The sequence below is a fragment of the Dromiciops gliroides genome, chromosome 3 (genome assembly GCF_019393635.1).
Source record: "Dromiciops gliroides isolate mDroGli1 chromosome 3, mDroGli1.pri, whole genome shotgun sequence".
NCBI classification, from domain to species: domain Eukaryota; kingdom Metazoa; phylum Chordata; class Mammalia; order Microbiotheria; family Microbiotheriidae; genus Dromiciops; species Dromiciops gliroides.
The window spans coordinates 538,341,034-538,485,212 of record NC_057863.1 but is presented as its reverse complement, the minus strand read 5'-3'; the positions used below and the strand labels follow the sequence as shown (position 1 = coordinate 538,485,212).

General features: G+C 39.3%; 1 protein-coding gene across 1 annotated transcript; it reads right to left on the bottom strand.

The window, feature by feature from the left end:
• Nucleotides 1–43,836: 43,836 nt before the first annotated feature.
• Nucleotides 43,837–126,134, bottom strand: LOC122747908 (putative tripartite motif-containing protein 49B). The gene is given in 2 exon segments (XM_043993690.1): nucleotides 43,837–44,858; nucleotides 126,101–126,134. Coding segments are annotated over 2 exon segments (1,056 nt in total).
• Between the last annotated feature and the right edge of the window lie 18,045 nt (nucleotides 126,135–144,179).

The window sequence follows — 144,179 nt, the reverse complement described above, 5'->3', positions numbered from 1 at the left end:
CAACCTCTATTTATTTCATCTCTCCTACTCCCCCCCCCAAACCACAGCAGCAAATTTTGCAACCCCCTCCCAAACCCCAAAAGCTATCTTCCTATTCAGCCTGAACAGAAATGCTTTGGTCAAGTCCTCTGCTCCTGCCTTTGTTTTCTTTATCAAGGTACCTTGTAAGGACAGGGGCTGCTTGGGCATTAGAACCCCTGAAGAGACAGCTGTGTAGAATGCAGATCCTTGACACACAGGTAGCTGTACAGATGTTTAACCAATGCATAGTTTAAAGAAGAGAATAAAGTGTTTACATCCTGAGCCCTTCTTCCCCACTGAGATCCCCTGAAGTGTGGGAGCTCATCTTTTGAAGGTATCCGTCTTTCTGGCATTGAAATGAGCTCTTCAGACCAGAAGAGTTTTCTTTGCAAATTAAAGTAATTCATTGTGCATCTGTAGGCAAATACACACCCGCATACTGTTATTAATATAGTCTTTCTTTTTAATTTACTTTTTTTCCCTATAGCTAATTACTTGTCAGGTAAAGAGCAATCCATCGATGCATAGACAGTTATGTATTCACTGGGGTATGGGCAGATCAGAACTGCCCTAATTTGTCAGGTAAACTGTCAGTTGAGGTGGGTTCTTGTATGCCAGACCTGGACCCTGAGATCTTGTCATCCTCTATGTTTTTGCATTAGGAAGTTACAAACCTTGGTGCAGAAGAAGTGTGAGTAGTGGGGCCCAGGGAGCCTGAGGCACTTATTAGTCACTTTTTAGGGGTTACAGTTTCTCCCATGGAACAGTCTGGTATTCTTGGCTGAGCTGAGTATGAGTTAGAAAGGAAGGAGGCTGTCATCTCATTTCTGTTTCATTGGGACAACAGGTCCTCAGCCACATTGACTGTCAAGGATAATAGAAAGTGGCATATATACATATGTGTTATGTATGTATGTATGTGTATATGTGTATGTGTGTATGTAGAGAGACAGAGACAGTGTTAGTACTTTCTTATCCAGTCAAAGATGCAGATCATATCCTTGTAGATAGAAAGAAGAAAGAATAATACCTCACAGCCTGAGAGTAAGAGCATTTCTGGGGGCATGTAGTGAAATTCTAAAGACACTTTCCTTCCCCTTTTTGGTTAAAGGATAGTTTCTTTAAAAGACATTTCCAGCAAATCTAGGGCCGAGTTTGGTGGCTTGGACTTTCACTTTCTGTAACTGTCCCAGAGAGTTCATGCAGAGAGACAGCCCTTCTGGAGGTGAAGGGGAGTGTTGGCCTGGCTGTCAGTAAGAATGAAGAAGGATCCACTGATGGACAGCTCCGGGTGCTGACATTCTGAGTGAGTCAACTAATGGGTGTTGGCACTGTGCTGTGCCCCATGGGATGAATATGTTCTGGAGCAGGCTGGACTACTAGAGGCATTGTGTATGTGTATAAGCATTGAAGGATAATGATGAGGGTGTAATGCCCTCTCATTAAGAAATTAGATCCTGTTATAGTGGAAGGAACAACTGCCTTAGGGTTAAAAGACCCAAGTTTGATTCTGGATATTCACTAACCAGATTATTTCCTGGACATACTTGCATTACCTCCCTTGCATGCTTGTCATGAAGGAAGTGTTTTTCAAACCATTAAGTGCTATAGAAATATAAATTCTTGTAACTCCTATCAAATATCAAGCTGGAAGTCCCTGAACAGCAACACTTACACTCAGATCCTCATTCTTGGCCTTTCACCCTTCCCACCCTAGGGGCTGGGAGAATTTCTAACTGTTTTCCATTGAACAGAAAGGTGGGGCAGAAGCAATCTTTATTCCCATTTAAAAAATCCTCCAGCCCCTACTGCTGTTAACCTCACTCAAGTCTGTGACTTCACTAGCTATACCATTGGACCAGTTCTGGATGATAGATTTGATGTTTTCACATGACCTACAGGATACATTTTCAGTATCACAAAGCAAGCCCCATTTCCATACATGTTGACTAATCCTTTCTCCTTTTAATAGGAGTTTGTGATATGTGTGCATATGTGTGTGTATGTGTAAATACATTGTATTCACAGAAAGTCTACTTGATTGTGCAGAAAGGGATTTTAAAGAAGAGACAGTCAGTAATGGGCTGGAAATTCAGGCATTATCAACTCCATTCTCTCTGGTTCCTGAGTCTAGTCCTCAGTCTAAGTATGTAAATTAGGCAGCATAGGCTAAAATGGACTGAAGCTAGTGCAGGGAAACTGCTGCTGCTGTTGTTGGTTGTCCTTCATTCTCAAAGAGGACCATGACAGATGTCATGAATAGTAGTGAATTGGATTTAAGTGAATCAAGGTTGGGCAAAGTCACCAGCCTTATTCTCTCCTCCAGAGCCATTCTGGGTCCAGCGATAAGATCTATCTATCTATCTATCTATCTATCTATCTATCTATCTATCTATCTCTACAGTCAGAGATGCAGATCATATCCTTGTAGGTAGAAAGAAGAAAGAATACCTCACACACATAAATATACACACATATATACATATACAAACATACATCTCTCTCTCTATATATATGTATGTATGTTTGTATCTATCTATCTATCTATCTATCTATCTATCTATCTATCTATCTATCTATCTATCTATCTATATCTATCTATATCTCTACCAGGATGACTGGAGATGGCCCCAGATGTTTAAGGCAATTGAGCTTAAGTGACTTGCCCAAGGTCACACAGCTAGTAAGTTTCTGAGGTGAGATTTGAACTCAGATCCTCCCAACTTCAGGGCCAGTGCTCTGTATCCACTGTGGCACCTAGCTGCTCCTGTAGGAAAGCTAATACAAGGACACACAGGGTAGTAGGTAGTATGCTGAACTTGGAGGCAGAAGACCATAGTCTAAACCCTGCCTCAGACACTTTCTAGCTATCTGACCCTGGGTGAGTAAGTTAATTTCTTAGAGCCACAGTTTCCCCTTTTGTTAAACAGTGAATAATATTATCTCCACCATTATTTTACAGAGGTAATGTGAGGAAAGTACCTTTCAACCTTTAGTATGTCATATCAATGTGAGCTGTTATTATTATGCAAGAAATGGATATGTTATACAAATGTTTGAGAGGCCCTGGGTTCAGAGACCCTGGGTGAGGCCAAGGAATGGTGAGCTCTTTCATCCAGTGAACCTGCAAATAGCTACTCATTGGATCACAGGTGAAGAACCGGAAGGGACTTAAGAGGCAACCTTTATTTTCTAGATAAGGAAACATCTAGGTAAGCAATGACTTGGGAACAAAGAATTTTGTAGCTAGAAGAAGGGATATTGGAGATCATTTGGTCTAATTTCCCTATTTTATCGATAAATAAACTGAGGCCCAGAGAGGTTGAATGGCTTGACTAAGTTCACATGGCTTATGAACGGAACCAAGATAATTATAATGATGATAACTGACTATCATTTTTATCACTTAAATATCATTTATTTAATTTTATATCACTTTAATGTTTGCAAGCTGCTTTACAAATATCTCATTTCATCCTCACAACAGAACAAATGTGTTGTGTTATCATACAACACCATTATCTCATTTCATAATTATCATAACAACTTTGGGAGTAGGTACTATTTTTGTCCTCATTTTACAGATGAGGAAATTGAAGCAGAAGTAAAGTGACTTGCCCAGGGTCACACAACTAGTAAGTGTTTGAGGTAGGATTCAAATGAAGTCTTCTTGGGTCCAGGTCCAGGTCTCTCTATCCACTGTGTGGCCTAGATACCCACAATAATACTTGTTTAATTAAGAAACAGTTAAATTGAACATGTACACCATGCCCCAGTAATACCAGCATTCCTTCTGTCCCCAACCCACTTTATAAGTGTCTGAGGCAGTAGATGAACTCAGGTTTTCCTTATTCCATTTACAATGCTCTATCTCTGGTACCACCTAGTTAGTATGTATTCACGAGGTTATCGGATTACATTGAATACATAGTCAATTGCATTCAAATATGTAGGACTTGTCTTATTTGAGAAGTGGGCAGCTGGGTGGCACAATAGACAGAGTACTGGGCCTGGAGTTAGAAAGACTTGAGTTCAAATCTGGCCTCAGATACTTACTAGCTGTGTGACCCTGGGCAAGTTACTTAACCCTATTCGCCTCAGTTTCCTCATCTCTAAAATGAGCTGGAAAAATAAATGGCAAATTACTCCAGTATACTTGCCAAGAAAACCCCAAATGGGATCACAAAGAGTTGGAAACAGCTGAAGCAATTGAACATTATGTGAGAGGAGGAATTAGATTTGGACTTAGCCCCAGTGGGCCAATGAATGGAAGCTAAAGGAAGACACATTTTGCCTTGCTATAAGGAAAAAAAAATAACAATTAGAGATGTCTAATAATAGTGTGGACTATTTCATTAGGTAGTGAGTTTTCCAACACTGGAATGCTTTGGGCAGAAACTGTTTGACCATTTGATGGGGATACTGTGAAAAAGATGTATGTCTCAGGTAAGAGTTGGACTAGGTGACCTTTGATGATCCTTTCAACTTTGAAGTTCTATGATTCTAAACCAACTCTCCTGATTTCTAGTCCAGTGAGGTTTTATACTCCCTCACTACTTCTCATTCAGGAAAGTGCTAATGGGGGTTGATGTCACTTATCTTGCTTCCTGTAGTCTCTCCTCAAGGAATATGGGTGGATTGATAAAACATTTGAAGCTTGGCAATCTTGAATTCTTACATGCAAGGCTGCTTTAAAGAACATGACCATCTTACATCTTTATAAATCTTTATTACAAATAGAATTAAACATCAATGCAACCAATTAAACTGGCTTTGCAGCTATTTACATTTAAATAACTGAAAGTACTTTCATGTCTATTGTTGTATTTGATCCTCACAACAATTCTGTAAGTTAGAGTCATGGACCTACAGAATGTTGGAGCTAGAAGGGACATTTAATATTCGTAGTCCAATTCCCTATTTCATGAAAAAGGAGAGACAGGCCCAGGAAAGTGCAGTGATTTCCCTATCCTCAGTGGCAGAGTTGGAACTAGAGCCTGAATCTCTTGACTCCCAGGCTAGTGCTCTTTTCACCACATCAGGTCATCACATTGTTTCTCAGGATTATGTAGATAAGGTAAGTATTATTATTAATTTCCATTTTAGAGATAAGAAAATTGAGGCATAGAAGTCAAGTTACTTCCCCCAAAACCATATAGTTAGTGTCAGAACGTGTCAGAACAAGGTTGCTTGATGTCTTGATTCACTTTAGTGCCCTGTAAATGCTGCCATTTTAAAAAAGAAAACAAAATTATAACTGAGATATCATTGATGGAGGAATTTTTAAGAAAGTTTCATCCACCAGGGTAGCCAATATGTTCTCTGCAACTTAAAGTCTTTTAAAAATAATTTATATCTATATCTGTATCTATCTATCTATCTATCTATCTATCTATCTATCTATCTATCTATCTATCTATCTATCTATCTATCTATCTATCTACCTATCTATCTATCTCCTTCCTACAGCTTCCCCTCCCTCAATGGAACAAAGGCTTGAACCAAAAAGGAAACCTCAACATGAATATACATAGTCCAGGAAAACAAAGTTCCCCGTTGGCCATGCCTGAAAATATACATTTCTGAATTTTAAGTTCATCACCTCTTTTTCAGGAGGCGAATGATGGATTTCAACTTCAGGCTTTCAGGCTTATGGTTTATCATCTCATTGATCAGAGTTCTAAAGCCTTTCAAAGCTGTTTTCTGTATAATTTTGTTGTCATATAAATTGTTCTAGTTCTGTTCACTTTGCTCTGTCTCAGTTCATGCAGCCTTTCTAGTTTCCTCTGAACATGTTCATTTGATCATTTGTTGTGGCACATGTAATATTCCATTACACTTTTATATCATGATGCAAAGTCTTGAGAGAACTGCTGGGGGCATTGAGAGGTTTAGTGACCTGCTCAGCCAGACAGCCAAATAACCAGCATGTATTAGGGGCAGTATTTGAACCCAAGTCTTCCTGACTTCAAAGGTGGCTCTCTCCATCCACTATGCTCTTCTTCCTCTCACTCTGCCAGCGTCCTGAATATTTCTGATTCCTATTTTCAAAGACCAGACTGTTTAAAAGGCAAAAATAAAAAATACAACAAAAATAAAAAAGAAAACAGCAGCACACAAAGGCAGCTCTTTTCAGACATGCAGGCAAACAGACCCTACTGCAACTTTTGACAGTGGCATGGAGCACGGTACCCAACTGAAAGCATGGAAATCTACCAGCCAGAGAGTGAGGCTTTCTGCTGAAGGTTGTAATTAGAGAGCTGACAGGTTGTACATGCAATGCTGTTAATGGGTCCACCTGTGAGAGGGGCCTGGAGAGCACAGGTAATTTGGTCAGAGTGGAGCCCTAAATGGAGAGCCATGCTTCAGGTGCCCCATACTGACCCCTCAGACCAGAAGCAGCATAGGGAGCAGGCAGGGAAGGCCAAGGCCCTGGACCCTGGAGGGTGACAGGAGCTATTTTCTGTAGTGCCTCCCTGCACATTATGCTAAATAGTTATCAGAGGCAGGCTGGATGGGAGCCATGGAAACAGCTTAGGGAGGAACAGAAGCAGCTTTGAGTTACCTCTGTTGTCAAGGAAAGGGTAAGTGGGAGGCTTTTGCTTCCCCTGTCTCATTGCTCTCACCCCTAGCCCCTTGCTTAGGTCCATGGTTCACACAATATCAACCTTCCAAAATTTTACTGAGAGGTATTAGTTGGGGCAGGGGTGGAGTGTGGGTATAGGGGGAGAGATTCAGATGGGAGTTTCATCCCTATTGGTATGACCTCTAAGACACCAAGTTGGTGAGATCAGTCTATGGACTGAGTCCACATTCTTACCCTTTTGGACTATTCTAGTAGCCTCCAAGGTCTTCCTATCTTTACTTTTTCCCTCTTCTGTTCCATCCTTTATACCACTGTCATACTAATCTTCCTTTTCTTTCTTTTTCTCTTTCTTTCTTTCTTTCTTTCTTTCTTTCTTTCTTTCTTTCTTTCTTTCTTTCTTTCTTTCTTTCTTCCTTCCTTCCTTCCTTCTTTCCTTTCTCCCTTCCTTCCTTCCTTCCTTCCTCCTTCCTTCCTCCCTCCCTCCCTCCCTCCCTCCCTCCCTTCCTTCCTTCCTTCCTTCCTTCCTTCCTTCCTTCCTTCCTTCCTCCCTCCCTCCCTCCCTCCCTCCCTCCCTCCCTCCCTCCCTCCCTCCCTTCCTTCCTTCCTTCCTTCCTTCCTTCCTTCCTTCTTTCTTTCTTTCTTTCTTTCTTTCTTTCTTTCTTTCTTTCTTTCTTTCTTTTCAGGGCAATTAGGGTTAAGTGACTTGCCCAGGGTCACACAGCTAGTAAGTGTCAAGTGTCTGAGGCCCAATTTGAACTCAGGTCCTCCCAAATACAGGGTCAGTGCTTTATCCACTGTGCCACCTAGCTGCCCCTCTAATCTTCCTTTTTAGTAGATTTGGTCATGCTATTTCTCTGCCTAAAAATCTTTAATGACTCCCTTTTGTTTGCCAAAGAAATTTCAAATTCCTTTGCTTGGCACTCAATGTCCTTCCCAATCATGTGCCACATTATATTTCCAGGTTTATTTCATCTTAGTCTCTTCCAAATTCCATAGGGCACAGCCAGAAGGGAAAAATGTGGAGACTCCTAAACAGAACATAGCTATTTTGATCTATGATCATCAACTTATTTCTTTTTCTACCTATACTTTGTTTTTTTTTATTTTTTTAAATTTTTTTTTTTTTTTTTTTTGCGGGGCAATGAGGGTTAAGTGACTTGCCCAGGGTCACACAGCTAGTAAGTGTAAATTATCTGAGTCTGGACTTGAACTCACGTCCTCCTGAATCCAGAGCCAGTGGTTTATCTACTACGCCACCTAGCTGCCCCCTCCTATACTTTGTTAATGTCCACCACTGTGGTTCCCAGAATTTTGAGCAAAGAAATAATTTTTGATTTTTTATCTCCTCAAGGGATTGAGGTCTATGTTTGAAGAAGCCTTTTTATGGTGGGTCTGTAATGCTGAAGCTATCAAGTGTCTCTTGGAGATGCCCCCACATCTTCATCCCCACAACACCTTGTGGGAATATATAATAGGTGCTTGGCCTACAGTAGATTGACTCCCTGATGCTGGAATGGGCTTTTTAGATGGCACAAACTAGTTCTATGAGTTCCATGTGGCTCTGAGGGAATAAGAGAAGATTATTGATGGTGGATAAATATGGAGGAAGATTGTCTAATAAGTGAGAATCCAACCTAGGAGGACACTGAACTAGCTTGGGTATCTCTTCCTTAGGCTGTAGATGACCTTGGAACCAAAAGTAAATTGACTTAGGGTTTGTCAATATCAAGAGACCCCCCCATGTCAAATATCTACCTTTGTGATTTAAGACAAGAAATTTGTGTCAAAGAGGAGATGATCTTGGAATCACTGGTGCTTGACTAATTTCCAACCATACTTTCCAGGGAGTATAAGACTTTGTAGCAAGATCAACACAATGAATGAATGAATGAATGAATGAATGAATGAATGATAGATGATATAAATCCAACTCCCTCATTTTACAAATGAAGAACTTGCTCATTCTAGATATGTGGGTTCAGTAGCAAATAAACAGGATAGGGATATGATTAGATTCAAATGCTTGAGGAGAAAGGTAAGAATTATGAAACAGTGAGGACAGAGAAGAAATAATAGAAAAGAACCATAAACTTTTGGAGATAATAGGACTCTTTTTTTTTTTGGTGAGGCAATTGGGGTTGAGTGACTTGCCCAGGGTCACGCAGCTAGTAAGTGTTAAGTGTCTGAGGCTGGATTTGAACTCAGGTCCTCCTGAATTCAGGGCCAGTGCTCTATCCACTGTGCCACCTAGCTGCCCCTGATAATAGGACTCTTGAAGTAATTTTGTTTTCCTCCTTGCAGCTAAGTTACCTCACAAGGTGCCTTGCATATGATTGGCATTTAATAGATATTTGCTAAATTGACTTGCTTTGAATCAAATGAGATTTAATCTAGTTTACCTTCTAATCCCATGTAGGAATTCCCTCTAAAATATCTTCGCAAATCTTCACATGGCTTTCACTTCTCTTTCCATCCTAGCCACCTTCCTTTGAGCATGCTCTAGCAGATGTCCTGATCCTCAAGATCTGAATACTGTATCCCAGATGTCATGTGATTTGATCACTATTGTGGGGTGAGCACCTGTCTGGGCCTGGGCACTTACGTCCTCTTCCTACAACCTTAGGTTATGTTAGATTTTTAGTGTGTGGCAGGGTACAGCCCTTTCACCCTGTTGATTGCTATTAAAGTTGTGGTTCATTAAATCCCATAAGGTCTTCTCCCTCACTAAAGACTTCTCAAGGTGACAGGGCCCTTAAAATAATGCACTGACGTAGCCCAGCTTCCGCATTTTATACATGTGGAAATTAAAGCTCAGGAAAACTAAGTGAGGTACTTTTGACTAGTAGAATTTTTGAACACAAAGCATAGAACTTTACATTTATCTCTATTGAAATTTTGTCTTAGTAGATTTGTCCCATTTTCTGAGCCCAATGAGTTCCTATTGGATCCTGGTTTTGTCATCCAGCATATTTTACAAACTTGCCTTCTATGACTTTATCAAAGCTTCTCTCTGAGTTGGGAAGAAGGAAAAACAGACATTAAGCAACAATTGTTCCTTGGTGAGAAAGCAGAGGAGGGAAGTGTCTCTCTGATCCCAGGAAGTGTTTATTTTGGGGTATCTGGGGAGGATTTGTTCTGAATTCTATAAGGGATAATGGCTCAGGAACCCAAGAAATGGAGCAGAGTAGGAAAAACAAACAAATAAACTCCATTAGTATTATTTCTTTTGCAAGGTGTATGTGTGTGTGTGTGTGTGTGTGTGTGTGTGTGTGTGTGTGTGAGAGAGAGAGACAGAGACAGAGACAGAGACAGAGAGAAAGAGAGAGAGAGAGAGAGGATGAAGAAGACACAGGAAATGGGATAATTGACTCCTTTCAGCTCACCTCATAGCCTCTGTTTGGAAGATGATGTGATTTAGGGGTGTTTCTAATTTCTAAGGACCTGCGCCTGATTGTGTATAATATAATCTAGACTGACAGCAGACATTCAGGTGGAAAAAAAGTTGTATTATTTTTCTCTTATTTTCTTTGCCCCTTTACCCCATCCCCCTTCTTCTATTGGTAGTGAGCCTTATTAAATGGTGTGGTGTCATAAACTGTTGAGTTGTGTCAGCTAGAAATGTGATGCAATTAAGTATATAAAGGAACCCCAGCCTCTCCCGACACAACATTACACAACTGAAGCCTTGGAAATGTATAAGCATCTTTTCCCTTTTATTTCTCCTTATTGGAGAGAGAGGAGATCTGCCTCTCATTTCTCTGTGTGGGTTCTGGTATCTGAGTCCTGGGTGGGCTTTGGAAAAAAACCCAACAAAATCAGAGCCAGCTAAGTGGTAAATGAAGAAGTTGGGGGCCAGGGAAAATGGTTAGGAGGGGGAGGCAAAACTGGGCCAAAGGGCAGTGGGAAACACTTGGGGTGGGGTAGAATGGAAAAATGAAAATGCTGACTTTTTTTGGAATATGGCATATTTGAAAGAAGGGGAAGAGCTCTGCATTTGGAGTCAGAGGGCCAACATTTGAATACTTTCTCTGCCACTTACTCCCTGTGTGATTATGGGCAAGTATCTCCACCTCTGGGAACCTCAGTTTCCTCCTATCTTAGATGAATTAGATAATCTCTAAGGTCCTCTCCACCTATAAAATTTGTGATCCAGTATGTTGTTGTAATCCAATTTAATTGATTACTATCTGTGTGACCTTGATCAAATCACTTAGCCTTCTTGGGCCTCAGTTTCCCTAATTGTAAAATGAGAGGGTTGGACTACTTGGCCTATCACATCCTTTCTAGCTCTAGACCTCTGATACTATTATCGTTGATAGATGCTATTATAAGGGTGGTTCAGATTGAGTCAATCATTTACCCCTATCACACTTAAAGTAAATAACAAGTTGACATATTCCAATACATTTATCAAGCAAGAACAATCAATCATAGGTACAAACAAGGCCTAGAATTCAGCAATCATTAGATTTAGACTATATAACAGTTCTTAACTGATTTAGATGTTATTGGTTGAAGTGAAATGGTAACACATAAGAAGTGTTGAGATTGGTTGAGGAGACTGGTCATGTCTTATGGGGCTTGCAAAATGGCAGGAGGTATCAGTGGTAAGATTTGAACTCAGGTCTTCCTAACTCCAAGGATGATCTTATGCAGTTTTCTGTGATTTCCCACTAAATATAGAGGAGCAGAAACTTACTTGAAGTTGCACTAAGTTTCTGCTTACTCCCATTGTCACTGACCCTTCTCCAGAGAGGTGTTGTAAAGAGATAACCCCATGTTGGAAGGGGCTATGCCACTGCACCTATTCCTAAGCCTGAGTTCCCTAAGGTTTATTAGTAAAAACATTTTAGGGGTCAATCTTTCTCTCTCTTATTCTATCTTTTCCCTCCCTCCCTCCTTCCTTCCTTCCTTTATTTCTGTTAGTACCTATGAAATCATTCTTTCCTCCAGAGCCCTCCCTTATAACAAACAAATATAGTCAAGTAAAATAAATCAACACATCGGTCATATCCATAAATACATGTTTCATTCTGTGCCTGCAGTTGATCACCTGTCTGAAAAGAGATAAGCAGCATGCTTCATTGCCAGTCTTTTGAAGTTGTGATTGGTCTTTTCATCAATCAGAATTCTGAAGTTTTTCATAGTTTCTTTCTCTTGTATTATTATGCTCCATATAAATTGTTCCAGATCAGCTCATTTTACTCTGTATCAGTTCACAAAGTCTTCCCAGAATTTTCTGCACTGGTCAAATGATGATTTCATATTTTTCATATTTTATGACTCAGAAATATACCATGAATTCATGTATTATAATTTCTTCAGATATTGCCCAATTGAACACCCACTTTATTTCTCATTCTTTGCTACAACCAAAAGTTCTGCTTTAAATATTTTTGCACATATGGACCACTTCTCTATGTCTTTGTTATTTTTGTAGTATGTGACTCGTGACGATATTGTTGGGTTAAATGCACAGACCTAGCATTAGTATACTTCCCTCTTTCCCCTGTAGCCCCTCCAAAAATTGCTATTTTCGTTTTTGCCATGTTTGTCAATCTGGTGGGTGTGAGGTGGAACCTTGGAGTTATTCTAATTTGCATTTTTCTTATGATTAGTGATTTGGAAAATTTTTTCATATGCTTGTTGATAGCATGCATTTCTTCATTTGAAAATAGCTGTTCCTAGTCACTGACCACCAGTCTATTGGGGAATAACTCTTATTCTTCCAAGTGCTATTCTTTTTCACTAGATCTGCATCAGAGCAACAATCCAGAATTGTTGGGTAGCAGCACCTTCTGTCCTCTTCTGCCACCAGCCTTTGCCTGTCCTCTGGAGATTCTAAACTTTTCTACTTCCACCCCATTGAGATATTTTGGTCTTAGTTTAGACAGTTTCTCATTTTATTTTATTTCATTGATTGATTGATTGATTGTGACGCAATTGGGGTTAAGTGACTTGCCCAGGGTCACACAGCTAGTAAGTGTCAAGTGTCTGAGGCCGGATTTGAACTCAGGTCCTCCTGACTCCAGGGCCAGTGCTCTATCCACTGTGCCACCTAGCTGTCCCTCATTTATTTTCTTTAAATTGTATAGTCATTTTAAATATTACATCTTTGGATTGGGTATCCTAAAATGAAGAAAGGCTAGATGAATCAAGTGGAATCCCAGCAATTCTGGAGTTCAGGTTTAACAGAAATCTTTCTGAAAGTCATTAGTTCCCATGTGTTCAAATCTAACCCTTCTTGCTCTTCCTGTCCTTGTTCCATTGGAAGCAACTGATTATATCCCCATCTGGAGATGGGGCTAGGAGAAATAATAATAATTACAACGACAATAGTATTAATAACTCACAATGAGATGAGACACCTTTTCACAGCCATGACTAGGGAGAAAGTTCTTAACCAGAAGGAGGCAAACACAGAACATGAAATAGATAATTTATATTACATGGAATTTAAAAGCCTTTGCACCAACAAAATCAATACAGCTAAAATAAGAAGGGAAAGGGAAACTGTCAACTGGGAAAGGATCTGACATGCAATATATAGGCTTAAACACATATGTTTTATATATTATATATACAGACATATTCACAAATTCTGGTTTTATGTATTGGTGACATATATAGATATGCATGAGCGTACAGACACACACACACATCACAATTATTTGATATTCTTTACTTATAACTCCATGACCTGCATCTTTTCCATTCCATTTCATCTTCTGTGTTAGCTTTGAATACATGAGTAAAGTCTTGAATAAGGACAGGGTCAGAGTGCCAGCAATTCTGAGGCATATAGTTGGGTATAACATAGCCTAGAACCGAAACCCCTTAGATGAGAGTGTTCATGGGGTTTATGCTTTCAGGTTAGTGGTTCTGTATCTGCCTTGATGAAGAAAAGAGGGAGGGATATCTTTGTGGCAGGAAGACCTGGTGTTGAATGTTTTATGATTCTCCCTGCTCTACTTCCTGAATTGGGATCTCCTCAGCTCAGATAAGTACTTGTGCTTGAACCTTTTTTGAAAAAAAAACAAACATTGACCAATGTTGATGGCATGTGATATCCTGTGCCCAGTTTTCCAAATCTCCAGTTCTTCTTTCCCTATCTTTCATCCCTCTGTTGGAACTTCTGAGGATCTACCCACACTATTGGTGCCCCTCTGCAGGAACCTGACAAGGACAGAAGGCAAATGATCCCAGTATGAAACTGGGGTTATACCTAGAAGTCATTGAAATATATGTTCTCAAAGTTTAGTGTGATCTTAGAGGCCATCTAGTCTAATTTGCATTTTAATATATTGATACCAGCTACAATACCCCTAGAAAAGGAGTCTGTCTTCTAATTAAACAGCTCTATGAAAGAGAAATCACTACCTGGCAAAGAGATACCTCCCACTGTGGGATAGCTTTAATTGGAGAGTGTTAGGGTCTCATACTGCACCAAAATTTACCTTGTGTAGGTTCTACCTCTTGTTTTGTTCTTTGGAAGTCAAGAAAAATAAGCATCAATCCTTCCAGTTCTTTAAATCCTTGAAGACAACTTGAATTTGACTTCTTCCATTATCTCCCTCCGAACTCCACCCCAGAGTCTTCTCTTCTTCAGGCTAAACAATCCTTGTCCCTTTAACAGATCAATGCCATTTGAGGTAGGATATGAATCCATATCCTCTGACTCTAGCTAGAGTCAGCTATGCAATGAGCTAGAACTCTTTCTTGTTGATGGTTTTCCATTCTCAAAGAGGACCAAAATGACACCACTATGTTAGAGTCAAGTTACGGTGTGTCTGAATGTGTCTGATCAGACCAATGTGATCTCGGAATTCCCTTCCACAGGATGGGCACAAATAGTCCATGTGAACATTTGGGGTGGAGCATCTACATTTGCACAGCTTGTGGTGAGCTATTTCAATTCTTCTTTGCTCACAGACTTCAGCGCCTTCTTTGTTGAGGGCATGCCATGCCGGGCAGTCCCCTGACTTATTTGTTTTGAGAAATTGAAGAAGTCAGGGGCTCAAATCCTAGAGATACTGGACAGCACTCACTGAGGGAACCCTAACTTTGGCCATGGGGCAGATGGCTCAATATTCTCCAGTTTTCTTATTCTCCTTCTTCTCTTCCACTGTCACTATCTGATGGCATCTGTTTCTCATCAGCCAAAGTAGACTCCAAAATGTATCAAAATCCAAAGGTCAGCTGTTGTCCACTCCTGAAGCCTCCCAGAAATTTCTTCCATCAAAATCATAACCTATGACTCCTTTCTGCTTTTATCAGCCTGGAATTTCATGCCCCATTTCATCATACTCTCCTCTAGCTTTTTGCTCTTTTTTTCCTTCTATAATTCTTTGTGTGTGCATCCAATCTCTCATTCCCCAATCCCAGCCTCAGTGCTTTGGGCTTTGTTATGCTTGCAGTGAGAAGGACAACAAGATGGTCAGTGCCAGGCAACCCATACCAGGGCTCAGATGTTCTTCACTGTGTTATTGGAACTGATCTGATTCTTCGACATTATTGCTGAGCTAATAGCAGGAAATCAGAGGTCAGAAATGGAGTCATAGTAATAGCTCCCTTCATCCCAGCTCTGGTTTCTCTTCTATTATGGGGGCTTGCTAACAGGAAGATTATTTCTCTGCGTGAAGACAGAGTAACCAAAAAGAAGGTAGATAATCTAAATTAGGCCTCTCTGAGCCTGTTACTTACATATCTGGACCTCATTTTCTTTTTTTTTAATTTGTGGAATAAAACATTTACATAACATAGTACAATAAAAAGATGATTGCACGTGAAACTGTAAATCTACTATGAACAACCTGCTGTCCCTTTCAAATATCTATAAATGGGAATATCTGCCCTACTAACCTTACAGGCTTGTTGTGAGGATCGAGAAAAGAGATCTGAAAGGGCTTCAAATACTTATTATTTATTAAAGCTTTATGTAGACTTAGAAACGTAATGAAGGAAAATAAAAAGGGACCCTTCTTTCCTTTCCTCTTTACCTCCAAAATCATCTTTCTTATAAGATGACTGCCTTCCTGACTCCTCAACAAATTTCTACCTTTTTTTGCCCACTCTAGACCTGAAGTCAGGAAAAACATATCTGCATCATATAATCCTACATTTGGAAGGGAATCATCTCATCCAAACCTGCTCTCCTCCTATCTGATAGATGTGGAAACTAGAATCCAGAGACCTGAGGTGATTCACTCAAAGTCACACAAGCAGTAAGGGGCAGAGGTGGATTTGAACCCAGGTCCTGTGATTCCAAGTTCCACACTTTCCTAACTCTACTATGTTGCCACCTATTTCTTTTCTGCCATTTCACATGAATCAGTGACCTTGGGAAAAACAGGGACTAGAGAGCAAGCTGTTAATCTTATAGAACTGAGGCTTTAAGAGCCTTTTGGTGTGTCATGGATTCCTTTGATAATCCAGTGAAATCTGTGGATGCTTTTCAGAATCATGTTTTTAATTCCATAAAACACAAAGGATTGCAAAAGAAGCCAATTATATTAAATACAGTCATCGAAATATTTATTTTTTAAAATTCACATACCTTGGGTTAAGAATTGCTACTTATAGAGAAAAGGACTCCAAGAATTTGGGAAAAATGTTTAGATGATTTCTCTTTGATGGTCACAAGGCTGGCTCTGATTCTGCTCTTTGCTCTCAGAGGGCTGACAGGCAGATCAACTTATCTGTCACTCCCATATTGACTATTCATTCCCTTTTTTCTGTTTGCAGAGGATAGGGAAGCCCCTGGTTCTGAGGACCTGTGGAGCATTGCATCATAGGTTTAGAGTGGTAGAAGACCTTCAGGGAGGTTATCTAGTGCAACCATCTCATTTTACTATTTTTTTTTGAGGGGCAATGAGGGTTAAGTGACTTGCTCAGGGTTATACAGCTACTAAGTGTCAAGTGTCTGAGTTTGGATTTGAACTCAGATCCTCCTGAATTCAGGGCTGGTGCTTTATCCACTGCACCACCTAGCTTCCCCCCCATCTCATTTTACTTTGCAAATGAGGAAATTGAGGTACAGAAAGATTATGTGACATTATCCCAAGTTACCCTAGGGATTACAGATGACATTTGAACCAGGTCCTCTTTTCAATGAAGAAGCTAGATTCTTACTATCCTCTTGCAAAATGGACACAACTCAGTCTCCTTTCTGGACTTGGAGCCAAAAGAGATGCATTTCATTCCCCCTTCTCCTTCTTACAGTCGTATGACCTTGGACAAATCACTTACCTTCTCCTAGCTTCATTTTGCTCATCTGTAAAATGTGAGCAGGGGACTGGATGATTGCTAAAGCACCTTCGCCTTCTAACCTTGGGTGATGTGACTGACCCTTTTTGCCCAAGGCTGTTAATGCCCCTCCCCCTTGGAGGGCATAGGGTCTGGAACCAATCCGGTTTCTCATCCATGGGTGGGCAGTGGCTGGCAGCACCCCAGATGCTAGAGTTGTCCATGGCAAACTCTATGTGTTGTTTCTGAAAGCAGCAAAGAGCTTTCTCACCTCAGCTGCCCCGGGGAGCTTGGCATTTAGTGGGCTTTTATTTGGCTTGCAATGTTTTGTCCAATTCTAATACATGGCTTTATGTGTTTAGCTTGTGTACAAAGTTTACTCTCATAAATGGCTTATATTCTGTCTTGAGGGACTGCAAGTACTGGGCTGCAGTCTGTGAGTAGAATGTAATATAAATCCTGTGTTTTATTAACCATAATAACCAGAAGTCTCTAGCCACTAATATATCTGCATAGAGATTTTTTTTCCTGAATTTCCAATTATTTTAGCTTTCAATTCAGACTGGGCAAAAAATACATTTGAACACAGTAGAGCTTTCTTCTTTCTTTCCTTTCTGTTTCTCCCCCTTGCTAAGTTGGGAACAAGTTATCTGGTGCCTAAGCCACAAGTCCAAGGGGTAATAAAGCTACTCTCTTGGGGCTATAGTGACAGCTGAGTGGATCAGGATTTGCTGCTTGGGGGTTCCTGCTACCAAGCTTCCAAATGAAGGTAAATCCTTAGGACCTAACTTTGGTCCTGTGAAAACTGACAGGAAATATCTTAGAGATTTACTCCCAATAAAAAAAATTATGAACCTGTTAGGCCAAGTTGTTGCTGGAGTTGTATTTTTATTTTTTTATTTTTCTGTCTTTCCCCTTAATGGGTGATAAAATTGATTGAGTCTCTGGCTGCAGATGACTTCAGAATATTAGTTGGGATGGTATTGATTTTTTTCCCTCCCCTTTATAAAGCTTTTCTATGAAGTAAGCACCTGACGACTTAAGTTACGAACTTTGAGTTAAATTATGAACCTTTTAGCTTTGCATTAGAAGTGGTATTTGGAACCTGATTGGCTAGATCAAACCACATTAGTTGTGTTATGTTATTTTCTAAAAACACATTTCAGAGAAATAACTCCAATCTGTGTTGCATTTTATAGAGCAAAATAATTGAATGGCGGCTGTTTGTAATTTTAGCAATCTCTTAACCTTAATCATATTTAATGGGTTTTCTCTTCAGGGTAACAGGAGAGGGGGAAAAAAGGTTTCAGCTCTGTTCTACAACTGCCTACAGTAATGCACTCCAGTCCCTGGCAGCACTGTAAATTCCTCCTCTCTGAATTGTTGATTCGGGACAATCATTCAGCAGGGAATTACTTTCTCATCTATGAAATAAATGAGATGTTAAACTAGTTTTCTGCTTCCTGTGGTACAAATGTGCCAGTGTGCAGCCCCGTGCAGGGAGAAAACAAATGCCCATGGCCACTGGCGATGTCAGCTGGAGAGGAGATGGGGGGTAGGGAGCAAAGAGGAACTCGAGGAGGAGCCCCCAGGTTTGGGGATCAGTGCAGGAGCTGGGCCTGGGAGAACAGAAGGAAGGGACAGAACAAGGAATGAAAGTGAGGGGGCCCCAAGCAGCAGGAAAGGGAATCGTGTCATTGAACCTCTTGGCCACTCTGATGAAAAGCTTGAGAAAGGGATTCTTTTACTAGGGACCCCTTCCCTGCCCCTTTCCTAATCTTGATGCTCACACTGGCTGTTTTGGGTTTTTATTAAAGGATGCAAAGCACGTTTCCATTCATAGATGCTTAGAATCATAGATTATAAGAGTTGCAAGGGATCTTAGAGTTATCTAATCCAACTCTTTTTACTATTAATAATAAACTCTAACATTTATATAGGGCCTTAGGGTTTGCAAAGCATGTTTACACATACTACCTAATTTTATCCTTACAACAACCCTGAGGTTATTATTGTTGTTGTTGTTAAGCCATTTTAGTTGTGTCTGACTCATTGTGACCCCTTATGGGGTTTTCTTGGCAAAGATACTGGAATGGTTTACCATTTCCTTCTCCAGTTTATTTTATAGATGAAGAAACTAAGACAAACAGGGTTAAGTGACTTGCCCAGGGTCACACAGCTAGTACAATATATCCACTATGTCACCTGCTGCCCATATACCCCAAATAGCATCTAGGAGGTTTTTTATTATTTCCATTTTACATATGATAAAAATGGGATTGAGAGATTAAGGCCCTTGCCTAGGGTTACAGAGCTAACAAATATCTGAAGTGGGTTTTGAATTGAGGTCTTCCTGACTTTGTCATTCTACCTTACTGAAGAGGAAACTGAAGCCCAGAGAGGTTAAAGGGCTTGCCTCCAGTTATCCAGGTAGCCAGTAGCAGAGTCAAATCCAGTGCCTTTGACTCCAAATTCAATATCAGTTTGTGCTCCCGACCTCCCACTGAAATGGGAAAGGAGAACCGAGGTGCAAGAAAAGACTTGTTGGAAGTCACTCAGGTAGGAACAAAAGTAGACTAGATTGGAGCTCCCTGACTCTTAGCCCAGAGTGCTTTGTCTCCTGAGGCCCAAGTCCCTTTCCTCATTACAGGATAGTGGAGAGGGGCTTCCAGAGGCTACCAGTCCTCTGGCTTATATTTCTTTCAGCCCTTTTCCTCCCAATCATCTTTTCCAAATGATAGCTCTTGTCACAGCCTTTGGTTCCTAGCTTCATCTATTGCCATCCTGCTGGGTCTGTCACCAAGTGGAGAATGGCCCAGGATTGTTTGGTGGCTTCTTCTTTCTTCTTTTGATGTGGAATCAAGCAAGCAAGCAAGCAAGCAAGCAAGCAACACACATTTATTAGGTGCCTTCTCACTCTTACTCACCCCACATATCCAATCTGTTATCACATTTTGTTCTTTCTACCTTCATGGCATCTCATATATGCCCCTCTTCCCTTACACAGCTACAACTCTAGTTCAGGCCTTCATCACCCTACATGTCCATTCACTTCTTATTGTCCTTAACTTGTTCTTGATCCTGACATGCGTTCCAGTTGGGGGTGTCTTCTAAGACTCTATCCTGGCCCTTCTTACCTTCTCCCTCCATACTGTCTTTGTAATCTCACTAACTCCCTTGGGTTCAATGATAATTTACATATAGATGATTTCAAGATTTATATATCCAGGCCTAGTCTCTTTCCTGAGCTACAGTCATGCACCAATAGCTACTTTTTAGAAATCTTGAGCTAGATTTCCTGAAGGCATCTCAAATTCACACATACAAAACAAAACTCATTGTTTTTCCATCTGAATTCTATCATCTCCAAAATTCGCCATCCTCCCAGTTCACCTAGGTTCAAAATCTCAACTGTCAGCCTCAAGTCCTCACTTACACTAACCCCCATGACCAATCTGTTTTCAAATCTTAATGTTTTGACCTTCATAACATCTTTTGTATATGTCTCCCTTTTCTCCACTTATAGAATCGCAATTTTAGTTCAGGCTCTCATCACTTCTTTCCTGGACAATTACAATACCCTTCTAATTCGTTTCCTTGACTTAAGTCTCTCTCCACTCCTCTGCTCTCCACATCCTCTACTCAGCTGCTAAGGTGATTTTTCTGAACTATAGGACTAACCATGTCACCCCCTGTTCTCCCAGCCCCACCTCCCCAAACTTCTGGGTGAGCTCTAGTGACTAACTCTTACCTTTAAGATCCAATAAAGGGGCAGCTAGGTGGTGCAGTGGATAGAGCACCGGCCCTGGATTCAGGAGGACCTGAGTTCAAATCTGGCCTCAGACACTTAACACTAGCTGTGTGGCCCTGGGCAAGTCACTTAACCCCAATTGCCTCACCAAAAAAAAAAAAAAAAAAAGATCCAATATAAACTCATCTTTTTGACATTTAAAATTCTCCATAACTTGGTTCTTTCCTGCCTTTTCATTCTTCTTATACCTTACTCCTCTATATAAATACTAACTCACTTAAATCCAATTTACTTGCAAGTCATGACATCACCCTCCTGATGTTATTGGTCCTCTTCAAGAACAAAGGACAAACAATGACAAAAATAGAAGCCCTATAATCCAGATACACTAATTTATTTGCAGTTCTTTGGACCCCAAGCTCCATATCTGATCTTTGTTCTTTTATACTGGTTCCATTCCATGATCAGAATACTTTCCCTTCTCACCTCTTAATTCTAGTTTTCCAGGATTTCTCTAAGACTCAGCTGAAATATTCCCTTCCATAAGAGGCATTTCCCTGTCTTGCTTTCCATCTACTACGATTCTCTTATATGTACCTAGTTATATATATATATATATATATATATATATATATATATATATATAATATATATATATATTATATATATATATACACACTGTCTCCTTCATCAGAAATCTAAGCTCCCTGAAGGCAGGGACTGATTTTGTTTTTCTTTGTATACCTAGCATTTAAAATGTCTGACGTATCATAAACACTTAATAAATATTTATTGATTGACAATGATTACCCACTATGCACCAGGCTCTAGGGACATAAAGACAAAGAAAGTAAAACTTTTTGCCCTAAAATAGCTTACATTCTATTAGAGAAGATGTGCACATATAAGTACATAGCAAATGTATACAGGATAAATACAAAGTGACTTTTAGGGGAGTGAAGGCACTGCTAGTGGAGGGATAAGAAAAGACCTCGAGATAGCCCTTGCATTGGACTTTGCAAAAGGTAGAAGTGTATCCTAACTTTATATTTCTCGCAGTTCAGCTAGAGGAGAGAGACCTTGGAGTGAAGTAGATAGGTTTCTCATGAGGAAAGACTCATTTTATATCTGCTTATGGGAGGTAAGGCTAAATATTACAAACTTTCATGCATTGCCCTTTGTGTTTCCTGCAGTTCTAAGTGGATTCTGGACCCTATTGTTTTTGTTTTTTGTTTTGTTTTTAGGGAGAGGGTTAGAGTCTGAGCCTACAAATTTTTATTTTTGGTGAGGCAATTGGGGTTAAGTGACTTGCCCAGGGTCACACAGCTAGTAAGTGTTAAATGTCTGAGGTCGGATTTGAACTCAGGTCCTCCTGAATCCGGGGCCAGTGCTCTATCCACCGCGCTACCTAGCTGCCCCTCTGGACCCTCTGTAAGCAGAACTCTAGTATTTGTGAAAGCATCATCCCAGGCTGGGCAGCAGTTTCTTCCTCAAATCCAGTGCATCCTGGGACCCCAGATCTACTGTGAGAATTGTTTGCAGCTTTCGAGGGCTTTGTGTGTCTTTGCTAATTAAAAAATTGCCTTTGGAATTGAAATATGTTTCACAGATGCATTTACTGAATTCTTCACTGAGGTGCAATTCTCTCCCTCACACTTGTTTTGAGACAATCCCAACTCTGAGGTGGCATACAGCTATATCAACATCACTGAAAATTATGAAATTGTGAAGCCTTCAAAAATAGCTACATCTTCTCAAGCATGAACAAATGATTGGATTGACCACTGGGGGGAAAACACAGTTGTAGAGAGGGTAGTGTAGGCTTATATGATAGGCTTTCTTCAGGCTTCTTTTCACTGCTATACAGGCAATGTGTCCATAAGATTCTTTTCCAATTCCAATTGTTTTTGTTCCATAACTGGTAAATGGCTTAGTGCTTTTTGTTGTCTCTCTTTCTAGCTCAGATTCGTGGGCATGTACTAAAGGGTAGTGATTGTAGGAGGGGAAAAAAGCTTATGAAGAGGACAAAAGTATCCTTAGTATAGAAGGCATATGGACTTGGACCCAATAAGCAATTCTAACAACCATGTGGTCCCTGTGGTCTGGAAGACTCCAAATGGGGACACCTAGGATGTGTGGTAGAGAGGATCCTGAGTATGGTGAGCTAGAGAGGTTAGTCAGTCAATAACATTTATTAAATACCTATTATGTGCCAGGTATTGTTCTAAGCACTGGGGATACAAATGCAAAGAAGAAATAAATACACAGTCACTGTCCTTAAGAAGCTTATAGTCTAGTGGGGAAGACAACGTATAAAGGGAAGCTGAAAGGGGGTGGTGGGAAGGTACCCAGAATGAGGTGGAAAAGTTTGAAGAACAGCAGAGTGAGAAATGAAGAAATGGCTGCCTTGTGCCCTCTTTAAAAGGTGGATCTGGAAGGAGCTCTTTGACCTGATCTTTAATTAGAGAGCTCCTAGGGACAGAGGCTACTCATGAGGTCTAAGTACCAAGGCTGACATTATCAAGAAAGATGGTGAAGCTTCTGCTAATGAGGATCCTGGAGGCATGATGGAGAATTCCAAAGGAGTAGAACAAGGTGGGAAATGAAGACATGTCTGACCTGGGCACTTTCCTTAAATGGGATTTTGGAAAGAAGTTGTTCACTCCACTCTACAGTCAGAGGGGTTACAGTGTAGTCTCCATAGAAGTTCCCAGAATTAAATGTGGCCCATTGCCCAGATGGAACCCTACCAATGATATTCTGCTTTCTTTTTAATGCCTTTTCATCAGTCAACAAAGGGAAATTGGTAGGAAGATAGAATCATAGAGGGATGTGTGTGTGTGTGTTACATATGGAGGGGTTGAATATGATATAATATAGCATGATACCACATTACAAAACACAACATAGTGAATCAGCATTGTACAGTGGAAAAGAGTCCTGGATTTGGAGTCAGAAAAACTGATCTTGGCTCTACCACTTATTAGCTGTGTGACCCTAGATAAGACACTTAACTTCTCTGGGCCTCATCTGTAAAATGAGGGCAATGGGATTAGATGATCTTCAGAGTACCTCATAGCTCTAAGTCTAGGATACCTTCATTAAGCAGCTGCTATGTTCAGGACATTGTATTACATACTAGGAAAGATATGAAGTTCAGATAGGATATAGTCCCTGCCCTTCATAGAATTTACAGTCTTGTAGGGGGATGATGCTGATACAAATAGTATATGACAATACACAATGAGTAATTATGAGGCAGCACAACAGGGTGTATAGAGACATTACCTTGGCATCAGGAAGGTCTGGATTTAAAGCCTGCCTCTGACCCACGCTCTGTGTGATCATGGATAAGTCAGTTAACTTTTCTTGTTAAAGGCAAGTTTCTAAGACTGAAAGTTACACGTGATTTGCTGATCTGTCACCAGGAATTCCCAAACTAATGAAACTACAGGTCTTCCCTATCCAAAAAAAGGACATCAAAGAGATATAAAGCCAAATGTTATGTGAGGTCTGAGAAGGACTTTTGTTATTGATCCTTGGGTGCCTGGAAGTCTTCCTGGTGGAGCTAGCTTTTGTGATGATTTTTAAAACAGGACTCAGTTGGTGAAGAAGGCTTGAGAATGAAGGCTATGTTCTGAGGGCAGTGAGTCATTGGGAGTGTGGAAAGGAATGATGGCTAAAAATCTAAAGGAACCCCAGATTGAAAGGGTCTTGAAGAGAAATCAGAGAAGTGAACTTTATTCAGTAAGCACTAGGGAGTTAGTGAAGAACAGAATTATGAATGTATGTGATCAGATATATGCATAAAGAAAATTATTCTGGGAATAGCATTAAGAAGGATGTGAAGGGGAAAGAGAATGCAGACATGAATAACCATAAAAAAGCCATCTTATAGCCTGGATGTATGGTGATGGGGACTTATACTAATGTGGCGGCAATGGACATAGAGGAGAGGGTGGCTTTGAGAGATGTTACAAAAGTAGAATTGGCTGGCCTTATTAGCTGATTGTATAGGAAAAGCATGGAGAATAGACTAGTCAAAGCTAACCCTGAGATTATGACCATGGGAGGCCAAGTGAATGGTGATGCTGTAGATAAAAATAGTGACAAGAGGAGAAGGTTTAGGGAATAAGATAATGATTTGAATTTTGTTTGGGTTATGTTTGAGGAGCTAATAGGACATCTGGGTGGAAATGTTTTCCTATAGGCAGTGGATCTAGAGTTCAGAACTCTCAGGATTAGAGGTAAAGGCTGGGGATACATTTGCATAGATAGAATAATTGTAATGTATGTGGACTGCAGTGTAAGAGGATCAGGCATTGAAGCAGAAGAGAATGCCAAGGACATAAGAACATACTCTTGAGGAACATCTGTATTAAGGGCTCAGGAAAGGGGTGAGAAAGCAGAGGGGATGGGGAAGGGGGGGGTCAGAGAAGGAGGTAGAGAATTAGGAAAGTGTGGCATCTCTAACACTGAGGAAAGAGAGAGTATCCAGTAGTATGGTGCTCAGCAATGGAAAAAGCTGCAGAGGGGTCAAGGAGAATGAGTATAAAAAATGGGACAGTTATATTTGGTGATTATGAGATCATTATTGATCTCAGAGCTGTTTCGGTAAAGTGGTGGAGGAAGAAGACAAATTTCAAAGGGTTGATATAAGAGTGGTTTGGATGGAAGTAGAAGCACCACATATAGACAACTCTTTCAAGAAGTTTAGCAGTAAAAGGGATGAAAGAAATGAGATGACCTTTTGCCAACCTTGTTGCACTACACTGGATACTTTTCAGTTTATCAGTCCCTTTCCTACAGCAAAGTAGTCTAGGTAAAGTCTGGCCAAGGCAAAGTAGAATGGGACAGTTGCCCCTAGTAGAATTCAACAATTGCCCATAGTGGAATGGGATAATATAATTGTATTTCTGGAAGTTCAAGATCAAATGAGCATTTTTGTACTTATTTGGTACCATAGCACAAAGCTGATTCAGATTGAGCTTGTAGTCCACTAAAGCTCCCAGATCTTTTTCAGACAAACTTCTTACCAGCCATGATGTTGACATCTCGTACCTTGGGAATCATACATATCTCTAGTTGCTTCCTCTCTACTGGCTCCTGTCCATCTACCTACAAACACTCTTAGTTTTCCCCAGTCCTTCAAATGAAGGCCTCCCTTATTCCTCTATGATCAACTGTGGCTATGACTCTTCACCCAAATGATGTAATTTATGATCTCCAGAAGCTCATCTGCAAGATGAAATCAACTCTGGTACTCTTGCCTCCTCATATCATTTCCCACCCCAGCTACCCTGAGGCCTCCCTTTTGAGCTTCTTTTTATATGTTGTCTCCCCCCGTAGATTGTGAGCTCCTTGAGGAAGGGGACTGTCTCATGCCTTTTTTGTGTGCATCCCCAGGATTTAGCACAGAGCCCAGCACACATTAGGCATTTAATAAATGTTTATTGACTCTGACTTTGACCAAAGCAGGATTGGGTAAGTGGGGGAGAGGAAGGGAATGGGAATGTAATTTATTTATTAGTTCCAGGAGGGCTAGGAATGTGTCTTATCTGAATTTTGTACTTTTACTCAACTAGTCTCTAGCAAGGTTCTGTAAGTGATTAATAAATATGCAATAATGCTAAGAAGGTAGTTAATTGCTCTCTTTGTAGACTGGTGATTGTTTTTTGACATGTCACAACAGTGGAAAAAATCACTGAACTAAGTGTCAGGAGACTTGGTCTTACCTCTGTGTGGATTTAGGTAAGTCACTACCTCTCAGGTCCAAGCTTTTTCATATAGGAAATGAGGGGTTTGGACCAAAATGTCTTTAATATCTCTTCTAGCTTCTAGCTTCCCAAGTTGTTCTTCACTGACACCCAATTAGACCGTAAACTCCTCGAGGGACAGAACAACAATTTTTATTTCTATCCTCTTGTTACATGACATTTTGTGCCAACCTCTGCACCTAGTGCAGTGGATTCTCCTGACAGCCGTCTGACTCCCAATCCATTTGGCTGGAGGCTGTCCAACACCCCTTTCCCAAACCCCATCTCTCCAATGATACCCTCTCAAGAGTGCTTGGCACAACGTGGTAGTTGATGCTTTGCCAAAGGCAAGCAAGCTGTTATTGTCTCTACCCAGTCTTCATTCTGAGAGTTTAGGAAAGCATGTACGTTGGATCTGCCTAGTCACAAGGGAGCTAGGTTCAATTGGAGAGAGAGACAAACAGACACACACACACACAGACAGAGAGGGACAGAGAGAGAGAGACAGACAGACAGACAGACAGACATACAGACAGACAGAAAGACAGAGACAGAGATAGAGACACAGAGAGAGAGATTGAGACACAAGAGACACAGAGACACAGAGACAGAGAGATTGAGACACAAGAGAGAGAGACAGAGACAGAGAGATTGAGACACAAGAGAGAGAGACAGAGACAGAGACAGAGAGATTGAGACACAAGAGAGAGAGACAGAGACAGAGACAGAGAGATTGAGACACAAGAGAGAGAGACAGAGAGAGAGAGAGAGAGATGCCTGTGTTCATGTTCTTGTGTGCTAAGTTGTATACCCGCCTGTCTGGCTCCCATATGGTTTTTGAAAAGGAATTATTAAAGAAACCAATCATCTCCCCCCCTCCCAACCACCCCCTACAAATAACTTCGTTATCTGATGAGTGTAATGGCCTGATTCCCCACCCCACCCCCACCCATCCCCCGACATAATGAGCTCGCTCAGAGCTGCCTCCCCACGATCCTAATTGTTTTTAAATGTCTGTGCTAACCACTTCATACAGGAGCTTCAGTCTGCGAGCGGGTAACGGGAGCAGCACTGCCGCCGCTGATGACACATTTGTGCAGTAATTAAAAACACTTGTAAGAAGATTCCATCCCTCAGTTTTTAACTTGAGGCAGGGTGGGGGCGGGGCCTGAGGGGGGCTCCGCCCTGAATTGCATGAGGAGCCCCTCCCTCCATACTTTGGGCCTCTGGGAAAACTGAAGACCTTCTAAAGGTATTTTCCACTTAGCACCTCCCTCAGGGCAACTTTCTGCCAGAGGGACTCTCCACTTGCTTACCCTGGTTACAGCAGCTACTTCACTGTGAACTCCTGGAGGGCGGGGACCGTATTTTTGAAATCTCTCTTCCCGGGGACCCATCCCCTTCCCTGTTCCTGGGCTTAGAATAGTCCCTGCACCCAAATGACACTCAATCAGCATTGGCTGATTGAATGACCTAAGTCAGTCCATTATCTGCCATCATCAGGTTAGTTCAGCCATGTAAAAATGCAGTGGCCCAGGTGTCAAAATCAGGCAGTGGGCATAATGGAAATCAGGGGGTAAATCTAATGACTGGATTCAAAACCTCCTATCTGTTCTATCAGTCTGATATTTCATTGCAATCTCTGTGAGAGGGGGATGGGAGTGTCAGTGTTTGCTTCAAGCAGAGTTGTCTTTTACCATCTCAGGGAGATGAGGGGCATGAAGAAAAGAAGGTGGGAGTGCCCAGAGATTGCTGAGGGGGTTACAATGGAGGAGAAAGAGAGTGAGAAATGTGGGTGCGGTTCATGCCAGCTGTGGAGCCAAAGGGAATTTCTGCAGATGGATAATTTACAAAAAACGATTGCCAGCCTAGGTTTGGAACAAAGGCTTTGGCTGAGGGCAATAGAGGGGAAAGAAGGGTTCATAAAAGCCCTTCTCAAATCTGAAGTGCTGTTCTGTAGGTGCAGCCGTAGGCTGATGGTCTACTGACACTACTTGGACAAATCATTGTATCTCTCCTGGCCTCACTTTCCCCTGCTGTAAATGAGTGGGTTGGCCAGATTCTCAGAGATCCCTTCAGCCCTAACCATTATGATTCCATGATTCTAGGAGGATGGTGTGCAGAGAACAGAAAGAAACAATAGACAATATGGCGGAGTCATATTGCCTGGACTAATCATTAAGAGATGGATTTGAGTACTGACGCAATTTTTTTTTCTGGTTGTGTGAGCACAGGCAAATCACCAAACTTCCTGAAGCTCAATTTTCTCATCTGTAAAATAAAGTTGATAATACTTTAGTACCTATTTCAAAATTTGCAAAAAATTAAATAAATGAGATATTATTATTATTATTATTATATGGGCTACCAGTTCAGATAGGGTCATTTGGTTTTAACACAATAAAAACACATTTCAATGGTATTTTAAGTTTTGCATTTTCTTGTAAGGAAGGCAGCTGTGTTTTATAGCTGAGGAAGCCTAGTCTCCCAGAGAAGTGACTTGCCCAAAGTCACACAGGTGATGAGTGAAAGAACTGAGATTTGTACTCAGATTCTCTGACTCCACATCTTTTCCTCCACACAATCCCATTTTCATTATACTTTGCTGCCTCTCCAATGAATAACCTCCGTATTAGAAGTATAAAACATTGGAATACTTATTCACAGTTGCCATTAGGGGTGTTTTAGCTTCTTTGGAGAAAGTCCCCTCTCTGCCCAGGTTTGTGGAGGCAGACTCTCTCCTGGAGTCAGGGACCTGGGTAGGATGACCTCTAGCCAGAGACCTCCATGATTCTAGCTGCAAAGAGTAAAAAGGCCTCCTTGAGCAGATAGCCTCTGGCTTGAGGAGCCGTTGGCACTTGGCATTTCCTCATGCATCTCTCTCCTGATCCACTAAGAGCCAGGCACCTGACATGCTATAGAGTCTGCAAACTGACCCCAGCAGTAGCTCCTAACCCTCTGGGCTGCTCTCAGCTACAGCTGTTGTAGCAGCTGCTGGGGCCAGTCTTATAGAAAGTGGGCCCTGCCTCTCCAAGTCCCTTCTCTTCTCCTCCTGGGGCACAGAGGGCTCCCCTTAATCATTACCATTCCTTACCCATGTCCCTCTAGCCAGGTGCTGCTTTGATCTAGTCCTGGTTTTATTGAAAAAAAAAATACAGACAAGCTCCTATATAATTCAATTTAGTCTCCTCCACCCCTACTCCTTCTGTCACCTCCCTGTTTTCTGCCATCCCCGCCCCCCTTGGAATTCTGTTACATACTCAGCCTCTGATACAACTTGAACCTCGGTCCTGGTTTAAACTCAAGCTTCCTGAAAATGGTGCCCCTCTGACCCCAGCTCTCAGGCAACACATTCAGGAGGGGTTGGGGCATTAAGTGTATCTGTTGCTGGAAGGAGTTTTTCTTGTGTGTCCCCTCTGTCTGAACTGTGAGATGGAGCTAATATGGAGGGATGCAAATCCAGCACTGCTCCCAGGCAGCTTTTCTTTAACCAGCTCATTATGCATTAACCTGTAAGACAATATGTTTTAAAGAGAACTGCATTCATCACTTCAGAAAAGTCATATTAACATAATTTCTGGGAAAGAACAATGGAGAAAAAATGTTAGTCATTGTTGATGGAACAGGTAAGTTTCAGTAGCACGATCTGTTGAATATTCATACTATATTGTTTTTGACATTTAAGAACTCAATTATCCGATGACTAATCAGTCTTTTACAGTATGTTATTTTTGTGACTAGAACTGAAATACTGATAAGCCCCAAGAGACCAGAGTGTTCAGATGGATTTATTATTATTTTTTCAACCCTGGCTTTCTCTGGCATGCATGTCCAGGGGAATTTAGTACCTATGACAGTGAGGGGCTGAGGGCCTAGCTGGAGTCAGGGAACGTGTGGAGACCAGCTGCTCGGCAGATTTATTTAGCTCCGGTGGCCATGCTCTCTTAGTGAAGGGGCAGCCAGGTCCTGGAGTCACATGAAAACTGTGGATTCATTCAGGAGAGCTTGGATTGGTTGCCAGTTTGACATGTTGACCAGACTTTACTTTGTGCCTGCTCCCCTCTGCCCATCTGCCCGTTGACTGCATTCAGATACATTGTTCCTCATGACTTCTTGGAAGTGGCCCCTCCCAAGCACCAAAGATGCCTGGTAACCTGGATTCTTCCCTGGTGCCAACTGAGGACTGCAGGGATATGACTTCATGGGCTAGGAATGGATAGCAAGAACAACAATAAGCATTTACATAGCATTTTAAGGCTTCCAGAATACATATAACATCTTATTTGAGTCTTATTGAGAAGGTAATTGCTACAATTATTATCCTTATTTTACACATGAGGAAATGAAGACTTTGAGAGATTCTTTTACTTACCTGGTGTCACAGGTTGGTTGGTTTTTGTCCTTTGTTCTCGAAGAGGACAAAAATGACATCACCGTGTTAGTCTCGAGTTGTGGTGAGTGACTGTGACTGATCAGATGAATACAAGATCAGAATCTTTTACCACAGGTTGGGTACAAATAGTCCATGCGAACATTTGGGGTGGGTTCTCTAAATTTGTACGTTCGCATTTCTTTTGAGCTACTTCAATTCTACTTTGCTCATAGAGCATCTTGGATGTGGGTATGCCATACTGGGTGGTCCTTTGCCAGCATTTCCCATGTCATGCAATTAATTCCAGAATTCTTCAGAGACCTTGAGAGTGTCTTTGTATCACTTCTTCTGATTACCATGTGAGCACCTGCCTTGTGCTCCATAAAATAATCTTTTAGGCAGTGTCACATAGCCAGTCAGTAAATGAGGTGTGATTAAAACCCAGGACTTTCTGACCCCCAAGTCCAACACTCACCACACCACTTCATGTCCCCTTGACACTATTCCATGAATCAAGGTAATCAGCTGAGGGACCATAGAAACAGTCTACAAAAAAACCAGAGAGGAAGAATGATAAACATATTTGGCAACGGGGAAGCAGCGGGCGGAGAAAGAAACTATAGTTCAGGGACAAAGGGAAAATCCTGTATTGAGCAAGTGCAAGGAAATATTAGAAGTTGTTCAAAGTACTTATTGCAGTTTGCCCCAAGTGAATTGAGAATACCATTAAGATCATCTAGATCTACCTAATGTCTCTAATAGGCTACTGCTGTGGGAGGTTCCAGTTCATCTCTGCATCCTCCTGAATGGGAAGCAGGTGTAGTTCTTTTAACAACAGCAGTAGACATCTGCCACATTGTCATGAGATTCTCTTTAGAACAGCAAAGGAAAATGTTCATTATAAGATAGGACTCCCCAACAAGTTGACCTTTGGAACATAAGATTTTAGGAATTAGAGCTGAAAGAGACCTTGGAGATCATCTAGTTTAACCCCTTCATTCTATAGATGAGGAAACAGAGGGTCAGAGAAGTGGTTTGCCTAATGAACTTTAGGAGCTGGTGTCATAATGAGGTTTTAGGTAATAGCAGAACAGGGTAGAGAAAAGAAAATTTGCTCTGGGAGTCCAAGGAGAGAACTTTGGGGTTAGACAAAAGTTGGTGTAGGTCAGGGTGGTGGTGTGAATGTGGGAACCAGGCCAGAGAAAAACTATGCTCAAGAAAGGCTTATGAAGATGTGAATCCAAAGTTATGTCTAAAACTTGTTTGTCCTTCATTTTTGAAGAGGACCAGTCACAGACCATCACAGGGTGATGTCTTGACTTGTGCATGAATTGGTGTTAAGTGAGGCAGAGTTGCATGAAGTCATCAACCTCACTCTCTCTTATAGAGCCATCCAAGTCCAGTGGCTAGACAAAAGTCAAGAGAGTGGCAATAGCCTGGGATGCAGTAGATGACCTTGGTGTCTTTGATGTCTGACCAAACTCTTAAGTGCTCCACAGCATCTGCTTCAACCACTTCTATGGCCATTGAAATTATTCTCATCCACTCATTCCACCAGGGGAAGATGTCACATGCTTGACGTAGACTTCCCCTAACTTACCGACAGTTTTGAGGCCTGTCAGTTACCCTAAACCTGGTTTAGTTTGTCTGTTGAGATGCTTTTACTGAGGTAAAAGCACATTCTATAGCTTCTTAGGGCCACAGGTGAGAATTGAGTTCCAGTTGGACACCAAAAGTGAAAAAGCAGCCCTGAAAAGGGCTTGGTAAACCCTCACCCCAGAGGTGCTAGTCCTCCTTGAACACCTCATACACCCCAGGTTTAAACTGGACTATGAATCAACAGAGGACAGTACAGGTAGGACACTGATATTGATAAGGCTAAAGCCAAACCTGAACCCAACGTCTGGGGTATCTAGGCAAGCCAAGATAGGAAAATGATCAGTAGACATATAAGTGGCAGGAAATTGGGAGTCCAAGCAGATTGGCAGATAGCACTGGAGAGATTCAGCAGCTGATGTTGGGAACTCAGTAATGGAAGGACGTGGCTTGAAGTTTAGAGAACCCAGACTTTAGGAGAACTGCTATTTCAGAAATTAAACCTAATCAGTGAGAGAACCAAGGATGTCAAGTTCTTGAACTCTGACATTGCTCTATGATTCAGGTCTCTCAATATCAGAGTTCAAGATCTTGGTATTTTAATACCCAAGTATTTCTATATCTTAGATGGATTTGCTCCTTCTAAACCTAGACTTTGTCCTAATTGTGACCTCTGGTTCTTCTACCCCTCCTTTGCTCCCCATTCTGTTCTTGTTTTCCTCCTTTTACAGTACTGACCCTATGATTGACCACTCCAACTGTGCACCATCATCTACCATGGAATACCTTTCCATTTTGTCCTAACATTTTACGTCGTTATTCCTCAATCTTGGCCATGCCCACCACCTGTCTTTTCTTATGCTACTTGCATGTCACTTAATCCTGCTGTAGAGTCATACAACCACGATGATTTGGCCTGTGGCAAATTTATGTTATCTCAAGTGGTCCCTCATTGCTGCATGGCAAACCTTTTCTTCTTCCCCAATTAACTGTCATATACAACACAATAGTTTTTCCAAAATTTCTCAAGCCCTCTAAATCTCCTCCGTCATTCCTCTCAATAAAAGACCTTAATTCCCATCCTACTGAGAAAATAGGTAATCTGCTATGATCTCTCTCTTTTTTCCTGACTCCCCATCTCCAAATTCTTCTATTCTCTCTTCTTTTGTTCCAGCCTCTCACAAAGAGAGGGAAACTCATCTTTTCTAAACCCCTACTCCTTGTGTCCTAGTTCCACTACAATCCAATTTCCTTTAGTATCTTGTCCCATCAATCAGTTCCTCTTTTGAAAATCTGTCTTTCATTATTCACTGGTTACTTCCTTGGTTCCTATTAACCTAGCTCTCCTCTGACTTCAGAAAACTTTGACTTGACCCTTCAATTCCCTCAAGCTATCACCCTATATTTTTTTCTGCCTCTTTACAATTAAAATACTAAAGAATCATCTGTGCTTATTATTTTCATTTCCTTACCTCTCATTCCTTAGCCCTTTGCATTCTGGCTTCTAACCCCACTTCACTACTGAAACTGTTCTCTCCAAGGTTACCAATGTTCTCTTAATTGCTAAATACAATGATCTTTTATCAGTCTCATTCTACTTGACATGTCTGGGGTTTTTGATGGGTTTCTTCTAGAATTCTTGTAATTGTGTGAATACGAATGGAACACCCTGGCTATCTATTGATTACATCTTGCTCTCAATTTTTAACCGACCCACCATTTTTGGTCATACATCTATTTGACAAAATCTTTTATGCAACATTTCTTGTTCAAATCTTCACTGGTGAAACACTGCAGAATATTTAAATACACTATGCTTCTCTCCATTGTGACTTTACTTATTTTGAGACTATAGAATTCCATGTCCAACAGTACCCCTTCCACTTTACTACATGAAATGACTTTTCATTAAGTAGCAAACTTGCTCTTATTATAAACTTTTTCCTTTCTACTCTTTCCATCTTCTTGTACTCACTTTGACCTTGCTCACTCCTAATGATACAACATATCTGGCCACCTTTTCCAGGACTGGTTGCATTTTTACTCATACCTCTGATTCATTGATCCTAACTGTGGAGTTGAAAGTGGCCTTGTTTCTTAGACTTTTCTTTTACCAAAATTACTCAATCATCTTTCTTCATTTGATGGTCATTCAATCCATATTTATCACTTAATCACAATTCTGGTAGCTATTATCTCTAAGGACTTCAGGACACTCCCTTTCTTTCCTCATTGAGTTCAATCTTCTATTTTTTAAATCTTGTCTTTATAATAGGGGACTAGTACTGACACTCTCAAACGCTCTGACTTCCCAGTTATTTACCTTATTCATTTCCCATGACCCAATTATCCAACCCACCTCAGCTACACTGAGAGATCTTCATACCTTCATCTTGATATCACATATATGTCTACTTCAAAATTAACGAATCAGAAATTCCTTTATCATCATCCTTTATTATTCCACCTTCCCTTCTGTCTTACAATGAATAAATCTATTATTTTTTCCTCATCATGACTCATAATTCCCTCAGTTCTTGGTTCATATGGAAGCCATCCCCCCCGAACTGGTTGTACTTTTCTCTCTTCCACATCTTGACCCGTTGGTGAATCAGTTTAATCTTACATATCCACATATTTTCCCATAGTTCTCTCCATGTCTAAGCATCAGAAACACTGTGTTAAAATATGCTGATTTAATTTGCATGGTTTTCATAAAATTTCTTTACTTCCTAAGCCTTTTCAATGAATATTGGCTCAGAAAATGCAATTATCTTTAAGGTGGACTTTTTGGGTAAATGTTTAACATATATAAATTGAAATATAAGATGAATTCATATGAAATGAAATTTTATGTTACCTTTGCTTTTGCTTTTTGTATTTTAATTCAATTTTATTTTTTTTCTTCTAAGTTCTCTTCCTTCCACCTCCCTCTTCTCCTCACATTGAGAAATCAGGAAAAAATCTATTACAAATACATGTGTATGTATATTCAAACAAAGCAAATTTTCACATTAGTTATGTTCAACCTCTCCTACCTTCAAAAAAACCAACCACCAAATTCTGTCCATTATCTCTCTCTCTGGAGGTAGATAGCATTTTTCATCATGAGTTTTCTGGTCATTTTGTTCATCAGTGTTCCTAAGCCTTTCAAAGTTTTTCATCTATATTAATAATTATTTTCTCACATAATTGTACAAATTGCCTTCCTGTTTCTGTTCACTTCAATCTGCATTAGTTCATACAAATTTTCCCAGATTTCTCTGAAACCACTTCCTTTATCATTTCTTATAGCACAATACTATTCACTGCATTCACATTCCATAACTTGTTCAGTGATTCCACAATTGTCAGACAACCCCCTTCCCAGTTTTCATTTCTTTGCCATCAAAAAAAAGCTACTATAAATATTTTTGAATATATGATCCTTTACCTTTTTCTTTTGACCTTCTAAGGGTCATATAGCTAGTATGTTATCACTGGGTCAAAGGGTATATGCACAGTTGTAATGACTTTTGGGGGAGAGTTCCATATTGCTTTGCGGAATGGCTAGACTGATTCATAGCTCAATCAATAGTACATTTATGTACCTGTTTTCCTACAACCTCTCCAGCATTTGTAATTTCCCTTTTCTGTCAACTTTGCCAGTCTGATGGATGTGAAGTGGTACCTCAAGATTACTTTAATTTGTATTTCTCTGGTTATTAATAATTTAGAACACTTTTTCATATGGCTATTAATAGCTTGAATTTCATCCTCTGAAAACTACCTATTCATATCTTTTGGCTGTGAATTAATTCGGAAATTATTTTTATTTTCATAAATTTGAACCTGTTCCTACATATATTAGAAATGAGGCTTTGTGGCACAGATTTTTCCCCAATTTCTTAGTTCTCTTCTTATTTTAACTGCATTGGCTTCATTTGTGTAAAGCCTTACACTATTTAGTATAATCAAAATTGTCCATTTTATGTCCTATGAATTTCTTGTTTGCTTGTGAACTTGTATTCATCCACAGATCTGACAGGTATTTTCTTCCACACACCTCTTATTTGTTTATGATGCCTAAATCATGTACTTATTTGGAGTTTACTTTGTAGATGGAGTGAGATGTTGGTCTATGCTTAGTTTCTGCCAGACTGTTTTCCAGCTTTCTCAACAGTTTTTGTTGGTTCTCGCCCCAGTGGCTGGGATCTTTGAGTTGATGAAGGATTAGGCTACTGGGCATATATTCTTTATCTAATTTCTTTCATTGATCAACTTCTCCATTTTTCTATAGTTCTGATGAGTATGGTTTTGTAGTATAGTTTGAGATCTGGTATTACTAAGCCCCCTTCCTTCCCACTTAAATCATTGATTTCCTTGATTTTCTTAACTTGTTCCTCCAGATGAATTTTGTTATTCATCTTTTTAGCTCTATAAAGTAATCCTTTGGTAGTTTGCTTGGTATGGAACTGAGTAAGTAAACTAATTTAGGTAGTATTGTCATTTTAAAAATATTGGGTCAACCTACACATGAGCAATTACCATTTCTTCAAATATTTAGATCTGTATTTATTTGTGTAAGAAATGTTTTATTATTTTTTCCCAAACAGTTCTTATGTTTATCTTGTCAGGTAGACACCCAAGTATTTCATATTATTGGATTCCTCTTTTCCATTGTGTCTTATTATCAGAACAATGCCAATAACTGAAAGTTTCAGAGAGGACATGGCCCCATGGTAGGACCACTCTCCCTGACTCTGATCTATAACCTCTCTTGCAGACCTCTTTTTTTTTAACATTTGCTTGAAAATCTCCTCCCTGTTTCCATACTCTTCGACTTCCTCAGGTGCCAATTGCCACTAGGACTTCCAATTCCCCTCCCCTCCTGGGTCAAGTAGACTTTTCAGGCACCAAATCCTCCAGGGTTCATCTAATATAAGGTTCTCATCCCCTTCCACCCATAAGAGCATTTATTAGTGGAACCCCATAAACCTCCTTCCTTTCCTCCATCCCCACATTTTCAATTTTCCCTTTCTCCTCTTCACCCACTCCCTTATAGGCTCCTCGTATTTTGAATACTTCACCCTTATCACTTTGGTGTATTTTATGAAAGAAGTTCATTACTGATCTTTCTGCTGTCACTCTGTTGTTATCTGCATTTATTCATCCCTCTTATAATTCTCTTTTGGGGAGTGTTTGAGAAGTAAACAATAACTTTAGTTCTGGTTTTCTTTCTAAAAATGTTTCAAATTCTTCTTTCTTATTGAATTTCCATATTTTGTTCTGCATGGTTAAGCTTAAATTTGCAAGATAGGTCACCCTGGGCTGTGTCCTGAGGTCTAATGCTCTATGGAACACATTCCATTGCCTCTTCCTTTATCTAATGGATGTGGATCAGTCTTTGATGATCCTTCTCCGGCTAGCTAGCAGAATTTTTGTTTCTGAATTGAACTGTTAAATTTAACCACTATGCGTCTTAGAGTTTATAGCCCTGTACTTTTGTTTGTTTTTCTTGAGGTTATCTATGAATTCTTTCAATTAGGATTTCATTTTCTATATTCAAAAGTTCTGGTCAGTTTTCTTCTATAATTTCCTTCATTATAGTAATTATAGTTTTTATATAGTTTTTTGTTTTGTTGTTCTCTTTTTGGAAACATATGACTTCTAGGTTGTCTCTATGTGTCCCATTTTTGATATCTTTATGTTTTGTTTGCAGAGCGAGCATATTTACTTTTAATGTTTTTGTCTTTTGCTTCTCTTCTAGGTTGTCCTTCACTTTTGTGTACTTGCATTTCCATATATCATTGTCTCTTTTGTTTCTTTGGTGCAGATTGCCATTGCAAATTCAAGCTTTTCTTTTCTGCTCCTTAATTTTTCTGTGCAGGACATAAATTCTATTCTCCTAATTATTATATCTCTTTCTTTTTAAATATAGAAATATTTTAATAAGATTTAAAAAAATGGAATATTCCATCATTGAAGGATTTGAGTTAAATCAAGTTTTAGTGTATCATCATCATAAATACAAAGACTAGAAACAACTCTATTTCTAACCACACTTAATAAATTAGATAAAAATAGATTTTGGGTCCCTAGCTGAATCAATCAATTTATCATATCAATAATCATTTACTAAGCATCTACTGTGTGTCAGCCCACTGTGCTAGGCTCCAGAGACACAAAGACAAAAAAAAAATGAAATAGTCCCTCAACTCAAGGAATTTACATTTTGTTGAAGGAAATAGCATTCACAGATGTAAGTATATATAACACTCGTACCAATCTTATATCTCTTTCAAACCATTCAACAGTGTATTGTGTTCTCATATTCTCCTCAAATTCCACAGGGTCCTCTGTCTCATCAAGTGTTAGATTTTGCTTTATTTTGCGGGATTTATTCATAGATGATTGAACTTATTTACTAGATTGGGAAGCTTTATTTCCTTTGGCTGTTACTTTTTTCCTATTGATTTATCTGTTTATGTTCAGTCTTAGGGATTTCTTCTTCTTGAAATCATTGGTTCTTTAATCTTCTCCCCCTTTATTTTTCTTATCACTCATTTCCTCACTTCCCTCTGATTGTGGGCTAGATCTCAAAGCATCTTAGCCTCTTCCCATACTATGTTAATTTACAGTTCACCAACCTAGGTCTCTGTCTCAATTGAATTTTAGATGGTCAGAAATGGCCCAACCTGGATATTGTCCTTTCTCTCCCCTCCCCCCTCTCCCTAGCTTGGTAGCATTCTGCACAGCACCTTACATGTAAGGTGTCCTGTTGTGGAGACCTGTACCTTTTCCTCCAGTCTTTCATTATCTGGACTAGCACCAGGAGTTCAGTCTGCTTTCCCTGGTATGGGCAGTTCAGAAATTTACAGTGCTAGTACTTCTAGGTTGCAAGCTCTGGCAGGTTTTTCTCCTTAAGGGCTCGGTCCAAATTGACTATTAAGGTCCCAATGAACTTTCATAGCCTAAAGTCAGGGTCTCTATAGCCCTGGAAGGAGAGAAAAGGGAACAGGGCTTAGTAATGGGTTTTGATAAAAGCCTGTGTGTCCTCAGGTCTGCTGGTGCAGCATTATTACTGGTAGTATGGGTAGTGAGGGAGGGGTGCTGAGTAAACTCAGGGTAAATGAGCTTCAGTTCTTGTTTCTGTTTGCTTTACTATCTTTTGAATTCTAGGTGTCCTAGACCGTGAAAACAGCTTTATCTTTGTTTCATAATTTTTATTTTGGAGAAGTTTTAGAGATTGTGTGGATCAGAGAATATATTTTGTCCACCATCTTGTTGCTCACATGACCCTGAAGTATTCTCTTATATCTGTAAGTATTTATTTTAAATGGAATTTCTTTTTTTCCTGCTGTGTTTTGTTGGTAATATTCACAAATGCTGATGATTTTTGTGGATTTACTTTATGTCCTGCAACTTTGATGAACTTTTAAATTGTTTCAGTTAGTTGTTTATTTAATTTTCTGGTTTTCTCTAATCAAACAATTTCGTCATCTGTAAAAAAGCCATCATTTTGTTTCCTCTTTGCTTATGCTTATTTCCTCAATTGATTTTTCTTGTCTTATTGCTATAACTAACTCTTCTAGCACAATATTGAATAGTAGTGGTGATAATGGACATCCTTCCTTTACTCCTGATCTTACTGGAAAGGTCTCTAACTTATTCCCATTATAGATAATGGTGGCTCTTGATTTTGCATAGATTCTACCTATATTAAGGAAAGTTTAATTTATTCCTGTGCTTTTAAAAAAGTAAATTATTTTTTCAATTACATGTAAAAACAATTTTAACATTCATGTTTTAAAATTTTGATTTCAAAATTCTCTCCCTTTCCCCCATTAAAAGGCAGACAATTTTATATAGATAATACATTTTCAATCATGAAATACATATTCCGTATTAGTCGTTGTAAAAAAACAAAGACAAAAACATGAAAAAATAAAGGAAAAAAAGCAGTATGCTTTGATCTGCATTCACACTCCATTAGTTCTTTCTCTGGAGGTAGATGACATTTTTTCATCATAAATCCTTTGGAATTGTCTTGTATCTTTGTAGTGCTGAGAATAGCTATTATTCACAATTGATCATTGTACAATATTACTGCTACTGTGTACAATGTTCTCCTGGTTCTGTTTATTTCACTTTGTATCAGTGAAGTCTTTCCAGCTTTTTCTGAAAGGATCCTGATCAACATTTCTTAATGCACAATAGTATTCCATCACAATCATATATCACAATTTGATTAGCCATTCCCCAAATTATGGAAATCCCCTCAATTTCCAATCTTTATCACCATAAAAGAGCTGCTAAAACAATTTTTACACATTTATGTCCTTTTCCATTTAAAAAATCTCTTTGGGATACAAACCTAGTAGTGGTATTGCTGGTTCAAAGGGCAGCCATAGTTTTATAGATAACTCTTTGGGCATAATTTCCAAGTGCTTTCCAGAATAGTTATATCAGGTCACAACTCTACCAACAATGCCTCAGTGTCTCAATCTTTTCATATCCCCTCCAACATTTGTCATTTTCCTTTTCTGTCATGTTAGCCAATCTGATAAGGGTGAAGTTGTTTTAATTTGCATTTCTGTAATCAATAGTGATTTAGAGCATTTTTTATGACAATAGATAACTTTGATTTCTTTATCTGAAAACTGCCTGTTCATATCCTTTGACCATTTATCAACTGGGAAATTATTCATATTCTTATAAAATTGACTCAGTTTTCTATATATTTGAGAAATGAGGCCTTTATAAGAGAAGCTTCTTGTTAATCCGCTTCCCGCCATTTCCTGCTTTCCTTTTAATCTTGGATGCATTGGTTTTGTTTGTGCAAAACTTTTTAAATTTAATGTAATCAAAATTATCCATTTAATCATGCTTTCTATTTCTTGTTTGGTCATAAATCCTTCCCTTATCCATAGACCTGACAGGTAAACTATTCCATGCCCTGCTAATTTTTTTATGGCATAACCCTTTACATCTAAATCATGTACCAATTTTGATTTTATCCTAGTATATGGTGTAAGATGTTGGTCTATAACTAGTTTGTGCCAAACTACTTTCCAATTTTCTCAGCAGTTTGTCAATTCATGAGTTCTTGTCCCAGAAGCTGGAATCTTTTCATTTATCAAACACTAATTTACTTTGGTTATTACCTACTGTGTATTGTGTACCCAATTTATTCCACTGATCCACCTGTCCAGTACCAGATTGTTTTGATGGTTACCATTTTGTAATAGAGTTTGAGATCCATTATGGCTAAGCCATGTTCTTTCACATTTTTCTCCATTAATTCATTTGATATTCTTGGCCTTTTGTTCTTCCAAATAAATTTTGTTATTATTTTTTCTAGCTCTATAAAAGTTTTTGGTAGTTTGCATGAAATGAATAACTAAACTAATTTAGGTAGAATTGTAATTTTTGTTATATTGGATTGTCCTACCCATAACAATTAATATTTCCTCAGTTGTTTAGATCTGTCCTTATTTGTATGAAAAGTGTTCATATAGCAGGCAGATTTCAGAAAAATGTGGAAAGACTTAAGTAGACATGCTGAGTGAAGTGAGCAGAACCAAAAGAATGCTGTACATAATAACAGCAACACTGTACAATGATCAACTGTGATAGACTTAGCTCCTCTCAGCAATATAATGATCTAAGATAATTCCAAAAGACTCATGATAGAAAATGTTCTCCACATCCAGAGAAGAGAACTGTGGAATCTGAATGCGGATTGAACCATACTGTTTCTACTCTTTTTTTTTCTTTTTGAGGTTTTTCCCATTTGTTCTGATTCTTCTTTCACAACATAACTAGTAGAGAAATATGTTTGATGTGATTATACATGCATATCCTATATCAGATTGCTTTCTGTCTTGGGGAGGGAAGGGAAGGAAGGAGAAGGGTTTGGAACCCAAAATTTCATAGAAATGGATGTTGAGGGCTGTCTGTACATGTAACTGGAAAAAATAAAATACTTTTAAGATTTAAAAAAATGTTCATATAATCCCTGGGTTTATCTTGGCAGGTAGACTCCCAAGCATTTTGTAATGTCTGAAGTTATTTTAAATGGAACTTCTTTTTCTATCTCTTGCAGCCTGACTTTGTTAGTAATATATAGAAAGACTAATGATTTATGTGGGTTTATATTTTGCCTGTGATTTTGCTAAAGTTGTTCATTATTTCAAGTAGTTTTTTAGTTGATTCCATAGGGTTCTCTAAGTATAACATCATGTCATCTGCAAAGAGTGATAGTTTTATTTTCTCACTGCATATCATTATTCCTTCAATTTTTTCCCTTGTCTGATTGCTATAGCTAGCATTTCTAGTATAATATTGAATAATAGTGCTCATAATGGGCATCCTTGCTTCACCCCTGATCTTACTGGAAAGGTTTTTAGCTTATCCCCATTACAGATAATACTTGCTGATGGTTTCAGATAAAATTATTTATCATTTTAAGGAAAACTGCATTTCCCCCTATGTTTTCTAGTGTTTTTAATAGGAATGATTGTTGTATTTTTGTCGAAAAACCTTTTGCTTCATCTATTGAAACAACTGTGTTTTTTGTTGGTTTTGTTATTGATAGGTTCAATTATGCCAATAGTTTTCCTAATATTGAACCAGCCCTGCATTCTAGGTATAAATCCCATCATCCTTTGTGATATTTTGCTGCAGTCCCTTGCTAGTATTTTATTTAAAAATTTTGCATCAATATTCATTAGGGAAATTGGTCTACACTTTCTGTTTTTATTCTTCATGGTTTAGGTATCAGTACCATAATTGTGTCATAAAAGGAGTTTGGTAGCACTTCAACTTTGCCTATTTTTCCAAATGGTTTATATAATATAATAATTCATTTGTGTGTGTATGTAAATCCATCTGGTCCTGGGGATTTTTCTTAGGGAGCTCATTGATGGCTTGCTTAATTTCTTTTTCCAAAGATGGAGTTATTTTAGTACTCTATTTCCTTTTCTATTAATCTGGACAATTTATGCTTTTGTAAATATTCATTCATTTTATTTAGACTGTCAGATTTATTGGAATATACTTGGGCAAAATAGTTTCTAATAATTGCCTGAATTTCTTATTCATTGGTTTTTAATTCACCCTTCTCATTTTTTTTACAGGTGGAAAAAAGAAAAAAATTTATTAACATATATTCTGTGTCACTCTTAAGAATCAACCTGTGGCACAACCTGTTTATGCTACATATAGTTACCAAAGGGTGGGATTCCAAGTTTTTCATTCCAAGTCCAATACTCATTTCCCACAGATGCTATCATAGTATATAAATTGAAGTCAGAGAGGGAAATGGGCAAGCTTTTACAGCTTTTCTGTAGCAGATGACATTTGTCAAATATAGGAATAGACAATGTATTTACAGTTTTAACAAAAACTTAAGCACTCAGCTTCCAATTCTCCAACTAGGCTCCCTTTTACACATACGATTAAAAAGTGGGATATAATTCCAGGATCATCCTGAAGTATCTCTACTTGGTTTGTCTGGGACCCTGACCTAGTGCCATTCTATTGAAGGGTTAGGAGAGAAGTCACTACTAGCTCACTCCCTTTCAATTGGCAAACAGTAACAGTTGAAAAGGGGTTAGTCTTCCTCCTCAGAAATATCATCCATACTCAGACTCAGTTGGGTAATAGATATGTCTCTCCCATTCATGTAGTGGAGACTTCCAGAGGTATAAATAGCATACATCTGACCAGAGGATAGATCTGCAAATGTGAAAGTCCTCTTTCTGTCATCATCTGGTAGTTCATATGGATAATTACATTGCAACAGTCGCGATTCTTGAAATTTCCTCAGAAATTGTCTTAAATGCATGCAATAAGAATCACTCAATTTTGGTGTGAAAGGTTCTGGCATTTGAAGCAACAGCGACTGACTCTTGCTCAATATGTCTTCTGAATCCTGCAGAAGGTCCATATCTGCCATCACAGCCTTTTCTTCCAGTGCTATGCCCATCTCCCTCAGGTCATTCCTGTACTCTAACAGTTGGAGCTTGCTCATCCTCTTTTTCTCTCTGTTTTGGATTACTTGCAGCTCCTCATTCTCCTTCAGCTGCTCAAACATTTCATTCTCTTCCTCATCCAGCTCCACCAGACTGTGGACCTCCTCTTCTTGCTCACTCAGGAATTCACCTATTTCTTGAAAATTTTGCTCAAATGTTTTTCTTGTCATTTCTAATTGTTCTGTCAACACAACAGCCCATGTCCGAGGTATCTTCTTCCCATCAATAATTAGCTTGTGAACATCTTTTAAATTTTCATATACATGTTTCAGATTCTCCCAGAGCTTTCCCCTATAATCCTTCGCAGCTTCTTTTATGGGGAGGATGTTGTGAGCCTTGTGTTCCGGGGACTGTGAACAGGACACACAGACTAGGGTCTTATCATTAGCACAGAACAACTTCTTATCCTCTTGGTGTCTGTCACACTTGCTGGGGGGTCCCTTGGGCTTCTGTAGGTATCTTTTGAAGGTATAAGGTCTTCTTTTCAAAAAATAAAGGGAGTTTTCCCCTTCTCCTTAAAGTGGCAAAAAGACTTCTTGGTTGGGAGAGTTCCTTGCATGTACGGCAAGAGGTAGGTGTGGAAACTCCCCTGGAGGGGGAGGGATGACCCTTCTCATTTTTTGATTCTGGTAATTTGATTTTCTTTTCTTTTTTTAAAAATGAAATTAGCCTATAGGTATTTATTTTATTATTTTTTCATACTATCAGCTTTTAGTTTTATTTATTACCTCAATTGTTTTCTTCCTTTCATTTTTGTTTTTGTTTTTGTGGGGCAATGAGGGTTAAGTGACTTGCTCAGGGTCACACAGCTAGTAAGTGTCAAGTGTCTGAGGTCATATTTGAACTCAGGTCCTCCTGAATAAAGGGCCGGTGCTTCATCCACTATGCCACCTAGCTGCCCCCTGTTGTCTTACTTTCAATTGTATTAATCTCTCTTTTTATTTTCAGGATTTCTAATCTGGAGTCTACTTGAAGGTTTTTAATTTGTTCCTTTTCTGGTTTTTCAGTTGTATGCCCAATTCATTGATCTACTCTTTCTCTCTTTTATTGATGTAAGCATGTCGAGATATAAAATTCCTTCTAATCAGTGCTTTGGCTGCATACTTCAAATTTTGGTTTGTTTTCTCATCATTGTCATTCCCTTTAATGACATTATTGATTGCTTCTATGATTTGGTTTTTTAACTCATTCTTTAGGATTAGATTCTTTAATTATCAATTAATTTTAATCTATTTTCTTGGTTATAACATTATGATCTGAAAACAATGCATTTAGTGTATCTGCATTTCTGCACTTGGCTGTGAGGCTTTTATGCCATAATACATGGTCAATTTTTGTGTAGGTGGAAAGTACCACTGAGAAACAAAGGCATATTGCTTTCTCTTCCCATTCACTTTTCTCCAAAATTCTGTCTATCTAACTTTTATAAAATTCTGTTCATTTGATTAGATTCATTTTTGTTTATCTTTTGTTAGATTTATCTATTTCTGAGATGAGAAAATTGAGGTCACCCAATAGTATGGTTTTACTGTTTATTTCTTTCTATAACTCATTTAACTCTTCCTTTAAGAATTTGTAAGCTATGTTATTTGGTGAATATGTGTTTAGCATTGACTTTACTTCATTGTCTATGATACCTTTTAGCAAGATGTAGTTTCCCTATTTATCCCTTTTAATTAGAACTATTTTTGCTTTTGCTTTGTCTGAGATTAAGGCTGTTGCCCCTTATTTTTTTTTCTTACTTCAGCAGAAGCATAATAGATTCAGCTCTAGCTCCTTCCTTTTACTCTGCATGTGACTCTGCTTCAAGTGTGTTTCTTGTAAACAACATATTGTAGGATTCTGGGTTTTTACACACTCTGCTATACACTTCTGTTTTATGGGTGAGTTCATCCCATTCATAATCACAGTTATGATTACTAACTATTTCTCTCTATCCTATTTTCCCCATTTCCCTCCCTCCCTCCTTTCCTTCCTCCTTCCCTCTTTCCCTCTCCCTCCCTCCCTCTCTCTCTTTCTCTTCCTCCTCTCCCTCTCCATCTCTCCCTCTCTCCCTCTCTCCCTTAAAAGTGTTTTGTTTCTGACCACTGCTTCCCCAGCCCTCCCTCTTTTCTATCAGCCTCCTCATCTCCTATCTCCCTCCCCTCCTGCTTCTCTGTAGGGTAAGAGATTTCTATACCCAACTGAGTGTTATGTTATTCTCTCTTTAAGCTAATTCTGATAAGAGTAAGGTTCAAGTGTTGCTTGCCACTCCCCATTTTCCCATCCAGTATAAAAGCTATTTTTATCTCTTTTATGTAAGATAATTTATTCCATTCTATTTCTCACTTTCCCCTTCTCCTAGTACATTCCTCTTGCTTACCCATAATTTTTTTTGGATGTCATCCCATCATAGTAAATTTGTACCCATGGCCTCTATCTATGTATACTTGTTCTAACTGCCCTATTAATGATAGATTTCTTAGGAGTTACAAGTATCATCTTTCCATGTAGGAAAGTAAACAGTTTGGCTTTATTAACTCCTTCATCAGTTCTCTTTCCTGTTTAATTTTTTATGCTTCTCTTGAATCTTGTATTTGAAAAATCAAATGCTCTTTTCAGCTCTGTTTTTTAAAAACCAGGAATGTTTGAAAGCCATTTATTTCATGAAATATCCATTCCCCCCCCCAAAGGATTATATTCAATTTCACTGGGTAGGTGATTGTAATCCTAGGTCTTTTGCCCCCTAGAATATCTTATTCCAAGCCCTCTGATCTTTTAATATAGAAGCTGCCAAACCCTGTGTTATCTTGACTACAGCTCCATGATATTTGGATCGTTTCTTTCTGAATGCTTGCAAAATTTCTTCTTGACCTGGGAGCTCTGGAATTTGGTTATAATATTCCTGGAAGTTTTCATTTTGTGATCTCTTTCAGCAGGGGCTTGGTGGATTCTTTCAGTGTTTATTTTATCCTTTGGTTCTAAGATATCAGGGCAGCTTTCCTTAATAATTTCTTGAGGGTTTTTTGTGAGATAGTTGGGGTTAAGTGACTTGCTCAGGGTCATACAGCTAGGAAATGTCAAACATCTTAGGCCATTTTTGAACTCAGGTCCTCCTGACTCCAAGGCCAGTGCCCTATTTACTGTGCCACCTAGATGCCCATAATAATTACTTGAAATATGATATCTGGGCTTTTAAAAGTCATTGCTTTTATGTAGTCCAATAATTTAAAAATTATATCTCCTGGATCTATTTTCTAGTTATGTTGTTTTTCAATGAGATATTTCACATTTTTTCTACTTTTTCATTCTTTTGATTTCATTTTATTGTTTCTTGATGCCTCATGGAATCATTGATCCCCAGTTGCCAAATTCTAATTTTTTTTTAAATTAATAAAGTATTTTATTTTTTCCCATTACATGTAGAGATAGTTCTCAACTTTTGTTTACACAAGCTTTCCAGTTTCTGATTTTTCTCCCTCCCTTCCCTCCCTCCCCCCTCCCCTAGACAGCAGGTAATTTGATATAGGTTTTATATATATATATATATATATATATATATATATATATACACATAATAACATTAATCCTATTTCTTCATTAGTCATGTTATAAGAGAAAAATCAGAGAAATGATGAAAAACCTCAAAATAGAAAAAACAATGTCACCAAAAACAAAAGAAATAGTATGGTTCATTCAGCATCTATACCCCACAGTTCTTTTTTTTTTTTTCTCCTGGATTTGGAGATCCTCTTCTATCATGAGTTCCCTGGAATTCTTTTGTACCATTGCATTGGTGAGAAGAATATAGTCCATCACAGTAGATCAACACTCAATGTTGATGATACTGTGTACAATGTTCTTCTGGTTCTGCTCATCTCACTCATCATCAGCCCACGCAAGACCCTCCAGGTTTCTCTGAACTTCTGCTCATTGTTTCTTACAGCACAATAGTATTCCATTGTATTCATATACCGCAACTTGTCCAGCCATTCCTCAATTGATGGGCATCCCCTCAACTTCCAATTCCTTGCCACCACATAAAGAGCAGCTATAAATATTTTTGTACATGTGGGTCCCTTTCCCCTTTCCATGATTTCTTTGGGAAAAAGACCCAAAAGTGGTATTGCTGGGTCAAAGGGTATGGACAGCTTTATCGCCCTTTAATCCCCAGTTGCCAAATCCTAATTTTTAAGGAATTATTTTCTTCACTGTACTTTTGTAACTCCTTTTCCATTTGGCCAATTCTACTTTTTAAGGAGATGTTTCCTTTAGTGAATTTTTGTACTCCCCCCACCTCTCACTATTTTTTGCATGTTTTATTTACTAAACTGTTAACTTTTGGATAATTATCTCACATCCCTCATTTCTTTCTGTAACTTTTCCTCTACCTCTTTTATTTGATTTTTAAAATCCCCTTTGAGCACTTACAGTAAATAATTTTGGCCCTGTGACCAATTCACATATTTCTTTGAGGCTATGCATGGAGCATTTTTGATGTTGTGCTGAGTTTGTATTTTTATATTCCTGTCACCATTGTAACATTCTATGGTCAGATTCTTTTAGTTTTTGGTTGCTTACACATTTTTCTAGCCTATTTTTTGTCTTTTAACTTTATGCTAAAGTTGGATTCCTCTCCTATGGTGGAGGGAACACTGTCTCAAAATTTAGCTTTTTTGTGCTGCTGTTTTCACAGCTAGTTCTGGGGGTCTATAAGTTTCTGTTATTCCAAGGTGGTATGATATAAGGAGAAGTGTGGTCACTACTTTCCTGGCCTATGCTATGGTCTGTGAGTGACCTCAAACACTCCTTTCTGCCCCAGAATTTTAACCAGGGTCCCTGCTGTCCTGTGGCTGTGAGCCCTTGCTAATGATCCTCCTCAACCTAGGACTGGGACCTGGGCCTTTGTCCTAGATCCCTATATGGGCAATGCAACAGAATCCTGCAGTCTCCTATAATATATACTCCCTGTAATCTCCTTCTAACCAGTTGTCTGACCCCCTTAATATCTCAAGGTTGAGAGCTCTGGAATTCACCACCACTGATTCAGTTGCCTCCAATGCTCACTACTTGTTTGCTGGGGTGGGGCCTCTGCTGGAGTGAACTCCACTTTCATGAGACAGACTTTCCTGTCAACCTTCTAAGTTGTCTTAGGCTGCAACATTGTTTCACTGTATCTTTTTGTTGGTTCTATCACTCCAGAATTTTTTTTGAGGCATTATTTTAAAGTGGCTTAGAAGGGAATTTACAAGAACTCAGGCTAGACTCTGCTTTTACTCTGCCATCTTGGCTATGCCTTCCAGATTCTTCTATTTTTTTAATAGGAATGAGTAATATATTTTGTCACAAACTTTTATGTATTGATTGATAGAATCATTATTTTTGTTGTTTTTATCATTAATATGGTAAATTATTTTTATAGTTTTCCTAATGTTGAATTAGCTCTTCATTCCTGGTACAAACCAAGCATACTTATTATATATGATATTTATGATATATTATTTTTTCCCTTTCCCTTCCCTTCCCTTTTCTTATTTTAATTTAATATTTTGTATAATTATTCATTAGGAATATTACTCTGTGGTTTTCTTTATCTATTTTAACTTTCCCTGGTTTAGAGATGATGACCATATTTGTGTTATAGAAGGAATTTCACGGGATTCTTTCTTTTTGTATTTTTTCAAGCAGTTTATGCAGTATTGGGATTAATTGTTCTTTAAATGTTTGGTACATTTCATTTGTAAATTCATCTTGTGGGTATTTTTTCTTTGAGTTTTCATTGATGGATTGTTCAATTTATTTTCTAAGGGTTAAGTGCTCTATTTTCTATTCTGCTAATCAGGGACATTTACATATTTTTGTAAATATTCATCCATTTCATTTAGATCATCTATTTTATTAGCATATAGTTGGGCAAATAGCTCTTAGAAATTTCTTTTATTTCTTCATTGGTTGCAAATTAACTTTTTTCATTTTTGATACTTGTAATTTATTTTTTTTCCATTTTTAAATCTCATTAACGAATGGATTACCTATTTGATTTTGAAAAAAAAATTTCCTAAGGTCTTTTAAAAAAATTAATTCAATGATTTTGGGGGCACTTACTTTTACTAATCTCTCCTTTGATTTTCAAGATTTCTGTTTTGGTGGAAATTGAAGATTGTAAATTTATTGTTTTCTTAGTTCAATACTCAATTTGTTGATCTTCTCTTTTTCTGTTTTCATGGTGAAAGTGTTTAGAGAGATGTAGCTTTTCCATAAGTACTGCTTTGACTGCATCCTCAAAATTTTGGTATTTTGTCTCATTGTGATTATATTTAATGGAATTATTAATTGTTTCTATGATTTATTCTTTGACCCACCTATACTTTAGGATCATTATTTTGTTTCAAATTAAGTTTTAATCTTTACTTCAAAGGTTTTTTTATTCAATGAATTTCTTATTGCATTTTAGTAAGTAAAAGATGCGTTTAAAATTACTTTTTTCTATATTTATGAAATTTTGATGCCCTAAAACATGATCAGTTTTAGTGAAGGTGCCATGCACAACTGAGAATAGATATACTTTTTTCTTTTCCCATTCAATATTAGCAAGAGGTCTCTTATATTTAACTTTTCTAAAATTCTACTCAGGTCCTTCATTTATTTTTGTTAGATTTCTCTAAATGTGAGAGAGGTATATTGGGGTTCTGTACTATTATCATTTTGCTGTCCCTTTTGAATGTATAGTTAGTATTTATATTAATTAATTAATTCATGATATCTCTTTGCAACATGAAGTTTCCCTATTTATGTCTTTATTTGGGTCAATTTTTTTCTGTTTCTTCGTCTGAGATTATGGTTGTTATCCCTGCCTTTTTTTTTTATTTCAGCAGAAGCATAATGGATTTTGCCCTAGCCCTTTATTTTAACTCCGTGTGTCTCTTTCAAGTGTGTTTTTTGCAAACAACATGGGATTTAGATTTCCAATAATTCTTCTATCTTCTTCCATTTTATGTTTTAACTCATCCCATTCATAGCTATAATTGCTAAATGTATAGTTCCTTCTTTCCTAGTCTTTCATATTTTCTTTCTTTATTTTGTTGTCCTCTCTTTAAGAGTTTCTTTTGCTTCTAACTAATTCCTCCCTTAATCTAACTTCTTTTTTTATCCCCTCATCCCTGCATCCCTTAAACCCATTTTCTTTTGTTTTCCTGTTGGGTGAAATATATTTCTGTATTTAAATGTGTGTACATGTATTTGTATGTGTATTCTTCTCACCTTTAACTAGATAATATGACAATTAAGTTCAAGTATTGCCTTGTTCCTTCCCACTCCCTCTCCTAGATGTATAGGCTTTTCCTTGTTCACTCTACTTCTATTTGTCCCATTTATGTGACATAATTTCCTTTTTCTTTCTCCTCCTTCTTCCTTTTCCTGGTATATTCATTTCCCCCATTCTTTTTATTTTCTTTTTAAGATAATCAAAACTTAAAAGAATCACTTCCAGGCTCTTTGCTTAATTAGACCCCTAATCATTTTAGAATTCTAAGGGGCCACATATATCAACTCTTCACATAAGAATGCAAATAATTTGACCTTGTTTAGTCCCTTATGATCTCACTTATGTTTACTCTTTCAAGCTTCTCTTGGGTCCTGTGTTTATAACGTAATTTTATTTTTTTATTCAGCTCTGGTCTTTTCAGCAGAAATGCTTGAAAGTTCTCTACTTCATTAAAGATCAATTTCTCCCTGTAATGTTGATTTTTTAGAACTTTGTGTTCTAAATTCTCTTCCTCCCTCCACACCCTCCTTACTTTTACTTCATTTTGATGGCTAAGATATTCTTGGTTGCCTACAGGAATATCATATTACAAGCACTTTGTACCTTTATAGTGATAGCTGCTAAATCTTGTGTGATCTTCACTGTGGCTGTTTGGCACATGCATTCTTTATTTGGTTACTTACAGTACTTCTTTGACTTGGAAATTCTGGATTTTGGCTATAATGTTCCTAGCCATATTCATTTTGAGGTTTCTTTTAGTAAGTGGCTTCTGGATTCTTTTATTTTCTACTCTGTTCTCTAGTTATAGGAGGTTTAAGCAGTTTTCTTCTATGATTTCTTGAAATATGACATCTGGGTTCTTTTTTTGATCATAGCTTTCAGATAGTCCTTTGTTTTTTAAAGTTTTCTCCCCTTCATCTGTTTTCTATGTGAGGTATTTTCACATTTTCTTTATTTTTTCAATCTTTTGACCTTGTTTTAATATTTTTGCATGTGCAATGTTGTCATCACCTTCTTTTTGGTCAATTCTAATTTTCAGGGAGTTATTATCTTAGGTAAGGTTTTATATTTAGTGTTGCAAACTTGTTAATTCTCTTGTTCCATCTTCCCCCTAGCTCTCATTTATTTTCTTATTTGTTTCCTATACCGCTTTTACCACTTTTCCAAAATTCTCACTTTAATTATTCTAAGAAATTATGGTTGGACTTGTATCTAAGCTGCATGTTTCTTTGGGGCTTTGCTTATAGATGTTTTGAGTCATTATTTTCTTCTGAATTTATGTCTGGAGCTTCCCTTGACACCACAAAAGTTTTTTTTTTTAAATTTATTTTTATTCAGAATATTATTTTCCCCCAAATTAAATATAAAAACAATTTTAACATTGATATTTTAGAACTTTGTGTTCTAAATTCTCTTCCTCCCTCCACACCCCCTTTAAGATTACCAGCAATTGAATATAAGTTATACATGTATAGTCATGCAAAACATTTCCACATTAGTCAGTTTGTGAAAGAAAACAGACCAAAAAAACTTAAGAAAAAGGAACTAAAAATATGTTTCAATCTGTATTAAGTTACCATCAGTTCTTTCTCTGGAGATGGATTGCATTTTTCATAAGTCCTTCAAAGATGTCTTGGATCATTGTATTGCTAAAAACAGCTAAGTCATTCACAGATGATCATCTTACAATATTGCTGTTACTTTGTATACAGTACATTTCACTTTGCATCAGCTCACATCAGTCTTTCCAAGTTTTTCTGATAGCATCCTGCTCATCATTTCTTATAGAACAATAGTGTTCAATCATAATATCATCGCACAATTTATTTAGCCATTCCCCAATTGATGGGCATCTCCTCAGTTTCAAATTCAACTTTTCGTTTTTTATCTCTTTTTGGATACTGACCTAGTAGTGGTATTATTAGGTCAAAGAGTATGCATGGTTTTGTAGCCCTTTTGCCATAGTTCCAAATTGCTCTACAGAATGTTTGAATCAGTTTACAACTTCACCAACAGTGCATTAATGTCTCATTTCCCCCATATCACCTACAACATTTGTTATTTCCCTCTGCTGTCCTATTATCCAATTCAATAGGTATGAGGTAGTACCCCAGCATTATTTTGACCTGCATCTCTCCAATCAATAGTGAGTTAGACCATTTTTTAAAAACTTCATATCTTTTCAATATCTATCAATAAGGGAATGGCTATTATTTTAACAAATTTGATGCAGTTCTCTAAATGATTGAGAAATGAGGCCTGTCAGACAAACTTGCTTCAATTTTTTTTCACATTTACTATTTCTAACTGTATTTCTCTCCATCTTATTCCCTCCCCATGATATTTATTCTATTTTCTATCTTCTTTCAACATGTCCCTCCTCAAAAGTGTTTTGCTTCTGATGGCCCCCTCCCCCAATCTGCCCTCCCTTCAATCATACCCAGTCCCTTAACCCCTTCCTCCTCCTACTTTCCTGCAGGATAAGATAGATCACTATACCCACTTGAGTGTCTACCCTCCTTGAGCCAATTCTGATGAGTGTATGGTTCACTAATTCCCTAGCACCTCCCCTATCTTCCCCTCCACTGTATAAGCTTTCTGTTATTTCTTTTATGTGAGATACTTCACCCCAATCCCAGCTCTCCCTTTTCCTTTCTCCCAGTGCATTCTTCTCACCCCTTAATTTTATTTTTAAAAGATATCATCCCTTCAAATTCAATTCACACCTATGCCGTCTGTCTAAATATACTTCTAGCTGCCCTAATAATGAGAAAGTTCTTATGAGTTATAAGTATTATCTTCCCATGTAAGAATGTAAACAGTTTAACCTTTTAATATCCCTTAAAATTACTTTTTCCTGTTTACCTTTTTATGCTTCTCTAGGGTCTTGTATTTGAAAGCCAAATTTTCTATTCGGTTCATGCCTTTTCATCAAGAATGCCTGAAAGTGGGGCAGCTAGATGGCACAGTGGATAGAGCACCGGCCCTGGATTCAGGAGTACCTGGGTTCAAATCTGACCTCAGACACTTAACACTTACTCGCTGTGTGACCCTGTGCAAGTCACTTAACCCCAATTGCCTCACCAAAAACAAAAGAATGCCTGAAAGTCCTCTCTTTCATTGAATTCATTTTTGTTGGGTAGGTGATTCTTGGTTGTAATACCAGTTCCTTTGCCCTCTGGAATATCATATTCCAAACCCTCTGATTCTTTAACATAGAAGCTGCTAGATCTTGTGTTATCCTGACTGTGGCTCCACAATGCTTGAATTGTTTCTTTCTGGCTGCTTGCAATATTTTCTCCTTGACCTAGGAGCTCTAAAATTTGGCTATAATATTCCTAGGAGTTTTCATTTTAGGATCTCTTTCTTTTAATTTCTATTTTACCTTCTGGTTCTAGAATATCATGGCAATTTTCCCTGACAATTTCTTGGAAGATGATATCTAGGCTCTTTTTTTGATCATGACTTTCAGGTAGTCCAATAATTGTCAAATTATCTCTCCTGGATCTATTTATAGGTCAGTTGTTTTTCCAAGGAGATATTTCACATTGCCTTCTATTTTTTCATTCTTTTGGTTGTGATTTATGGTGTCTTGATTTCTCATAAAGTCATTAGCTTCTATGGTGAATAAAATTATATAGTCACCTCATTTCTGTCCCAAGTGTAGGGAAAATTAGCTGAGGTTCCTAATATAGTTGTTCCTTATAAATTAGAAGCTTTAGCATCAGTTTGGAGGCATTAAGCATTTATTAAAGTATATTAAATATTAGTAAAGAGAAAACACATGTCTCTGAAAGTTAAGAAAAGGCCTATCTAGCCTGTAGGAGAGAATAGAGCTCAGCCTGGCCTTCTAGCCTAGAGAAAAAAATAGAGCTCAGCCTGGCCTGCTTCTTCCTCCAAGTCCTCTGCCATTAAGAGTGCCTCTGAGTCTAACTGACTCTCTAATGGAGGAGAGGCAGTCCTTACACCCTGCTTCAAGCTAATTGGCTAGCATCAACCAAATCCATTGGTTTACTGGACTTGAGGGTGGTCCCGTGTTGAGGTCGCCCTCTGAGATCAAACCCTCTTGAGGGCCAGGCCTTCAGGTAGGTGTGGTTCTAATTAAGTTTAACTCCAAGTGAGTCAATCCAATCAATCCCCTTGGTGGGGGTGGGGGGGGGGGCTTTGGGCATTCCCAAAACCCTATTATATTTTCACAGTTCCATTTGATCAATCCTAATTTTTAAAGAGTTATTTTCTTCAAAGAGCTTTTGAACCTCCTTTTCCATTTAACCAATTCAGCTTTTCAAGCTATTGACTTTTTTTTTCATTATTTTCTTGCATCCCTCTCATTTTTCTTTCCATTTTTTCCTCTACCTCTCTTACTTTATTTTCAAAGTCCTTTTTGAGCACTTCTTTGGACTGAGACCAATTCATATTTTTCATGGAGACTTTGGACATAGGAGTTTTGACTTTGTTATCTTCTTCTAAGGGTGTATTTTGATCTTCCTTGTCACCATAGAAAATTTCTAGGGTCATCATATTTTTTTGGTTTGCTCATTTTCCCACCCTATTTGTTGACTTTGACCTCTTTGTTAAAGTGGGGAACTGCTTCCAGGTTAGAGGGTGAAATATCCCAAGCTTCAGGGGGTTATTGCAGTGGTTCTTTGAAATACTTCTAGGAATTTGTAAGTCCTTACTTCTTCCAAGGTGTTATGATTCAAGGAGAGGTATGTTTACTCCTCTCCTGGCATATGGTCTGGTCTTCAAGCAACCACAGGCCTGCTTTTCTGCCCTAGAGCTATGAAGCCTGCTCCACTATGGCTGCAAGCTCTTGTGTGCTTGTGCTCCTCCCTAACCTGGGACCACCACCCAAGTCTGTGACTTGGATCCAAGTATGGGCCAAACAACAGAGTCCTGCCCTAGTGCTGGCAAAGAGACCCCTATAATCTCCTTCTGGCCAACTGTTCAACCCCTTACTCTCTGTGGGCTGAGTTCCAAAAGCAGTTGTTGCCATTGCTGATTCAAAGGCTCCTGGAAGTCTGGTTCACTGAGGCTGGGGTTGGATCTCTGCTGGTGCAACCTGTGCTGGGCTGTGCTCCACTCTCATCCTGGTACAACAGACCTTTTCCTGATGACCTTCTAAGGTGTCTTTGGCTGGAAAATTATTTCACTCTGTTCTTTTGTGGGTTTTGCTACTACAGGAATTGTCTTATGGCATTATTTGAAGGTAGTTGGAGGGGTCTTGGGGAGAGCTCCAGCCAGTCACTGCCTTTCCTCCAACATCTTGGCTCCATCTCCCACAATAGTTTTTAATAGTGGGATTCTATTTTGTTTGTTTATTTGTTCTTCCTTCTTACTTATTTTTTAACTTTAGATTTTATGTTACTATAGAATTGCATATATATGCAATTCTGGGAGGACTATATGGCTTGAGCTTCTACCCTCTTACTTCCTTCTCTTTTCACAGTTTATACTAGGCCCTGAAAACCTTCACTGCTTTCAACATGATGTGATTCGGGATGAAGACTGCTCACAGTCCTTCTTTTCTAAGCTCTGCAATTTCCTGACCTAGGTTTGGGTCTGTCAGCTTGTCCTTGGTTGGGAGACCTACTGCTAGACTCAGACTATTAGTCTTCTGGGAGACTATTGTTGTAATGAATTGTATTTAAGTGAGGGAGGGCTGTACAAGGTCATGAATCTCACTCTCTCCTCCAGAGACACCTGGGTCCAGTGGCAAGATTTATATCAGGATGACTGGAGATGGCCCCGGATGTTTAAGGCATTTGGGGTTAAGTGACTTGACCAGTGTTACACAGCTAGTAAGTGTATGAGGTGAGATTGGAACTCAGGTCCTCTTGACTCCAAGACCAGTGCTCTATCCACTGCACTACCTAGCTGCCCCTATAGAAGCAGACTTTATAGGTTGAAGATGACTGAATTGCAAGTTCCCATTTGGTCTGGAACTCCTACCCTGGTTATTCTACTGCAGGCTTTCACCCTGGGGTAGAGGCTAGAATGGTGCCCCATTCTGTTCCTGTGATCTGAGCCCCATAGCTACTGTTAGTTTCTCAACTCATTCTTTGTGTAGGACATTGCTAGGGCTTACTAGTGATCACTACCCCTATATGAAGATCTATCTCTTAGTTAGAAGTGATAAATTCCTGAATCTGATACTAATTTAGGGATGTTATGGGATTTCTTTCCAGTACTCAATCTTGGATCACTTTCAGTCCCTGGGCACTACAAAATATTCTGCAGTGACATGCTTCCTGTTGTATTCCTAGTGTTCATAGATATCGATGTCTTCCTAAGCTGCCCTAGACTAGAAAAATTGCTCACTCTGATTTTTTCCTTTGTTTCCCAATAAAACTTCAGTCTGATCTAGTTCTTTGTGGAGGAAGTTTGATTGGGGAACTAGGATGTACTTCTTCCTGCTACTCTGCCATCTTGATTCTGATTCTCATGTTGCCTTTAGATACACAATCTCTCCCAGCACCAAGTTCCAATTCCTTTATTTTACTCCTTTAAACAACTAATTTACAAGCATTTTAAAGTGCCTGCTGTGTGCCAGCCACTGTGTTAGGTGCTAGGGATTACAAAGAAAAAGTTGAAATAATTTCTCCCCTCAAGGAGTTTAAAGTTTAGGACAAAGGTTGACTATCTATGTATTGAGGGCCAAATCTAGCCAGATGCTTGCTTTTGTATACATTTTTAATTAATAAAGCCTTATTTTAAAAATATAAATCATGTTTAGCTCACCAGCCATAAAAAAGCAGGAGGTGGATAGATTTGGCCCCTGAGCCATAGTTTGCCAACTCCTGGTTTAGACAATGGAGGCAATATACATAAATATATGAAAAACAGAAGTTAACCTTGGGTTAAAAGGGACCTAGCATCTAGAAGTATCAGGAAAGACATCATATAGAAAGATGGCACTTGAGTTGAGCTTGGAAGGAAACCAAGGATTCTCTGAGATAGAAGTGAGTTAGGAGTATATTTCAGTCATTAGGAACAGGCTGTTCCTCACTGTCCTTCATAATCCAAGAGGAACAAAGTGACATAATGGAGTCAGGGTCAATGTATAATACTGGCTACATGAAGGCACAAAGACAGGAGAGGGTGTGCTATGTATGATGAACAGTAAGAAGTCCAGTTTGACTCGATTGTAGTGAATAGGAGAATGTAAGTTATATTAAGAAGAGTAAAAAGGGTAAGTTGGTGCTAGGTTATTAAAGGTTTCAAATGACAAAAAGAGTTTATATTTGATCCCAGAAATGATAAAGAACTACTGGAGTTTACTGAGTAGTGGAGTAACATGGTTAGACTTAGGCTTCAGGAAAATGATTTTGGTGGAAGTATGGAGGATAGATGAGAATGGGGAGAGCCCTCAGTCAATGCCATAGTCCAGGCAAGAAGTGACAAGAACTTGAATAAAGGTGATTTTTAAGGTTTGGGGCAGCTAGGTGGCACAGTGGATAAAGCACTGGCCCTGGATTCAGGAGGACCTGAGTTCAAATCCGGCCTCAGACACTTGACACTTACTAGCTGTGTGACCCTGGGCAAAGTCACTTAACCCCAATTGCCTCACCAAAAAAAAAATGGTGATTTTTGAATGAGTGAAGAGACACACACACTCCTTAGCTATTTCCCAGGTAATGGTTAGCTCATACTCAAATCCTTTCCAGCCTGGCAGAACCTATCAGAACTTGTGCTCTGCCAGCATAACTTTTGAGAAGCCAGTTGAACTCCACAAAGCTGCCCAACTAATATTCCTAAAACATAGGTCTTTTCATGTCCCTCTTCTACTCAAAGAATCTTCAGTGGTTTCTCCTTTGCCCCTAGGAAAAAAACATTTCTCAAACTTTTTAGTATAAAGGTCCATTTACATCCTTTAAAATTTCTGAGGAACACTCCCAAAGAACTTTTGTTTATGTGAGTTATATCTATTGATAGCACATTAGAAATGAAAACATATTAGTTTTATTATGAAAACACTTTTTACCTTATGGGACTACCTGAAAGGGTCACAGGAACCCAGGTCCTCAGACCACACTTTGAAAACTGCTGTTGTCGAATAATATAAGTAAATGAAAATTAATAAAAGAGAATGAACAAAACAAATAAAATGAATGAATGGACGAACAAATAAATAAATGGATGCATGGATGAATGGATGGATAGATGAATGAATGAATAAACAAACAAACAAATAAAATAAAATAAAATAAAATAAAATAAAATAAAATAAAATAAAATAAAATCCCCTCCGTGGGGCATTAGAGTTCTCCACATTCTAGCTGCCATTTACCTTGCTACTTTCTTCCACATACTCTCCAAAATTAGCCTGTTCTCTGAACATTCCATTCCCTACCTCTGTGACTTTGCCCAGGCTGTTCCCCATGCCTCTAATATATTCTCTCTTCATTGTCTCTTAGGATCTCTGGAACTCCTTAGGTATTAGTGCTCTGTCTCATCAAATTATTTTGTTTTTGTTTATATGCATGCATGTTTGTAGCCCCATTCCCTCTGCCCCCTTCTCATTGGAGTGGAAGGTCCTTGATGTTAGTGATAGCTTCATTTTTGTCTTTATATCTCCAGACTTTAGCACAGTACCTTACACATAGTTGCTTCTTAATAAATGTTGACTTGTCTTGATTTGACTTAAAGGTCAGAGCAGGACCAGTAACCAGACTAACTTAATTACTGAGTCAGTTAGCTTCTTATATCCTTACTTTTTAGAGTCAGGATTGGTCTCAAAATCTAGGGTCAAACTAAATTTACAGGTAGGTGCTAAGTGTGCTCAGCTGTCAGAGTCAGAGAGTTGGGGGTAGGGGTTTGGGAAGAGGGACCCAGGAAGACTATTGTCGTCAAAGCTGCTACCATTCTCTCCTCCATACTGCTTGTGACAATCATCTCCCCCCTGATCCCTATTTTCTACCACTTCTGTCTGCAGCACTAAGTCTTTCCATAGGAGTCTGAGAAAATAAACAACACTGTCCTTCTCTGGAAAAGGTTGGGTATCTGTGGTGTAGGGTCTAAAATAAGACTATCATTCAGAAAGATGGCCAGTCCTTAATTATTCACATGACCCAAGCACATATTAGGGGTTTAAGAAAATTCTTGGTGAATGGATGAAGTAAATGAATAAAAATGGGAACTTTTTCATATCCATTTTGTTTGGTTGTTCTAGAACAATAGTGAACTTCAAATTCACAAAATCTTAGAATTTAGAGCTGGAAGGGAGCTTGGGCATAGCAAGATCATAGATTTAGATCTGAAAGGGACCTTAGAAATAATATAGAGCGTTTCCTTCATTGTATATAGAAGGAAATGGAAGCCCATGAGAAGAAGAGACATGGCCAAGGTCACACTACTATCTAAGTAAGTGACAGAGCTGGGATCATCTATGTTTAGTTTTGAAATGTATTATCTGATTTTTTTTCCAGCAGAGCCACTTTCTTAATTATGTTTGGCTTAGCATGATATTAAAATTAGTTTGCTTTTCCTGAGTACATATCTGCTGGGCAGTGAAAGGAGGTAGTCAAGAGGATGATGGGTGATGGGAGCAGCTGACCTGGAATTATCCATTTGTAGCAGATAAAGGAGATATGATAGCACACGCATGGCGAAGGGAGAGTTGACAGCTTTCCTTTGTGTGGCTTAGCTAGGTCTGAACCTAACACTTCCAGATCATAGCTTGGGCAAGAGTGCTGAAGTCCTACCCCCTGAAAACAGAACTAGAGGGAGTTTTCAGAGAGGCAGAAGTGGTTTGGTGGAAAGAATATTGAGTTTGGAATTTGAAGACCTTGGTTCAAAACCTCACTTTAAAATTTACTAGCTGTCTGACCTTAGGCAAATTAGTTCACCCTCCTAGACTACTTCCTCCCCTTCCTTCTCCTCTACTAACAAGATCAACTTACATTTATATATTACTTTGAGTGCTTGAGCCTCAGTTTCCTTATCCATAAAATGGGACTAATAATACTTGTATTACCTCCCTCATAGGGTTATTATGTAGAAAGTGCTTTCTAAATTTTAATGTGCTTTCTAAATGTGAATTATGATTATATTTAGGAGCTGTGTCTACTTTGTGGAAGAGAAGTATGTGTGCATATGAACATTTATTAAACACCTATTGCATATCAGGCACCATACTAAATACTCAATAAATACAAATATCTCTTTTGCCCTGTTGTTACAGTTTAGGAAACTGAGGTAAACAGAGGTTAAGTGATTTGTCCAGTGTAGGAGAGAAGAGTTATTTGACTGGCAATCCAAAGGTCTACAGAGCTACTGCTCTGACCTTATTGTTGTATGCCAGTGAAAACTGGACAATCTGCTACCATGCCAGGAAACTGAATCACTTCCATTTGAATTGTCTTAGGAAGATTCTGAAGAACACCTGGCAGTATAATGTACCAGACACCGAGGTCCTTTCTTGAGCCGAACTGCCAAGCATTCAGATTCTACTGCAGAGAGCACAACTCCAATGTGTTGGCCACATTGTTTGAATGCCAAACATATGCTTGTCTAAAAGACTTTTATGGAGAACTCACACAAGGCAAGTGCTCACATCCTGGTCAGAAGAAGTGATACAAGGACACTCTCAAGGTCTCTCTAAAGAACTTTGGAATTGATTTTATGGCATGGGAAACATTGGCACAAGACCACACAGCATGGCATGCCCTCATCAAAGAAAATGCTGTGCTCTATGAGCAAAGCAGCATTGAAGTCGCTCAAAAGAAATGTGAGATGAGCAGATTTAGAGAGTCTATACCAAATATCCACATGGACTATTTGTGCTCAACCTGTAGTTGACCATTCTGAGCGCCTATTGATCGGATCAGCTACAGTAGAACACACTGTAACTTGACTTTTATATAGGGATGCCATCATCATCATCACCACCACCACCACCACCATCATCATTTTGTGTGGAAGGGACCATCTCCATACCAGCAAAGCTTTCCCTCCTCACCTCCACTTTTTGGAATTCCTAGCTTCTTTCAAGGCTTGGCAAGATCTCCCTTCCTCTTGCTTTCCCTAACCCTTGACCATTGTTAGTGACTCCTCCCCAAAAGGACTTTCCAAGATCTCTCTATATCCCCCCACCCCCAATGTAAGCTTCTTAAGGTTGGGGACTGATTTTTCCCCAGTGTATCTTCAGCACCTAGCACAGTACCCAGAACAAAGTAAGTGTTCAATAACTATTTCTTGGATGGAATTGAATGTATGGCTGAATTCACAGCTTAGGTGAATAGAGTAGCTCTTAGGCCTCCAAATTTCTAGTCTTCCTCATAATAGCTGAACTGATTTCCATCTTGTATTTGAACATACCCTGCACCAGCTCCCTAGCCTGGATGGCTTCATTATAGTTCCTCCCAATGTAAAGTGGGTGGGGAGTATGGGAGTAGATTAGAAACAAAATGACTTCTCCCACCCTCTGAATATGGTTAATATCCTTCTCCAGGGCACCTTCTACTTCCTGAAGAGAAACAGCAGTGGGTGTGGGTCTTTTGGCTGAAGCCACTCTGTCTTGGATAACATTTCCTGGGGCTCTGGAAGTCAACAGCTACAGTAGCATTTACAGTAACTGCCAAGCTTAATAGCATCTTGTGATGAAGTTTTACTGTAAACAGCAGAGAGGGGCGGAGGGCAGTGAGTGGGGCCTCACTCATCTTGGCAATATGGAGTGGTTTGTCCCCACTCGGAAATAACACTTCTAATGTGAGCTTCTCCACCCCACTCCTTAAATTGCTCCATGTGTGAGAGCTCTAGGATTAATAACAATGTCACCTGCTGACTTTGTGTTTCTCACCATATTGTTTTTCTGAAAGTTGGGGGGTGGGGTAAGAGGAGGAGGAATAGTTCATAGATCTCTGATTGGGGCTAGCTCTAGCCATAGTGGATTTAACTATCTGAACTTCTCATTTTTCCTTCAGAACATGTGCCCACCTCTCTCCTCATTCGGAGAGCCTTTTGGAGAGGTAGCCTTAGAGAGAAAATACTAGTTTATCACCCCAATCTGGGGTTCACTACCAATGCCTACATCACAGGCCCACAACCAAACCTCTGGTCTGGTCAGCAAGTGACCTGTGGTTGTGGTTTTTGCCATTCCTGGCATCTTTTCCAGGGGGTCTCTACTCTGGTAAACATCAGGCTATACTAATAACCCAGGAGTTACCTTTTGGTTTGGAGGTGGGAGTGGGTCCTGGGGCATTGTGATCAGAATACTGGACTAGAAGTATCTGGCTGTCAGAGTCTTGGCTCTCAGCTTCTCAGATGGGCTTCTGAAGACCAATCCCACCTTCTTCCTCTGCCCTCTACCATGCCCCTGCCCCTTTCCCTCAATCTAGAGGACCTAGAAGTAGAGACTTGGACAGGAAGGGCTAACTCCAGGCCAAATCTACAACCTGGCTGGGTCATATAGAAGGCTGTGGAGAAGGAAGTAAAGAAGGAAGGAAGGAAGGAAGGAAGGAAGGAAGGAAGGAAGGAAGGAAGGAAGGAAGGAAGGAAGGAAGGAAGGAAGGAAGGAAGGAAGGAAGGAAGGAAGGAAGGAAGGAAGGAAGGAAGGAAGAAAGGAAGGAAGGAAGGAAGGAAGGATGGATGGTGGTGTTTTTTCAATAATAACAACACTTTGCTTGGATTTAGACAGTACTTGTCTTTGGCATAGCACCACACACTCTGACATTCACTGCCTCATTTATCACACTGCATCTCAGGGAGGGAGGCTGAGGCTGCTCATTGTCCCCAGGCAGAGAGCCAGGGCTGAAGACTAATGTGGATGGGAAGGTGTGAGCCTGACTTATTCACTACTGTTTCAGTTGGAGGTTTTGAAGAAGCAGAGGGCAAAAGTGGAGGGGGGGGGGGAATTCAATGGACGCATCAATAACAGTACCAAGGATGGGGAGCAATTAAAGCAACTGAGAAATTGCCATTCCACCAAATCATTGAGCTGGCTGAAGGTCATGTCTATGGAGCCAGGTCTAGAGAATATGAGGCTAACTTTTCAATCTATCATTTTCACACACTGACTAAAAGCAGAGCTGAATGAGTGACGAAATAATGACAAGAGTTGAAGACTTCTTTGATGTCAAGGCACTTCAAAATAATCACAGAATCCTACACTGAGGGGCAGCTAGGTGGTGCAGTGGATAAAGCACTAGCGCTGGATTCAGGAGGACCTGAGTTCAAATCCGGCCTCAGACATTTGACACTTACTAGCTGTGTGACCCTGGGCAAGTCACTTAAGTCTCATTGCCCTGAAAAAAAAATGAGGTTAGACTCATGGTCTCTGATGCTTCTTATGGCCCTAAATCTATGATGCTAGGGTAATATGAAATACCTCAGTGATCTAAGCCAGATCTCTTATTTCACAGATGAGAAGACTGAGCTCTAGAAAGGTAAATGACTTGTCCAAGGGCACACAAGTTGTAGAGTTAGGATCTGAACCTGTTTTTGGAACTCAAACTTAAAGCACTTTCCATTATGACACACTGCCTGCCTATCACATCCACACCTAAACTTCATTGTGCCTCTAGCTCCAAGTAATCTCTCTTCCATATAATAAATTTTTAAATATTTGAAGACTTTTATAACATCCCCCTAATTTTTCCCTATAAGTTCAAAACAAGATTGTCAGATCATAGATCCAGCGCTGGAAGGGACCCTAGAGGCCATTTTGTCCAACTCTATTTTATTGATGAGAAGACAGGCCCATAGGGGTTAAACGATTTGCCTCAGGTCACACTGGCAAAAGAGGGATTTGAACTAATGATGCTTATCTCCAAATCACATGCTCATTCTGTTGTACTACACCATCCTTATCCCTAATCCCTTCATCCCATTCTCTTACAGGGGGGTCTTTAGTCTTCTCACCATCCTAGTTATCCTCCTCTGGATTGGATCCATTTTGCTGATGGATGTAAATGGATTGGCTGTCATTTTCCCCATTCCAGATATTATGCTTCTTTTAATTCACTCTGAGATTGTATTAGCTTTTTTGTTTGTGATGACACATTGCTGACTCATATTGAGCTTGTAGTCCATTATGTCAGCACAGTAGAAAGAACAGAGAAATGTGGGGCACTGAGGTGGAAAAGAGTACGTGGTGGGACCTCACAGCTCTGAGAAAAAGGTAACATCCTACAGGCTGGTAGGTTCTCTTAAACAGCTGAAGCATATGGCAGCTAATAGACCTGAAACTTCAATCAGAGTATTTAAGGGGATTAGGCAATGAAAACTGAGTCCTGTCCTGATCCAACAAGTGTTTATTAAGGACCTTCTCTGTTCATGAGACAGTGTCAGATGCTGGAGAGAGAAAGACCAAACAAGAAAGAGTTCCTGTCTTTGAGGAGTTTGCATTCTACTGGAAGTATAAGATACATAAACAGGTGAACAGATCCTCAGTAAATTGAAGGGAGAGGGAACACTAGTAGAGAGGAAGGGGACTATACAGAATGTCCAAAAATTTTTAGTCCAGTTTTAAGATTAAATAGCTCAGGGGGGCAGCTAGATGGCGCAGTGGATAAAGCACCAGCCCTGGAGTCAGGAGTACCTGAGTTCAAATCCGGCCTCAGACACTTAACACTTACTAGCTGTGTGACCCTGGGCAAGTCACTTAACCTCAATTGCCTCACTAAAAAAAAAAAATGAAAAAAAAAAGATTAAATAGCTCAGGGGCAGCTAGGTGGCACAATGGATAGAGCACCAGCCCTGGAGTCAGGAGTACCTGAGTTCAAATCTGGCCTCAGACACTTAACACTTACTAGCTGTATGACTCTGGACAAGTTACTTAACCCCAATTACCTTACTGAAAAAAATATTAAATAGCTCAAAGTTTCACTAAGACTTTTGGGATCCCCTGTATAGACCAGTTTTATGTTGGATCAGGTTTTAGTGGATAGGAAGATCAATATGGAAAGCCAAGAAAGCTATTGAGATCTCAGGCTACATTAAGAGATGTGACAGAAGAAGAACTGAAAAGAGTTATTAGCTTACTGGATATGGGAGATGAAAGAGAATAAAGAGTTAGGAATGATTCTGTGTGACTGGAAGGATGGTCACGCCCATCACAGAAATTGAGAAGTTAGGAAAAGTTTGGAGTTTGGGGAAAAAGACAAACATTCTATTTTGGAACATTGACTTTGAGAAGCCTCCTCAGACATCCAGTTCAAAATATCTGATAGGTGGGGCAGCTAGGTGACGCAGTGGATAAAGCACCAGCCCTGGATTCAGGAGGACCTGAGTTAAAATCCAGCCTCAGACACTTGACACTAGCTGTGTGACCCTGGGCAAGTCACTTAACCCTCATTGCCCTGCAAAAAAACAAAAACAAAATATCTAATAGGCAGATGGTGATATGGAACTGGAGATTTAAGGAGATTGCAGGGATGGATATAAATTTTGGAGTAATTTGTAAAGAAATAATAATTGAACCCACGTGAAAAGATAAAATCATTAAGAGAGGACATATATAGAGAAGAGAAAGCCTTAGGAAACACCTAAATTTTGGGGATAGACATGGATGATGACCAAGTATAGGAGACTGAGAAGGAAAAACCTACTGGGGGCCATGTGACCTATTTTGTGCATTGAGAAGCATACTCTTCTAGAAACCTTGTTCTTCTAAGTTCACATTTAAAAAATTCTCATTCCTCCCTAAACAACAGTAATGGCAGAAGTTAAGTTTTTTCTCTTGTTGCTTTAATTGTGAGTTTAATTATAGGGGTTCATGTTTTGTACTCTGTTCATGAGGAAGTTGGAGAATAAGAACAACTCAAGGTTGACTCCCAAGATGATGTCGCCTTCTCCCTCTCCTCTGATCCTTCTTTCCATCTCACCTCTTCTGCTTTGCTCTTTTTCATTTTTCTTTGTGGTCCCAACAAATTATACCCAGACCTTGTAGAAGGTAGTAGCCACTTTGCCACATCCCAAAGCCATGCTGAAACAGTTGTGTTCTTCCACAAGTTCTAAATGTTGCTTATTAGAAAGAAAGCTGGAAATGAGCTGTAAGTGTCAGGAGAGGAAGGTTCTGCCACAGAAACTAAGTGTGCTCTCCCAGTATTTGTTCAGACTTTTGCCCTCCCTTCAATCAATACTCATCCCTCATTAGGAGAGTTTCCAATCTGTTAATGGAAGGCCCTCTTTCCTGAATGTTGATTCATTACCTGGGTTAGTGGCTCACAGGTTGAGCTTTCTCATTAATGGCCTTGCGGATGTTTATAAAGGAGACAAGGAAGGGTAAATCTTACCAGTGGTTGGATCATGGGCAGTTGATGAGTATAATTAATATGCTATAATTGGGAGGTAACATAATGAAGAATGCTGGATTTAGAGTCAGAGAAAATGAGTTCAAATCTAAGGCCTACCACTTTACTATTTGTGTGGCTTAGAATGAATCACTTGACTTCTGTGGGCCGCAGTTTCTTTAACTGTAAAAAATGTAGTTTGGATTAGATGTTCTCTAAGGTCCGTTTTAGCCATAATTTACCATCCACTGTTTAGGATTGTGCCGTCTGTGTATTATTACCTAGACTTCCTTCCCTTTTCATTGTCCTTTCTGTCCAACACAGAACCTTATAAAGTATGTTTTATGTTGGTTCTTCCTTGCTTCCCTTTCTTTCTTCCTTTCTTTCTTCTTCCCTTTGTCCCTCCCTCCTTCTTTCCTTTCCTTTCTCCTTATCTCATTCTGTCTATTCCCTCTTTCTTCCCTCCTAACAACATTTATTAACTACTTATGTGCTAAGTAACTATGGGGGATGGCTAGATGGTGCAATGGATAAAGCATAGGACCTGGAGTCAAGTGCAGTGGATAATAGAGCAAAGGACCTGGAGTCAGGAAGATATGAGTTCAAATCTGGCCTCAGATACTTACTAGTTGTGTGACACTGGGATAATCACTTAACCATGTTTGCCTCAATTTCCTCATCTATAAAATGAACTGGGGAAGGAAAGGGCAAACCACTCTAATATCTTTGCCAAGAAAACCTTAAATGGGGGACATTAAATCAGACAGAACTGAACTGACTGAACAACAACTTGTGCTAGGTATTTATCAAGCATTATACTAGAAAATGAGGAAGGCAAAGATCAATAAAATTTGATAATTTCCCTCAAGGAACTTAACATCTAGTAAAGGTATTTGGTGGTACCTCTCTATCAGAGAGAGGGTAGGGAGAAGAGCACTGATAAAACTCAGACAAGAGGGACTTCTTTCTTTGGGCTCACTGTCCTGATGGGGAAGGACTTGGGCTTTTGGAGTTATCTGTGAATTTCAAATATCCATGTACTCTTTGTCCAAGGCTAAGCAGGGGCATCTCTTTTCCTTCTTTTAAATTTGCTATGGGGATGAATTCTTACCCCAGGACAATTACTTATCCAAGTCTGCATGGGCTTAACAAAAAGTTGTCTGAAGAGAAAGCTGTGGCTGCCAGACTCTGCAAATTCCCTGTTGGTCGGTTTTAATCTATAGTCGAAAAACCCCATATTATTCTGCCTTCCTGGGATGTGACAGGTATTAATAACCCTATTAGCTACAATCCCGTTCAGCTCTATTTAAACAGGCCAAGCCTGAGACACAGCAGCGCCTCGACTGCAAGGGACTGTGGACGTTCAAAGCTAACGAGACATCGTCCCTTGTTTTTCTGGTCTGTGCTCAGAGTGTTGACAAATTGGGTTTCAGAATGAGAGTCCCCGTCCCCACATACAAACTTAGCATACAGACCCTATCCAAATGGCTCTTTATTCTTTCCAAGGTGATTTCATCACTTTAAGGAAGGGAAAAAATGTGATATAGGTTAAATCCCATTATAACAAAAGCCAGAGAACTGTCCAGATTCCTTTGTCAGAGCTCCAATATCACTCCAGTAAATGGGCCATTGTCTGAATCTCGGGAAGCTTTTTATTATAATAAAATAATATAATGGTGGCATTTTAAATTTCAATGACTGGTATAGGATTTGATCTGTATACTCTGTATTTAGTATTTCACATTATATATAATATCCATGAAAGGAGTTTATAAGTAAGGTGAATTTTCACTTATCACAGACATTCATACCTATAATGTATACGTTACTCTATACTTTCATTACCATGTTTGAATATGGAGAACTACAGAGTTTCTGAAATAGAGTTGGCAAGCTTTTTGTTCTGAAATAAAGTCTATCGAAGATCTGCCAAAATTCTCCTTACTGACTACTGCACCCCCCCCCCCAATATACTTTGGAAGATTTGAGATTTTGTTGACACAAGTACCTTTCTACTAATGCAGATGATAGCCTTTTAACCCCAGATGGATAATAATCTGGTGATGAGATACTCTGAGCTAAGCTATGCTAGTCCTCAGATGACAGATACCAGGTCTGTCTCCAGGCCCTTCCAGTTTGGTTAGACTTACCAGAGCCTACAGTCTCCCAGAATAGTCTTTGAGAACATAGGGTGATCTCCACCCTGCAATGAAGACATTAGAGTAGGACTTTTAGTGGAGTATGTTATAACACATATGTAACAGCTAATGTTTAACTGGCTAACTTCCAAAGTGAGTCTGAATGGCTGGCTAATGTTCAAATTAAATCAACAAGTGTTTATTGAGTACTTACTGTGTGAAGCACTGTCTGGGTATTGCTAAGTTCTGTATAAAACTGATCTCAAGAACTGCCACCTACAATGAAGTGCAAATTACAAAGGTCAATGAGAAAAGATATAATCTCAAAGTTAAAGACGAATGCCCAACTCGAGTCGGTGCTTTCTACTTATTTTATTTATCTTGATTGTCTCCTAGCTGCTAGGTTCTATTCTGATTTAATTCAACTCCATAAAAATTAGATGCCTACAGAGTAGTCATTTACAAGCAGTTGTTGGTACAGTGAATAGAATACTGGGCCCAGAGTCAGGAAGACCTGTGTTCAAATACAGCCTCAGTCACATAATAGCTGTGTGACCCTGGGCAAGTCATTAACTTCTACCTCAGTTTCTTTAACTGTAAAATGGGGATAATAATAGCCCCTACCTCTCAAGGTTGTTGTGAGGATCAAATGAGATATTTGTCAAAAGTGCTTAGCATAGTGTTTGGCATATAGTAGGCACTATAGAAATGTTCATGCACTTCCCACTATGCCACATAATAGGTTTTTCTCTAAATGATGAATGTGCTTTGCAAACCTTAAAGAACTGTATGAATGTATGAGTATTTATTATTACATAGTAGGTACTCAAAAATGTTACTAGAATTGTATCCTTACATGAAAGCCACTGATACAAAGATGAAAAACAACACAGTCCTTTCCCTCAAGTGGCTTTTGATCTAATAGGAGGGGTAGTGTTGGAAATAGAGCAGAAAGACCAGTAAGTATGATCAAAGGTAGGATATGATAAAGGCAAAAAGGATCCAGACAAAGAGCCATGAAATAATTTGAGGAGAAGGAAGTCTTCCCCTGGGAAGATGAATAATTTTAATTGGGCAGGTAACACTGCAGCTAAGGAAAGGGATTTGAAGGAAGTAATTTCAATAGGCAAAAATGTGGACAGAATACATTCCAGGCCCAAAATATGAAGGCCCTGTGAATTTATTAAGATGGGGGAGGGCAGGATAGAATTGGAATATAGCTAGTAGCACAATTTGATTAAAACAATGCATGAAGGTAAGTCATGTATAGCAAGGTAAGTTATATGTAGGAAGATAGGTTATTCATGTGTAGGAAAGTTAGAACTGTGAGGGACTTTTAAGACCATGCTGAGTGTCTCTTCTCTCCTCTAGGCCATGAGGAGCTACTGAAGGGGTTGATTATTTGCCTTGACATATATGGAACCTGTAAAAATGCACTGATACACAGTCAACATTATATTGCTCCAATCTAACTCCAACTTCTGTGTAATAAAATGTCCCCACCTAGTTACATGTTAGGGGTGGGGTAGAAGTCTTATTTTTACTTTCTTAGGAGACATCACTATCATTTCTGATTACTGAATTCATCGAGGAAGTTGAGGAAACAGAGTGGAAAAAGCACGAGATTTGGAGTCAGAACATAGATTGGAATTTTGGTTCATCTAATTCTCACCTGTGTGAACTTGGCAAGTCACCTCTTTAAAATGAGTGGGTTGAGCTAAATAATCTCTAGTCTCATCTAATGCTAAAATCCATGAGTTTATGAGCAGCACAACCTTTAATTTCCTCTCAAATCACATTGTTCTTACTTTGTTTGGACTGTGGTCACTTACCTAAATATCAGACACATACATATTGAGATACATTCTCAGAACTTAAGAATCATGAAGCTGTAGGGTAACTCAGAGGCCATCTAATCCAAGCTTCACCTGAAGTGTGAATCCCCAAGTGACCATCCAACTTCTGCTTGAAGACTAAGGTGACCGAATGTTACAGGTAAAAGGATTTGGAGTCAGGGGACCTGGGTTGGCTCCTTGTTTTACCATTCCTTACCTGTATGACATTTCTAGGACTTTTTCCTTACGTGTAAGGTGACATGATCAGATTAGATGACCTGTAAATTCTAAACCTATAATTCTTTAATGATCATTTCCTCCTGACATACTGATTTGCTTTATTAGCGAACTTTTGCTTTGTTGACTCATGGGGATTTTGTGGTGGGGACATTTAATCCTTCCTCCATTCATCTGAATGACGGAAAGTTAACTATGTTTATATGGGGAAAATGTTGCTGGTGGTGTGTGCAGGAGCATCAGGACCATGGACAGAGGAGGGGGGCTCACTCAAGAAGCTGCATGAGGCTCACAATTATCCAAGGTCATGTTCAGGTATGTGAAAGAAATTTAGGCAAGCAATGTGTAGGTTGAGTAAACAGATTTTAGGACAGGCAGTTTTCCAGGAATCCAAGGTTTGTGGATCAGTATGAATCACTAGTAATCAGATCATTAGGGAGTGGACCCCTAGATTCAAGTTCCAGCTCAGATACTGATTAGCTGTGTGATCTTGGATCAGTTACTTAACTTTTCTGAGTCACAGTTTCTGCATTAGGAAAATGGATATAATAATGCTTCTACTACTCGCCTAGGGGGTGGTGATTATGAGTAACTGTATTATATGAGTGTGAGCTGCTATTATTACTATCAGCAGGTGTGTGCTGACAGCCAGAGAGAAACCTAGCTTTTCAGGTGGTGGTAGCTGTTGATTGTGGACCAGAGACTAAACAAATCTCACAAGCAATTTCATTTGAATCAAACTTGTTTTTCCATAAATGTGGAATGTAGGGTTTTTTTAAATTAAAAGTTTGATCATTAACATGGCATGTGTTTGGGGGAATAAGTACACTCCAAAGTAAAGGGGGTTTTCTTCCCTTTCACTGAAATAGACAAAATTTTTTCTCCTCTACTACCACTCCTAGCCTTACTGCATCACCCACACCAAAATATCATGTCTTGAGATGACAATTGTGATGAATGGGAGGCCATGGCAATTTCCTCCTCCTCCTCCCCAAGAGCTCCTCTACCCATTCTGAAACACAGTAACTTTGCCATGGGAAATGACATCTGTGTGTGTGTGTGGGGGGGCAGATCAAGAAGGATTTCTCCTTTCCAAAGAGTATAGTATATAGTCACATACCTTAGGGATGTCAAAGGCAGAAACCAAATTTTCTTATATCCCCTAAACAATTCCCAACAGCACTTTTTGTGGTAGCAAAGAATTAGAAATGGAAACCCAAAAATTTTGGTCTGGCTAAAGAAGTTGTGGTACATAGAATCACCATATCAGGCTCTTTTTGTGGTGGCTAAGAATTGGAAATCAAAGGAATGCCCATTCATTGGGGAATGGCTAAACAAGCTGTGGTAAATGATGGTGATGGAATATTATTGTGCTGTAAGAAATGACAAGCAAGATGACTTCAGAAAGGCCTGGATAGACTTATATGAACTGATGTATAATAAAGTGAGCAGAACCAGGAGAATGTTATGCACAGAGACAGCAAAACTATTTGATGAAGAACTACAATACAAGGATCATCCACTTCCAAAGAAAGGACTGATATTGATTGAACACAGCAAAAATAGCATGCTATTTTTCACTTTCTTTTTTTTCTTTTATTCAAATTTCTCTTATACAAAATGACTAATATGGTAATGTTTTACATAATTGCACATGTATAACCTATATCTGATTGCCTGCCTCAGGGAAGGGGAAGTGAGGGAGGAAAGGAGGGATAGAATTTGGAACTCAAAACTTTAAATAAAAATGTTTAATATAAAGAAAAATACAATCACAGCATTGGAGTTTTAGAGATGGAAGGGACCTTATAAGCTGTTTTTACAGAAGTTGTTAGTGACTTGACTTCTTTTTCTTGAAGGACAATGAGGGTTAAGTGACTTGTCCAGGGTCACACAGCTAGTAAGTCAAGTGTCTAAGGCCGGATTTGAACTCAGGTCCTCCTGAATCCAGGGCTGGTGCTTTATCTGCTGCACCACCTAGCTGCCCCCTTAGAAGCCATTTTAAGGAGGATTCTGAGACCAGCAATGTCTCATGTCCTTTCCAGGCTTTACTCCTCACTATTTAGACTTTCTACCAAGCCCTAATGCTGGGTATTTTATCTCTCCCCTTTCCCCCTGCTTTTCAGCTTCCTTTTGTATGTTGACTTCCTTCATTAGAATGTAAACTTAAGGCCAGGGACTATCTTTCTGCTCATTCCCATTGCTTTGCATAGTGCCTAATGCAGAGTGGGCTAAAAGTCAAGAAGGGGTTTTAATATTTAATAACTCCTTTCTTTTTTGTTTTTAATATACAATACTATATCATCATATACAGTATACTTATATAGGAGATGAATTTACATTACACATGAAAAATCAAATCTTGTAAATGGTAAAAAATGAAGAAAAATAATTTTCAAAAAGTTATTAAAACATTGTGACTTTTGGCCCACCCTATATATAGTGTAAGGACTTAATAAATGCTTTTTAACTGATTGATATAGTTCATCTCTCTTATTAAAAAGAAGGAAACTGAGGCCTAGAGTTTGCTTCATACCCAATATCACATAGTTAGTAGGTGCTGGAAGCATGATTCAAACATAGGTCTTCTTCACTTTGAATTGAGTACTTCTACCATTACACCATATGAATATAATGGAATATTACTGCTCTATAAAAATTATTAACATGAAGAATTCAGAGAAGCATGAGACAATAATATGAACTAAGTAAAACAGGACTAAGATAATGTATACCAGAGGTTTCAAACACAGCCCAGTTCATCTTGAAGAACTCCAAAGTTTCACCCAAATCAGATTAAAACATCATTGGGAAATATTTAAGAAAATAAATAAAAATACAACAGAACATAGATAATGTTAATATGTGACTTTCTAGTCAATATGAACCCTCACATATTCTTTTTTTGTGAGGCAATTGGGGTTAAGTGACTTGCCCAGGGTCACACAGCTAGTACGTGTTAAGTGGCTGGGGTCACATTTGAACTCAGGTCCTCCTGACTCCAGGGCTGGTGCTCTATCCACTGTACCACCTAGCTGCCCCAACCCTCACATGTTCTTATGAATGGTTTAGTAGTCTCAGCTTCTACTTGAGTTTGACACTACTTATGTACACAATGACTTTACCAATGTAAATGGACAGAACAACAAAACCCAAACAAACTGAGCACTGTGTTATTATAATGACTCATTTATTCATGTAAGAAGAAATTATTTAAAATGCAGATGTAGGGGGCATGGTTGAGGAGATTTGTACTCTCTTTTTTATCCTTTGTTATATGAATGGTGTCCTAGTGAGGTCAAGATAGGGCCATGGAGTGGATTTGTGACTTCATTGATATGAATAAGGAAACTCCTACCAATACAGGTGTATCAACAGACATCTTCTCTGCTACTTGTACTCTTAGCTTTCCAGAACACTGAGAGGCTACGTGATTTGCCTGGATTCACACAGTCAGTATGTAGCAGAGATAGGGCTTGGACCCATGTTCTCCTGATCTCAAGGCCAGCTTTCTAGCCATTCTGTTAGATGTATTCATAAATGAAGGTGGTATAAAAACAAAAAACAACAATAAAAATTTTATATTTAAAAATTAAATTTTTTTAAATGGAAAAAATTGAAAAATAAGCAACCTAACCTTTCTTCTCTTGCTTCTCCCATAAGGTCCTGTGGTCACTGTATACTCCTTTCACCAGACAGTTAGAGTGCAAAGCTATTTGAGTCCAATGAGTGGACCTCTTGGGGTACAACCTACATACAGAGTCAGTAAATTAAAGGTACTCAGTCCCATTATTTAAACTCATTAGATATAGCATATTCATTAATCAGGCTCTCCCGGTTGTCTCCTAGTCTCCACTTCCATTGGCTTTTCTCCTCAGTTCTAACCAGAGCTTGTTCTTTTCAATACCCTTAATCACTGGAAAAAAACATAGTTCTTTCTTCCTGGGTTCTCCACGGCCACTGGAAACAATCACTAGGAAAAAGTCCCCAGTGCAGCCCCATCCATTTCCATTTCTATTCTTTTCCTATTTTTGACAGTTGCTCTTCTATTGTTTGTTTACACTAATATTCATCCCTGATTTTGATCTGATTTGTCCATAATAGATTTTCTTTCCTTTTTCACATCTCTGACCTCTTAGACCTTTCCCTTAAAGCTTCTCTACATATTTTCATGTTTAACCTCCTTCCTCTATACTAGGTCATCATTTAGAATGGATAGAGTGAAGGTTCACATCCACCAAGTACACATTTTCTAGACTTACTGCTTGTTTGGTACAAATAATAACATTTTTTTGGGGGGGGGGGTTCCTGGGAAATGAGGGTTAAGTGACTTGCCCAGAGTCACACAACATTTAAGTATCAAGTGTCTGAGGCCAAATTTGAACTCAGGTCCTCATTCCTCCTAAATCCAGAGCTGGTGCTTTTCCACTGCACCACCTAGCTGCTCCTTCTTGCCTAGATTATTACAACAGCCTCTTAATAGGTCTCTCTGCCTTAAGTCTCTCCTCAGTCCATACTATCCTATACATTACTGCCAACATACATTTCCTTAAGCACAAATACCCTCTGGCTTCACATTCTCCAAGCAAGGCTGACGACATCTATTCTTCAGGATTCTAGGGGTGGCACTGGGGGTTTGGCTGTTTTTTCTATAGTGCTTTTGGCTCAAGCCTCTATTCTGGGTCTGTTTCTGCTACTATTAGTCCAAAGTGACTAATATCCTAATTCCATTTAACCAATTAAAAGAATTAGCTTTTGCAAAGGAATGTTTACTTTGAGGATAGATGAATAACAAAAGTACAAACATTAATCCAAAACACCTTGAGGGTACACTCTATATCTTTACTGGCTTGGTCTCTAAGGAGAGTAGGCTTAGACTTAAAGAAATTTCTATATGCCTTGGACCCATCAAGTTTGTGTTCAAATGCAGCATCACTGCCAGATGAGTCCTTATCTTTCAATGGATTCCAGAGTTTGAGGCATCAATGCTGGGCTTACTGTAAAACTTGGCATGGATTCAACTCCTGAACTCCCAAACTCCTAAACTCTAAGATGGCTCAGGATTGGGGCAGCTAGGTGGCGCAGTGGATAGAGTACCAGCCCTGGAGTCAGGAGTACCTGAGTTCAAATCGGGCCTCAGACACTTAACACTTACTAGCTGTGTGACCCTGAGCAAGTCACTTAACCCCAATTGCCTCACTAAAAAAAGAAAAAAAAAGATGGCTCAGGATCCTGACTTTTCAAGTCATAAGGCTATCACCTTAAATTCCTTCATCTAAGGCAAAAAGAAAAAAATACCAGAGTCAAAGAACCAAGACTTTACATTCGTGGGGGCCACTTGTTGGGAGGGGAAGCCTTGGGGCCCTTTATATTTTCTCTCTCTCTCTCTCTTTCTCTCTCTCTCTGGATGCCATCAGCCAGGAAGAAGTGGACTGAAGAAGAAATTAAACCAAGAGAGGAAGAGGCTTAGGCCTTTTCAATGTACCCCTCAGCTAATCAAAAAAGGCTCCTCCTTACTACATGACTAGCAGGTGAGAACCAGTTCTGGAATATTAACTCATACTCCAGAATCTCTCCATAGCATTTCCATTACAGGGCATCATGATCCTCTAAGAAGCAGGCATCTCAACCTCTTGGGGAATTGCATAAGTGCTACTCTGTACATGTGCCTTGCATTTTTGGGGTGGGGCCAGGTCAGATAGAGTCCATGGAAGTGGAGAAAGGTGGTGATGGCAAACATTGAGCTATTTTTCTTTGTTCAGTTTGAGATCAAATCCCAAGAGTTATGTGAGGAGAAAGAATCATGGAATTCTAGCCCTAGAAGGGGTTTCCAGATGTCACATACACAGTCTATGCCTCTCTGAGCTACCTAAACCAATTGCGAGAGGTCTTTGCCCATATAGCTCCTATAATCCCCCTGAAAATGAGTCCTAGTTTATTTTCTAATGTGAAATAACACATTTATCACACTGTGTTGTAATAGAAGGAATATATTATAATGGGAAGAAATATACTCTATTTGGAGTCATGAGAGACTTGGGTTTGACTATTGCTTCTACTGCAAAATAACTGCTATCACCTCCCTGAGTCTCAGTTTCCTCATCTGTAAAAGGGAGATAAAAATACCTGCAGAGTTGTTGTGAGGGTCAAATGAAATGACTTACATAAAGGTTGTTACAATCCTTATACTGTTGCTGCTCATGGCCAGGAAGTTCTTTCTAACATCTAGCTCAAATGCCTTCAGCAATTTTTGAAACCTCTTCTCTTGCCTCATCCTCTGTATTTTTGCTATTTGTGTTGGTTAGGTTTAAATTTTTTTAAACTAACCAATTTTCCTTTTATTCTCAAGAAGAAATCCACTCAGTGTGTGTGTGTGATATCCCCATTAAGGAGAGAAATGGAGACCCTTTCTCCCTGCAAATGCTTCTATTGTGAGGCAAAGAATCCAAACATTTAATCCTTGATGCCTGAACCCCACTTTATTGCAGCCCCTTATTTTGTGCACTTACCTTTTCTCGACACACACAATTCCTTTTTGATGGAAACACTTGTGTGTTTTCTCAGTGGACACTTTGGGGAATCGGGCCCTCCATGCTGCTTTTTGGGTTATTACATTGTCACATTTCACCACTTTGCAGAAAGAGCATATTAAGCAAAATAGAGTTCTCAAGAGCGGGGATTGCTATTGTTAGAGAAACAATACTTGGGAAATAATTCCCCCCAATTTCGTCTTCATCTTTTTTCTCTGCCATGCAAAGAGAGGAACAATTTATTAACTAGAGGGGAGAAAATGTTACTGCTTCTCAGGGGCTGCAGAAGTATGGCTGGTTCAAAAACCAGGTTGTTCCAGCAGCTGAGAAGCCAGGAGAGCTGTCAGGACCCTTTGGAAATATTCACTGCCCATAGGTGAGGGTCATTTCAGAACAGTCCTTGGTTGGCTTTCCCAGGATTTTTGAAAAGCTCATATGGGATGTCTTCCTGCATTATGAAGGTCCATAGGATCATATACTTTGGACAGGAAGAAACCTTAGAGGCCATCAAATCCACCCTTCTTCCTCCCCCATTTTATAGATGAGGAAACAGATTAAGTGACTTGTCCAAGGTCACACAACAGGTAAGTGTCTGAGGCAGGACTTGAATTTAGGTTTTCCTATCTCTAAGCCCCAGCACTCTGGACACTGCATTACCTAGCTATTCTACCCTTTCTCCCTCTGCCCTTCCTCTCTCTCTCTCTCTCTCTCTCTCTCTCTCTCTCTCTCTCTCTCTCTCTCTCTCTCTCTCTCTCTCTCTCTCTCATTGCCAACTGGCAAAATGCGGCAATCGGGGGAGAAAAAGTTCTCTTTCAAAAGGTAGGGGGTTGAAAACTACCCCAATTATTAAAGAGATCTTTGCATTTCAGGCTCCTGAAAATTTCAGGGATGAGTTGTGCCAAACATTTGTTTTCTGCCCAGGCTGAGTTTCAGGAGATAGCCCAAGGTCTGAAAACACAGCTGAATGATGTCAACTTTGTGAATTCTTACAGAAATACTTCCTTGGAATAAACTTAGGCCTGGGTAATTAAAACAAAGCAGCCCCTAGGAAGACATTTTAGTGTTTCCCCATATCCTGTTTGAGAACCTGCCCTGGGAGAAGTTAGGAAGAAGGGAGTAGGGGGTGAGATTCTGCCTGAGACCTGACATTCAGGATACAAGTAAAATGCAACCCCACCAAGCTCTTGGGCAGGGGCTTCTCCCTATCTCCATAGGAGGAGTCAGTGTGACTCTATTAAGGAGCAAAAGATATTGGAATCCAATTGTTGATGGATCATCACACGCCGGGAAAACTCTCAGCTGCATTGACTGGAAGAGCAGGGGGTATCATTTTGAACTTCTGGAGTTAATGAACTATGGCCTGAAATTTACAACCTGGTCGGGAGCGTTATGGATTTAACTCCTGGGTGAAACTCTAGGGAGCTCTGGCCCTCTCCTCTGGCCTCTAAGTGGGCTGGAGGCCTGGGGATGGGGGTGGGGTTGGCATCTGTCCTCTCCTATTGCTCTGCAGCCTATTAAAAGGAGCCCAAGAGGCCTGCTGTTTCCAACTGGCCCCCTCCAGACCCTTTCTTCTTCTTTCCCCTCCTGCTGGGGACAGCCATTTGTTTCCTACCCTGCCTTGCAGCTGCCAGCGTACAGGATCAAAGAAGAAAAGTAAACAACAGTATGGGAGTGATGCATGTTTTATTGGTCCTGAAAAGTTCCGGATGCTTATTAGGAGCCATTCATTATCCTTGATGGGAGGATAGGGGTTCTAGTTCTCTCTCCAGAATGACAGAACTTGGTTCTATATTGAGTCTTTGAAACTAAGTCTCACTGGAAATGCTGGGGTTCCTCCTTGGGAGCCAATAAGGGAATTTGTGAATCATGTATCAAACTCGTAGAACAGGGGCCACATTGCTGCCATGATATCCCTGAGTGCAGCAGAACCAGATTAAAATATGATTGGGAAATATTTAACAAAATTAATGAAAATGCAGGGTAACACAGACAATATCAATATGTGGCCTGTGAGGGATCTTTATGTATGATTTGCTGACCTTCTTTCTACACACAATCTAGTCCACAGTGTAGCTAAAGAGACATTCCTCCAGTGTCTTTAGCAAGTGGTCAGTCTTGCCTTTACTGGAATACATTCATCACTGGTCAACTTGCTAGCCCTTGAAGTTGTTGGTTCCACTTGTAATGGGGGAAATGAGGTACGGGTTTTGGGTTAGGGGTTGGGGTTCTTAGGAATTCCTCTTTAAAGAATTACACCCTCTTGCACACAAAAGTAGTTAGAATAAGGTGGTAGTTTATTTAGGGGCAAGGGAAGGGAAGGGAAGGGAAACCATGAAAGAAATCCTTGGACTTCTCATGGGGAGATAAGCACAAAGCATGTGTCTCAGAGGTACCAATCTTCTTGAGCAGGAGGCTGGTAGGCACTTTTATAGAGACTGATGTGGGGAGGGGTGACCATTTGACTATGGAAAGTTCCTTTAGTGAGGGAGGACCATCCCCCACTGGTGGTGGCTGAGGAATTGTGTGAGGGGTGGCTATGGCTCTCTTCAGGACGCAAAGGCTGCAGCCACACCCAAATTTATCTCCCCAGGGGCTAGGGAGACCAGAATGAAGGGTGGAGGGCCCAAAGCTAGCTCAGTCCAAACTGGTTCCGCTTATCTCTCTAGGCATATCTGTCCTCTGGTTTAGTTTCTTCAAGGAGAAGATTCCTTGATGTGCCCCAGAGAACTTCTGGGGTGCTCTGCACCCCATGACACACTTTTGGACAGTTCTGATTATTACAGTGCTTCTTCCTTGCCCTGAGCCCAAATCTGCCTCCCTGCAATTTCTACTTGGTATTCCTATTGCAAGTTGATTCTCAGGAGGCTAGATTAGTGTCAGGTAGACAGAGGCTGGGCAACCCAATTACTTTTTCCCTCCTCAACAAATCAATCAACAAGTGTAGCTAGAACACACATCCCTGTGCTAGAATCTGTGGTGGATGCAGAGATAGAAAGATATAGTTCCTGCTCTCAAAGCACTTAATATCTCATCAGTGAAATCAGACACCCACACATGAAAGGATAACCAACTGCAGCAGGTAGTCTATTCTAAGGACTTAGCTGTGGGAATAGTCAATGCCACAGGACTTCAGATGAGACATAGACTCCTATGAGTTGGGATAGTCAGGACAGGTTTCATGGAAAGGTAAAAAGTGAATCAAATTTTCAAAGGTCCCTGATGGGCAGCTACAAATGTCCTTCCTTAAAGCTGTTCCCATTTCACCTGGTTTCTTTAACTCTTCTGAATCTGCTACTTAATACTGTATGGCCTCAAGCAAATCATTTCTCTCTGGTCTTCAGTTTCCTCTTTGGTGAAATAAAGGGATGTGCTAGATTAATGGTGTCAAATTCAAATGCAAATGGATCCTTGCAGTCTGGATGTGGACTTAGTGTCTGCCTGGCTATGAGCTTTTTAGTCCTATCTTTTCATAGCAAAGCCAAGAGAAGGATGGGTAAGGAGTCTGATCCTTAGAAGAGGATGGAATGGGGGGGGGAGGGTCATCTTGTATTTATACCAATGTGAAATTAAGAAATGGAGCTAGTGGAGGCAGCTGGGTTAGGTTGGATTCAATTAGCAGCCAGGAAGGAGATCAAGGGGCTGAGTAGGGGGTAGATTATCCTACCAAATGTTTGCTTCCCTCAATAGCAGAGGAATTCGCAGGCTGAACAAATGAATGCAGATAGACTAGTGATTCTCTATCCTGAGCCTCCATGCCCCAAAGAACAGGTTTCTGTCCTGGAAGGGATATCTTGTCTGTCTTGGTGGTCTATGATATTGGGTGCAGTGAGACCAACATCCATTATTTAAAAACCCATCAAGATGGATATGGTCTTGCCTTGATCAGGATGTCATGGGGACTATAGTTTGAGAATGCATATGCCGAAGTAAATTTCAACCTATCTTTTTTATTTTTTTTCCAAATTAGGCTTCTTTACTCCTCCTCCCCCTCCCAAATAAAAGGAATGTCATGGAGGAGAACCAAAAAGAAGGAACTATGCTAATAGGTGAGGGAAGAAAAGGATCAGAGTTTGGGAGGAATACTTGAAGGGGAAGGCACACTTTCTTGAATCCTGGGGGTGGGGAAGAGAAGTCCATGGTGGGACAGTGGTGTATTTCTGTGATCTATTTCATAAAATGAACAACATGCAAATTGTATGCAGAATAATAAGGGATTTGCATCTGTTATTTTTAGGGTCAACAACTTAGGCACATTTTATAATAAGGTTTCACTACTATGGAGTAACCAGGCTCCTTTCACCCCTTTCCTAGACAAAAAAAATGCTGAAGTCCCAGCTCAGGTTTCCTCCTAGGTTAGACTGCTCACTTCTGGCTCTCTGCATTGAGACTGATATCTCCAGCTTCTAGTTAACAGCTGTTCAGGTGGGGACTCAGAGATGGAAATGATTGGGAAAGTAAGAGCAGATGGAGGTGCTTCCAGAAGAGGCAGCTTCCTGGAGCTGGCTCACACAGAAAGCAATAGCACTAGGATGAAACTCCACCTGACTCCAAACATACAGTTTGAGGAGGACTCTATTCAAGAACAGTGTGAAATAAGACTAAAAAGGTAGGCTGTGGAAGGATTGTGGAAAGACTTAGTGACAGGATGAAGAATTTTGGTAGGCATGGGGAGGCAGTGAAAGCTTTGAAATAGAGGAGTACTATGTTCAGGGCTGGGCAGGAAGACACATTAGAAAATAATTGCAATAGCCTAGTTGAGAAGATATGTTGACCTCAACTTTATGACTGCAGTGGGAATGAAAATAGGCAATCAATACAAAATAGGGTATAGAGTTAGACCTAATGGAATGTGCCAACTGCTTGGATCCAGGGCATTCATTTCTTGTGATACTATGGAAAAGACAGAGAGATGTGGGCTAGATGACAATAAAATTAGGTGGATTCAGAACTGGGTGAATGACCAGATTGAAGAGGGTTTTTAATGGTTCTATGTCAACTTGGAAGCAAGTAGAGTTCTCAAGTGGAATGCTTTGGTCCTATGCCACTTAGCATCTTTTTAAATCAGTGCCTTGAATAAAGGCAGAGCTGACATGCTTATCATATTTTCAGATGACACAAAGCTGGGAGAGAGAACTCAAACACTGGATGACTGGGTCAAAATCCAAATAAGATATTGACAGGCTATAATACTAGGCTGAATTTAAAATGATGAATTTGAATAGGGACAAATAAAAAGTTGTATGTTGGGGCTTGAAAATCAACTTCACCAGTATAAGTTGGGGGAGACATGATTTGATATTAGTTTGTAAGAATATGGTCAGGAATTTTAGAAGGCATTCTGCCTACTGAGTTTTTGTATAAGCTGCATTGTGTCTGGAATACCTTCTCTTGTCACCTCTACCTCTTGAAATCCCTAAATCCCATTGAAGTTTAGCCTAGGCACTGCCTACTACTTTTAGACTCTTCTTACTTTCCACTTATAAGCACTCTCCCTTGAAATGAATTCATATTAATTTTGTATATATTTGTGATGAACCATGGATCTATACCTGGAAGACACTTCAGTGGTCATCCAGTCCAACCATCTTCATTTACATATAAGGAAACTGAGGCCCAGAGAAATGAAGTAACTTTCCCAAGGTCATATAATTATTATATAGAAAAGCTAGGATTCAAACTCAGGTCCTATAACTCCAGGTTTACCGCTCTTTCCACTGTACCACCTAAGCTCCTTGAGGGTGGAGATTATTTTGTTCTTGTATCCTTAGCACCCAGCACAATCCCTTGCAAATAGTAGGGAATTAATAAATCCCTGTTGAATCAACTACAAGCTCACTATGAGTTAGTAGGGTAGCAGTGTGATAAGCCCCCCCCCCCCCGAAAGCTAATGTAATCTCAGGCTACATTAAAAGATCTTTCCTCTTGTCCTCTGCCCTGCTAAGATCACATATGAAATATTGTGTTCAATTCTGGACATCACAGTGCAGATAGGATGATGATAAATTGGGTAGTCACCAAAAACCATCCTGTTTGAGAATGGCTGAAGGAACCAGGGATATTTAAAAAGGAGAAGGGAAGATTAAAGGGAGAAGTAACGGTTGCCATCCAATATTTGAAGGGGTAGCCCTTGGAAGAGGGAGCAGCCTTTTTCTACTTGGTCCCAGAGGACAGAACTAGGATCAATGAATAGAAGTTGCTATGAGAAAGATTTAGATATGAGGAAAAACTTCCCAAGGTAATGCTATCACAAAGTTTAATGGTCTGCCTCCAGATCTAGTGAGTTCTTCTTCAGGAAAAGGTTAGATAACAATTCACTGGTTGTCAGTCAAATGGAATTGATAAAGTACCTACTATGTGCAAGGAAGGCACTGTGCTAAGTGCTGGAATGATAATATGATTTTTTTTGGCAGGGCAATGAGGGTTAAGTGACTTGCCCAGGGTCACACAGCTAGTAAGTATAAAGTTTCTGAGTCCAGATTTGAACTCAGGTCCTCCTGAATACATGGCCAGTGCTTTATCCACTGTGCCACCTAACTGCCCCTAATAATGTGATTTTCTGACATGGCTTGTGACAGATGGCCACTGAGACTGATTCTGTGAGTTTAAGGGAACTTGGAGGCTCTGTTTTTTTATGACTGGAAAGATATTGAAGCCATCTTCTATGACCTATGATCACAGAGCCTCAGACCTTCAAGAAACCTTAGAGCAGATCATTTAATAAAACCCCTTTGAGAAACATGAATCCTCTCTCTGTCTTCACTGACATATTATCATCCAACCTCAGCCTGGAGAAAATAATAATACATAATGGTTAACATTTATATAGTGCTTACTATGTACCAGGTACTGTGCTAAGTGCTTTACAATTATTATATCATTTGATCCTCACAACAACCATGGTTTATAGGTACTATGATGACACTCATTTTACAGATGAGGAAACTGAGGTGAATTGGGGATGAGACTTGTCTAAGGTCACACAGCTAGCAAGTGTCTGAGATCAGATTTGAACTCAGGTCTTCCTGACTCCAGGCCTGTCTCTCTATTACATCATCTAGCTGCCCCCATCCCTAGTGACAGGTGACAGAGACCTCCAAGGGCATCCCATTCCATGTTGGATAGACCCACTAATTCATTAGTCAATAAAGAATTTATTAAGTACTTATCTTTGACCAGAAATTACCCTTTGTTCTGAGTGTTGGAGAAGTACTTTATATTGCTCTGAAGTCTATCTCCTTGTGGTATGCACTTACTGGTATTATCATGTATTAGAGTTACCTATGTACGGATTCCACCTTGCTATAAGCTTCACAAAGGCAGGAACCCTGTCCTTTCTCAACTGTTTATCTCCTCCAGTACACGGTACACTGCTTTGTAGAGTCAGAACTTGTTAAATGTTTATTGAATTGAAATGTTTCTTAGTTTGGTCCTTCAGAGTCGAGTAGAATGTTTAATTTCTCTTTCACATGTTAATCTTCGAACATTTGAAGAAAATGGTCATGTTCTCCCCCAAGTCTTTTCTCTTTCTCTTCTGTTTCTCGAGTTGTCATAAAGATTGGATGGGAGTACTCTGTGGCCATATTTTCCTGTGAACGTGAGCTATTGTTACCATTAAAATGAGCTGGAAGGCCAGGGGGTTGATCAGTTGGCTCTGTAGAAGTCAGACTGCCCTGTGTCCCATGGGTGAATGGCCAGGATCGGGGTTGAGGGCACTCCAACTTCAGTAGCTGTGTGAGATAGTGTGCAAAAACAACTTGCAAGCCATGATAACCCTTGGCAGCTCCCTGGGAGCACAGAGTCAAAACCAGTTCTGATTTTATTCAAGGTTCCTTTTCTCGCTTCATCCACCCTCTCCTGGATGAATACTAATGGAACTCCAGATTGTTTTAAGTGAAGATCTGAGCGAGACACCTCCTTTCATCTTGTCAAGAGCTGTCATCTCCTACAGAGGTTTTTGGTTTCTTTTCTAGCAGATTCAATGCAACCCCCCCCTCCACACAGCACTGAGAATTTATTGTTGAGAACGGGCTATGGCAGAGTTCTTTTCCTTTCCTTCCCCTTAAAGATATTGCCTGCACTCACCATCGCACCCCTTCACCATACTTGCTATTATATCAGAGGGAAAACTGTTTTCATAATGGAGCAAGAGGAATGAGCCAGACCTTGAGGATCCTCAGAGAACTCATTCCAGAGAACAGGGCTAGGAGGCATGGAGAGACCCACTGTATCATTACCTACCCTGTTTATATGTTTTATAAATAATTTTGATGTGGCAAGCATGTTCATGGTGATACAAACACTCAGACTGGGGCTGCTTGCAGGATGTCCAGGGCAATTTAAGAAAGGGAACACCTCCTTTGGCAGCCATTGTCTCTGCTCCTTGGTCCAAAGCTTTTGTCAGATACACTTACTGAATGGATTTCTGTCTCTTTAATGCCTGTGAATGTGAGGGAAGATTTTCTTGTACAGGGCATAACTGGCCTGGGTCTTGAATCTCTCTCTGCCTAGACAGCAAGAGAGAAGAACTGCACAGGCTCCCCTAGCAAGGCATATTTAGCCTAATCATCATCTTCATGTTCCATGCTAGCCTGTCCCTACAACAGTGAAGTCAGAATCATAGGTCAGAAGGCTCCAGACTGTGCTAGAGGGCTGTGGACTGGTAGTCATAAATCTTTAAAAAACATTAAAGAATTTTATTGAACCTTTTGTCTTCAGATCACTATCATTTCCAAATATCCCATCCACTTTCTAAGAGACTATCCCTTCTAACAGAGATTGTTAAAGAAAGGGGGAGAATGCAATTCAGCAGAACTAACCAAAACTTCAATGGAGTCTGACAATATGTGCAGCCCTCCACAGTCAGAGTCCCTCCCCTCTGCAAAGAAAGGAAAGAGAATCATTTTTCCATTTCTTCTCCAAGGCCATGTTGGTCATTCTAATTATACAGTGTTTAATTTTGTAATTTTTTTGTTCTTTCATTTACATTGCTGTAGTTATTACGTTTGTATATATGTCTCTATTTGACATAAAACATATATACATATATATGTATAGAATATGTTCTGTTTCTTTATTCCACATACATAGATAGCCAGATAGATAAGGTAATTATTTATTTATTTATTTTTAGTGAGGCAATTGGGGTTAAGTGACTTGCCAAGGGTCACACAGCTAGTAAGTGTTAAGTGTCTGAGGCCGGATTTGAACTCAGGTACTCCTGACTCCAGGGCCGGTGCTCTATCCTAGATAAGGTAATTATTAAGTACTTAATATGTGCCATCCATAGGGGGAAGCTAGATGACTCAGTGGATAAAGCCTTGGCCCTAGAGTCGGGAAGACCTGAGTTCTAATCCAGCCTCAGATACTTACTGGCTATGTGACACTTGGTAGGTCACTTAACCCTGTTTGATTCAGTTCCTCATCTATAAAATGAGCTGAAAAAGGAAATGTCAAATGACTCCAGTATCTTTGCCAAGAAAACCCCATGGACAGTATAGTCCACAGAGTCAGGAAAAGTTGGACAATGTGCCAGACACTGGGTATTCAAATAGAAACAAGGAAGACAGTTCCCTCCCCTTAAGAAGTGTGCATCATTAGTAGGAAGACAACACAGAGAGGGAAGATGGAAAGAGGAGGAGAGGTGGCATGCTGTGGAGATGGCCAGGAGGCCTGGTTATAGGCAAGAGAAGATGCAAGCTCTCCTATTGGAGCCTCCAGTTCCAAGTGTTAGGTCTGAGGCTGGAAGGAAGAAGAAAATAGAGAGAAAAAGATGGGAATGATGACTGGAGTAAAGACAGCATGGCATGGAGATAGCCAAGAAGTTCGTTCAGGTTGATGCTTTTCTGAATTTATATTCATCATTTGATAAACAAATCTTCAATTCACAGCATCAGACAATTCCATTTGATGTGGCTTGGTCCCAGTGTGCTCCTTTCCCCTCCCTAGTCCCCTTTAACTTCAAAACTGTAGTCTGATCCCTTCAAGTGAGTGCTTTCCACTGATGTACCCACAGCCCAGGTCTGTATGCTGCTGTTGGTCATGGTATCACTGGGTTTGAGGTCAGAAGACCTGTCTGGGTTTTAAACCCCTGCTCTGACTCAGTTTCTTTATCCATTAAATGAAATAGTCGGGTTAGATAACCAAGACCAGTTCCACCTCTAAATCTATGAGCTTACAAATCTCTAGACGGTTCATTTTTTTAGATGAACTTCATAGCATCAAATTTAGACCTTGAAGGGACACTAGATATCATCTAGTCCCACTCTCTCATATTATAGTTACTTAAAGCCAAGAGAAACAAAGCAATCTGCCTGGATTCATACAACTATCAGGTGGCAGAGCGAGGATTTGAACTCAAATCTTTTAACTCCAAATACAGGGCTCCTTCCATTGCAGCTTTCTGCTCCTCCTGCACTATTCTGGCTCCAATCCATCCTTCACCCTACAGTCAAACTCATCTGCATTAAACAATGCTTTGATCATGATACCACCTTATTTAAAAGCCTCTAAAGACTTTCCTTCTTTCCCACCCCATCAAATCTAAATCATTCTAGTGTTGCTGTCTCACCTCCAGGATCACAAATAAAATCATCCCTTTGGTTTTTTTTTATGTATAAGGTATTTTATTTTTTCCATTACATGTAAAGATAGTTCTCAACTTTTGTTTATACAAGCTTTACAATTTCAGATTTTTCTCCCTCCCTCCCCTCCCTCCCCACTCCCCTAGACAGCAGGTAATCTGATATAGGTTATATCTATATATCTATATACATATACATATATATATATATACACATAATAACATTAATCCTATTTCTGCATTAATCCTGTTACAAGAGAAAAAATCAGAGCAGTGATGCAAAACCTCAAAATAGAAAAAAAAAAACAACAGCACCCAAAACAAAGAAATAGTATGGTTCAATCAGCATCTATACTCCACAGTTCTTTTTTTTTCCTTGGATTTGGAGATCCTCTTCTATCATGAGTTCCCTGGAACTCTTCTGTACCATTGCATTGGTGAGAAGAATATAGTCCATCACAGTAGGTCAACACTCAATGTTGATGTTACTGTGTACAATGTTATTCTGGTTCTGCTCATCTCACTCATCATCAGCTCACGTAAGACCCTCCAGGTTTCTCTGAACTCCTCCTGCTCATCGTTTCTTACAGCACAATAGTATTCCATTGTATTCATATACCACAACTTGTCCAGCCATTCCCCAACTGATGGGCACCCCCTCAACTTCCAATTCTTTGCCACCACGTAAAGAGCAGCTATAAATATTTTTGTACATGTGGGTCCCTTTCCCCCTTCCATGATTTCTTTGGGCAAAAGACCTAAAAGTGGAATTGCTGGGTCAAAGGGTATGCACAGCTTTATTGCCCTTTGGGCATAATTCCAAATTGCTCTCCAGAATGGTTGGATCAGTTCACAGCTCCACCAACAATGCATTAGTGTTCCAATTTTCCCACAGCTTCTCCAACATTTATTATCTTCCTTTTTTGTCATTTTAGCCAATCTGATAGGTGTCAGGTGGTACCTCAGAGTTGTTTTAATTTGCATCTCTCTAATCATTAGAGATTTAGAGCATTTTTTCATATGGGAATAGATAACTTTGGTTTCTTCAACAGAAAACTGCCTGTTCATATCCTTTGACCATTTCTCAATTGGGGAATGACTTGGATTCTTATAAATTTGATTTAATTCCCTATATATTTTAGAGATGAGGCCTTTATCAGAAGCACTGGCCTCAAAAATTGTTTCCCAGCTTTCTGCCTCCCTTCCAATTTTGGATGCATTGCTTCTGTTTGTACAATTTTTTTTTAATTTAATATAATCAAAATCATCCATTTTGCATTTTATAATATACTCTATCTCTTGTTTGGTCAAAAATTGTTTTCCTTTCCAGTGATCTGATAGGTACACTATTCCTTTCTCTCCTAATTTACCTATGGTATCACCTCTTATGTCTAAATCATGTATCCATTTTGACCTTATTTTAGTATAAGGTGTAAGATGTTGGTCTATGCCTAATTGCTGCCATACTATCTTCCAATTTTCCCAGCAGTTTTTGTCAAATACTGAGTTCCTATCCCAGAAGCTGGAGTCTTTGGTTTTATCAAACACTACATTACTAGTGTCATTTACTACTGCATTTCCTGAGCCTAGCCTATTCCATTGATCTACCACTCTATTTTTTAACCAGTACCAGATAGTTTTGATGACTGCTGCTTTATAGTAAAGCTCCAGGTTTGGTACTGCTAACCCATCTTCCTGTGAATTTTTTTTCTTTATTTCCCTGGATATTCTTGATGTTTTGTTTTTCCAGATGAATTTTGTTATTATTTTTTCTAGCTGTATAAAATAATTTTTAGGTAGTCTGATTGGTATGGCACTGAATAAGTAAATTAATTTAGGCAGTATTGTCATTTTACTATATTAGCTCTGCCTATCCATGAGCAATTGATATCTTTCCAATTATTTAGATCTGATTTGATTTGTGTGAAGAGTGTTTGGTAGTTGTGTTCATAGAGTTCCTGGGTTTGTCTTAGCAAGTAGACTCCCAAGTATTTTATATTATCTACCGTTACTTTAAATGGAATTTCTCTTTCTATCTCTTGCTGCTGGACTTTGTTGGTCATGTATAGAAATGCTGATGATTTATGTGGATTTATTTTATATCCTGCTACTTTGCTAAAGTTGTTAATTGTTTCAAGTAATTTTTGAGTTGATTCTCTAGGATTCTTTAAGTATACCATCATATCATCTGCAAAGAGTGATAGTTTTGTTTCCTCCTTGCCTATTCTAATTCCTTTGATTCCTTTCTCTTCTCTGATTGCTAAAGCTAACATTTCTAGGACAATATTAAATAATAGGGGTGATAATGGACATCCCTGTTTCACCCCTGATCTTATTGGGAAGGCCTCTAATTTATCTCCATTGCATATAATACTTGCTGATGGCTTTAGGTAGATACTGTTTATTATTCTAAGGAAAGCTCCACCCATTCCTAAACTCTCTAGTGTTTTTATTAGGAATGGGTGTTGTACTTTGTCAAAAGCTTTCTCTGCATCTATTGATATAATCATATGATTTTGGTTGGTTTTCTTATTGATGTAGTTGATTATGTTAATAGTTTTTCTAATGTTGAACCAGCCCTGCATTCCTGGTATAAATCCCACCTGGTCATAATGTATTATCCTGGTGATCACTTGCTGTAATCTCCTTGCTAATATCTTATTTAAGATTTTAGCATCAATATTCATTAGGGAAATTGGTCTATAATTTTCTTTCTCTGTTTTTGCTTTGCCTGGTTTTGGTATCACCACCATATTTGTGTCATAAAACGAATTTGGTAGAACTCCTTCTTCACCTATTTTTCCAAATAATTTGTATAATATTGGAATTAATTGTTCTTTAAATGTTTGGTAAAATTTACCCGTAAACCCATCTGGCCCTGGGGATTTTTTCTTAGGGAGTTCATTAATGGCTTGTTCAATTTCTTTTTCTAGTATGGGTTTATTTAAGGATTTTTATTTCTTCTTCCGTTAACCTGGGCAGTTTGTATTTTTGTAAATATTCATCCATTTCATTTAGATTGTCAAATTTATTGGCATACAGTTGAGCAAAATAATTCCTAATTATTGATTTAATTTCCACTTAATTGGTGGTAACATCACCCTTTTCATTTTTGATACTGGTAATTTGGTTTTCTTCTTTCTTTTTTTTTAATCAAATTAACCAATATTTTATCTATTTTATTGGTTTTTTCATAAAACCAGCTCTTAGTTTTATTGATTAATTCTATAGTCTTTTTGCTTTCAATCTTATTAATTTCTCCTTTAATTTTCAGGATCTCTAATTTAGTGTCTAATTGGGGATTCTAATTTGTTCTTTTTCTAGCTTTTTAAGTTGCATGCCCAATTCATTAATCTCCTCTTTCTCTTTCTTATTCATGTAAGCATTTAGAGCTATAAATTTTCCCCTAAGCACTGCTTTGGCTGCATCCCATAGATTTTGGTATGTTGTCTCATTATTGTCATTCTCTTGGATAAAGTTATTGATTGTTTCTATGATTTCCTTGTTTGGCCCATTCATTCTTTAGAATGAAATTATTTAGTTTCCAATTGATTTTCATTCTACTTTTCCCTGGCTCTTTCTTACATGTAATTTTTATTGCATCATGATCTGAGAAGGATGCATTTACTATTTCTGCCTTTCTACATTTGACTATGATGTTTTTGTGCCCTAATACATGGTCAATTTTTGAAAATGTGCCATGTACTGCTGAGAAAAAGGTATATTCCTTTCTATCCCCATTCATTTTCTCCAGACATCTATCATGTCTAAGTTTTCTAGTAATCTATTCACCTCATTCACTTCTTTCTTATTTATTTTTTGGCTAGATTTATCTAGTTCTGAGAGGGGGAGATTCAGATCCCCCACTAGTATAGTATTACTGTCTAATTCCTCTTGTAACTCATTTAACTTCTCCTCTAAGAACTTGGATGCTATACCACTTGGCGCATACATATTTAATATTGATATTACTTCATTATCTATAGTACCTTTAAGTAAGATGTAATTTCCTTCCTTATCTCTTTTAATGAGATCTATTTTTGCCTGCACTTTGTCTGAGATAGGATTGCTACCCCTGCCTTTTTTACTTTAGCTGAGGCATAATATATTCTGCTCCAGCCTTTTACCTTTACTCTGTGTGTATCTCTCTGCTTCAAATGTGTTTCTTGTAAACAGCATATTGTAGGATTCTGGTTTTTAATCCACTCTGCAATTCGCTTCCGTTTTATAGCAGAGTTCATTCCATTTACATTCACAGTTATTATTACTGACTGTCTATTCCCCTCCATTCTATTTACCCCCTTTGTACTTTTACCCCCTTCTTTCACCCTATTCCTCCTCACCGACATTTTACTTCTTACCCCTGCCTCCCCCGATCTGCCCTCCCTTTTTATCACCCCCTCTCTTTTCTTTACCCTTTTCTCCCTTGCTTTTGTCCTCCCTTCTATCAGTCCCCCCCTTTCCCTTCCCCTTCCCCTTTTGCTTCCCTAAAGAATGAGTTAAGTTTCTTTATCCCAATGAGCATATATGTTATTCCCTCTTTGAGTCAAATATAATGAGAATAGGGTTGAAACAATGTTCCCCCCTCCTTTCTTTCCCTCTATTGTAATAGATTTTTTTCTACCTCTTCATATGATATAATTCATCCCATTCCACCTCCCCTTTCCTCTACTCCCCATAGACTCCCTTTTTAGCCCCTTAATTCTTTTGTATCATCACATCAAAGACAATTTATATTTATACCCTCTATGTAAAGTCCTTCTCTCTGCCCAAATACATTTACAGTTCTTAAAAGTTATGAGTATTATTTTCCTGTGTAGGGATATAAAACAGTTTAACCTAATAGGGTAACCTTTTTTTTCCCCCTCTGTTTACCTTTTTAAACTTCTCTTGAGTCTTGTATGTTGAGATCGAATTTTCTATTTCAGTTCTGGTCTTTTCACCAGGAAAGATTGAAAGTCCCCAATGTCATTAAATGTCCATCTTTTCCCCTGAAAGAAAATGCACATTTTTGCTGGGTAATAGATTCTCGGCTGCAATCCATGCTCCTTTGCCTTCCGGAATATCATATTCCAAGCCTTGCGGTCCTTTAATGTTGAAGCTGCCAGGTCCTGAGCAATCCTGACTGTGGCTCCATGATATTTAAATTGCTTCTTTCTGGCTGCTTGAAGTATTTTCTCCTTCACCTGATAATTCTGGAATTTGGCTACAATATTCCTTGGAGTTTTCCTTTTGGGGTCTCTTTCAGGAGGTGATCGGTGGATTCTTTCAATGATGATTTTATCCTCTGATTCTATGATATCAGGGCAGTTCTCCTTAATAATTTCCTGGAATATGGTGTCTAGATTCTTTTTCTGGTCATGGCTTTCAGGCAGTCCAATGATTCTCAAATTGTCTCTCCTCGATCTGATTTCCAGATCAGTTGTCTTTCCAATGAGGTATTTCACCTTTTCTTCTATTTTTTCATTTTTTTGATTCTGCTTGACTGATTCCTGGTGTCTCATGGATTCCTTATCTTCCAACTTTAATTTTTAAGGCAGTGTTTTCTTCAATGAGATTATGCACCTTTTTTCCATTTGGCCAGATGAATTTTTTAAGGTATTGTTTTCTTCAGTGAGATTATGCACCTTTTTTTCCATTTGGCTAAATGAATTTTTTAAGGCTTTATTTTCTTCAGTGAAATTATGTGCTTCCTTTTCCAAGCTGCTGATTCTTTTTTCATAGTTTTCTTGTTTTGCTTTCATTTCTCTTCCCATTTTTTCTTCTACCTCTCGCAATTGATTTTTAAAATCCTTTTTGAGCTCTTCCAGGAGGGCTTTTTGTTCTTGAGACCAATTCACCTTCCCTCGTGAGGCTTCAGATATAGGCAGTTTGAGGCTATTGTCCTCATCTGAGTTTGTGTTGGCTTCTTCCCTATTGATACAGAAGCTCTCAATGGAGAGGGCTCTTTTTTGCTTCTTACTCATTATTGCAGCTTATTTATTTATTTTTTAAGTTGAGGTCTGTCTCTGGGGGCACCAGGGTCCCTGTTTTGGGCTTCTTGTGCAGGGGTATAGGTGCTGTGTGACTGGGTTTTTACTCTGAGGCCTTTATGGTGTGTGGAGATCTCCCTCCCTGCACTTCCTGTCTGATTGTGCTTGGCAGCCAGGCAACAGGACCCGGGCGTCTGATCCCATCTGACCCGTTCGTGGCCCTCTCGGCTGGTGCAGGTAGGTTTTTCCACTGTCCTTCTTGGCCACCAGATTTTTGAACCAGGTTTCAGGGGCCCTCAGTTGTTTGGCTGTGGCCCGCAACTCCTGCTGACTTGCCCCAACCCCCTCAGCGCTGGGTTGCTGCCCTGCGCTGGGCCTCCCTTTTGCCTGAGTCAGACCGACCTTTTCCTGAAGTCTTTTAAAATTATCTCTGGTTGGAGGACTGTGTCCCTCTGTCTCTTTGCCAGGTTCTTGTAGTTTCAGAATCCATCCAGAGGCTTGATTTAATGTTTGTTTTGAGGGAACAGAGGAGAGCTCAGGCAGCTTGTTGCTTCCCTCTCCGCCATCTTGGGCTCCGCCCCCATCCCTTTGGTTTTTAAAGGCTTTCATAACCTGGACTTTCTTATACTTTATTCACTTCTACATACTCATGATCTAGTGATACTGACCTCTTTGCTATTCCTGGAATAAGACACTCCATCTCCAGATATTTTCATAGATATCCCCCATTCCTGGAGTGCCCTCAATCCTTTCCCCTGATTTCTGGATTCTCTGGCTTCCATCAAGTTTCTGATGAAATTCCACCTTCTTCAAGAAGCCTTTCCTGGTTTCCCTTTAAGGCTAGTGCCTTCCCTCCAAATTTATCTCAAACTCACTTTTTCTGTATCCTGTAAATATATAGTTGTTTGCATGTTGTTTTTCCCATTAGAATGTGAGTTCATTGATTCCCATTAGAATGTGAGTTCATTGAAGATAGGGACTATTTTTGCCTTTGTATCATTTGTAGACTATTGATAAATGCTTGTTGAATGACTGACAGACTGACTTCCTATGCCCACTTTAATGGGTTGGCATCACTATCTTATTTCTCCAACACATTTTCTACTCTATTCCACCTATTCTCCTCAAAGAACTATAGAATATTAAAGCTGGAAGAGACCTAAAATCTAATCTAATCTAATCCCTTCATTTTACAGAAAAAGAGACTGAGGCAAAAAACACACCAACCCTCCCCCCCAAAAAAACCAACAAACCAAAAAAAGAGACTGAGGCCCAGAGGCTAAGTAAATTACTTTAAATGACTCATTTAAAAAAAGGAAGAGTCAGCTGGCCTCAAAGCCAAGAGGATTTGAGTTCAAATCCCACTTCTGATGCAATAGTAGCTATGTGACCATGAGCTTGTCACTTAACTTTTTGGTGCTCAAGGCAATTCTCCAAGGCTGTAAATTACAGAGAAGGTGCCAACTTGCATTCATAGAGGGGATTTCATCACCAAGCCACTTCCTATGCCAAGGATATTGCACTTCAGTCCCTAGCCAATAAAGAAAAAATATTCAGATAGACAGACAGACACATAGATAAAAGAATTACTGGAACAGCTTGGTCCTAGGAAAGGGAAAAAGGGAGTTAAGTCTCTTTGTTTCAAGGGAGAGTTCTGTTAAGGGGAGAAAAATCACTAGGAAATTGCAGTGGTATTTAAAAATTAACACCGTATACTAAAATAAGGTCAAAATGGGTACATGATTTACAAATAAAGGATGATACCATAAGAAAATTAAAGGAGTATGGAATTGTCTATCCGTCAGAATTATGGGCAGGGGAAGAATTTAAAATTAAATGTAAAGTAGATCATTTTGATTATATAAAATTAAAAAGCTTTTGCAAAAATGAAACTAATATAACCAAGATTACAAGGCAAGTAGAAAACAGGGAAAATTTTTTTGAAACAAATATCTTTGATAGCGGCCTCATTTTTCAAACATATAAAGAACTGCATCAAAATTTTAAAAATACATCATTCCCCAATTGATCAATGGTCAAAGGATTTTAACAGGCAGTTTTCAGACAAAGAAATCAAAGTTATCAATTATCATTGAAAAATGCTCTAGATCATTATTGATCAGAGAAAGGCAAATTAGAAACAAGTCTGAGATATCACCTTGTACCTATTAGAATGGAAGAGTAACAAGAAACAGAAAAATATTGGGTTTTGGAGGGATTGTGGGGAAAACTGGGATGCTAATCTACTGTTGGTGGAGTTGTGAAAAGATTCAATCATTCTGGAGAGCAATTTGGAACTATGCCCAAAGGGGCTATAGAATTGTGCATACCCATTTTATCCAGCATACCATCACTTGCTTTATATCCCAAAGACATCTCCAAAAGAGAAAAGACCTATTTGTACAAAATATTCATAGCAGCTCTTTTTGTGGTGGCCAAAATAATTGGAAATCAAACAAACGTCCATCAATTGGGAATGGCTAAAGAACTATGGTATATGTGGTAATAGAATATTAATGTGTAGTAAGAAATGACAAAGAGGATGACTTCAAAAAAGCTTGGAAAGACTGTATGAAATGATGTATTGGAAAGTCAGCAGAACCAAGAGAACACCGTACCGAAGACAGCATATTGTTCGATGAAGAACTGTGAATGACTTGATTAATCTCAACAATACAATAATCCAAAACAATCCCTAAATAATATTGATGAAACATAATATTCCTTTCCAAAGAAAGAACTGATATTGATGGAACAGATGGAAGCATGCTATTTTTCACTTCTTTCATTAAGTGACAAATATGGTGATGTTTTGCATGATTATATATGTTTAGAAAGCCATATTGGATTGTTTGCTGGCTTGGGAAGGGGGGGAGGGGAAGAAGGGAGGAGGGATAGAGATTGGAACTGAAAAATATAATAAAAATGTTTAACTTGAAAAAAATTAATAAAACACATCAAAAAACAAAAGAAAAAAATAAAAAAGAAATGGAAAAGCAAGGATTAGAACACAGGTCTTGACTCCATCTATGCAAGGTATATGGTAGAATGTGTATGCTGTTTAAATGAAAGATGTGTATGTGTGTATCCAAATAAGATTGGGCATATTCAAAGTTAAATTATAATAGTGGCAATAATATAATAATAGCTCACATTTTATAGGACAGATTACTGATGGATGAGTTTTATTGGTTGGTTGTCTTTTCAATTTCATGGCATTAATTGGACAACAGTTATTCATCATCCAATCAGTTTTCTTGTGTTGAGAGATCACATTTAGGAGGCTCTACAATTTCGGTAATGTTTCCGGGTTTATACAATCAGTACAATGTGATTTGCAAGAAGAGGCATCTGTAGGATCTTACTATCTATACCAGTTCTTATTCTGGTTGTATCATGGATACCTTTAGGTGTCCTATGAAGCCTGTGGATGCCTTGTCAGAATAGTGTTTTTAAATGCATAAAATAAAATATATAGGGACCACAAAGGAAATCAGTTATAGGAAGTTCCATTATAAAAAATGAAAAAAACAAATTAATAGATCCCCAAGTTAAGATACCTGATCTAAAAAAATGAATACTTGATCTATAGAGAATCTCTTCTTGATTTGGACTGTGTGTAAGGTATCCATTGTCTATGACGGTGACAAAGGACCTTTAGTGAGTATCTCTCCCTATTTTATGCCTCACTTGATATTAATAATCAGAGGGTCATAGAAATCTGTTACATATTTCAAGGAATCTTTGTGATTTTGGCATGCATGGGAGACATCTTGTTGAAAGAGAGAGCCAGATACTTCAATTGGCAATGAACTAGGACCAGAATTGAATAGGAGATAAGAGTGAGCTATATTTCCTTTGGGAAATTGCAACAGTTCCTTTAATGACTTAGAACTTCTTCCTGAAACAAAGGCTCATCATTTTAACACCAATATTTTTTCTTGGGATCTTAAATGACTATGATTTGCAGAATAATACAATCACCAAGACTATGAAGTTAAGGATAACCCAGAGGACAATAGTGAGGTGGGTATAAGTAGGTTTCTACACATTATAAATGGAGAAATTAACCAGGAGGAACGGGTTAAGGGGATTGTATCAAAAATGTAGGGACCATAAAAGGGATAGGTTGGTCATATAGTGAGTAAGAAAGATGAAGAGGGGGGGAGAGAGAGACGAGAGAGAGAGAGAGAGAGAGAGAGAGAGAGAGAGAGAGAGAAACAGAGAGAGTCAGAGACAGAGAGAGACCGATAACTAAATATGCTCCATTGATATCATACACGATGTCAAGAAAATTCAAGGGAAGCCATGAACAAGAAGTATATAGTTGGTCATGGCATGAGCGCATTGCCTGCATTGTTAGAGGGAGTAGTCACATTGATGAAGTCCTAGATCTCTTGGAGCAACAGAATATATTAGGGTCACAAAACACTTTATATATATTATCTCATTTGGTCTTCACAAGTACCATCACTATTTCCATTTCACAGATGAGAAAACGACAATTCAGAGTTTGCCTAAGTTTGAACAGTTAGCAAGTGACAAAAGCCAGGACTCAAATTAATATTTCTTGCCTTTAAGTCTCAGTTGTCCAATATGAGACCATCATAGTCTTAAGTATCCTCTTCTTGGTTGAGAAAACAAATGAATGCTTTTGAGCAGTTCTCCCATTTCACCTCCTTTTAAATTTATCAGTATCCCTTCCACTGAGACAAGAGATTCGGTGCCTTCTTTGATCTTCCTCTTGCCTCCAACCATGGTGTTTTTTTTTCCCAACATGTTTTTCTTTTTCTTTTTAGTGAGGCAATTGGGGTTAAGTGACTTACTAGGGTCACACAGCTTGCAAGTATTAAGTGTCTGAGGCCGGATTTGAACTCAGGGTACTCCTGACTCCAGGGCTGGTGCTCTATCCACTGCACCATCTAGCTGCCCCCCAACATGTTTTTAAAAAACCATTTTCTTGTCCTTGGCATTCATCACCAGTCTCAAACTTTTTGAACTTTATTGTTCCTGACACTCCTTTTTCAGAATCATGTCCCTCTTTTGCATTTGTCCTCAGTTATCCTTGCTTCCATCTTTTGTACAATGTTTTTTTTTTTTTAAATGAGGTCCTTTGCATTCACATGAGTCTCTCCAGGACACCCTCCTCCCCCACTCATTGGAACTGTGTATATTATCACTGTTTTGTTCTTGATAGTTTCCTATCCTTCTTGAGCTAACTTCCCCTGTAGAATTTTAGGCTAAGGGATTCTACTTATCTCTTCTCTGAACTCTAAGAAATTTGTCCTCCCAAACTTTAGGGTATTAACAGACTATACTTAGTTTTTATCACTGTATTTATTATAAACTCTGAGAATTATTCCTTGCTCTGAAGGTCCCCATCATTTCTTTTTGTTTTTTTTTTTGTTTGTTTTTGCAGGACAATGAGGGATAAGTGACTTGCCCAGGGTCACACAGCTAGCAAGTGTCAAGTGTGTGAGGCCAGATTTGAACTCAGGTACTCCTGAATCCAGTGCTGGTGCTTTATCCACTGTGCCACCTAGCTGCCCCCTCCTTATTTCTAATTCAGTACCAGTTCTTCCTTAAGGCTTAGAATCAGGTACATATTAGTAGTTTAACTTGTCATTTTCTCTCCTTTTTTTTTTTTGAAGAATGAAATTGTTAAGATGAATCAGTTTATCAGTAGCACTGCTTTTATCAGATAGAGAGCTCCATAAAATGTCTGAATACTTGATGTTCTCTATTCTATATCATAATTCCATATTAGGTATATTCGTTGTTTTCCAAATTCATCATTTATTTCCTACTTCTGCTTTGGTGGTTTTAGTATGCTTTTACTACAATGTTTGTTCTGTTTCTCCTATCTATCCTTACATAATTTTTTTATTATGTTTCTCTTTCATTTTATGGATTTCTTCAAATGGATTTATCTTTTTGATATACAATACTACCCTACCTCCCCTTTTCTCCAATGATTTCTTTTGAATAAATTCTTTCCTTCCATACCTGTGGGGTCCAATTATGTCATTTCCCATGAAATCGTTAGAATATTTATGAAGTAAAATTTATCTCTCTGCATTGAGATATTTAGTTCATCATATTTGTTGCCCATAATCTGCTAATTTTTATAGACATCTGAGGCCATGGATTTTATTATAATTCTTTTTCTTCAATAATATTGATATTCTTCATATGTTATACCTGTTGCTCTCTATTGTATCTTGTTATGCAAGTGTTTGTGTAACAGCTTTACCCCCCCGACACATTTGTTCTTTAAAGCCCTCTTGATCAGATTTGCAAATCTTTAGGCAAATGTCTATTTTGTTAGTCTTCATTAAATGTGCTTTATCTGTGGCTAAGAGCCTATCATTCCTATAACTTCAGCCATAGGTCCAAAAATTCAAATCCCTTTATTAGATATCATCTCCTTAACCAAAGCTCCCAAGGTTCAGTGATTCTCCCCCCTTTCCTTCTCCACATTTTCTTCTTCTATCTTCTTTTACTCTGGGTTTTTTTTTTCTTTTGAAATATTTCTTCACTTCTTCGAGGACACTTCATAACCTTGAAAATTGGGAGCATAGAGAGATGTTTATTTATCCCTCACACTTTCTTCTCTAGAAGGAGGACCAGTCAGTACAACATAATTCATGCAGATGTTACTTGGCACTGGCATAAACACAAATACAGCACATTCTGAGGGTCACTGTTAAATTTTGCTTGCCCTCCATGTTTACTGCACCTGAGTTCCTCAGTTCTCCCTGACCCTTGTTGTAGTTCTTAAGCCTAACTCTACTGGAAAGCTTCCTGTTTGCTTTGCCTGTTCACTGCCCCTGAGGCTCAGTTGCTGGGCACTCCAAAGTGAGCTTTTAGTTATAGTGGATATGATACCACTGAGCATTGGATCTGAAAATCCGTAGGATCCTGCTTGAAGCCCTAATGCAAACAAAAGTTGCCCTCATCTATCTCTCTAAGGGCTTATGTAGAAATTGAACTTCCAGACACCTCTTGTTCTGCCCCTCTTTTCTCTCCTCTTATTGCTGATCAGATTTCAGTTAGACACCTTTGATTAGGTCTTGTTTCTTCACTGTCTGTCTTTTCCCCTTGCTGTGGGTATGGCTCAGTTCAGTTTATTGTTTGTGGGCCAAGCCAGCTGCCCCTGCTGGAGAAAGTAATGTTCTGCTGCAATGGGCCCACAGCACTATGGTTCCCTGATGGATCTCTGGCCAGGAAGTCTGGCCAGAGCTGAGCGTGCTAAATACACCCAGGGGCAGTGTCAGGAGGCAAAAAGCAGAAAGCCCCATCTGTGCAGCTGGTCTCAGGGTGTGAGATAGGTCTTGGAGAGCGCATCCTCTGGACTTTCCAAGCCAAGAAACTTTCCCAATTAAAAACCCCAAAATTATGTAGACCAAAACTTGATACTGAATGGGAGGCATTATGGTTGATGTTTCCTCTTCTGTTGAGAGCGAGAGAGAGAGAGAGAGAGAGAGAGAGAGAGAGAGAGAGAGAGAGAGAGAGAGAGAGAAATTGGATTGTAATCATTGTATAAAGTGTCCCAGCTCTAACTCAAAAGCAATCTATCACACAGAGGATGAGAAGCCATGGATGGCTTTGTTTGTGGGTTTCTGGATGAGTAGAGGGAGTACTCACATCAACAATATCATCCCATCCATCCAAGTATCACTTCATGTTAAGCCTTGAATTGCAAGAAGTAGTCCTATTGTTGGTTAATTTTCTCTCAAGGCCTGTAGCAAATACCCACCAATCTGTGTACTCTCCCATTTCTCTTTCCTTCCCAGAGCTCTCCCTGAGGCCATCTCTAGAAGGTGGAGGAGGGTACAGCAAATAATAAGTCTGGTAGGGAAACTTCATTCAGGACTCTGCCAAAGGGGAAGGCTCCGCTTGGTGGGTTTGAATAAAGGGGGCTGGATCCTTCTTAGTGTCCCTTCTGCATTTCTACTACTCTAACTAGTCCTGACACCTCATTGCATCCTTTGCCTTTATTGTCAGCCAGTAGGTCAAACAAGCATTTATAAGTACTTATTATGTTCCGGGCACTGTGCTAGGGGATGAGGATACCATCAAGATAACATTTTAGTAAGAGAGGCAACATGCAAAGAACTATGTACATACAAGATGTATAAAGTATAGATAAAAAGTAACCTCAAAACTCTAGCACTCTCTGTCTCTCTCTGTGTCTCTCTGTGTCTCTCTCTGCCTCTCTGTGTCTCTGTCTCCCTCTGTCTCTGTCCATCTCTGTCTGTCTCTCTGTCTCTGTTTCTCTGTCTCTGTCTCTGTTTCTCTGTCTCTCTCTCTGTGTCTCTGTCTCTGTCTCTGTTTCTCTCTGTCTCTCTCTCTGTCTCTCTCTGTGTCTCTGTCTCTGACTCTCTCTGTCTCTCTGTCTCTTTGTTTCTCTGTCTCTATCTCTGTCTCTCTCTGTCTCTCGCTCTCTCTGTTCTATTCCTGTTGAAGCTGATATTTGTGCTGTGACTTGAAGGAAGCCAGGAGTAGAGATGAGGAGGGAAGTAATTAAATAATTCCAGAAAAGCCAGATAGCCATTGAAAAGGCACAGAGAGAGGAGATAGAGTGCCATGTATGAGAATTAGAAAGACAAGTGTTACTGGAACATAAAGTGTACGGAAAGGAGTAAAGCATGAGACAACAGGAAAGATAGGAAACCTGAGCTGTTTCCTGCCACTCCAGATGTCTTGTAGACTAGTTGCATATCCTTCTTCTCTCTTTCAAAATCTGTGCCATGGTGGAGGCTAGTTAGTGATTTATTTGTAAGGGAAGATAGAAAGTTTACCATATTTCTAATCAGTGCAGTTATGTGAATGCTTTCACTAGTTTCTTGATGAGTCAAATTTGGCTAGTGCTCAAATTTGTAATATCAGCTAAAGATTTTACATCAGATCTCTCTCCTACTGTATTCATGACACCCACCATGCTGAAAACCAGAGCCTATCCAGCTGTGTGCCTCCCTAATGTGTCCTTAGCTCTGCCCACTATTTTTATAAGAAAGATGGCACAGAAATATAAGGAAAGCATACAAATGATTAAGGACAATATTTAATGCCAATTCCCTCTTAAATCTATACAGAAAATTCTTATTTCACAGAATCACAGAATTTCAAAGTTGGAAGAGATCCTAGGGGCCATCTAGTCCAAACCACACTCCCAAAAGAATCCCTTCTATAACAACCCTGACAAGTTGTCATCCAGCCTTTGCTTGAAGATGTCTAATTAAGGGGGACCCACTATCTCCTGAGGCAACCCATTCACATTTGGATAGTTCTAATTGTCATGAAGTTTTTCCTTACACAGTCTTTTTTTTTTTTTAGCTTTGTAACTTATCCATTGCTCCTAGTTCTTCCCTTTGTAGCAAAACAGAATAAATCTTACCTTTGGTCCACAGGAGAGACCTTTAAATATTTGAAGGCAGGTTTCCTGTCCCACCTGAGTCTTCTCTTCAGTTCCTTCAACTGGTCCTCATATGACATGAATTTGGTATCCTTCAGCCTTCTTGTTTTTCTCCTCTTGATACTTTTCATCATTCCAATCAACCAAAAGACATTTCTCAAGCACATAACATGGATTAGGAATTATACTAAGCATAGAGGATCCAAAGATAAAGCTTACATTCTCACCAGTGTCCCTCTTAAAATGTCATATCCAGAATTAAACACCATGTTTCAGATAAAGTCTGACTAGGGCAGATAGTGGGGCTATCATCTCCTCTTAAATAGCCAGAGTTCACATTAGCTTTTCCAGTGACTAATCAATGCTGACTCAACTTGATCTCACAATGCACCAATACCCTCAAATCTTTTCAGAAAAACTACTGTCTGAACATCCATGCCTCCCCCAGTTTGTATCTGGGAGGTGATTTTTTTAACTTAAGTGTAAGGCTTTACCTTTATTCCTATTAAATTTCTTCTTATTAGCCCAATGTTGTAGCTTGTCTAGATCTTTTTTGGATTCCAATTCTATCACTCAATAAATTAGGTATATCTCTCAGTTTTAGAGTATCTTTACAGTGTCTTGCTTTGACCTCTTTTTCCCATAAAAATCAGGTTTTAATGAATAATAAGAGGAGGATTTAAGAAAAAAACTATTTTGGTTCTCTCCCTACTCGTCTGACCTGCCCATTGTGTGGTTATCCCCCAAAGCTCTGCCCTAGGTCTGCTTCTCTCTCTCCTGGTGAGTCCATCAGCTTCCATGAGCTCAATTATTATCTCTATGCAGATTATACGTCTAGTTATAACCTCTCCCCTGAATTACAATTTTGCTTTACAATTGCCTTCTGGTTATTTCTTCTAGGATATCCCAAAGGAATCTCAAACTTCATATGTCCAAAAGGGAGCTCATTGTATTTCTCTACTAAACTTTCCCATTTCTATTGAGCACACCATCATCATTCCACTTTCTCAGGTTCCCAGCTTTAAAATCATCCTTAACCTTCCCTTCTTTTTCACCCTTTATACAATCAGATGCTAATTCTTATCTAGCCTACATTCACAGCATCTCTCTTATTCATCCTCTTCAGTCCACTCACACAGCCTCAATCTAAGTTCTGGCCTTCAGTATCTTTCACCTAGACTATTGCAATAGCCTCTTTAATGGTTTCCTGCTCCCATTCTCTCACCAATTTATCCTCCTCATAATTGCTAGTTTGCTATTCCGAAAATATAGATCTAACCATGTTGTTCTCTTCAAAACCTCCAGTAGGTCCTCATTGCCTCAGAGATAAACTACAAATTCCTCAGCTCAGCATTTAAAAGTATCTGCAATCTCGCTTCCATCAACCTTTCCAATTTTATTTCATATTTCTCCTTTTTAAACCTTCTCTATTCTAGTCAAACTTGTCTGCTAGCTGTTCCCTATCATCCCATTCAATTTTCTGCCTCCATGCTTTTGTACAGGCTATCCCCTATGTCTGGAGTACACTTAGAAATTCTAACCCTAACCCAGTTCCTTCAGGGGGCCATTCCTGATATCCCCAACTGCCAGAGTGCTCTCTCTCTCATTTTATAATATATTTATATACTTTGTCTTTAGTTAGCATTTTGAAATATTATTCTCCCAGTAGAATAGAATCTCTTTATTTTTGTCTTTACACCCCTGTATCTATCACAGGGTTAGGCACATAGTTGACACTTAATGCAGACTTCTTGAAATTGAATTAATTTGACTTGAATTTGTTTGACCAAAACATCAAGATGCAACCTAGCAGATGTCTATATAAGTGAAAAAGAGAAGGCACAGGTATTTTACCTTGATAATGGGGGAGGAGGAGAGGAAGGTGCTGGTTTATAAGCCCCTTCTGTGTTTGCATGATCACCAAATCAAAGGGGTCACTTTATTTTCTGGAATGACTCTGGATTGCTACATGGCAGCTTTCAATGCAGAGCTCCTGGTACTGTACTCAAGCAAAATGCTTCTGCAACTTGTCTTGCTGAGGCTTAGCAATCAAACTGTGCCATATAATGGTGGTTGGACCACCATTAAAGTTTTAAAAAGACCCAAAAAACAAAGCTAAAAAATTTGTAAGGCAAAACCTTTTTTTTTAGGTTTCACTGAAGTGTTGCCTGGTCTTAACTATAGACTCTTAGGATCTAGGGAATGGGGATTCTCTGCTTTTTCCAGGCTTCTAGGGGTATTACTGTGTGTATGTGTGCACATGGACACAAATACCCCTTTAGCTGACCTTCCCCTTCTCTGATGCCTTTCCATCTAATGTGTTAGGGAAGAGGTCCCCCCAGAGGGACTTAGTTATCCCCAGATGGGGCAAGTGATCTCCGACACAGGCTTCATGTTCTCCAGCCTATTGTGTGGGCTTCCCAGATGGATAGAAGCTCAGCACTCCAGGGCAGAGGCTGAATCCAAGGTGGGAATTACTCTGCTTAGCAAAGAGGATTAATGTATCATGGCAAAAGTTAATTTATTCAATTGTATGCAAAAGAAGTAGCAATAATGGCATGTACAAAGCTTTCTTATTGGGGCTATTGTATTATATGTTTAATTCCTATGAAAACACTGGTAGCTCTATTGAGCACCTTTTGGAAGGACTTGACCACTTCCAAAATGAATTGGATAGCAGTTAATTAAATACACTTGACTTTGATGAAACTGAAACCTGATAGGCTTTCAAGGAAATGAGGCTTAACAAGCCTTATTGAATTCTAATAGATAGTGGGGAGGATTAAATATAGGACAGGGTGGCTTTGGTTTTCACCAGTGGAATTATCGAGGAGACACCAGCCAACATCCTGGCCTGCTCAGCAGCAGAAGCTTGAGAGTTCAAAACCTCATGCTGGGGTTTTTGCTCAAATTGATGGTGGGTCACATGATGCCCTGGAACTCTGTCCTTGGTCCTATCCTGTTTAACACTTTTATCAATGACTTAGATGAAGATGTAGAAGGAAGGACTGCTTATTAACTTTACAGATGACACCCAGCTAGGAGAAATAGTTAATAGCATAAAGGACAGACTCAAGATTCAAAATGATATTGACATGCTGAAACAATGGATGAAGTTAGACATGAAATGTAATAGGAATAAACATAAACTCCTGCATTTAGGTAAACAATTGTACTGATCCAGGATAGGGTAAGTCTACTAGCTTGCTAATATTTCGCTTAGAAAATATTTGGAAGTTTTCCTTGATTATGAACCCAAATTGAAATAGTAGTATGATATAGTTCTTTGAAAACATTTTTTTTGAAATATGTGATATAATTGGTGTGGAAATATCTCATTGTGGATAAGTAAAAATGGGATGGATTACCAACCAGCTGGTTACTCATAAGCTAATTAAGCTCATGGGCCAAGAAAGTCAGGAGGTTCCATGCATTAAGCCAAAGGCTTGAGATCTACAAAGTTGAAAAAGTAGTAAAGGAGAAAGCCAAAGCTAAGAGAAAGATATGCTAGCCATGTTCTGAGAATGAATATAGGATGCTGACTGGTTCAATGAATGCTAAAGCCCAGAGTAGGGTACTTTACCCCCTTTAACCAGGTTGTAAGTTAACACAAGGACAGAGCCAATGTCTTTCACATGTTAAGTTTTCAGTAATGACTTGGCTGATACTTATTGATGATAGCTGTCTGGGCCTTCCTGCTTAGGGCAGGGGTCAGAATACTGCTTCTAGGAGTAAGGAGTACACCTTTATTTTCCCTCAAACATTTCTGTGGGGTATATATTTCAAATGATTTGGGGTATGGGGAAATCCTTTCAGTTTCTTGCATAAATCAATTTTCTTTAATTTTTTACATTTAAAATTTTAATTTAAATATATTTAAAAATGATTTTATTTACTTCTTTCTCCTTAATAATTTTTAAAAGGAGAAAAACATAATAGAAATCTGTGAATGAATAAGCTTTACCAAAGATGTGTAAATTCCTCATCTCTTGCAACTGGGAATAAATAGGTTATTCTCTCTGTAGTTTCCTTGGAACAGTACCTGGCATATAGTTGGTGCTTAATAAACATTTATTGATTGATTATTGCTTTTATGGGAAGAGTCAGTTCTCATAAATGCTTTATTTTTTTGTACAATTTGTCTCTTTACTTTTAAAAACTATAATTAATTTAACTTTTTCAGTCAACAAAAACCTACATTCTCTGCTTCCTATCTCCTCTTTCCCTAAATAAAAGAGAAAAAAAGAACCTTTGTAACACATGTGCATAGTCAAGCAAAACAAATTTGGAATGGGCCAAGTTCTCCCAAATGTATCTGTCCTGCACTCTAAGTCCATCACCTTATTGTTCAGGAAGTAAGTAGCATGTTTTTTCATGAGTCTTCTGGAATCCTGATTGTCACTGCACTGATCAGAATTCTTAAGTCATGAAAAATTATTTCTCTTTATAGTCCTTGTTATTATATAAACTCTTCTCCCTGGTTCTGCCTTTTTCACTTTGCTTTGATTCATACAAATCTTCCAAGGCTTCTCTAAAACTGTCTCCTTTATTATTGCTATGTTTTGTTTCTCGTTATCATTTTCATTTATTTATAATTTTATTTTTCCCCAATTACATGTAAAAAACAATTTTAATATCCATTTTTAAAACTTCGTGCTACAAATTCTCTTCTTCCCCCATACATTAAGAAGGCAAGCTATACAATATAAGTTATATATGTGTAGTCATGCAAAACATTTCCACATTAGTCAAGAAAACAGACAAAAAACACCAAGAAAAATAAACTAAAACAATTATGCTTCCATCTGTATCCAGACACCATCAGTTCTTTCTCTGGAGATAGATTGCATTTTTTCATCATAAGTCCTTCAGAGTTGTATTGGATCGTTGTATTGCTGAGAATAGCAAAGGTCATTTGCAGCTGATCATCTTACAATATTGCTGTTACTTTTTATACAGTACATTTCACTTTGCATCAACTCATTTAAGTATTTCCAGGTTTTCTGAGAGTATTTCTTATAGCACAATAGTGTTCCATCAAAATCACATCTCACAATTTGTTTCAGCCATTCCCCCGTTGATGGGCATCTTCTCAATTTTGTACTCTTTTCACTAGAAAAGATCTGCCACAAATATTTTTTGTAATATATGTCCTTTAACTTTTTGTTTTTTATCTCTTTTTTGGATACCAACCTAGTAGTGGTATTACTAGGTCAAAGAGTATGCATGGTTTTATAGCCCTTTGGCCATAGTTCCAAATTGCTCTATGGAATGTTTGAATCAGTTTACAACTCCACCAACAATGCATTAATGTCTCATTTTCCCCATATTCCCTACAACATTTGTCAATTTCCTCTACTGTCCTATTATCCAATCCAGTAGGTATGAAGTAGTACCCCAGAATTGTTTTGACTTGCATCTTTTTAGTCAATAGTGAGCTAGAACATTTTTATTTGATTGTAGATAGCTTTGATTATTTCATCTGAAAACTATTCTTATTTTTGATTATTTATCAATTGGCGAATGACTTATTTTTAATAAATTTGACTCAGTTCTTTATATGTTTGAGAAATGTGTCCTTATTCAGACAAATCTGTTTCAAAAAATTTTCAGTTACTATTGCTAATTTATTTCCCTCCATCCTATTCCTCCCCACAACATTTACTCTATTTCTATCTCCTTTCACCCTATCACTACTCAAAATTGTTTTGCTTCTGATTGACCCCTCCCCCAATCTGGCCTCCCTTCTATCACACACCCCTCCTCCTCCTTTCCTGCAGGGTAAGATATATTTCTATGACCAATTGAGTGTGTATGTTATTCCCTCCTTGAGCCAATTCTGATGAGAGGAAGGTTCACTCCTCCCCAGCACCTTCCCCATTTCCCCCTCCACTCCATTAGCTTTTTCTTGCTTTTAAATGTGAAATACTTTACCCCTTTCCAAATCTCCCTTTCCCTTTCTCCCAGTGCATTCCTCTTTCACCCCTTAATTTTATTTTTTAAAAGATAAAATTACTTTATATTCACTCATACCTGTTTCTTCTGTCTAAATATACTCCATCGAACTCCCTAGTAATGAGAAAGTTCTTATGAGTTACACATATCATCTTCCCATGTAGGAATGTAAACAGTTTAACCTTTTAATATCCCTTACTATTAATTTTTTCCTGTTTCCCTTTTTATGCTTCTCTTGGGTCTTGTATTTGAAAGTTAAATTTTCTGTTCAGCTCAGGTCTTTTTATCACTAATTCCCATTTCCTCCTGAAGAATCTTACCCTGTTTTGCTGGGTAGGTGATTCTTGGTTGTAATGCCAGTTCCTTTGCCCTCTGGAATATCATATTCCAAGCCCTCCAATTCTTAATGTAGAAGCTGCTAGATCTTGTGTTATCCTGACTGTGGCTCCACAATACTTGAATTGTTTCTGTCTAACTACTTGCAATATTTTCTCCTTGACCTGGGAGCTCTGGAATTTGTCTATAATATTCCTGTGAGTTTTCATTTTGGGATCTATTTCAGGAGGTGATTGGTGGATTCTTTCAATTTTTATTTTACCTTTTGCTTCTAGAATATCATGGCAATTTTCCCTGACAATTTCTTGGAAGATGATATCTAGGATCTTTTTTTTGATCATGACTCTCAGGTAGTCTAATAATTTTCAAATGATCTCTCCTGGATTTATTTTCCAGATCAGTTGTTTTTCCAATGAGTTATTTCACATTGCCTTCTATTTTTTTCATTATTTTGGTTTTGCTTTATTGTTTCTTGATTTTTCATTAGGTCATTAACTTTCATTTGGTCAATCCTAATTTTTAAGGTGTTATTTTCTCCAGAGAGCTTTTGTATCTCCTTTTCCATTTGGCCAATTCAGCTTTTCAAGGCATTTTTTCTTCATTCACCTTTTGTAGCCTTTTAACATTGGTCTTTGTTTAAGGTGATATTTTCTTCAGTATTTTTTGTGTCTCCTTTACTGAGCTGTTGGCTCTCCCCTTTGCATCCCTCTTATTTCTCTGTCCATTTTTCCCTCTTCCTCTGTTACTTTATTTTCAAAGTCCTTTTTGAGTCTTTCCGTGGCCTATGACCAATTTGTATTTTTCTTGGAAGCTTTGGATGTAGGAGCTTTGACTTTGTTATATTCTTCTGAGGCTACATTTTGATCTTCCTTGTCACCATAGGTAAACTTTATATGGTCAGAATTATTTTCCTGTTTGCTCATTTTCCCAGCCTATGTTTTGACTTTAACTCTTTGTAAAAGTGGGGGCACTGCTTCCAGGGAGTAGGGTGCACTGTCCCAAGCTTCCATGGTTTTGCAACTGTTTTCAGAGATGCTTCTAGGAATTTGTAAGTTTTTATTTCTTCCAAGGTGCTATGATATAAGGAGAGGTATGTTTACTACTCTCCTGGCCTGTGCTGTGGTCTGCAAGCAACTATAGGTCTGCTTTTCTGCCCTGCAACTATGAACAGAGTCCCACTTGACTGTGGCTGTAAGTCTGGTGTGCTTATGCTCCTCCCTGGTGGTGGAACCTACCACCCAGACTGTGACCTGGATCTGAGTATGGGCAAAATAACAGAGTCCTGCCTCAGTGCTAGCAAAGAGACCCCTATAATCTCTTTCTGGCCATTTGTTTAACTCCCTTACTAAGAGTTTCAGAAGCAGTTGCTGCTGCTGCTGATTCAGAGGCTCCTGAGGCCTGTGCTTGGTTTGCTGGGTCTGCACTCATGTGGCTTGTGCTGGACTGCTCTCCACTCTCACCCCAGTACATCAGACCTTTCCTGCCAACCTTCTAAGTTGTCTTTGGCTGGAAAATTATCTTACCCTATCCTTTTCTGGGTTCTGATGCTCCAGGAATTCTCTTATGGCATTATTTGAAGGTATTTGGAGGGATCTTGAGGAGAGCTTAGAAACGTCACTGTCTTTCCTCTGCCATCTTGGCTCTGACCCCACCTTTATTATTTCTTACAGCATATAGCATTTTATTACATTAATCTACTATAATTTGTTCAGTCACTCTCCAATTCATAGGCACCCCTTTAGTTTCTAGTTCTTTTTCTTCCACAAAGAGAGGTTCTATTAACATTTTGTACATAATGAATAACCCTTCCCAAACTGTTTGATTCTTTTTTTATCTCTTTAGTGATAGGCCCCAGTAGTGGTATTGCTAAGTTAAAGAGTATGCATAGTTCATTATTTCTTGGGCTTGGTTACAAATTGCTTACCAGAATGATTATACCAGTTTAAGACGATATTCACTAGCTATTTGTATACCTGTTTCCTATAGCCCCTACAACATTTATCATTTTGGGGAGTGGGGTCAATTTTGCCAATCAGATGAGGGTGAAGTGAAACTTCTGGGTTGCTTTAATTTATGTTTCTCTAATTATTAGTGATTGGAACACTTAAAAATATTGGTATCTTAGATTTCTTTTTCCAAAACTGTTTTTTCATATCCTTTGATCATTTATCATTTGGGAAATGTCTCCTATTCTTATAAATTTGAATATGTTTCTTATATATTTTGGAAATGAGACTTTTATCAGAGAAACTTGATGCAAAGACTTTTCCAAAGTTACCAGAGTCTCTTCAAATTTTAACTATATTGGTTTTGTTCATGAAAAGGCTTTTACATTTTATATGATAAAAATTGCCCATTTTATCTTCTTTGATTCTTTGTATCTTTTGTTTGGTCATAAAATTCTCATTTCCATATATCTAAAAGATATTTCTTTCCTTACTCCTCTTAATTTGTTTACAATGTCACCTTTTATGTCTGTCACATAATCATTGGGAGTTTATCTTGATATACAGTACAAAATATTGGCCTATATCTAGTTTCTGCCAGGCTATTTTGCAAGATCACCTTTATTTCTAAATAAATCCCTTTCCTTCAACTTGTCTACCCACAGATGAGTCACTTGTAACAAAGGGAAAAAAAAAGATAAAAAGCACTCCATCAAAACTAGCCAACATATCAAACAATCTGAAAATACGTGTAATATTTTATTCCTATGGTCTCTACTTTCCGCAAGGAAGAATAGAAAAAATCATTTTATAATCTTACGGCCAAGTTTGGTCACTATATTTATAAAGAGAATTCAGTTCAGTTTCTCTTTTCATTTACCTTGTAGTCACTCATTATATATGCTGTTTTTCTGGTTCTATTTACTTTGTACCAATTCAAATATATTTTCCCTTTCTTTCTGTATTATTTTTCAGATATAGGAGAGCAATTTATTTCATCTACACAAAACAAATTCTTTAGACACAAAAGACTAATAAGTCCACATTGATAAAGACCTATATTTCCTATCATTCCTTACTAGGTCAATATATGAAATATGAAACAGTGGTATTGTTGTACAGCTATTTCACCTCAATATAGCTCTTCATGGTCTGAAAATTTGCCTTAAGGTCTGTGTCTTCTGGTGAACCAGTATATGGCTTGTGTTCATCTATCTGTCAGTGGTTATCTTCTATGAAAAGGGGATAGTTGTAGAAAATTCCTGCTGCCAGTGACCTAACAGCTCCCAATCACTCAGACTCAGATGATTGCTCCCAAAGTTGGACATGCTCATCTCAGGATTATGGTTCTGCCACCTTACTCAGGGAAACACAAAACAGAAGTAACATCAAGGGCCTTTAGAATGGGTTCAGTCTTGTCTCAATAGCATGACATCTCACCATTTTGCCATTCCTTATCAAAAGACTTTATCGGACCTGACAGTGGGGTGGGCAGGAAGGGGGGGTGGATTTTGGTCACCTGCTCATTTCCCTGAACATTATATCTGAGACATTCAATTCTTTAAGCCTATATTGTCCTTACTGAAGACACTGAAACAGTAAGAAGGCAAGAAAAAAGAAGAAAGTATCTGAAGTCTGATCAGCAATAAGAGGATAGAAGAAAAAGCAAGAGGTGAAAAATGGATGACTCCCAAGGGAAGTTCTCTCAGATAATGGCTGAAGGCAGCTTCTGCTTTCATTAGATCATTTCCAGGCATCTTCTAATAGCAAATCAGATGACTTAGCAAGTAATCAAATAACATCAAGATGGAAGAAAAGGCAAAAGTGAGACAGCCTACTATGTAGAAAACTTAATCCAGGAACTTCTAGTGATGGAGCCTAAAACTCAGAGAAGAGGAACAACAAATTATTTTAGCTAATAGGCATTTTGTTAAAGCAATGTAACATAAGGATTATGAGCAAAAGAGACAGAGAATGGAGAATCTTAGTTCTGGAAAGTATAGTGGGTGAGGAGATATTTGCAGTGACCACAGAGAGTATGCACAATAAATGGATGTTGACTGATTGAGTGATATTTTATCCAGAGGTAAGCTATATGTATATAAAATAAAAGCTGATCTCTCAAATGGAGGAGAAGATGAAATGGCTAGTTTATCAGAGAGATTGAAATATTCCTTGATACAAAAGAAGTTCTTAATAGAGAAAACAATGAAGAAATTCAAAGAAAAAGGGGATGCTAGATCAGCTCATAGGATTAGATGTTTACCAACTACTTCTAGAAGGTTAGAGTTACATGACTTTCTGATTTTTTTCCTGACATTTCTAAGAACCAGAAATTTTTAATTTTAAGAACTTCCCATGAAACTTTTAACATCATAATCTCATCAATGCTATTTCTTTTCTTCTTTTTAATTTTATTTGTATTGCTGTCTTTTGTTTTTATATCACCTTTATTTCTAAATATATACTCCTCACTCAATAAGTTATCCCTTATAGTTATGAATTAAGAAAGGGAAAAGATTTCAGCTAAACCAATCAATACATAAGTTATTTCTAATAACATATGCAATATTGCCCACTTATAGTCTTTTTCCTCTGTAGAGAGGAGAAGGAGGTACATTTTCTCAACTCTTTTTCAAGGCCAGGCTTGATTATTATAATTACACAGTTCAGAACATAACTTTAAAAAAGAAAACTGAGATATAACTCAATAAGTGTAAGGAGAGATGTAAAGCAGTTTTATCACACAGACAGTGGTAGGAATGGACATAATTTACTTTTGGGGCCTCTGGTTATTAACAGTGATTTTGCACCCTTTAGGTTATAGAACTTGTTTGATCCTTGAGGGTTGATATCCAAAAGGCAGTATGATGCAAATGAAGAGTACTGAATTTGGAGTTCAAGTACCTAGCTTTGAATTTAAACACCTATCCTTACCACCCTGAACCACACACACACACACACACACACACACACACACACACACAGTAGTTGTATGACCTTGGGAAAAATAATTTTTGTTCTATAGGCCTCAGTTTTCTCTTTGTATAAGGAAAGAGATGTAGAAAATTATCTTCAAGCTCCCAGTTCTTTTTAAAAATCATATTATTTCATTTTATTTAGAATTTTCCCTAAGTTAAAAAAATTTAAAAAAACACATTTTTTTCACATTGATATTTTAAAACTTTGTGTTCTAAATTTTCTTCCTCCCTCCCAATCCAGTTCTAACTTATCTATGACCCCCTCCAAATGGAGTTCACACTGAGCAAATCCACCATTGAGAACTAAGGTTGGTGGGGAATTGAGATGCTCTGGGGGCGTGACATTTTTGTTGTCCCCATTGCACATGATTTCCAGCTAATCTAGAAGTTTAGGAAACTCACATAGGATTTTCTCTCTTCTTGCTCATTTTGTAGCTAGCATCTAGTACACCTTTATGTTCTCCTTCCTCCTATTTGTCCCCCATCCCCACCCCCCACCCGCCCTTTTTGGGAGGAAGGCAGCAGCTGGGACTCAGCCTATTCAGCTAAGGCAGATGAACTCCAGAAATAACTTTTCTTCCTCTCTTTTACTCCTGGAAGGAGGCCGCACCCTCTGGGTATTTCTGCTCCCTCCCTCCCCCTTCTCTTCCTCCTACTAGCAACACTCCCTAGTTTCTCTTTTCTGCTGGCCCTTTAGTAGGTTGGCAAGTTCCTGTACTATCCATGGTCCTGAAAGCTGAATATGTTCTCTGGTCCCTCCTCTTCAGGGAAAGCCTAAAGCATACAGTTGTCCGGCTGTGAAAGATCACCAGGTTTTGGGAAAAGTCATTGTTTTGGGGTTTGGGGAACTTGTAAGCTGGTATCAGAAATGAGGGAATCCCTGAGTCTTGGCAGTCCAAATGAACACCATTCTGTTTTTTTTTTCCTTTCATATATTATTATTCCAATCTGAAACCTAGAGAAGGAAACTATTTACCAAGGTCATATAACAAATTAATAACAAGGATTAGATTATATTGTTCTGACTCCTAGTCTTATGTTCTCCCTAGCCTACCCTAGATGATTGGGAAACTTCTGTGATAACTGAAATAAAGGGAATGAATAAGCATGACTACACATTCAATTCACTTTATTCAATTCAACAAAACAAGAGGTAAGGATGAATGTAGTGAATAGAGCGTTAGACTAAAATTCAGGAAGAACTCGGGCTAATCCTTGCCTCCAATATTTACTAACTGTGTGACTATGGGCAAGTCACTTAACTTCCTGGACCCATTTTTTCTTTTTCTTTTCTTTCTTTTCTTGTTTTTGTTTGTTTTTTTTTTTATGGGGCAATTGGGTTTATATGACTTGCCCAGGGTCACACAGCTAATAAGTGTTAAGTGTCTGAGGCCAAATTTGAAACTCAGGTCCTCTTGAATTCAGGGCCTATGGTCCCTGACCACCTAGCTGCCCCAACCCATTTTTTTCTACCTAAAATGGGGATAATTACACCTATAGAAACTACCACACAGGTTCAAATGAGATTATAATTTTTTATTGCAAATCTTAAAGTGCAATGTAAATATTAGCCATTAATTAAGGTATCTATTCCACACATGACTTGCACCAAGTGTTGTGAGAGATACAAAACTTGGATTAGACACTGCCCCTGCATTCCTAGAATTTACAATCCGGAAGGTAAGGATGCCATATCCACATAATAAAAAATAAAGGCATAGGACCACAGGATTAGATTTGGAAGTGATTGTAGATGTCACCTAATGCATCCTTATTTTATAGGCGAGGAAACCAACAGCAAGTGAATTAGGTTCAAATCACAGTGCCTTTTGAGGTCTGAGGAAAGTATACTCATTTTGCACCAATTTTTGGGGATTTCAGACATCACAGCTAGGTGGTTCTTATTATTTAGTGAATAATAGAATCCAACATGTTGAGATGTGGATTCAGATGCTGGTAGTCCCACATCAAAAAAATCACCCTTAGAAGTATCTTATCCTATCAGTACAATTTGAACAATCTGAATATTGGAAGAAACTTGGAAAGAGCACGTGATTTAGTCCCTGCTTCTAGGCAGGTGGATATTATTACAATAGATGATTGTAATATATGTGCCTGATGGGATCCATACCAGGTGTGACCATTAAGCGATGAGACTAATCCCACAATCTACACAGATATGTAGGTCCCCTTACTTTATAGTCATACCTTCACACAGGCTACTAAAAAAAATAGCTGCTTAAGGAGCAAGCAATGAATGTATCTGAAATGTTGCTTGAACCTGTTTGTATCTTCTGCCAGTTTTCCTCTGAAATAATTCAGCAGAGTCTGGATGATAGAATATTTCTTAAAGGAAATGTGGTTTCTCTTATTTCCAAGTGCAACAGTTGTTCAGAGAGTCAGCTTACTGGGTTAATTACCTGAGTATTACACACAGTACAATGATTTTGATAGCTGCATGATATTTAGGGCCTGCATGGCAACCCTGTAAGAGGGATCAGCTCTTTGTGACTTGGAATGCCCTTGTTTAAAATGGCTTCCTCCCCTAGACACATGGTTCCCAGAGGACATGCTGGTTGTGATTAGATTTTTATATGTGAAAAAATGATTCTATTAGAGAAAGGGATTGACAACTTGTTGAATTTATGGATAGAATGTCTTCAATTGACAAGACATATCCAAGTAGCACGCAGATTTTCAGGGAGGAAGGCAGGGTTCCCAGGTGTCTTCACCAAAAGAAAGACCGGCAAATCCAACAAAGGATGCTACTTTGCAGGAATGTATCCCATATGATGACAAATATTTAACTTCATTTGGAGATAATGTAGAAAAGTAGGAAAAAATGGTGGTCATCTATGTCTTGCTTTACCTGGAAGTTAAGGCCTTGACTATTTTGGCCCATCCAGCCGTTCCCACCTTATTTGCATTTCTCCCCTTTCCCCCTCATCTGCATTTCTCCCCTTTATCTATACCATCCTCTGTCTTAACTAGATTGTTTTTAATGATACCCTGCATTTTCTTATCACCCTGCTTTTGCCCCTTCCCCAAAGTTGTTCTTTCTGAATTCTTGACCATCTTTCACAGCCTATTCCTAAAGCTAATGTTTCTGAGAAGCTTTCTCAGTCCTCCAGTTTCTCTGAGATGCCAAAACATTTTGTTCCTCTTTTATTACACTTTTACATTCTAGAGTTCTATGTGGATGGATTTTATCTGTTCTGCTAGATAGAAACAGATTTGCAAAGAAGAAGTCATGTCTTCTTCTTTGCATCTTTCACAGCATCCAGCCCTATATATGAACTTTTTTTAAAAACCAGGCTTGTGATTTCATCAGCCTAGGGAGCTTCCTGTTAGGATTTTTTCCTACCAATTAAGGTAGGCACCTACTCAGAATGTTTCCTTGAGCATTGAGGAGTTAAGTGAATGGCCCAAAGACACAACTCAATATGTACCACAGGCAAAACTTGAAACCAGATATTCTTGACTCTAAGACCAGTTTTCTACCCCCTAAGCCTGTGGTTCTCCAAGCATGATTCTGGTACCCTTGGGTATCTTTGAGGCTCTTTGAGGGGTACATTGGGTCAAACCTACACTCAGAATAATACTAAATATGATTTACTAGTAAAATGTTTCGCTTCTTTCCAACTCTATATTTCTCTGAGGCTGCATTTGCTTGACATACTTCAAAACAACATAACCCAAAAGACTGAATGTAGAATCAGTTATGGTATTCCAGCTGTCTTATATTAAGCAAGATATAAAAGAGATTTGCAAAGATATATAAAACAATGTCATTCCTCTCACTCAATATTTTTGTTTTGGAAAAATAATTTTCACAAACTATGTTATTCATATTAGCATGTCATGAGTTTGTTTATATTTTAAATGAATTAATATTTCAGAAATCTTATTCATTTTAATTTTAATATGATAAAATTGATAATGGTAACCCATAAAGACAAGAGTTCCTTGGGGTCCTCAATTTTTAAAAGTGTAAAAGGGTCCTGAGACCAAAAAGTTTGAGAACCACTTACAAAAGTCATGCTGTTTCTCAAACTACTGAGTAAATTAACTTGTAATAATAAAATGTATTTCTTAAAAAACACCTTTTAGGATTTTGAATGATCCTCATGTGTATAATCTTTCACTGGTGCTTCATATCAGGTATATACCTGATTTAAGGCATTCATATTCATCTAAAACACACTTATAAATGACTATTCTATGCTATGTGTTGGGAAAGATACAATGATAAATGATATGGCTCTTACTCTAAGCTGCTTTTAGGCACTTTGATTTACTTACCTGTGTATATGTTATCCCACCCCTCTCCCTCTCTCAGAATGTAAGCTCCTTGAGGTGACTATTTTTGGCTTATTTTTGTATTCCCACACACTAGTACATTTCCTTTACACATAGTAGGTACATAAGAAATGCTTGTTGAATTGAATTATAACATGCTAATTTTAATTAACAACAAAATAAAATGAACACACCAATTACTGGCATGTAAATTAGCACTGGAAAACAGTTTGTTTTCCAAAATAATTTAAACACTATCTATGTAGGGAGTGGGCGGGAGTGGTGTCCCAATTATTACTATTTTATTACAAACGCTCTTAAGTACTGAGAGTTTTCAGAGAAGGAGCAAGGTCTGAGAGAGGATTCTGGGAGGAGGCAGACATCCTGAAGGCCCAATGCGGCTACTCTGCCTTACCATCCCTAACCTCTCTGTAGCTAAAGAACCTTCCTTCTCCCCCTCAACACACTCTTCTGGGTCTTTTCCCTCCTGGGATCCATTCAACCTGATTCCCAAGCAGGAGATTCTAAATCAGCCAGGGGTTATTAGCTGTGGAAAGCTATGGAGAATGTTATGTCTTTTGTGGAAATGGCAGTTAAGGCTCTAAATAACAGCAATGGGGGATATTGTAGAAGGCTTCAAAAGGGGTTTTGTTGGCTGATTTATAACCAACTTTTGAAATGAAATTTAATAAATCTAGGAAGATATATGAGCCTTCCAGGGCTTGTTATATGAATTGTTTGTAACCGATTTTTTTTTCATAGAGCTTCATATCAATTGCTTTTATATATTTCATGTATCCTCAGAAAATGAGCTCTAAGAACGAGAGCTCCTGACTGCCTTCTTTTGTCTCCCTTGTTTAGGGACAAATGCTTATCATTCCCACATGAGGCAAGATTGCTCCATGGAGACAGTGAGCCCTTGACTGGAAGTTAGGAGTTCTATATTCTAGGCTTGATTCATTTACTGCTCTGCTATGTGATCCCTTCAGGGGATAGGGGATAGGGGAACATTGTAATTTAACCCTGGTGATTCCCTTCTTTCTCCATCTGCCATGGACAATTCTTTCCTCAAAAATAAGGCATGCGGCCCTTTCTCCTTCCCTAATTCAGAGAGACAGAGACAGAGAGTGAGTGACAAGGAGAAACAGAGAGATGGACACAGAGAGAGAGGCAGAGAGAGAGACACACAGAGAGTCACAGAGACAGACACAGATAGTGACAGAGACAGAGAGACAGATAGAGACAGACAGACAGATGGAGAGGCAGAAACACAAAGAAATACATACAGAGAGAAATGTTGATGGTAATTGCTTATATTTGTGATTTAAGGTCATAGATCATAAGATCATATATTTAGAACTGAAAGGGAACTCAGAAACTCTCTGGTTCAAAATCCTCATTTTATGGATGAGGAAACAAGTTCAGAATTGGTTAAAGCACTTAGGTTGGGTAGGGTCAGAGGTGGAATTTGAACGGAAGTCTTCTTGACTCCAAGTCTAGAACTCTTACCAAGTATTTAAGAGAGTGATTTTCACCCCACTTTTCTCCCTCCCTCCCCACCTTTCTCTCTTCACACACACAGTCAGGGTAGGTAATGTGGGTATTATACTCATTTTACATATGGGGAACCAAAGGTTCAGAGAATTTATATGCTCAGCATTATTGAGCTAGTATTGGAATCTAGACTTGAACTCAGTTCCTCTGGCTCCATATTCAGTGCTCATCCCACTCTCTCCTCAGATAAATATAGAGACACTTTCCTGGATTGGAAGTGAGCTGTCATATTGCTATCATTCATCTTATCCAAGACCTTGTCACCACCTAAATTGAGACCACATGTCATTGAAGTCACTGGGAGTCAGAGGGGAAAAGAGGTTTATAATCAATACTTATTTTTTGCGAATCCAGAGACAAGGAAAATTTCCTTCACTTTGTCTCTGAGTAAGATAGGGAATACCCTACAAGGGGAGATGAGGTTAAGGACAGAGAGGTCTAGTTCTGGACCTATGGAAAGAAGGTGGCTTTTCAGGAAAATTATGGTTAACTTAGTGAGGATTGCTACAAGCTGTTAGGCTCAGGTCAAGATCAGTAAAGAAGGCCTAGCCAAGAAGCATACTTCCTTTGGTTTCCTCAAGTTCTGAATGTGAGACCTCATCTTCTAACCAAAAATTTGTGGAGGAGCAGTATGCTTGGAAAAGAGACATCTATTTTCAAATGGTTCATAATATATAAAGGGGAATAAAATCTTCATTCTCTCAATGATTTACCTGCTCCATGCTTTGCTATGGGATAAATTACCACTCAGTGTGGGCAGTAAAATTAATAGCTTCTTAGGAGGATGGGGAGGAATGAAAATAGAGCATTGAGCAAGGAAGCACTCAGAGCAGTGATAGGCAATGCAGATCCTGCAGTTTCCTCATTCGTATATTTATTCACACCATTCATTCATTTATTCATTTTTCTGCAGTATTTTCTTTAAACCAACAAATAGTTATTAAGGATATACATACAAGGGATTGTGCTGGGCATTCAATTATAGGTCCCCTATTTTAGAAAAGACAGTGAGAGATTACAGTATGTCCAGAGGAGAGCAGTCCAGCAGAATGGATGCTTTTTCAGGACAGGGCTTGACCTTTTTTATTTCTCCTTGTATCCCCAGTGATGAACACAGGGCCTCATGCTTAGTAGGAACATAATAAATACTTGTTGATTTGAACTGAACCAGAATGGTGAGGGGACTTGAAATCACAACATATGAGAATCACATTTAGCCTGGAGAAGAGAAGGCTGCATGGAGCTATTGTATCTACCTTCAAAAGTGGGAATAGTCAGGAGGGAGACATAGCTTGGGAATTTCTTCTGACACCCTTTTTGTAAGAGTTTCCCCATCTGTAAAATGGGGAAAATAATATTGTCCCTACCTTCTTCAAAGGTTAGTTGTGGGGCAGCTAGGTGGCGCAATGGATAAAGCATCAGCCTTGGATTCAGGAGGACCTGAGTTCAAATGCGACCTCAGACACTTGACACTTACTAGCTGTGTGACCCTGGGCAAGTCACTTAACCCTCATTGTCCTGCAAAAAAAAAAAAAAAAGGTTAATTGTGTAGAAAGTGCTTTGTAAACCCTTAAGTGCTATCTGACAATTATCATTGATATTAATTATCATTAATTAGAGAAGAATGGGTGATATCTTCAACTATTTGAAGAGTTATTTAGAAGAGGGAGTAGCCAGGGGAATAAAAGTTTAGGGAGGCAGTAGAAGAAAGCTGTTCGAAAACGAAATGTTAGTGAGTCTAGGATCATAAATTTAGGGTTGAAAGCAACTCAAAAGTCATCTAATCCATATCTCTCACTACACAAAGGAGAAAACAGACTTGGAGAGTTTAAGCAACTTACCCAAAGCCAAATAGGTAGTAAGAAGCAGAGGCTGAAATAAAATCGAGCTCCTTTGACTCCAAATTCATCGTGCTTCCCAGTGTACCATGGTGTCTTCTCCCTATCACTGCAATGTTAAGCAAAGACTAGATGATCATTTGTCAAGGATATTACAGAGCAAATTTCTGGCTTGAGTGGGAAGTTCATTTCATTCTTTGTATTCATATCCCCATTGCCTACTATATTAGTTGGAATATTGTAGGTGACTAATAAATGCTTGTTGATTGATTGGACTATGTGGTTTCAAAGGCTCCTTCTAATTCTAAGAATTGATGATTCCAAAAATTACACTTATTAAATGTCTTCTGTGAGTAAGGCATCATATTAGATTGAGGAGGAAACAGGATGAAATGGAAAGAATGCTGGTTCTGGAGTCAGATAATATGGTTTCAAATCCTAGTTATGATGCCTGTGTGACTTTGGGGCAAATCACTTATTCCCCCTCAGACTTTCGTTTCCTCATCTGAGGAAGTTTGGATTAAATTATTTGTAAGGGCCCTTTCAGATCATGATCTTTAATTAGGATTGGGCATTACAAGGGATATGAAGATGAGTAATACACAGTCCTCAGGCACGAAGCCCACTGTGCTAGGAGAACTGATCTCCATTGTGACCCCCCCCCCCATTCCCTCCCCAGGGAGCATTGCCACCACATGGATTGGCCTTGTCTTCCCTTTTTCCTCAGGTCTTCATTGAAGAAAAATAACTTCCATTTGTAGGGTACTTCAAACTTTCCCAAGGGCCCTCCCATCTATTTAACCAGACCACTCATTTGATCCTCACAACAAAATTGTGCGGTAGGTAGAGCAGATGGGGAAATTGCATAACAGCTGACACTTGGATGATGCTTTAAAGGTTGCCATGTTCTTTACAAATATTATCTCATTCAAGCCTCTCAAGAACTTAGGTATGTTGGTGTTAGGGATATTTTTATCTATGAGGGAACTTATTTTTCTAGGAGTTAAATACCTTCCCCAGGGTCAAATATCTACAAAGTCTTGGGAGCAAGACCCAAACCCAGGTATTCCTGATACCAGCACTCTATCCAGTTTCATGGAGGAGGCATAAGCTGAAATGAAGGATGGAGACAATCTGGAATGACAAAGGAGGAAGACAGAATAGCATGCCAGGGTAGAGGGGACGCAGTTCCAAAAAAGTCATGAGAATAAATAGAGAGAAGGTACATTTTTGGAATACTGAGGAAACCAGTTTGCCTGAAATAAGTAATTCAAGTAGAGGAATAAATAAAGTAGGAATAAATAAGATAGAAAATGATAGGGCAGGGAGGTTAAAGTCAGATTGTGTAACTCATTCAATACTAGGCCAAAGAGCCCCTAATTTGGTTTGGTTATTTGTATAGCTAGCTAGATGACTCAATGGCTAAAGTGCTGGGCCTGGAGTCAGGAAGACCTGGGATCACATTCCTACTCATTGCTCCATGTTGTCTATAGTGTTGCTATCATTTAGCCATATTTGAATCTCTGTGACCCTGTGGACCATACTGTCCATGGGCTTTTCTTGGCACAGATACTGGTGTGGTTTGCCATTTCCTTTTCCAGCAGATTTAGGCAAACAAAAATTAAGTGATTTGTCCTGGGTCACACAGCTAGTTAGTGCCTGAAGCTGGATTTGAAATCAGGCTCTATCCACTGTATCACCTAACAAACCATTTCCCCATCAACAGTCTGGCTGGACCAGATGATCTCTAAGGTAATTTCCAGTTCTAAATCAATATTCATCAATCATCATTTTAAAAGTTAATGTTGGGGGCAGCTAGGTGGCGAAGTGGATAAAGCACCTGCCCTGGATTCTCAGGAGTACCTGAGTTCAAATCTGGCCTCAGACACTTGACTCTTACTAGCGGTATGACCCTGAGCAAGTCACTTAACCCCCATTGCCCTGCAAAAAAAAAAGAAAAAAGAAAAAAGAAAAAAAAAGTTAATGTTATTACTTTGTGCAGAGCTCAGTTCTAAGGTGGAAAAGGGGGCTATGATTCGAAGTTTACAAAAGACCCAGTCTGTGCCAGCATTAAGTTTACAGTTAAAGACAGGGATAAAACACAAAAACACAGTGTAATACACACACAGTACATGATTAGTACCATTCATTATAGAGGAATAAAACCAAGTTCTGTGTGAGATCTGAGTGGGAAACAATCATCATCTAACTTGAAACATCAAGAATGCTTTGGTGACACTTGATTTTTGCTTTAAAGGTTGGATGGGAATTTAACAGGCTTTGGCTCCAATGAGGGCTTGTGATTAGCATTCTATGACATGACCCTAGGTAACATCAGTGACCTCAGTTAAAATTTCCTTTCAAAAATCAAATACTAAATAATTTTTTAAAAAAGATTACAGCTTTAAAAAACACACCAAACTTACTTCCAAGTGCCTTAGATTGGCATGGGGGTTATTTGCTTAAAGTGTATTTTCCAGATAATCTCTCCAATGTCTTTAACTCCCTCCCCACCTCCTTTCAGACTCTTCTCAGATCTGCCACCTCCCCCCCTCTTTCCTTTCCCTATCCCCCAACTACACACACTTGCCTCTGCATCTCAGTCTCGCTAGCTGAGACATTCCGGAAAACTTCGACCCAAGATTGATGGCTTCATAACTTGCCTGGCGTCCTTGCGCTACAGCGGCCGCAGCCCATGAATCATAAATGCAGCATCACCCGCTGGCTCCCCTGGCAGAGAGCACAAAGGACGCACTGGAGGCCAGGCCTGGCATGGAAGCCCCTTGTGCCAGCTGCTGCAGCCTGGGAGAGGAAGAAGGAGCACAGACTGCCACAAAAGCCCTGGCCTCCAGCGGGTGTTACCTTTTCAACCTCTAAGCACGCCCCACCCCCCGCCATTCCCACTCCAGCGTCCAAGGGAAAAAATATTTTTCGTATATAAAGTTACATGCTTTAGCCAATTAGTAACCTGCTGCTACAACGTCAAAATGTCTAGGAATCCCCTTCTGCCCTGCTTCTTTTTTTCATCAGAACCCTTTAGGAAGTCTGTGTCAGGGTCAAGTAGGACTGGCTGAGCTGAGGAAAACCACTTTCTAGCACCCAGCTCCACTCCCTGGCCTTGCATGAGAAACTCAGCTTTCGTGTTTCCATCAGCACAAACATGCCGCTCGTTAAATTTCAGCTCCAGAAGGCGGGGGTGGGGTGGGGTGGGGGGAACCAAGCAGGACTTTCAAGGAAGGGGAGTCTTTATTTATTGGGGGAGGGGAGGAGGAGAGAGAAGGGAAAGAGAGAAAGGAAAAGAGCCAGCAAATGCATATCCATCTGCCCTTTCCTGCCCTTGAGGAGAGTTAGCAGCATAAGAGGCTTTGGGGCTCTGCAGCTTTGCTAACTCCCCAGCATCTCCATTTTCTGAAATGAGGGTTTGCAGCCTTAGCTCATCCAAGCCCGCAGATTACTATTAGAGATAGCTCCGCACAAATGCGGTACCTATTGTCCCGGCTCACCGGACGCCAGACAGCCCTGACGCTGGGGAATGGCACCCGCCGGAGAGGGCCCCATGCCCCACCGACCGGCGGACTCCGTATCTCTCCTTGCCTTGCATGAAAGTCCAAGGCACTCAATATCCCAGAAGATAGAGATCAATCCTGGTGCGCCAGAGAGGAACCCGATCAGAGAAGGAGAGCCTACGTTAGAGATTAGCAGAATGGGGGTGGGGGGTGGGGGGTCGGGTAGTGTAGGGGGTGGGGGAGGGTTGTTGACGACTGAGGGTTAGGAGTGAGGATGGGGGTTGAGATGGACACAGAATTAACAGCAAATTCAGTCACATTTTATTTCAAGTCTGTGCGGAAGAATTTTAATCTTATGTGGAATAATGCTGCCTGGGTGCAGTTTGGCAGGGGCTAGAAAACTCCAGGCAAGATGTTATTCAGTTTGAGTTGGAGATACTCCTGGCTGTCCGATTTTCTCAGTACCTCTAGCCCTGTTGATTGTTATTATGGTCTTGCCAAAATCTGCAAATGGCTTTGCATTTCATATCCGCCTTAGATAAAAACAGTCTGCAGCTTTGCGTTTGAATACAAATGACGGAGGATGATCTCCAGGGTGTAGACCTTTAAGTGCTAACACACTCTTACTACTTGGAATATAAACTTCCTGACTGCACTGGGTGTTCCTGCTTCCACACCTTCCTTTCAGCTCAGTGGATTCTGGGGAATACGAATTGAGAAACTCTGGGCTCTCCAAGTTTGAGGTGACTGAGAATAAGAATGCCAACACTACCTCATATTATTTTCATGGACCTAGCCTGACTTTCATCTCATCTCTCTGAGTTTCCATGAAAAAAAATTTAGCCTGCAGACTTTGGGGCCTAGCTCGGTGTTTCACAGGATCACGGCATTTTAAAGTGAAAAGAAACTAAGTGGTCGTATAATCCATATTCCTGCCCTTAAATGAATCCCTACTGCAACATACCTAGCAAGTGGTTATCCAGCCTTTGATGAGAGGAAACACATCACCTTCTCAGCTAGCTTATTCCACTTATGGAGGATTCTGACTTTTAGGGAATTTTTCTGGACATCAAATCTAAATTTGCCCCTTTACAGCTTCTAACCATTGTTTCTCATTTGACCTTTCTGGGGTCAAATAAAATGAGACCTGAGTTTGAATCCTAGGCAGGTTACTTAAGCTTTCTGAGACTCAGTTTCCTCATCTGTAAAACAGAGATAATAATAGCACTTATCTCATGGATGATTGTGAGGATCAAATACATTATATATTTAAAGTACTTTGCAAACTTAACAAGCTATATAATGTTGTTGAGTCCTTTCAATCACATCCAACTCTTCATGACTCCTTTAGTTTTTTTGTCAGAGATACTGGAGTGTTTTGGCATTTCCTTCTCCAGCACATTTTACAGATGAGGAAACTGAGGCAAATAGGGTTAAGTGAATTGCCCAGGGAGTGTCTGAGGTCAGATTTGAACGAAGCAAGATGAGTCTTCTTGACCAGAGACCCAGCTCTCTATGCACTATGATGCCACCTAGCTGCCTTATATAAATGATAGCTATCATAATGATCTTCCATATGCTAACGCTTCAAACACTTGAAATCATCTATTATGCTTTCTTTCCTCTTCAGTTTTCTCTCCTGCAGGCTAAATATCTCCTTCAACAATTCTCATATGGCATGGAATCAAGGCCTTTCACCATCTTGATTGCCCTTCTAGGGATGTTCTCCAGTTTATCAATGTCTGTCCCAAATCGTTATGCCCAGAATGTTCCAATATTACCAGGGCAGACTACAGACAGACCACAGAGAAATCATGCCTAAAAGCTATGTAGAGTTTTTCATACTGTGTTGAGAAGACTTCAATTATTCCACTTCAATTATTCTACTATTCTGTAATGGAAAAGCTTGGTTTGATGAACAGAAAACCCATCCACTTTACTTCTCAGGATAAGTGCTATAGTTAGGGCTGGACAGGTGGACCACAGCAACCACTTCCTGGAAGCCCATCATATTCTTGTGGTTCTAACGTCTACTTAATCAAAGCTGCTGCCAGATACAAAGGATACTGCAGAGATTGACGGACAAATGGCCAGGTCAGGATTATACCTACCTCATGAAAATAGATATGAGCCTCTATAGGAACTTGCTTTTTGAAGGAAAGGAGAGATTGTGCATTACATCATTTGATGCTGGAAATACTCACTGGTAGTCTTGGGCCTGAGCCATGTCTTTCTCAAGCACTATTAACTTGGCTATAGCTTTGCCCTCTGAGAAAACTCTTTCTTTGGATCCAAGCATTGCTTCCAGGTATAGAAACCTTCCTGAAGGTTGAGAGGCTAAGCTGAGGAGAACAGAATGGCTAAGGGCTCCAGGCCCACATGATATCAGCAAGAGTAGCAGCAGGGCCAGAGACTTCATTGCCACCAGTTACCCTTAGATCCAGAGCTTGAAGGGATCTCTCCTTTCTTAAGCCAGGAAATTGAGATCTATTATTATGTTAAGTAGTGGGGATACAAAAAGAGGCAAAATACAGTCCATGCCCTCAAGGAAACTTACTATCTAATAAGGAGACAGTATACAAACAAAAATATACAAAGCTGGCAATATACAGAATAAATAGAAAATACATAATGGAAGGAAGGCACTAGAATTAAGAGGGACTGGGAAAGGCTTCTTGTAAAAGATGGGATTTTAGTTGAGACTTTTCCTTAGTCATTTAAAGGTCATTGCCTCAAACAAACTGAGGCCTGGGAAAGACCTTAATTTAGAAAGGTCAAGGTCACCCACTGTATTCTGGCCATCTCCTAGATTTATGTCTTGCTTCAATGACTCTGTAGGAGAGTGAAGCTGAGGACTTCTAAGCTCAGCCTCATTTACATCCAATTGAGTTGAAAGTCAAAATAACACTCTTGTGATGTCCTCTTTGGAAGGATAAACAACAATGATAACAACAAAGGAAACCAGGGAAGTTGGTAAGTATAGTTGAGAAAGGAGGGCATTCCGTGTAAGGAGAGTGGTGAGAGAAAATTCCCAGAGCTAACAGATGGAGAGTCTTGTTTCTGCCTCGAATAGCTAGGAGGTCAGTGTCACCAGATTGAAGAGTACTCTACTTATCAGGGAGTAAAATGTTAGAAGACTGGAAAGGTAGGTTATGAAGGGCTTTGAATGCTGAACAGAGCATTTTTATTTGATCCTAGAGATGATAAAGAGCTACTGAAGTTTATTGAGTAGGTGGTGACATGGTTGGACCTGCACATTAGGAAAATCACTTTGTTGACTGAATGGAGGATGGGTTGGAGTGGAGAGAGAATTGAGGCAGGTTGACCCACCTGCAATAACAAGCTGTTGCAATAGTCCCTGTATGAAGTGATGAAGGCTTTCACTAGAATGGTGGCAGTGTCAAAGGAGAATAAAGGGCATATTCTGGAGATGTTGCAAAGATTAAATCAACAGGCCTTGGCAACAGTATTTATGAGAAGAGAGGAAGTGAGAGATAGTGGGGAATCCAGGATGACTCCTAGGTTTCAAGCCTGACAGATGGAAGGATGTAGATAGGGTAGGAGGGAGGTAGAGTTTATTGGGAAAATAATGAGGATTTGGGGGGACATATTTAGTGTAAGATGTTGACTGGATACCAAGGTTTATATGTCTAAAAGATAGTTGGAGATTTGAGATTGGAGATCAGCACAGTATGGTAATTAAATCCATGGAAACTGATGAGATCACCAAGTAACACAGTATAGATGAAGTTAGGTTCTTATGTACAAAGGCACTTGGGTACTTAGGAAACTAGGTAACTAGACACTTGGCACTTCAGTACATAGGCAGCCTGTTCAAACCAGGGCAGTCTGGTTCAAACTACTCGAAACAATTTCAAACTGTTCCGAACCAGTTCAAATCAGTTTTGGGGCAGCTAGGTGGTGCAATGGATAGAGCACTGGCCCTGGATTCAGAAGGACATGAGTTCAAATCCGGCCTCAGACACTTGACACTTAACTAGCTGTGTGACCCTGGGCAAGTTACTTAACCCCAATTGCCTCACCAAAAAAAAAAAAAAATCTAATCAAACCAATCTAAACCATTTCAATTAGATTCCTGTCAAAAATCTAGTGCAAACCAGTTCAAAATGGTCTAAACTGTTTAGGTAATTAGATACACCGGGTACTTAAACATAAAAGTTAATTAGGTACTTAGATACCAAGTACTTGGGCACATAGTTAATTAGGAACATATTGTATTGACCCACATACTACCTAGGTAATTAGATATTTAGATACTAAGTTAATTAGATACTCAGGTACTAGGTACTTTGGTACTTAGGTACATAGACAATTAGGTACTTAGGAATTAGATATATGGTAATTAGGTACTTAAGTACTCAGGTAATTAGATACTTAGGTACCAGTTCAAACTAATCTAAACCTGTTGAATTTGGTCCAAAGCTGTTCAATCTAGTTCAATTTTGTTCAACTCAGGTAATTAGGTACTTAGGTACTTAGGTACTCAGGAAAGTAAGTCCTTAGTACTTAAGTAGTTAGGATTTAGATACATAGTAATTAGGTACTTAGACACTCAGGTGCTCAGGTAATTAGATAATTAGGGACTTTGACACTTAGGTCCATAGGTAATTAGATAATGAGGTACTTAGGCACCTCTTTACACTTTTTAGTTACACAGGTAAATAGATGATTAGATAATTAGGCATTTTGGTACTTTAGGTAAATAACTGGTAGGAATTTAGTTATCTAAGTACTTAGGTACTTAGATACTTGTGATAGGTACTTAGAAAAATCTGGTTCAAATCAGTCTAAACAGCTTCAAACTGGTAATTAGGTACTTAAGGTTCTCAGGTAATTCAATACCTAATGATTTTGTACTTTTGAGCCTCTGCTCTGACCAGAATCATCCTCTCAAGTCAAGAAGCACAATTAAGTACCCACTAGGTGCCAAGACTTGTGCTAAGTGCTAGAGATACAAAGAAGGGCAAGAGAAGGTTCCTGCTCTCAAGGATCCTAAGATGGAGGTAGGGGAGACAATATGCAAACAAGATATAGATAGGATACATTTGAGATAATGTCAGATGGAAAGTGCTAAGATTGTGGGGGTGGGGTCAGGAAAGTTTTTTGTAGAAGGTGGAATGTTATCTGGGACTTGGTGGAAGGCAGGGAAGCCAAGAGGTAGAAATGAAGAGGGAGAAAATTACAGGCATGAGGAAAAGCTGGTAAAAATCCCGAGAGTGAGGGAATGGAGTGTCTTGTTTGAGGAATGGCAAAGCCACTGTCATTGGCCTGCAGAGTACTTGAGAGTTTGGGGGAGTAACATGGACAGAAAAGACAAGTGTGGATCAGCTTATAAAAGGTGCTTTGAATACCAAACAGGATTTTATATTTGTTCCTGGATATGATAGGGAATGACTGGAATTAAATAAATAGGAGGGATGACATGTTGGATCTGTATTTGGGTAGGGAGAGGGAATAAGCCTTTATATAGTGACACTGCACTAAGCCTTTTCCAAATATCTCATTTGATCCTCATAACAATCCTGAGAAGTAGATGCTATTATTATCCTCATTTTACAGTTGAGGAAACTGAGGTAAATAGAGGTTACATGGACTTGCCCAGGGTCACACAGCTAGTCAGTGTCTGAGATTGGATTTGAACTTAGGTCTTCCTGTCTCCAGGCCCAGCATTCTATCCTCTGTGCCATGGTGACTTCTAACAAAGGAGACTTTGAAAGCAACTGAACGGTCATCAGGCAGGTAGGAGCAGAACCAGGAGAGAGCAGTGTCATGGGAAACTAGAGAGAAGAGGGTATTAGGAAAAGAGGGTGATCAATATTGTTCAAAGCTGTTACTGAGAGCCCAAGGAGAATGAAGATGTAGAAAAGGCCATTAGATTTGAAAATCAACACTAGAACGACCAGTCGAATCAACTGATGAAACATGGTTTGGTCCTTTGAGGTAGTCTTAAATTCCTCTCCTCAAGAGACTATTGATAACTCTAGAGAGAGCAGTTTCATATCAATGAGGAGTTTGGAAGCCAGACAGTAGAGAATTAAAAAGACAGTGTGATGAAAGGAAGTGGAGGTATCGGTTATAAATTGCATTCTGAAGGAGTTTAGCTGAAAAAGGGATATGAGATAGTAAGTGCTTAATAAATGCTGGTTGATTGTTTGAGTCCCCCGATAATGTCTCTCCTCATTTTCAGATTCCCATCTCTAACCACCTATTGGACATCTCAAACTGGATGTTTTGTAGACAAGTTAAAGCCAATGTGTCCAAAACTGAACTCTTTTTTTTTGTTTATTTTTTAATCATAAAGATAGTTTTCAACATTTGTTTTAATAAGATTTTTAGTTCTAAAATTTTCTCCCTTCCTCTCTTCCCTCCCCCTCCCCAATACAGAAAGCAATCTGATATACGTTATATATGTACAATCACATTAAACATATTTCTGCATTAGTCATGTTGTAGAATAAGAATCAAAACTAAAGGGAAAAACCTCAAAAAAAGTAGAAACAGTATGGTTCAATCTGCATTCAGAATCCACAGTTCTTTTTTCTGGATGTGGAGAACATTTTCCATCATGAGTTCTTTGGACTTGTCTTGGATCATTGCATTGCTGAGAAGAGCTAAGTCTGTCACAGTTGATCATCACAGGATGTTGCTATTACTGTATATAAAGCTCTCCTGGTTCTGCTCACTTCACTCAGCATCAGTCCACTTAAGTCTTTCCAGGGTTCTCTTAAATCTGCCTGTTCATCATTTCTTGCAGCACAATAGTATTCCATTACATTGATATACCATAACTTGTACAGCCATTCCCCAGTTGATGGGCATTCCCTCAATTTCCAATTCTTTGCTACCACAAAGAGAGCTGCTATAAATATTTTTGTACAGGTGGGTCCTTTTCCCTTTTCTATGATCTCTTTGGGATTCAGACCTAGTAGTAGTATTACTAGGTCAAAGGATATGCACAGTCCCATAGCCCTTTGGGCATATGAACTCGTATCTCCTCCCAGCCAAGACATTCCTAGCTTTCCTATTAGTGTGGAGGTCACCACCATTCTCCTATCACCTAGTCTTACAACCAAGGTTGTAAGTCAACTTTGACCCCTCTCTCTCCCATATCCGATTTGTTGCTGAATTCTGTGAATCCCACCTTTGTAACATAATTTTATGTATACTTGTATAGATATACAAATGTTTATACATTTTTGTTGTTGTTCAGTTGTTGCAGTTGTGTCTGAGTCTTCATGATCCCATTTGTAGTTTTCTTGGCAAAGATACTGTAATTTTTTGCCACTTCCTTCTCCACCTCATTTTACAGATGAGGAAACTGAGGTAAAGTGTTAAGTTACTAGTTAGCATCTGAGGCCAGATTTGAACTCAGGAAGATGAGTTTTCCTGACTCCACAATGAGGACTTTATACACTGTGCCACCTAACTGTACACACACACACACACACACACACACACACACACACACACACACACACACGTATATATAAACACATACATATATGGTATATATGTATGTGTATGCATATACATATACACATACACACATATACATGCATACTTCCTATATCTATATCTGTATAATACAAACACAAACACCCCTTTTCTCTGCATCACTGTCAACACACTGGTGTAGGCCTTCAACACCTCACTCCTGGACTATTGCAGTAGCCTGCTAGTTGGTTTCCCCACCTCCAGTCTTTACTCAAATCCATCTTCCACTCAGCTGTCAAGTAGATCTTTCAAATTCACAGATCTGACCCTCCTCCAACTCCTCTTCAGTCAACCCCACTGGCTCCCTATCTCCTCTAGAATCAAATATAAAATCCTCTACTTGGCATTCAAAGCCCTTCATAACCTCAATGTCTCCTGCCTTTCCAGTATTATTGCACCCTACTCCCAACAATGTATTCTGGCCCCCTCATTGTTCCTAGCACACAACAGCCCAGCTCCAGCCTCAGGGCATTTTCACTGGCTGTTCCCCATGTCCATGCTTGAGATATCCACCCTTCTCATCTCCACCTCTGGGCCTTCCTGGCTTCCTTCAAGTCCTAGCTAAAAGTCTATCTTCTACAAAAGCCTCTCTGATCTCCTTTAATGCTAATGCCTTCCCTCTATTATCTCCAATTTATTCTGTCTGTATCTTGTTTGTATATAGCTGTTTACATGCTGTCTCCCCCCCTAGACTGTGAGCTCCCTGGGACCAGGGACTGTCTTTCCCTTTACTTTATATCCCCAGCATGTTAGAGCTTGCCTGGCATACAGGGGGTGCTTAACAATGCTTACTGAGTGACTGCACATATGTAGTACTTCATAAATGCTTATGAACTGACTGTGTTAAGTTTTAAGGATACAGAGAAATAAGAAAAAATAGTCCTAGTTCTCAAGGAGCTTACTGGGGGAAACATAATATAGAAAACAGAACCTGCAAGATAAATGGAGTTGATGGAAGCTAATCTTAGACTGAATGGCATTGGCAACAGGGGGATGGGTGCTCCAGGAACCACCTCCTGGGGGCAGTTGTGTTTGAGCTGAGCCATAAAGGAAGCCAGAGAATCTAATGTTTGGAGGGTGGGAAGTGTGGGAAGCAGCTGGTGCTCAGAGTTGTACCTACTCATTCTCTGAGCTTAAGTAAGAAATAAGGTGCTATGTTTCCCCTCCCAGGACAATTTGCAGCCCAACCTCCTGTAGACACAGTCTAAAGTCTACAGCCTTTGGAACAATGTTCCTAGATCTCTGTCTCTCTTACATCCCTCCATTACAGCCTCTAAACTCTGAATTCAGTGGAACTTCCAGCTTCTCTGGTGTCCCAGCTTTGACCTACTACCATCCTTTTCCTCGGTTGCTCCCCACGTCTCTATTCCCTCCAGTGAACATCTTTTCATCTTTTTTTCCTTCTGGATCCCATCCTCCTTTACTATTTTCTCTGATTCCTTGCACCAAATTCCCATTTCACTATCCACTTCTCCCAATGAGATGTCTAATGGATCACATCAACGATCCAATGATTTAATTCAATATTTATTAATTGCCTCCTATGTACAAGACGCTGGATTTTCTGGGAGACTCCCAAATTTAAAATGTTCAGTCCAATTTGCGAAATATATAGAAAAGGTGTTTTGTCAGACTATGTCTTCTTAATTTTAGTTTGGAAAATGTGCTCAACATTTAAAAAGATGTTTGTTTTTCACTGTATTGGGGAAAAGAAGAGGATGAAAGAAAAGACAGGATTGCTGTTTGGGAGTGGATAGGACTATGATAACTGATGACAGAGAGAAAGCTCAGAGCTGCTCAATTCTTATCTTGCTTCTGTTTTCTCTGCCAAGGAGAATGACCTTTGGACTGGAAAGGACAGAACAAAAGTGGCTAATAGGGAGCTGATAGCCAAGATGAGTAGGGAGATAGTGAAAGAGCACCTAGCTGCCCTTGATGAGTTCTAGTCACCTGGCTCAGATGAACTACATTCTCAGGTACTAAAGGGACCGTGATGTGATTGCTGAGCCACTGTCAGTGATATTTGAAAGATTGTGGAGAATGGGAGAGGTACTGCATGACTGGAAAAGGGCAAATGTCCTGATTTTCAAAAAAATGGGAAAAGAATGGAATCAGCAAATTATAGGCCCATGAGCCTGACATCAATTCCTTGCAAAAAGAGGCTTAGTGAACATTAAGAAAAGGAAGCCAGAGCACAAAAGTCCAGCATGGCTTCCTTAAGAATGTGCCATTCCAGACTAGCTGTATTCACTTTTTTTGATAGAGTTATTAAACTTGTAGATCAGGGGAACATTTAATCAACCAAATCAATCATTCAACAAAAATTTATTAAGTTCTTAAAGCTATGTGCCAGGTGGTATGTTAAGTACTAGGAATAGAGACAAAGCGATGCACCCTATTCTCAAGGAGTTTACATTCTAATTGGGAAAGCCAATGTATATAGGGAAGTGCTGGCCAGGGAAGAGTGTTTTGGACTGGAAAATAACAGGAATAGTGAGTTGATATATAGAACAGTCAATCAACTTGCAATTTCGGGAGCCAATGGTACTATGGATTTGATTACTGTGCCCAGAATAAGAGATGGAAAGGTGATGGGATACTCAGGCACAACAGCAGTCAAGTGGCCTGTTGTATAGGAAGTGAAGATGAAGCGTGGTATGGTCTAGTGGCCTTTGAGATATAATAGTGGGCTGAAGGCAATACTTTGCATTCACTAAGTCCCAAATTAAGAAGGCCTCAAAGTAGGAGTCCCAAAGATGAGTGGACTAATTTCCACAGAGTTCAGGGACATGGAATCTAGTGTGATGGTGCAGAAATCTAGGTTTCATGCAAAAGGTTCTGTGGTGGGGCGAAGTTGGTCAGTGGCATCAGGCAGATGGCAGGATGTCCTGAGTGGATAGTTGGTTTAGAGGTGAAAGCAAAACATTAGGCTTCAGCAAAGAATTTAATAAAGTCCTCCATCCTATTCTTATGGAAAAGATGGATAGATATGGGCTAGATAATAGTATAATTATATGGATTCAGAACTGAGCGGCCAAATGGCTGGACTCAAAGAATATTCATTAATGGTTCAATGTCAACCTGGATGGAAGTCTCCACGGGAACGCCCTAGGGATCTGTGCATGGCCCTGCACTGTTTAACATCTTTATCAATGACTTGGATAAAGGCACAGATGACATGCTTATCAAATTTGTAACTGCCACAAGGTTGGGAGCAAGAGCTAACATACTGTGTCATAGTCAGAATCCAAAGAGATCTTGACAGGTTGAATCAATGTCTAATACATGGGTTAAAAAAAAAAATCAACTTTACAAGTACACGTCAGAGGAAGAAGGATTAGAGAGCAGTGTTCCTGAGAAGAGATTTTTTAAAAAGTGTACTTCAAGTTCAATATAAGTCCAAAGTGACTTATAATTACTAATGTGATAATGTGCTGCATTGAGTGAGTTGTAGCATCTGGGAATAAAGAGGTGATGGTTCCTTCCATTCTACTCTGCCCTGGCAAGATGCCAGCAGGAATAGTGAGTTGCATTCTGGGCTGTACATATTGGGAAAGACATTGTTGAGCTGGAAGAACATCCAGAGAACGGCAACTGCATGGAAGATGGATGGTTTGGAGAAACCTAAGGTAGGGAGAACAACCAGCCGGTTATTGTAATAGTCCAGGTATGAGGTAATGAAGACCTGAACCAGTGTGGTGGCAGTGTGTGAGGAGAGAAGGGGGAATGTGCTAGAGATTTGCAGATAGAATTGATAAGACTTGGCAACAGATTGGGTTTGGAGGGGTGAGAGAGTAAAGAGTCATAGATAGGGCCTAGGTTGTGAGTTTAAGTGACTGGGAGGATGAAAGTGTCCTCCAATTATAATAGGGAAAGTTATCTGGCCCAACACTTTCATTTGGGGGAAACTGAGAACCATCGAGATGTAATGACTAGCTCAAGTTTACATGGTACAATGTGATAGAAGTGGCATTTGACTGCAGGCTTTCTGACTTCAAATTCCTTTCTCTTGTTCTGTTTTGCCCCTAAGAATAGGAACTACAAAGAGGAAAATTTGGGGGTTTTATGCAGAAAAAAATTTAAAGGCAACTTCCTATCCAAAAGTGGAATAGCTTCCTAGAAAGTTAGCATGTTCCCCTTCATTGGAGAAAGGCTTCTTGTTCAGGGGCTAGAGGGTCTCTGAGAAGGGCCCTTCCAACTCTGAAATTTAATGATTCTGAGATATCCATGGGGCCCCGCTAAGAGAGCAGATGAAATAAATCAGTGGAGATAGCCCTCAGGTGCCTTGTGTCATAGTTGCAGCCAGTCTCCCCCTGCAATGAACCCCACTGGGGACATAGAGCAGGTCCTTTTTCTCCTTGATTCTTTCCACCTTGACTGAGTGCCATGCCAAGCTACATGTCCCCACCCTTCCCTTAGTTGGCTCCACGGAAGGCTCTGGCTGGGAAGGAGAACATCTTTGATTCTTAGAGAGCTTCCCCTCCCCTTCTTTGTTCTACTCAGTGCATTTGAAATGAAGAGATGGGTTGGTAAGAGATAAAAGAGGGGTCATTCTTCAGGAGCTTGCTTGTTTTTATAAGGAGGTCAAAGGGGTTCAGATACTCAGCAGAATTTATATTTAACCAGCCTTATATTATTTGAGACCATTAGGAACAGGCCTTTATTGAAAAAAATGATTTAAAGAGATTTTCCTGTCAGGGTTCCACAAAAGGTTTTTTTTTTTTTAATAAAGTGAAAGGTTCTTCTGCTGCCTGAAGTTTGAGAACCACTGGTGCAGCCTTTTCAAGTTGACAAATCATTTTCTAACACACTCTTTCTTTTGACCCTCACAACAACCCCAGGTGATCAGTAGGGTCCATATTATTATCCCTCTCACCGTCATAGGGAGAATGGATGGTTGCAGGGTGTGGAGGTTGAAGAGGATACAGATAGTGAGTGGAAAGATATGCAGGGGATTTCCCTGGTATGCTCCTGCCATGTTAGAGCTGCCATCAACAGCCAAAGTGAATGGTGGCTGATTGCATGGGTGCTTTGGACAGGGCACCTTATCTATAGAGAATGGGAAGGCTGCTGGTCTCCCTTGGATTGCACAGCCTATGGAGAGAAGTGCGGAGCAAATGAGGGGAGGAAGGGAGGCACAACTGTGGCACTAGAGGTGTTTCATCCTGAGTCTTTTCCTCTTTGGTTTGTCATTGTGGTGGAAGGAGGTGTTAGGATCCCATAGATCTAGAGATGGAAAAGCACCTCAGAGACCACCCAGTCTGACCCCCTCATTTGACATGGGAACAACCAATTTAACCAAGATCACCCAGGTAGTAAGTCAGCAGAGCCGTGATGTTCTTGGGTATTTCTGCCACTCCCAAACCTTCACAAAGACTGCTCACATATTGTTGTTTTTACTTCATTCTTGAAGAGGACCAATGACATCATGAATGGGTGATATCTTGAATTGTGAGTGAATTGGATCTAAGCAAGGCAGAGCAACACAGTCATCAGCCTCACCATCTTCTCCAGAGCCATCAGTCCGGTGGCAAGACAACAGTCAAGTTGACTGGCGATGGCCTAGACACAGCTTGCACTGGAATTGAGGGAGTGAGTAATGAGAAAATCAGGAGTCAAATGTAGAATCCAATTGAGGTACACCAGTTGAGTTTAATCCCAGTTTCCTATCTATTCCAAGAAAAGATGGAGTAGTAGCTGTCATCAATTATGGAACAAGTTTTACTTTATGGTATAATGTCCCTTTCACCCCTAAAGCTGTGATCCTATGAGGTTGGCTTTTCGGGGATGGGGGTAGCATGGAACAGTGGAAAGAGCACAATCTATGCAGAGGACCTGGGTTTAAATGCTTACTACCTGTAAGCTTCACCTTGGTCAAGTCACTTAACCTCTCCAGGCCTCAATTTCTTCATCTGTAAAATGAAGGAGTTGTATTAGATGTCCTCTGAAGTCCATTTCAACTCTAGATCAATGGTCCTGTGAAGCTCAGAGTCAGAGAGGTCAGGTAACTCACCAAAGACAGCATAGATAGTAAGTGGCATATTTGAGACTTCTGACTCCAGTTGTTTCTATTGATCTTTGCTTTCTTTTTATAGTATGAAATTCTAGACAAAAGGAATACTTTTTTAGATAATAAAACTCTGGAAGGGACTACAAGATGGGGGTTATAGGATCTCCATTTCTAGAGATCCTGAATAATAAAACTACTACTGCTACTACTGCTACTGCTACTACTACTACTACCACCACCACCACTACTACTACTGTTGCTGCTAAATGAAGCATTTAAAAATGCTTATTATGAGCACTTTGTCCTAGTCACTGAGGATACAGATAGAAAAATAAGACAGTCATTGCTCTCAAAGGAGTTCACATTTGAATGGAGGAGACAACACATATTGAAGGTTTCAGCTGCAAGTCAGATAGAAAAGTCCTATGGCCCTTAGGATACAGCAACAAAGCAGCTGTTAATGCCTATTCTTTAATGTCATTGTTTAATGTTACTATTCTCAGGGCTCTTGGGTTAAGTGTGCTGGGCTGGTCCTGTCAGAGTATTTGAAGAGGATGGTCAAAGTAGTGATGGTGGCTTGACTTCCTTGGCACATACTGACTCCCATTCCTTCCCTAGGGTACATTACAGCTTCAGGTAGGCAGGCTTGCCTTCACAAACATGTGACAGTTGATTGGCAGTTGGTACAAATGGTTGGAATTTTGTTCAAAGGAATTATTTCCCTAGACAATGGCTATGGGGGTTGGGTTAGAACTAGGAATGCTTATCTATAGAACATGGCAACTCTTAAACTCTCGACAATCTGCCTGTTGGTAGAAGTTGATCAGCAGTTGTTACTGGTGGTGATTAGGACAGTAGGACTCTTCTGTATAGTGAAACTTCCCTCAATGATGACTATAGGTGTTGACCTGACCTGGAAGCAGGTCTGGCAGTTTGGGGGGTGTTGTTATTTTAAAGGCTCTTGGATTCAGGATTCTGGCTTGTCTATTTCAGAGTCTCAAGGGAGACAGTGATTAAGGTGGTGGTGATGGTTTGACTAACGTGGCAAATACTATCTGTCTCTTTCAAGGTGCCTTGCTGTCTCATCTTGGCATTGGGATCGATTAAATTTTGTTTAATTTTAAGTACATTTAATTAAAATTAAAATAATTATATAATGATACATTAATAACTGCAACAACAACCACAACCACATTTGTATAATGTTTGAAGGTTTACAAAATGCCTGCCAAACTAAGGTATACTTGGAGACTTCAATGGATTTCGATGACATTAGTGTTGGTACATTCCCTACTGGTCTAGACCCCTGTGCATTCACTCTATTTCAGGAGTTTAAAACATTTTCTGGCATGTCAAAACTCCCTTGGCAGGCTGATAAAGCCTATGGATAGTTTTAAATACATAAAATAAAATACATAATAATACAAAGGAAACACATTATATAGGGATAAAGTTATTAACTTTTTTAGAGTTCATGGACCCCAGCTTAAGAACCCTTCCTGTACTAGGTCCTTTTCCATGTCCTTTCACAATTCTTCCATAGAGAATCCAGTAGAAGTCTTTCTCCTGGAAGTCTTTCTGTGGGTCATTTAATATTTTGTGGAAACAAACAGCCCATTTCTTATCATTTGCTCTTTCTACATGGCTAGTCCATCACCTTTTCTGCTCATACCTCTCCTGTTAGGGGTCTTTTAAACCACTTTTCACCTATGAGTCACCACTGATAAATATGTAGGTGACTATATTATGATGAGAAAGAGAAAAGAGACAGAAACAGAGACAGAGGCCTCAGAGAGACAAAGACGGAGAGAATAAGAGAGAGCAAAATGGAATTGAACTAAATCAAACAGGACAGATAGACAGTCAGGCAGATAGACAGACATAGGCCCAGATAGACAGAGATTGACAGAGAAAGACAGAAAAAAATTAAAAGGTAGAAACAGAGAAACAGAATGAAAGAGACAGAGACAAAAGCAGAGAAAGAGACATAGAGAAGCAGACCGATTGACAAAGACAGAAACAGACAAAAGGACAGATATACACAGAGAGACAGACAGAGATGGGAGACAAAGACAGAAAAAGAGAGAGAGAACAGAGAGATAGGGACAGAGACAAAAACAGAGAAACAGAGAGACACAAACAAAGATGGGGAAAGAGAAAGGCAGACAGACAGACACATACACACACACAGACATACACACACACACACACAGAGGAAAAACTATCAAAATCCATGAGAGAATAGCCCACATAGGTTTTCTCAACCAATGTGGTTTTGCAACAGCATCATCAATAACTGATAACCAAACCTCATTGAAAGGTCACAAAGCCCCATTGTAATGGAGTTGAGTCCATTAATAACATTGTTCCTATGAAGCAGTTCTGAATGTAGTATTGCCTAAGAAAATTAATGACCTAGCATGTATTAAGAGCCTACTATGCAGCAGGCTCTCTACTAGGTGCAGAAAAAGAATGGGACATGGCAAAGTTGGGGCAGGCCTGACTAGAGGTGAGGAGGTATTAGTAGGTGACTTCTTTTGGGACCCATCCAGCCCTAAGAATCAGTACCTCTTCTGGAAAAGAACAGTATGGGAAGCAGAAAGAGCACGGAGAAAAAAATTTCCACTTGTCCAGCAGCTGCTCTGCAGAATGCCCAGTTGATGCCAAGAGAAACCACCCAGGGAGAGGAAGGTCAGTCAGACTGGTGGTGACTCAGCCCTACGGGTGGCCCCTTCAGCATGTGGCAATGATGAATGATAATTCTCCCAGCCTAGCCACTGGCTGTGTTTCTTCTTTGAACAACTGAACTGATTAGAATGAAACTTGCACTTGATTAGTGATTATTGTCTCTGTGCAGCCGCTGTTCTGAGCCCTAACATTTTGGTGGTTGGGCTTTGGGGGAAGAGAGGAGAGGGGAGGGTGTGGGTGTTTTGAAGCAATACCAGCAGGCAGGCATCTCCCACTCAGAATGGAATTAATGTGGGTGTCATCACCTGCTTCAGATTCATCTCTCACCGAGGTGGTGCGTTTTATTTCGGTCCAAAATAAGACCCTGGTATGGTACTTCCCTTATTCTTTGGGGAGGCAGAGCAGCTCCCTTACCCTATCTATAATCACTCCTGACTGCAGAGTGGTTAAAAAACCAATGGTTATGGTAGAGAATCACCGGTCTGACAAGTACTCCCTTTACTCTTACAGCTTTTCTTTGGTCACAGGGAAAGGGACACAGCCCATTCTAAGCACCATAGTCAATAAATCAGCCAGTCAATAGTCTGGCTCAAGCACTGACTAGCTGTGTGACCATAGAAAAATCACTTAACCACTCTGGAGCTCAGCTTTCTCATCTGTAAAGTGAAGATGATAATGTTTCCACTGTCTCTCTCACAGGTTGTTGTGAGAAGAGAGCTTAAACAGGATGTATGTATGTAAAGCACTTTGCATATTTTAAAATGGTATCTAAATGCTATCGTTGTTATTAAACCTCAAAGTATTATGTAAATGTGATTTCTCCAACTTCTCTTTCATTTCATTCTCTCCTACTTCTCATCCTCCTCCTCTTCTTTTTAATGTCCTCTCTACTTTCCCCCCTTTGTCCTTGCCTCTCCTTCACCCCCTCCTCTTCCCTTTTTTTTCAGGCAATGAGGGTTAAGTGACTTGTCCAGGGTCACACAGCTAGTAAGTGTCAAGTGTTTGAGATTGGATTTGAACTCA